Source organism: Astatotilapia calliptera, chromosome 6 (assembly GCF_900246225.1).
Source record: "Astatotilapia calliptera chromosome 6, fAstCal1.2, whole genome shotgun sequence".
Lineage (NCBI taxonomy): Eukaryota > Metazoa > Chordata > Actinopteri > Cichliformes > Cichlidae > Astatotilapia > Astatotilapia calliptera.
Genome location: NC_039307.1, coordinates 34748898 through 34893076, shown reverse-complemented (window position 1 = coordinate 34893076; position 144179 = coordinate 34748898). Strand labels below are relative to the sequence as shown.

The 144179-nt window shown below is 41.6% G+C and overlaps 6 protein-coding genes across 11 annotated transcripts; 2 read left to right on the top strand and 4 right to left on the bottom strand.

Moving 5' to 3' along the window:
* Positions 1 to 7708: 7708 nt before the first annotated feature.
* On the bottom strand, positions 7709 to 9260 carry ier2b (immediate early response 2b). The gene has a single exon (XM_026169372.1). It carries the CDS (start codon positions 9099 to 9101, stop codon positions 8550 to 8552), a length of 552 nt encoding a protein of 183 aa, XP_026025157.1. The 5' UTR covers positions 9102 to 9260; the 3' UTR covers positions 7709 to 8549.
* Positions 9261 to 17161: 7901 nt separating this feature from the next.
* stx10 (syntaxin 10) lies at positions 17162 to 30613 on the top strand. The gene is made up of 9 exons (XM_026171883.1): positions 17162 to 17283; positions 17791 to 17866; positions 18732 to 18825; positions 19454 to 19548; positions 21870 to 21932; positions 24933 to 25034; positions 26406 to 26512; positions 27217 to 27311; positions 27917 to 30613. The coding sequence occupies exons 1-9, from the start codon at positions 17249 to 17251 to the stop codon at positions 27991 to 27993; spliced, it is 744 nt and encodes a 247-aa protein (XP_026027668.1). The 5' UTR covers positions 17162 to 17248; the 3' UTR covers positions 27994 to 30613.
* A 14130-nt stretch (positions 30614 to 44743) lies between these two features.
* Positions 44744 to 70145, bottom strand: nacc1b (nucleus accumbens associated 1, BEN and BTB (POZ) domain containing b). Its single transcript, XM_026171882.1, has 9 exons — positions 68825 to 70145; positions 66603 to 66795; positions 57777 to 57927; positions 55508 to 55750; positions 53551 to 53772; positions 49908 to 50367; positions 47510 to 47807; positions 47251 to 47348; positions 44744 to 45977 (listed from the first exon to the last, which is right to left on the bottom strand). The coding sequence occupies exons 2-9, from the start codon at positions 66623 to 66625 to the stop codon at positions 45649 to 45651; spliced, it is 1824 nt and encodes a 607-aa protein (XP_026027667.1). The 5' UTR covers positions 66626 to 66795; positions 68825 to 70145; the 3' UTR covers positions 44744 to 45648.
* Positions 70146 to 74390: 4245 nt separating this feature from the next.
* On the top strand, positions 74391 to 93252 carry trmt1 (tRNA methyltransferase 1). Of its 2 annotated transcripts, none has more exons than XM_026171880.1 (16): positions 74391 to 74591; positions 75470 to 75835; positions 79290 to 79479; positions 81736 to 81923; positions 82149 to 82264; positions 82985 to 83097; positions 85121 to 85269; positions 85539 to 85622; positions 85935 to 86004; positions 88981 to 89115; positions 89303 to 89388; positions 90479 to 90587; positions 90773 to 90849; positions 90960 to 91079; positions 92143 to 92257; positions 92981 to 93252. In XM_026171880.1, the coding sequence occupies exons 2-16, from the start codon at positions 75483 to 75485 to the stop codon at positions 93053 to 93055; spliced, it is 1980 nt and encodes a 659-aa protein (XP_026027665.1). In that variant the 5' UTR covers positions 74391 to 74591; positions 75470 to 75482; the 3' UTR covers positions 93056 to 93252. The 2 variants fall into 2 exon arrangements, with proteins under 2 accessions (XP_026027665.1, XP_026027666.1); XM_026171881.1 differs by lacking the exon at positions 74391 to 74591 and adding an exon at positions 74672 to 74774.
* A 389-nt stretch (positions 93253 to 93641) lies between these two features.
* On the bottom strand, positions 93642 to 107285 carry man2b1 (mannosidase, alpha, class 2B, member 1). The gene is given in 24 exon segments (XM_026171879.1): positions 93642 to 94176; positions 95285 to 95387; positions 95529 to 95678; positions 96302 to 96526; positions 96632 to 96712; positions 97136 to 97223; positions 97419 to 97520; positions 97990 to 98108; positions 98313 to 98433; positions 98518 to 98615; positions 98708 to 98890; positions 99083 to 99199; positions 100950 to 101057; positions 101223 to 101332; positions 101662 to 101698; positions 101700 to 101741; positions 102261 to 102381; positions 102512 to 102711; positions 103249 to 103394; positions 103501 to 103633; positions 104070 to 104263; positions 104348 to 104521; positions 106271 to 106373; positions 107136 to 107285. Coding segments are annotated over 24 exon segments (2994 nt in total). The 5' UTR covers positions 107271 to 107285; the 3' UTR covers positions 93642 to 94072.
* Positions 107286 to 119037: 11752 nt separating this feature from the next.
* On the bottom strand, positions 119038 to 142758 carry LOC113024653 (E3 ubiquitin/ISG15 ligase TRIM25-like). Of its 5 annotated transcripts, XR_003272696.1 has the most exons (10): positions 142009 to 142758; positions 140712 to 140807; positions 133433 to 133513; positions 133150 to 133302; positions 131005 to 131164; positions 129906 to 129944; positions 126118 to 126192; positions 124053 to 124130; positions 122295 to 122910; positions 119038 to 120292 (listed from the first exon to the last, which is right to left on the bottom strand). XR_003272696.1 is itself a non-coding variant. In XM_026171874.1 (9 exons), exons 1-9 carry the CDS (start codon positions 142753 to 142755, stop codon positions 122372 to 122374), a joined length of 1968 nt encoding a protein of 655 aa, XP_026027659.1. In that variant the 5' UTR covers positions 142756 to 142758; the 3' UTR covers positions 120533 to 122371. The 5 variants fall into 5 exon arrangements, 4 of the variants coding, with proteins under 4 accessions (XP_026027659.1, XP_026027660.1, XP_026027661.1 ...); XM_026171874.1 differs by lacking the exon at positions 119038 to 120292 and having other exon boundaries at positions 120533 to 122910; XM_026171875.1 differs by lacking the exon at positions 119038 to 120292 and having other exon boundaries at positions 120533 to 122910; positions 124053 to 124127.
* Positions 142759 to 144179: the final 1421 nt, after the last annotated feature.

Sequence of the window (144179 nt, the reverse complement as noted above, 5' to 3'; positions counted from 1 at the left end):
GATCCGGCATCAAGCTGGCACTTCTGACTGACTGGTGTCATGGCAGGGTGTATGTCAACCAGATGTGGGCCAGGTCTGGCAATGATGGCACTATCTATGTTCCTATTTTCCTATTTTAGTTTGAAGACCCAAATTCCATGTTGCAATCAATGTTCCCTCTGCGCAATTGCGCACTGCTGGCACGGTCTCTGCGCACAGAAAATCTGCGTTGCACACACAAAAAAAAAATCTAACCTGAATTGAAATTAAAATTAATACTTTAAGAATTCTGTTTTGCAGTGTTAGTCAGTAAGTGACTGGCTGCTCCCGTATGGGATTAGAACGACGCCACTTTATCCTATAGTCCAGCCAATGATGCGATTCACACTCATATATACGCAGCTAATCAACGTCGTTGACAGGCTATGACAGCTTCCTTATGTGCTGACACTGGTGTTTTAGCTAGCAAAGCGGCGTGGCTGATGTGGAGTGAAGCCACGTTAATGACAACGTGTACAACCATTGGAGATGTGAGCAGAACAATTGACGGGAAAAGTGTGGACTTTATACCAGGCCAAGTAAAACCAGAGTTATGATAAAAAATATATGCAATGTTTGGTTTTCTTCCTGAATACTATCATTCTTTATATTTACTGCAGGAAGAAACGGTAAAAACGGTGTTTTATAAGGAAAACCTCAAAAGCACTCTCCCCTGTGAGCAAAAACAGCCCTCCCAACTCCCCCAGCCTTTCCTATTGGTCGAAAAATGTACCATGTCGACCAATCACAAAAATGATATGGCAGTACGGCATTTAGTTGTTTATGCAGGGGGGAAGTTTTAGGAGTGACGGCGGTGTTTGAGATGTGAGAGATTTTCGATGTTTAGTGCAAATCTTGTGTAGTTAGTGTGTAGTGTAGTCAATAGTTTTGTTGTGTGTGTCAGGACAATGAGGCGACTGCTGAATGTTACAGGAGTGATACATCTCCTGTTGCCAGGCCTGCAGGTATCAGGCTGTTGTTCTCCTTTATCTCATAGTGGACAGAAATTATTTTTTGGAGTGACACAAATGATTTGTGTGGCATCAAATTTGATGCAGAACAGCTGATTGTTCTGTAAATATTTTGAAATGTTTATTTAAAAAAACGCCTTGGCTGCATTTTTAGGTAAACAGCTGCAAAAAACTTTGTTGTTTGCATAACTCAGTTACTTTATTGAAGAAGTAACTATATAATTAATTGCCCAGCATTGGTCATCATGTAGTGTATTTTGCAGACAGAGAGTTACAGGACCTTCTCCCTGACCACAGACTCATACTCATAATACAAGTCAGAGCTATATATATATATATATATATATATATATATATATATATAATATATATTATATATATATATATATATAATATATATATAAAACACCCAGCACGCCCCTGCGGGCGGTTTATCCTTCAAGCTCGGGTCCTCTACCAGAGGCCTGGGAGCTTGAGGGTCCTGCGCAGTATCTTAGCTGTTCCCAGGACTGCGCTCTTCTGGACAGAGATCTCCGATGTTATTCCCCGGGATCTGCTGGAGCCACTCGCCTAGCTTGGGAGTCACCGCACCTAGTGCTCCGATTACCACGGGGACCACCGTTACCTTCACCCTCCACATCCTCTCGAGCTCTTCTCTGAGCCCTTGGTATTTCTCCAGCTTCTCGTGTCCTTCTTATATTGCTGTCATTCGACGCTACATCGATCACTACGCGTTTTTCTGTGTACATATGTCGGTTGTTAGCCACCACCATTGCCGCGTATCTGAGCCCACAGGATCTAGTGGTCATTCTCACACCTTGGGGCATCTCCATTTTCCTCGGATTCTTATCCGCAAAATTCGCCTAGCCGGCACTTGTTATGCTCCATAGCCTGCTGCAGCATCTTGCACCCTGTGTTATGTGCTGATATTTATATATTTATATTTATAATATATATATATATATATATATATATATATATATATAAGCTCAGGTCCTCTACCAGCCTGGGAGCTTGAGGGTCCTGCGCAGTATCTTAGCTGTTCCCAGGACTGCGCTCTTCTGGACAGACTAGACCTTTATGACTAGAGAGAAGATTTTCTGGATAAACTAGACTTACCTAAGCAGACAGCTAATGCTAATCATTGGCTAACTCACCCTGATCAATCACCTCCATGTTTGACAGTTAGTTTAATCTTCCGACCAGGCTCTGCATCAGTTTCCTAACTCAAAGTTGAGAAAGCGTTTTAGAGTCATTTTATATAATCAAAGAACTCAATTGTTTTGTATCTCTATGTATCCCTCATGTTGGATAATTCATCTCTAACAGACAAACCTTTTAAAAGCCTAACTGGTAAAGTGAACTTTCACTCATTGGACAGTTCATTAGTTACACCCAGCTTGTACCAGGTTGGAACCTGCTTTGCTTTAGTTCATGGATTCAACAAGAAGCCAGTGTTGAGCCTGTATGAACTGCAGCTTCAGTGTCCTTACAGGAGTGCCATCGGGTGTCTTCTGCAGCTGTAGCCCAGCCACTTCAAGGTTTGATGTGTTGTCCATTCAGAGATGCTCTTCCGTATATCTTGGTCATAACAAGTGATTATTTGAGTTATTTTTGGTGTCCTATCAGCTCGAAGCAGTCAGGCAATTCTCCTCTGACGTCTGACATGAACAAGGCATTTTTGCCCAGAGAAACCAAAACCGTGCTACCTTCAAAGTCACTTAATTCATCAGAGTACAAATACACTAGCTTTAAAAACTAAAGGTTTAAACTGAATCTCTCTCAATATCAGGTTTTGATTTTATATGTTAAACCGTGATTTAACTGTGCTTGATTCTTTTCGCTATAGGTTAGAAGACTTCCTCTATTACTGTTAAGTGTATCAACATAATACAGTAATTCATTGAATTCAATTCAAGCTAAAACCTCTAAACATCCTGACTTAGGTCTTGAACACTAATAGGATTATAAAGCATTATCAGCTGTAATCCAGGACTTCCACTCACGGTCAAGTCAGACACTAAGAAACGAGCAGGACGTAATTACAAGGAACAGAAAATTGATGTTGATGGTCCTTAGATTGAGCCCAGTTTATTACCTTTTGAAGTGCTGGGTTTTTTAGAAACAAGCGGTACATTTGTGTACCAGCTTTTCTTGCAGAGGCACACTGAAAGGAAAGAGACAAAGAACTAAAAACGTGCAGGTTCACTTAAAAGGAAGATTTGCACCTCTGACTCCATTAAGGCACCTCTCAGAACAGCGTGAACACACAAGCCTGCAAATTTATAAGATAAACAGCGTGTGAGGTGAAAATTCGATTTAGTTTGATGGAAGTACTTATTTCAGGCTTCTATTTTTTTGTTGTTGTTATTAAATGTGTGTAATGCTGTTTGATTGGAGCACACGAACTGTCCAAGGACATGTTATATTCTTCTTTAAGTGGCTAAAGTAGAACACTGTGTACCACAGCTGTTGTACGCAGCTGTGGAAAACGTGGTGTGTTCAGGTACGCATCCTCTGAGTAGAAGGTTTTTCTCTTGTCTAAAAAGTGAAGTTGCAGGTATTAAAGGACCAATCTGGACTGTGGTGGTGGCAGGGTGGTGTGTGAAGAGTTAATATGAGCCTCCATCAAAACTAAAGTGTGGGCAAGCTTTTTCCTGCCTCATACGGTATGATGAAACTATGACAAGGATTGAGAAATATGATGACTGATCAGTGCCTCGGTTAGTCAGCAGTGAAAAATGTGGCTGACTGGCATGACATGTAAAATTTTGGCGGGTATTTATGACAGTCAGAGAGCTAAGACCACACCTCTGTGGGGGGGTTTCATTCTCATGGAACTTCACTTACCCAATAAGTGGCATTGTTTTAGCCCATGTTTTAAATTACACAGAGCGAGTTAAGTCGTTGTTTCACATGGCGATAAACACACACACTGGAATTCACTCTGGCAGCATAATTATTGCAGCTTAAAGACGGATTTATACATGAAAGCGCAGAAAGCGTACACATGTAGGGTTTACTACGTATGGTTTGACCCAGATGTGGAAGCTGTTGTTGGCAGATCAGGGTCACTGTGATAAAACCCTTATCCGAGAGCTTATACAAGCATGCATATCTGGTGGCAAAAACACTTATAGTGTGATACTGAAGCTGCTGAGCCCTTTTGAAGGAAAACAACTGTGATAGCTGTAAATATGAATTATTAGAAACCAGAGGGTCTGAAACTGAAGGTCCAAATTCTACCACAGAGGAGTGGTCACCACTTAATTAAGGACGAACACAGTTTTTTATATATTTTAAAGACTTTTCTTATTTTGTCCTTTTGTTTCGTGAAATCTTTTCAGCTATTAAAAAACAAACACCTTCAAATCACTCTGGATGATCTCAAGACATCAATCACAAATAGACGCTCCTTCTTTTTAGGGGTGGAAGATAAAAGAGATAAAAATGATCCCTCCATGTTTTTGATTTTGGATCTACTTGTGCTGAGCAGTTTAATGTAATTCACAGTTTGCAATATTAGATGTGTTTTTTACTGCACTCTTTCAGTTCATCCTCTGATTGAAACAAGCCATTTCAGCTCCATTACCCTTGCCTTTGTGCTAACTCTTTCTTCAGATTGGATGGACTATGCAAACAACAGGCCAGAGATGTGTGCTCGGGTGGCCAAATGAAGGATACTGCCTCTCTTTAACATCATAAGCGTAAACTCTTGGCTCACTTTTATATATGCTCAGAAAAATGATTTGAAACTATACCCATGTTTAATATGAGCACACACCATTATAGCACTATATTTATTGCAGAAAAATAAGAACAGTTCCTGTTAGTCCAAATCCGCTCACAAGAAAATAGCTGAAAGCAAATCGATCATTTCATTCATTTTTGAGGTGAAATGGTCCTTTCTGTTTAGACTAATTCATAACCGGGACGGCTGAAAGTAGCATGCTGCAGTCCTAAAATAATAACGATAATAAGAGCACTGAAATTATAAGTATACATTATAACACCCTTACATTAATAACAGTATTTTCTATATATTGATTTAATTTTCTTTGTTCTTTTTACACATTCTTTAAGAGGTTTGTAGTACAAAAATTGCATATCATTTGAGGAACATAGCCAGAATCAGACAAGTTTTGTCAAGCAACACTGCAGAGGTTCTTGTCCATGCATTTGTGTCTCAGGCCCTCGCTCTCCCGGGAAGAGTGATAGATGTCCCGGGCAGACCTCATGACCAGGGAGAGTAGGAGGCGCCGGTGAAGTGTCAGTCCTCCTCTCTGGGTCCTGGAGGCGTACAGCTCTTCTTTCTGGGTTACCAAAGAAACGTTTTAGAGGTCTACAGATGGTGCAAAATGCAGCTGCTCGCATTTTAACAAGAACTGGGAAATTTGAGCACATTACCCCTGTACTGAGATGTCTTCATTGGATACCTTGTCAGGTTCGAGCAGATTTTAAGGTACCTTCATACCTCCCCGACCTTTTACACCTTTATGTTCCATCTTGTGCTCTACAGTCTCAGGACTCTGGCCTTCTGAAGGTTCCTGGAGCCAGAAAAAAGACAACTGGAGAGCGTGCTTTTTTCTTTTCGTGCCCCGTTTCTGTGGAACAACCTCCCTCAAGATATTAGGCAGGCATGCTCTGTGGAGGTTTTTAAAACTAAGTTGAAGATGCATTTGTTCACCCTATCTTACATGTCTTAATTCTATGGCTTTTAGTTTTTACATTTTTACTGTTTTTAACTTGTATTGTGTTTTTTACTTGTATTGCTATGTGTCGCTTTTATTTTATTTATCTCTTTAGTTTCAAATAGTTGTACAGCACTTTGTTTGAAAGCGCTTTATAAATAAAGTTATTATGATTATTATTATTATTATTATTAAAAAACACATTTTGGGGTCAACTTGAAAGAGAAGTAGATGTGAAATGCAAAAGTGAGTGAAAAGTGGTGATATGTAGAACCCCCTTATATCATTCCCTATATGTTGTCAGTACAAACAATGGCATTATGAAACATAGCATTATTATCACTTTGACCTTGAGACCAAACTATTGATCTTGGAGGAGAGGTCAGAGGTCAAATGTGGCATGATATTGTAAACCTTCATGTGGTACTTTGAATATCTTGATAAAACACGCCACACTTCATACACCACACACGAATCATAGTTTCTAAGTGATAAGGTTATAAAGGTTTTTGTCAGTTTACAACCAATAAATCATAGAGTTTACCTTCAACACCTCGGTGGATGTAAGGTAAACTTACTCAAAAACTTTTGAGTAATTGTGTTTACAGACAAAAAGAATGACACACGGGTCTAATGTTTTAAGCTTAAGGTGTTCACAAACCTCATGTGGCTCCAGACTTAGCGGCTCTCTGGAACGTTGACAGCAGTGGAAAACGTTAGACAACTCTACCTTCGAATTACTTTCGTTTTTTCCAACGAATGAACTCTTCACACTTCAGGATGACATCAGACTGAAGGTCAAAATCTCTTTCTACTTCACCTTTTCCTCAACACCTTATAACAAATGTTCACAGTCATGTTAGTGCTCTCCATTGTTCTGCACTGTAGCTCATGTGTAATAAAGGAATGCCATGATCAGACTTCCAGGAACCTTGTTTTTCTTCACTGCTGACTTCACTGTGTACTAAATGTGGCTGCAACTATAATCAAACCCATGAACTCATCGCAATTGGTTTTTCAGCAAACATTCCACATACTGTGTCCGAGTCTTGTCAACAGGATATTTGTCACACTGAAGAATTACTCCAGTCTTTTACAAACAGCCTGGCTTATTTATAGCTCTGCCTCTCACACTTTGTTGCAGCAGTGTTGCCATCCTCTCCTACATTAGAACAGCATGTGACCCATAAGTGGCAAAAATAATGGTAATGATTTGCCAGAACTACTAAATAACAGCTAAGCTGAGGAGTAAAAATTATAATTTTTCAGTATTTGGGGTCAGGGGGAGTTGTAATTGTGTGAGCTGTGTAAGTTCTTCTTTCATTTTTAATTCCTCTTCACCTCAGGTTCTGCTTCAATATGCGGTAAATGAGGAGGAAGTAGACGTGGGTGAAGGGTAATGTTAAAGGTGACAGGGATCTTACATGATAATGAGGATGATGACTGCACAACCGGAACAACCTGATCAGAGTCGCCTCCGTCGTTGAGTTTCGGGGTGTAGTTACACTCGAGGCAGCTGGCAGGAAGTTAATGATGAAGAAACCCTCAGGTTCTAAACACCACCTGCTGCTGTGTGCATTATTCAGCAGCGGCGTTTGGCCCCAGCTGCGGTGTTGCGTAACTCTTCTAATACCCCCTCACCGAATCGGTGTCAGGTCATGTTGGTAGGATGTGATTCAGAATTCTGTCATAATCCACAGGAAGTGGTACAACCAGCGAAGCTGTTCATTTGTGTGTGCGTGTGTTTGTATGTGTCTTAGTGTAAGCACAAGATTAGTGACAGCAAGCCAGACTGGCGCTGGGCTGTACCATCCTCCTCCTGTTTTAAAGGATTGACCCTCTAAACTGTGGCCTAATGTTGACTAGCAGACCTTTTGATCTGAAAAGGAGGTGTGTGTGTGTGTGTGTGTGTGTGTGTGTGTGTGTGTGTGTGTGTGTGTGTGTGTGTGTGTGTGTGTGTGTGTGTGTGTGTGTGTGTTTGAAACTTTAAACGTCAGTCTATTAGAACAAAGATTTCAGGACAACTCATTAACCTTTCTACATGTTTATTAGAAACATTTACAACATTAATTCAGTCACATGAATTAAAGAGCAGCTTTGAATGTGAGGTAACATCATTTCACAGACGAGACATGAACAAGGTGGTTTCAATGACATTAAAACACACACAGTTTAAATTAATGGGCTTCCAACCCCACGTGGACAGCCATGTGAACACAGTATGTAGGACAGTCCCCCAAGCAGTAGTATCGATTTATCAAAGTCCACAGCAGCAGCAGCTGAACGTGCATGTAAATGTATGCGCAGCAGTGTGTCTGCCTCAACTGTCCTTCCTTTTAACAGTGTTTCAGTGTGATATCCGGGTGTAAAGGCCGGGAAATCCCTGAATGCCCGGTTTTGTGTGTATGTGTGTGTGTACTGGTTTATGGTCAACTGTTAACCACTTCACTTCTTCTCTGTCTGACTCAAGTCTCTTTCTGCTGATTCACACATACACACACTTTGAGTCAGCGGCAGTCACTTGTTTGGACTCATTAAACTGAAGGTGAATCACCAGGAAACAAAAAGCAACACAACCAGTTCCCCTTCGGGTTCTTCCTCAAACTTTCCGCCGTCTCTCTTGCCGGCCCGCTTCTTCTCCTTGTGTGCTTTGTTGTTATCTGTGGGGGCTTTACAAGCCCGGCAGGCACACTGTGATTGACCGGAGAGCTCGGACCAGTGCCCCGGTAATCCCACTGTCCCGGGACTGCTGATGTAGGTCAGCTCCGCGGTGCGCAAAGGGATCACAGCGCCCTTATAGGTTAACGAGGAGTAGAGAATCACTCCGCTCTAAAGTCCCCATAGGAGGCTAATTTCTCCCTCCATCTGTTCAGAAGGCAGGTATAACCCGATTTAGAGACAAAGTGGTCAGGGACTCCCCGGCGCGACAGCTGCCGAGTGGGACCTCATACCTCTCTTCCCCGGGCTCCAGCCTCGCCCTCTTACTCGGGAGGAAGTCAGGCGCCGCCGACGCCTTCCCTCGGCGTTTCCTGGACTGCTTGGCAGGGCTTAAGTTCTCTTTGTCCTCTATGATTTCGCTATCACACCCGTCCTCCGTGTTGTCCGGCTCCCCTGGAGCCGTTTCGGTTGAGTTAAGTACCGGCTGGGGTTCTGGCTGAGGCTCTGGTAGCCGGGTTTGTTCCCCTGGGCTGGAGCTGGTGTCCATCGGCTCCTCCGGAGCTGACTGCGCCCCGCTCAGGACCTCGCTCTCCCGGGAAGAGTGATAGATGTCCCGGGCAGACCTCATGACCAGGGAGAGTAGGAGGCTCCGGTGAAGTCTCAGTCCTCCTCTCTGGGTCCTGGAGGCGTACAGCTTGCTTATAGACACGGCCAGGATCCGCCTGGCTTCGATGTTCACTTCCATTGCTGTTGTGGCACTCATTGTTTTTCTGTGCGTAATTGCGCACCGTTGTTTTGGCACTTTAACCAAAGGCGAAAGGCTGAGTTTAACTTTAGTTTCTAGCTTGTATTCTATCTTAGCTCAGACTCCGGCTCTTCTCCGTTTGTTGTCATCTGAGAAATGAGAGAGTGTGAGTAGCAGGGTGGTGTTTTATTTCCTCTCTGACGTAATGTGGACTTCATTCCTCTGTAAGTGACAAACAGGCGCCGCCCACACCTGATGTAGCTGTAGCAGCAGCACACACACACACACACACACACACACACACACACACACACACACACACACACACACACACCATCTGTTCTGTCTAGCATTCCTTCCTCACAGTTTTGTCTTGTATTACTTGGATATCTTTCCCTTAGCTGTAATCAACTTGAATGGTGCTTTGGTTTCTAGTAACATATTTTCTTTTTATCATTTTCAAACTTTTCCATAAAACATTTTAAATATGTCAAACATGGTCTCAATGTTTGATGCATATTTTATTCAAAAATATTTTTATTTTATTTTATTATCATTGTAGGCTTAAATCGCCCTTTACTATCTATCTATCTATCTATCTATCTATCTATCTATCTATCTATCTATCTATCTATCTATCTATCTATCTATCTATCTATCTAAAAAACTTGCTCGTGGCAACTTTACGAGCAGAGGTTTGAAACATGAGAGGCTATTGAGCACATCAGATGTCAGATGTGCTGCCTGGTGTTTAAGGATGTTTTTGAATGTAAAGTACCTTTAAAAAGCAATAAATGAAGAATGGTAATTGAGCAGCGTGAGATTAACCGCTGTTTACATTCGGGTAAAAACCCAGGCAGCAATTCGAAGAACTGACGTGGGAAAAGGAAGTGTGTTCAGTTTCTCGTGAGTTTTGGCTCCTCCTCTATATCACACAAGCACACAGAGCAGCATACTCGTGACTTCAGAGGACATTCCGTTGACTTACATGACTAGCTGTACTGTAACCATAACTAGCCCAGAGTGCTTGTTGTCTAAACTTAGCCCCAGTCCCAAACTTAAACCTTCAGATCTGACCAACTTGTTGTGTGTTTGTCACTTTAGCATGAAGACGCTCTATAACTAGCTTTAGGTCCCCACAACAGGAGTAACGCCTGGACCACACACTCATGCGCTCGCCGCGTCATTCACTCACACGTTCTGCCTCCATATATGGCTCATCCGGTAGCCTGGGAACGCGCACAGTGGAAAAGCCGTGACGCGAACGCGCAACCGCAGCCCTTCCTCCCCACGGTCCCCTCTGTCTCTGTGTGCCCGGTGGCGGTGGTGGCGTCATCTGTACTCCATATATGGAGTTATCACCGGTGTAAATAAGGTTACTTAGCAGCTGTACGACCGAAGTCAAACGGCAGGAGCCTTTCTGTCCGTGCTGCTTTCAAGTCCCATTGGAAATATGTTATCTTAGCCTAACAGCGCAGAAAAGCCTCAGATTCTGCAGGGAGAAATGCGTAATAGAAGTCTTTCCAGAGAGCAAACGGATGTGCACGCACTTTTATCAATCATTTTGTTATTTATCTCTCCCTTTATTTGGTAGGGACAATGAAATATGACAATAGGTGAAGGAAAAAGGCATAAAAGCTACAACGAGCTATTTCTTCCATTCAGATTGCAGCATCAGAGAAGTCAGCATGACAAAAGTAAATATTTTCACTTAGCCTACTTGTGTCATAAACCTGTCTGAGTTTGCTTTGTTTTTTTTTTCTACAAAAACGCTTAAATGCAAATTCTGGGTATTTAGTAAAGGTCAGTTTAAGGTTAATACGTGGGGATGATGGACTGTATATAAAAGATGGACACAGCTTTGTGACATTATCAATATATTTGTAAATTTGTGTTTTAAACTAAACTTGAACTAAAAAGCAGAAAAATGAATTTCTTATACTTTGAAGCATCTCACTGTGTGTGTGTGTGTGTGTGTGTGTGTGTGTGTGTGTGTGTGTGTGTGTGGAGGGGTGTGTGGGGGAGGACAGAAATAGTAAAGCAATCAAACAAAATGAACTCATACACCTGAAATCAGGCAAATTCCATAACTTAGTACAACTACAGTTATGCCCTCTCGTCAGGCACTCATTTTCATTTTTTTTTACGCCCACACGTAACTCTGCCTGTCACACAACTGCAAGTCAGTGCAGTATAATCATTGGCGCGGCATCCCAATTACACTCGTTATCACTAACACTGGTAATCATCGCCCTCAAGTGCTGTAAAACATGCAAGCGGTAACCATGGAAACGTTTCCCATCACTGCTTTTCCTTCCCTGATGACGTGGACATGGCACCAGAAACACAAACAATATATTGGATACAGCTTGCACTGCATGCACTGTCTTCTTTGTTATTCCAACTATACAATTTACTGGACGTGTAAAAGAATAGGGGCAATAAAGTGGGCTGCAATAGCTGCAATATATTTTTATGACTTTGCCAACAAAACATTGTCGTTTTAGCTGGTTGCTTTACATTTGATAGATTTTACTTTACACTTGGGTAAAAGAATAGAATTAGAAGATCACAAAGATGTTATCAGAGATCGCTTTAAATGTTCAGAAAAGCAAATGATCAAAGTTTATTGCTACTTGCAAGAATGCAAGTAGCAATAAACTACTTGCATTCTTTCTTTCAACAATCACGTAAGTTTTTGGTCTGAATCAGTAAAAATTGTAAAAAAATAAACTGATTTGTTGTTAGCAGTTTGTTTTTGTTTTTTTTATAATCACATTTTACTCCTAGTATGCACGTTTAATGAGCTATATAAGCTGAGCAGATCTTAAGCAAAGAAAACAACTAAACATGACTTCACTTGAGGTCTGTGGATCCGTCGCTATGGTGACAATGTTATGTGAGATTATACTTACACTGCCTCTGCCTAAGGCCAAATGTGAAGCGGGGAGTGTGAGTTGGTGTGTGTGTGTGTGTGCGCAGCAGACTAGAGGGCAGGGCCTGCTTTTTCACTGCGCAGTAATTCTTTGTATAGGATACAGTAAACAGTGGTTGGTAGTGCTGGGAGATGACCTAGTTGGCAAAGCAGACTACAGGTGGAAAGCATAGAAACAGTTGCTACAATGAACATTATATAATGGCTGAGATTTTATTAACATATGCCTACATTTTAAAGCGCCATAGCTGCTATCGTCTATTTTTTAAGGACGGTTGTTAATGCTCTTCAGTAGGATATCCACAGTCAAGGGAAAGAGAAAGTACACCCTATTTTAATCCCAAAGTTTTACCTATCAGGACAATAAAAAATAATTTAGTCCTTCCCAAATTAAAAAAATATATATATAGATAAATACAACCTTAGATAAACAACAGTGCATGACACATATTACACCACGTCGTCATCTGACAAAAGCTGAACCAAAATGTGGAAGCAGTGTGTGAAAATCTAAGAAAAATACAAGTACACCCCATGACTCAATAACTGTTAGAAGCATTTTTAGCAGCAATAATTTGAAGCATTTGTTTTCTGCACGACTTCATCACACTCACACATTGTTGTGGAGGGCTTTTGGCCCGCTCTTCTTGACAGTGTAGCTTCAGTTCATTGACAGTTGCAGGCATTCATATTTACACAACTCTTTTAAGGTCCCACCGTAGCATTTCAGTCAGGCTGTTTCCTGTTGTAGATTTGCTGGTGTTCTCGAGATCATTGCCATGTTATATGACCCAGTTTTTTCCAACGTTTGCTGTCAGACAGATGTGACACTGCAATACTTTGGTAAACAGAGGAGTTCGCCGTTGACTCAGTGACTGCAAGGCGTCCAAGTCCTGTGGTTGCAGAATAGGTCTAAATCACCCCTCCTCCACTTTGCTTGACAGTGGAGGTGTTTATACTGATCTGCTGTGTTTAGTTTCCAGCAAACATTGCCCTGTGTATTATGGCTAAACATCTCCACTTTGGTCTTGTCTGTCCACAGGACATTGATCCAGAAGTCTTGTGATTTGTTCAGCTTTGCAAACCAAGCTGCCGTGGGGGGTTTTTTTGGGGTTTTTTTAGATAGAAGAGTCTTTCTCCTGGCAACCCTTCCAAACAAGCCATACTGGTTCAGTCTTTGTCTAAATGTGCTGTCGTGAACTTCAATGTTTCGCATACCGGCTGAGGCCGGTCTGAGAGTCTGAGATGTAGCTCTTGGGACTTTTGCAGTTTCTCTTAGCATTGCTTGGTCGGACTTTGGAGTATATTTGCTTAGACCACCACTCCTGCGGAGATTGACAACTGTCTTCAATCTTTGAATAATCTTTCTCATTGTAGAATGACAGACTTCATTTTGTCTGAAAATGCCCCATAACCCATCCCAAGCTGATGGGCAGCAACTTCTTCTTTAATTCCATTGTAGAGGTTTTTCCTCCTCACCGTTGTGTTATCACACACCCAAATGCTCCAGATCAGCGAACTTTCAAAACCTCTGCTTTTTCTTAGTTGCTCACTCTTGCTGATGATCAGTTTGTCTTTACCTGGTTTTAAGACCTGCTGAGAAACCTGCTGTAAATCCAAAAGCACACACACACTCTCTACTTATTAGGTTGCAGCTTTACAAACTCTATTTTTATTTGAGTGCAACTTTGATTGAACATTTCCTCCGGGTAAACAAAGTAATTACTTTAGGAAAAGATATAAATAAATCTTATAAAGTTTGTATCTGTCTTGTGTGAAACTTGTATGAAAAGCATACAAGAGTGAAAACAGATATAAGATCCCTTGAAAAATTATATAAATGAAACTTGTATGTTTTGGATACTTACTAAAACAATATATGAAAGTAATGAGAAAGTGGCCACTTTCATGAGTAAACCATATAAGCCTTATATGATTCAGTATAGGCCACATCTTATGCAAGTCTTTTATAAATTTTTACTATTTCTTTTCCATATGGGAAGCGGAAAATAAATCTGAATTGATTCTTATATGCAACAGTCGCACACTCAGGTGTTTCCTTTTTCCAGTCCCAGCATCTCTGTTGTGAACTGCTTTTGTCTGTTTCATAGGAAAGCTTCTATAGATTAGCACATCTCCTTCTGAGCTACACATTTCTTGTGAGGCCCACATGTACTGTCACTTCCCATCATGCGCTTCCCATGAGACACTGAAAACAACACACACAAAATAAAAAAATAAAGCAAAACACACAGTTATAAGTACTCTTGCAGTCTTCTGTGTAACTGCACTTCCTTTTCTTTGTGCTAGTGTTCGTAACAATGCAACAAAATCTGCAATAATACCTGCTTTCTCACGAGCCAGTGGATAAATGGCAGATGTTTAGACAGCTTTGAAAAGCAGATGCAGTTTCTCAATAGAGCTGATTTACACTTGGCTCTGATTCTTGACAAAGGATTAACTGTGTGATAACCAAGAAATCATTTTTTACTTTTTATTTTTGTTAATTTTGTAACCAAAAGCTGCAAACACCCTGTGGTTCCAGCATCCTTGACTTTAAATCAGTGCCTCGACAAAAACAAGTGGTTTAAATAAATCACCTCGGTCTGCGAGGAAGTGCGAACGCACTTAGCAGCAGCAAGTTGCATTAGGTCATTCTTACTGGGAGCACTTAAAGGCACCACAAAGGAATGGGTCAGACTTCTATATTTAGACTCGCTTCTCTGACTGTTTTTTCCTGCTTGTTGACTCTGAGCCAGTTTCCCTTTTTATACCGGCATGATTTGGTTGAGTTCAGATCTTGTTTTGTTCCGCTAAAGAAGATTTTCCTGCTACATCACGGTGTTAGGGTAAAAATGAGTCAAGGTTTCCATCAAAGGCAGATCTGCCTTCAGCTGAGCTGGACAGTACTGAAGCAACGGCGACAGATCGAGTGACAGAACGAATGGAATTTGTAAGAATCAGAAACGTGTCCTCGTATCAGTTTTTTATCAAAGGGGTTTTTGAAGGTATTTTCCTCTTATTCAAACAGAACGTCGAAGGATGGTGGACATGAAACTGTACAGACTACAACTAGTTTTAAAGCATATTTGTGAAAAGTTTGTGACTGTGTTGTGCTGTATAATCACTAACTGTGTGGCAGGGGCTCAAACATTTGTCTGCCTAATGATGGTCCAGAAATGTGTTTACATATGACGCACACATAAACAAAGAGCAGGGCTTCTAAATGCAACAGAGGGAGACAGTTTTCCAAACGACGAAAATGAAAGCTTTTTGGATAATAAAGGCATTCAAACTTTGATTCTTCTTTCTTGTGTGCGTGTGTTTACATGTGCAATGGTTACCTCTCTATTTGTTTGTGGAATTTGTAAATCTAGATAAGCTTTTATGACATCACATTTATGACACGCTAACTGAAAGCCTGGGATAGTACCGGCTATGCGAACACAACAGCACTTTAAATCAACTTGTGACTTGTGTGTAAATGTTGACTTGGTGCTATTACCCCTCAAAAACTTGGGGTCACTTACAAAAAACCCTGGTTTTAAAAGAGAAGATCTTTACCTAATATGATGTGAAACTGGTCAGAAATATTGTAGATGATGAGTAGTTATTACTGGAATCAGAATCAGTGATCGTATTCCATTGAAATTCTGTTTCAATGTGTTTATGATCCTCGGTGGAATATCTATGTGTACATAGGCCCGCTGTCTACAACCACTCCTGTGTTCCAGTGACACATAGCTAATGACCTCCCACAGCTAGTGGGAGGTCATCAAGTTAAAAGGCATACTGATAATCAGAAAACCCCCTTTTCCAACTATGTAAGCATGACTAAAACATGTTGTGATTAAAGATACAATTACTTGTATCTTTAAGCTTCGACGTTTGTGCAATTGATTGCAGTCGGAAAATGGACGATAAGAAGAGACTATTTTCTGACCTTTCACAATCAAATCAAATCTTCAAAACAAAGAAATGAAGTCTATTCCACAAGGGGGGAAAATACGATTTCATACTACAGTTTCATCTAGACGAGAACAGGATGCCTCACTGGTCCTTATTAAATGACACCTAGAAGAGCCAGATTTCAGTGTTTTTTAAAAAGGAGTAGTACACCATGTTTCCCAAACACAGGGGGGGAAAAACACACTTTTTTATTTTAAAAAATCTGGTGAGTTTTGAAAGCTCCTCACACCCTCCACTGATGATGCTTCAGATGCTTGACTGGGCAAATTTACTCCTCGTTTGATCAGCTTGGTAGTTTTCAGCTGTACTAAAATAAGAGTTTAGTCTTTTAAATAAGAACAGTCACCACGAGTTCAACAAAGTGTTGCAAACATTCCTCACAGATTTTGTTGCGTATCAACACGATAGCATCACACAGTTTGTCAGATTTGCAGATTTGTCATTGGCAAGCCGACAATGATGAGAATCAGCCGTGCCGCCACATTCCAAACGTGCTCCATTGGACTGAGAGAACCTGGAACAGAAGACGGGACATTTATAGCTATAGCTGTGAATTTTCTCAGGACAGGATGGGAGGAATTGGGGGAGTGCAGGATGACGACAGGAAGGAAGGAAGGAGCTGGGCAGGACAGGGTGGGCTTGAGAAAAGCCCACAGAAATAGAGACAAATGGGTGGGACAGGACGGAGGCATGCAAACACGGCTGTGGAGGATTTGCCGAGCATGCTTTTTTTCTCTCCCCTAGCAACACCCTGCTATTATCCCTTTTTTTTCTTTCACCATTTTCATGGATTGTCTCAAATTAATTTCTAATAGGACCTCCATAGTGTCCAATGACACATCAGCCTAGGTCAGATTTCCACACTGAGGTTGGCGAAAGCACTTTCCATGAAACTGTTGTCATCATCAGATGGACTTTGCCCCTCTTGCTCACAGAATTTTCCATTACCTTTTCCAAATCTGCAGTACATGGTCTGCACTTTGTACTTGAATCAATCAAATAATATATACTATGTCCAGCTCCCATACCTGTTTTATCTACCTGTTTGTTTATAACAGTTTTATTCTTGTCCTTTGTGTTTATGCTTGTGACGAAGTCCCAGCAAATAGAGGCTCGGACAGCGCCTGCATAGCTGTTACTGAGCTGAGTTATATAACTACCATACCACCCCCAACTCTCCACCTCCCCTCCCCGTCTTTTTTACGTCTGTGCGCTACCAGTGACGTGCGCATGCGCTAGGTGTGAAGAGGAAGGAAACAACATGTCGATAGAAGACCCATTTTTCGTTGTGAAGGGGTGAGAAATGAAAACTAAATGAGACGTGAAAGCTCGCGTTGTTATAAACTAACTACAGCTTTTAGCGTGTTGAGTGTTAGTTACGCGGGGTTGTTGCTATTTTTCCCCTCAAAGCAAAGTTATATCAGAGAAGTTAGCCCAGCGGCTAGCTCTAGCTAGTTAGCATTAGTGCTACTGTAGCAGCTGCGCAGAGGGGCGCAGTGAGTTTGGTTTTTTTTTTTATATAAGAGCGATGAACTCAGCACTCACTGAAATCCGTTTCTACCCACACCCCACTTGGCTGTCAGTGAAAACACGGGCCAGCTGTGGGACTGGCTGTGGTCAGGCACTTTAAAGTCGTTGCGAAGTTAGGAAGCATGGGAACTGGAGTTTGTTTTGGTTAACCGAGGGGCGTAGCTGCAGTGCTCAGTTCGGAAAACACCCCTGTACTTTAAATGATTAAAGGGCGAAGTCAACTGGCTATGATTTTCCGCGCTGATAATGTTCCTGTTGTGTGTTTTTGTTCAGGGAGGTGCAGAAGGCCCTGTCTCGAGCTCGGGGCCTGTTTGATAGATGGGAGGAGCTGTTGCAGGAGGGGACACAGGTGAGCCTCATGGGCTGACTCACGTGGTACAAACATGCTGCCAGGATGGCACACAACTTTTCAGGGTCATCAGGTGTTCATTATAGTTTTAAATATTGTAACTGGAAATAATCCCGCGTTTATCGAGCTATCATGGCATCTAATTCACTGCTGTTTGTGTGAGGTTTATTTTCTCGTGTTTTTAATAGGATGTGTATACTGCCCAAAGTTTTGCAGGGCCTTAAGGTATCTTGGACACTTAAATATTTCATAGGAATTAAGGGGAACTGGTATGCACATGTCCAATTTTTTTTTTCCATAAATGTTTGGACAAGTATTGCATTAAAATAACCTTTAAACCCCTGCCCCCCCCCCCACTTTATTTCTGCGGAATAAAATTATTACTCATTCTTATTGATTCGACTATGAAAATGTTTTCTCTGTTTTTGTTTTTTAAAGTTTTTTCGAAGTATTAGTTTTATTTGTTTGTTTTTTAGCATTTTAACCCCCCTGTTATGTTGTGGATCAGATTGACCCAGAACAGAAGAGATGTCACATGTCATCTGAATCACTTCAGAAAACAAAAAAAAATCAAAATTATAAAAGAATAATAATAATGGATTGCATTTATATAGCACTTTTCGGGGCGTCAAAGTGCTTTACAATTCCACTATTCATTCACTCTCACATTCACACACTGGTGGAGGCAGCTACAGTTGTAGCCACAGCTGCCCTGGAGCAGACTGACAGAAGCGAGGCTGCCATATCGCGCCATCGGCCCCTCTGGCCAAAAAGAAAATTGTAAAAAGAAAATTGTAAAATAATCAATGCCAGTGTTTCTGACACCTTTGGATGAGTAAATTTGCCCCGGGTCTGTTTGTTTCAGGTGAGTCGAGATGAACTAGACTGGAGCGCCAACGAACTGAGAAACTGTCTGAGGGCCATAGACTGGGACCTAGAGGACCTCAGTGAAACCATCAGTATCCTTGAAGCATGAACAAATGGCTTCCTAATGCCCCACAATGGCACTGTCATCATATGATGAGCAGTATTTTTAAAACAAACAGGTTCTTTGTGCACACTGTCTTCCTGTTTTCGTCCTGTTTAATCAGATTGGTCTCCTAAACTGGAACTATTTTAGTTACATAATAATTTACCATAGAAGTATTTGAAAAGTCGCTGTCAGCACTCAGGAACATATCAGGAAACACTGCTGATGGAAAAGAAGAGAAGGCAAGCTTTTATTAAATGCCTGAACTTCTTGTGGGGTTTTTGTCATCACTGATGGAGACGGATTAATAAGTGTGAAATGAATCCAGGGAGTCAAGAGGTTGTCAGAATACCTGAAATTTAATGCAATACCTGGTCAGCACCATAACACAAGTCCTTCTAGAAGCAGGTGTAATTGCACAGCAGTCATACCAAAACTGTCTCTAGACAGTGGTCACCTGAACATTCATGTATGAATCAGCCGCCACATCTGATTTTGGTGCTATCTTTGCATTTGTGAAATTCTCCACAAGGTTTGCGTTAAGTACCATGTATCACTCTTGTAAGAGATGTAGCACTGATTGAGCCGTTTTGTTGGTGGGTCCTTGACTGGTTCAGGCATCGTGGAGTCAAATCCAGGGAAGTTCAGACTGGGTGATAATGAACTTCAGGAGAGGAAAGATTTTGTGGAGCGAACCAGGAAGTCTGTCCAGGTAACTTCAACCTGAATTCATTTTTTTTCCTGTTTCCACACTCTTGTATATTCAGACATCAAGTCCTGTGGTCTTTTTTTTGTTGTTGTGTGCTCAATAAACATTTGTGAATGACATGAATAAAACATTGCAGATGACAAATTGTAGATGAAACAACATAGTTGTCCTCTTCTTAATTTATAGCAGAGCTATTTGATACGGTTGCTTTAAGTCTCAAAGGTGTACCTGATAAAGTGATATCTGCTTAAACATGATGATCTGGAGTTTTGTCAAAAGTCTCTCTGTATTTACCCTTGAATACAAAACATTTATTATCCAGCATGTTACACTGCTCACAAAAATGAAAGGAACACTTTAATCAGAGCACAGCATCAAGTCATTTAAACTTGTGGGATATTGATCTGGTCAGTTAAGTAGCAGCGGGGTTGTTAATCAGTTTCAGCTGCTTTGATGTTCATGAAGTTAACAACAGCTGCACTAGAGGGGCAACAATGAGACAACCCCCAAAACAGGACTGGAGGTGGAGGACGCTGAGATTTTTTAACGGTCAGTGTCATTACTGGAAGTATGAGGTGAGCCTGGACACTGCAGAGGTTGCACAGATAGTCCAGCTCCTCCAGGGTGGTACATTAATATGAGCCATTGCCAGATGTTCTGCTGTCTCCCAGCACAGTTTGACGAACATGGTGGAGACGTGGTGTCCAGGAAACAGGCAGTTACTCTAGGAGAGTTGGACAGGAATGTAGAAGGTCCGTAACACATTAGCAGAACCAATATCTGCTCCTTTGTGAAAGGGGGGACAGGACTATCACTGCCAGAGCTTCCAATGACCTCCAACAGGCTACTGGTGTGAATATCTCTGACCAAACAATCATGAGGGTGGCCTGGTGCAGGATGTGGTCTAGTGGGTCCTGTGCTCTCTGCCCAGCACTGTGGAGCCTGATTGGCATTTGCCTTAAAAGACCAGAACTGGCAACTCCACCACTGGCACCCTGTGCGTTTCACCCTGAGTACACGTGACAGACGTGAAAGAGTCTGGAGAAGCCAAGGAGAACATTACGCTGCCTGTAACGTCGTTCCGCATGATCTGTTTGCTGGTGGGTTAGTGATGGTTTGTCAGAACGTCTTTGAATTCAGCCCTTTGAAGGTTGATAATTTTTATTTCCATCAAACGATGGGGCGTCCTTTCATTCCTAACATGATACCCAGTATCAGTATAAACCCACATCCAGCAAGTTTTTTCTTGTTGAGATCTGATGTGTTTTAAATGTTCCTTTAATTTTTTTGAGCAATGTACTTCACTGTCCAAATTTTTGTAATTTCAGAGTTATTGTTCACTCTTGCCTAAACATAAAGCCCTTATCTAAATGAAAATGAGAAACTAGATTTACCAGTATTTTCTTTGCTTTGATGACTCATAAGTTGTGCTCTAATCTTCTGCAACATATTTACACACAAACACAGTATGACTAACAAACACTTATTATTTTGAACACACTGAGTAATCATTCAGTGGGGTTTTCCAAAAACTCCTTGGCGTCAGGTGATCTAGGCCTTATCTCATAAATGGTTCAGAAGTCGTAGTACTCCCAGATCCATCAGAAGCCTTTTTCAAAAGAATATTTTTCATCTAGTATTATAATAATAATTAAAAACAAGCTATTCTTATTTGATTTTAATTAACAAGCTTTAGCTTATACCTACGCTGAGGGTATAATGTTTTATTTTGAAATCGGTTTCCAGTAGCTACAAGTGTTCTTGATGGAGCGCAGACAGCTGCTTCCCTGGAAGGCCTCCGCTGTGTCTTTGCAGCTCCAGTGTTACCAATAAAGTAGAGGCAAAGTCAAACATTAGTCAAAGCAGCAGCTCCCAAAGCCGAGCAACACTTATTTATTCATTTTCCCTGTTTCTATTGTAACCACATACACAGTTTATTTCTACCTGTCGACATATTTAACCGCGCTGCAGCTGTTGAGCTCCTGACTTTTAATGAATTTAAATCAGTGTCCAAGCTGTAGGCACAATGGAAAACATGAGTCAGTTTTTATTACGACTTAACGGCAAAGGTGGCATTCTTAAAATAGGCCTGGAGAACTGAGTCACCGGAGCCAAACAGAAGAGCTCCGCTGTGAAGGAACAAAAGACTTTCTGACATTTTGATTTGCCTGACAGCGATTCTGGAGCAGCACAGAAAATCTCATTAATGAACATGTCTGCACTGAGGCAGCTTTTAAAAGGATTTTTCTGCTGCTATTGGGACAAATTGTGAAATGAGAGGTGTAATTATTTGTGTTTTGCTTTTTGTGTGTGTGTCTGTATAGGACATGAAGGATCAGTTGTCCAGCCCTTCTGCTGTGGCTCAGGCAGAGAAGAAGAACAGACAGGTTGGTGAAGATGTAAACATAAAACAAAACACACACACTGTGTACACATAACATATATATATTAGGGGTGCAACGATACACAAAATTCACAGTTCGGTTCGGTTCGATACTTTGGTGTCACGGTTCGATATTTTTTCGATACAAAAAAAATGTTCATGCCTTTTTAATTTGTCATTTATTAAAATTATAAATATATATTTTAACTCAAAAGTACAGTTTTTAAATTTAACCCTAACCCTTGTGCGTGTTTTTTATTTTGACAGCGAATTCGCACCTGCGGACCACTTATGTGCAGCCCTGGTTAATTAGCTCGTCATATTGCAGCCACAGAAATTCTTTTGTCCATGAAACCATAAAGCTGTACTTTCTTTTTGCCTTATAGTCTGATTTGTCATAACTTCTCCGTTTTGTGGTAAGCTTTTCTTTGGCTGTCACTTCTTCACCCTGACCTGTCTTATTTGGCTCAGCAGAACTAAAATATATATCCTGCTGCTTTTACACACGCACTCACATAAGCTCAGCGATTCTCTGCTAAGCTAACGATTAATAAGACGATGTCAGAGGAATTGGTGCACAAATTATCATCACTCACCAATCAGTGCTGTCGCTCTCTATACACAGTTCGCGCGATTGCAAAGTGAAAGCAAAAAACAAGCGCAAATTCAAACGCGATTTCAATATGTCACATATTGACAGTGGCTCACCGATGCCAATGACATAATTACCCAGCTACATTTCTGAAAGAATGCAAAAGCATTGACATATATTTTTCCTCCCTACAATAGCCCGACGGGCAGGGCAGAGATAGATTTTGGTAGCCCGACTGAAAAAATCGCTAGCTCCGGGACGTCGGGCTAGCGATATTGCGAGCCCTGTATCTGATTGAGGAATGACTCATCTTTGGAAAAGAGAGTTTATTACAGAGAAATGTCTCTTTCCAAAATAAAAGCTATACTATCCGCTTCTTCTGGGCTATATTCTCAGCAGCATAAGGAGACTCGTGTGCTAACAGCTGTCTAAATGACTCGGCTAAAGTTAGTAGCATGCTTGTTGTTTTTGTCTTTGCACTAGGATGATGTCTGCGTAAATGTGCAGTCATATTCGTTGTGTTCCCACTAGTGCTTTCAGGTTAATCTCGTTGAAATGACCTTAACGCCACAACACGGCAAATCTCCGTTAACGAGCTACCGCCGATCGCCCCGTGCGTGGGGCTAGACGGCCAACACGTTAACGAGCTAACTGCGCTAACACACTAGTTCCCACCCATGTAATTGAGCATTGCATGGCACATCCAACATACTGTTTTACTTTAGTCCATGACTCGCTTACCTTCAGGGTCATACATCACATGAAAACCAAAATAATTCCAAACGCCAGATCTGAATGAGGGTGGGGGAGGTCCATGTTGCAAGGGGAGCTTAACTTCTGTCTCGCTAGCTTGCCCTGCGCTCTTCCTTCTGACTATGCTTTCTGTGTTGAGCGCTCAGTGGATCTGCGCTCAACAGTGCAGCCTAGGCGGAGTAGTCGAACGCAGATTCACTGAGCGCTCAACACAGACAGCATCGTCAGAAGGAAAGTTGATAAAATAAATTACAAATGTTGTATTGTTCGATACATATGCGTACCGAACCGAAAGCACTGTATCGAACGGTTCAATATCGATACGAATATCGTTGCACCCCTAATATATATATATCCACACTACTGGGTAAAATGCAATTTGAGGTACAGGGTCTGAATTGTGGAACTCCAAATTAGCGTACTTCTACATCTACACCATCTGTTTTCACCTGTCGTGCACAGGACCAGGTAAAAATCTGCTCCTGTAATCTGAGCTACACTTCCCTAGAAATATGACTAAGCTATTGTGATTGTCTGAATCCTACATTGCATTTCCGTTTACTTTCTCACCTCAGTTTTTACCCCTCAGCCGTAAAAGGCTGATGGGGTATTGTCACCCGCTGGGTGAGCAGGTGCTTGGCCCGAACTCCCAGGTTTGAGAATACAATAACTCGAGAATGAGGTGATGTAGGATTTTGAACTTCATGTCATAGGTGCAGCTACTAAAGATCTCAGATGAGTTTAAATCTCAGTGACCTGGACCTCAAGGTCTAAGATCAACTTCTCCAAAAAATCTTTTGAACACACAAAATAAATTGTGAAAAATCTCACCTAGGATTTTTAAATTGATTTCATAGCTGTATTTACTAAAAGTTTGCACAATTTGTCTTTTTGGTAACATAAGACTGAAGTTTGTTACACTGATGTAAGGCGTCTGCTCTCTCAGTGTGTAAAAATGTTTTTTTCATTTTTCTGCTTCCTTCTTCTGGTCCTGCTGTTTTTTTTCTTACTGTTTTTCTTTCTACTCTATTAGTTTCTTAAACTTTGAAAACAGGATGAACAGGCACACACAGGAAACAAAATTTGCCAGTGTCCAAATATCACAAATGTGCTGGTTTTACATGTGTGCTAATTCTTTGAAGAAAGTAAGAAGGTTTCTATGAACCTGGTAGTAAATGAAGTCCACTGCTAACTTTGGCTGCTGGAGCTTCATATTTACTTTCAATAACCTTGTTTTATGAGAGAGAGGACCTGACCCTTCACTTCAGTTTATTATGTTCTTAATGCCCATTCATTCATCACGAGCCGCACCTTACATAACTCACAAATGAGCCTCGCTGTAGTTCACGTGGACACCGTTATCATGGAGGATTTCTTGTTTTTGTTCTATTGATGATAAGGCACGAGCTATATTAATGGAGCACAATGCTACTGCAAAAGTTGCTCTACATTAGCTGAGAAATCCTGACAGACAGATCAGTTTCCATCTGCCACAGAAAATGAATAACTGCACCATCTTGTGTTTTGAAAAGCTGTCAAACTCCTATTATTCCAACAATAATTCTCCTCTGGAAACTCCTACAGCACACAGACACACAAACATACACGTACACTCCCAATTTTCTGCAAAGGCTGAGTCTCGTGTCTGTGTTTGTCCAGGCTCTGCTGACTTCATCGGGCCAGGACAGGTCAACAGGATTGGAGGCTCATCTGGTGTCTGCAAACTCCAGATACATCCAGGAGCAGCAGGAGCAACAGCAGGTAAGAGACCAGCTGAAACTGAACAGATGTAGAGCCAAAAAAGAGGAAAGCAAAAGCCTCAGATGGGGGAAGCATGAGAAGAAATGAGAAGAAAAAAGGGAAGGGACTAAAGGAGATATTGTTGTGTGACAAATGATTACATGTAAAACGAGGATTCATGAAAAGTCCCATCGGAATATTTTGTTTGTTTGTCATGTGATAGATGACAGGAAAGCTTTAATCAAAGGCTCACACAGAAGGAGTGAAAGATAAGCTCGTCAGTGAAGGATTGCTGCTGCAGCGTAGCAGTGAGGTGAAGGAGACGTGCTGCAAAGTATCACACTGTGAGTGAAGTGAAAGACAGTATGAGCTGTGGGTTTCTACTTCCTGCGGTGTGCGCTGATATTGGTGATGAAAGTGTGTGATCACACATCCTGTGTCAAGTTGTGGTATTTAGTAAGAAATAGTGTTTCTTCATGTCTTTTTTTTTTAATGAAAGAAAAGTTTGACCTTTTGTTTCATTACCTCAGCAAGGATGTGGTCTCCTCTGCGTTGACATCACTGCGGGGGGTTTGTAGCAGTGTATGATTTGATTCAATGAAATGATTTAGTGGAACTTTTTTTTTCTTTAAACGGTTAGTGTAGAGATTCTGAAAAGAAGCACCCTCGATACAAACTGTTCACTGAGACACAAAAAACATATTTGTTTTTTAAAGGTTCAGATTTACCAAGCAGGGAAATAGAATTTCAATAATTCCCAATACTGTAATTCTGTACCAAGAGTGGGTCAGAAGCAGTGAGTGACTGAGGCTGAACCAGTGTGTGTGTGTTGGTTTTAAACTGGTATTTCTGTATGGAAACAGCAATGACATCCAGACCAAAGAGAGGCAGCGGAAAAGAATCAGTCAGTTCTGACACAAGAGTGAATCTTTGGGGGGGGGGGGGGGGGGCTGCATCTTGGAGGTTGGGGCAGTTGTTCTCTCAATGAGAGCTCATATGTCCAAAGACATTCATTTAAATGTGGTATAGAACGGAAAATACAATACACGAAAGAAAAAAATAGTAATGATTTGTGATGTTTCAGAGCTCTGTGTTCTCGCTGCGGGTAGAAAACGTGCAAATGGAGGTTCTTCTTTCTCTCTGCAATTTTCATTCCTCAGAAATGTGATTTAAAAGAGAGCAAACTATAAAAAGTAACTAAACTTTACCGGGAACACATTCACGGCCTGTATGTCTTTCTTGTGTCCCCACAAGTGTTGGCGTCTACATCTAAGGGTGAAGATCTTTAGGCTAGGATTAGGTTCAGGTTAGTTGAAGGATTATGGAAAACCTTCAGTAAAGAGATGTAAGTCTGTCCTTTGAAGTGATGGGTGCGTGTATGTGTGTGTGTAGTTGATCATGCAGGAGCAGGATGAGCAGCTGGAGTTGGTGTCGGGCAGTATCAGAGTCCTCAAAGACATGTCTGGACGGATCGGAGACGAGCTCGATGAGCAGGCCGTGTGAGTACACATGCACACCTTTGAGAGCTTTTCCTCAGTTGGCTGAGAAAACACAATAACACATAAAGGTGTGTCCCAGTCATCATATGCTCTTTTTTTTAGATGCCTATAAAAAATGTCACATGTGTGACCGCTGAGTTAGGACTGAATACTGAATGCATTCGTAGCCCCACAGTGTTTACATCCATGTTAAGCAGCACTTCAGGATTGTGGGTTTTGAACACACACACACAAACACCTGACAGTCTAAACCAGGTTCAGGTTTTTGTTTGATGTACTTGATCTAAATCCTGACTGGATTACAGGCTCGGGTGTGTCCAACATCACCGAAAAGCACCTCTTCCACTAAACTTTTTACAGCTTTGTCCATTTATATAATAATGTCCTATCAAAAGCCTGCTGTAACTCGCTGTAATGAATCCAAATGTTTAAAACAAATCGCCAAAATTTGTTGAAACTACAAATGTCTTGAGCCGCAGTCCAGTTTGATCAAGACCAAGGTCAAATCTTTTGGTCTTGATCTTTCTCAAAAGCCTGTCGTTTTGCCTCAAATTAAGATGATATGCCTTTTAATCGCAAAGGCAACTTTTCATTGATCCTCTTATAATCTCGTCCACATCCCTGCAACAGCCAGGCCTTTGTGAGGTCACAATGTGCAGATGCTGATGTTAAAGTTCTCGCGGTATCGCTCGTTTTGTTTTTAGGATGTTGGGGGATTTTGGAGATGAGATGGACCAGACATCGTCCCGCATGGACTCTGTGCTGAAGAAGCTGGAGAAAGTGTCTCACATGACCAGCAGTGAGTTTACACACAAGCAGTTATATTTTCTACATTCACAGAAAATTTACCTTCAATTAATTTAGTTAAAGTGACACTGCCTGATTTATGAATTAAATCAGTCAGTGCGGGCTGTGAGAAGTGCATTTTAACTGTGACTCTGTAGACCCTGAAACATTGCTCTCAAAGTTTAGCCTATCTGCTAGTTCCAGTTTCTGCAATGCTGTTTAGCGTTGAGTGTTTCTCATTCATTTCATCTCCCCTGTTCTGTCTGTTATAGCAGACAAAACTGTGAGGAACACAGCTTGTGTCAAAAAGAGTGACAGCAACCACAGCAGTGTGTAAAAACAGAAATGAAATGAAGAAACAGGAAAGGGAAGCGCTAAAAGGCCAAAACATTTCCTGTGTGACCCTCAGTATTATGCTGGGTACTTGAATCAGCTCTCAATCATCAGTCGTAGCCCAATCAGACACAAAGCTAGTTGGAAAAAGAAAATAAGCTTGACAAAAACTAGAGTTCCTTCCAAAAAAGAGCGGTGTGTTTACTGTAATATTTTATGCTGCCTAAGGTCGTTTTAAGCTCTGTGACACTGTAGCGCAATGATGTCCTGTGCTGTGTCCATCAGGTCGGAGACAGTGGTGTGCCATCGGTGTCCTGGTCGCCATCCTAATCGTGGTCCTCATCCTCTTCTTTGCACTCTGACATAAGCAGTCTATGACCTCTCGACCCCGTTCACAGACTCCTCCCTGTCTGGATGGCTGGACGGTTACAGAGCCCCTCCCATCACTCCCTTTCTTTGTGCTGAGGGGAAGCTGGTGATCTGCAGGCTATAGTGAGGATGGATCCTCCACTCCACTTCAGCCATTCTAGTGGAGAGGGTGCTGCTGGTCTCTCAGCAGCACAGTTTAGCACGGGGAGGGGGGGGACCCTGGTGGTATTATGTCTTTTATTTTGATGCATTTTGGTTATCATTGGAGTTAGAGGGACTCGGGGAGGACCGCTCCTGTTGGGTTAAAATCACAAACCTGCTAAAGTTCGCTTCGTTTTAAGCCAACAGCAGTAGCATGGGGGAGGATTTTCAGTGTTGCCTTAAATCTATTTTTATACCATGTTGAAATGTGCAGTTTGTTTGTGTGCCTAGATGTAAATCATGCTGGGAGCTTACTCCTTGCTAGCAGTAATCAGCATCGGGCAGGTGTGCAGGTTTTCCCTCCACTGATGAAGAGTTTAGTAAAAAGTGCTGCTGAGCTGTGTGTGTGTGTGTGGGGGGGGGGGGATCTTATGGATCCTGGTTTTGCCTGTCAGATTCATTCCGAGTCTCTTTTATTCAGCAGACATAAATGATTCATTTCCTGCTCTGATAGTGATCTGCCACAGAGAGGCAAAGGCCACCTTCCTTCGCACCCCCGCAGACATTTGAGCACACGATTGGCTAAGGCTTTGTTACCCTCACTGGTTGAAGAGAGAAAACCTTGGCTTCAAGCGAATGGCTCTGCCTCTCTTTTTTTTATTGAAAAGCTTCAGCTAATGAGCAGAGGAATAGTTGCTGGGCAGGATGTCCCCACACAGCCTAGATTTAGGCTTAGAGCTCCCTCTGCTGGAGCCTGAGGCTCATTTCTATTCTTTTGTGTCACGTCAGGCAGTACTACCCACACTGAGGTGTGTTGCAGCACTGTGTAAATGCTTTGACTTGCTTTTTGTGTGTAAATGGAAATTATTCTTGTACAAAGCATCTGATTTTTAATCCTGTGTGATCCAGATATCTTCACTCAAGCTTTAATCACCCAGTTAGAGAAAATGAACTCTTTGTTTTGTAGGTCAGAGGTCAGGTGCCTTTGCCTGTTGCAGGAGTGGGTAAGGCTGAAAGCACCTTTACTGCCAGAGCTTTGTGTAAGTTAATGTGAGCTCTTGTCCCAGCTTCAGAAGGGCAAGTAGCTCAAAAACCGGGAAACGTGTCAGTCTGAAACAACACGGAGGCGCATGAATGTAAAGGCACATGAAGGGTTTTGAACAGAGAGCTTCCTTTTACTGTTTCACTTAAACCTGGGAATTGTTTTTACATGATTATAATGTAACGGCACATCAGACAGGTGCTTGACAGGTTTCATGTAGTGATGGTGCTGAATTGATTGCAAAGCTGATTGTGCAATTACAGCACTGGTCATTGTTAACTAATCTGATCTGTGCAAATTGAAGTATTAGATGATCACTCCCACCGATCCTGGTTTTTAAAGCTGGGTTAGATGATATGGTTTTGGTTCATTACTCCAAAATAACTGTACAGCGTATTATAACTTGCAGGTAGTCAGAGAAGAGACTGGACCCGTGCACGTCCTATAGTTGTGTTTTGTGCCATCAGGACACACGGGGGTAAGGAAGTGGGGAAAGGGACAGGAGGAATGAAATCTGTGTGGAAGTGGAATGTGGTGGACTTCTGTGAGATTACTGGATTTAAGCAGGGGACTTGGAAGAAAAGGGTGTGAGTCCTGTGGGAAGCCTCAACTCAATGTTGTCTTGTTTTTAACCCAAATGAAGCGCACACACCCGTGTGCCTCTCGTGGGAGGGGCTTTTGCCCAATGCAGCTTTAATGGTACTAGCAGTAGATTATTTCAGATTATAATAACTGCAGTTAACATCAGTGCTGAACTCCATCTAGCACACATTTACACTAATCAGCCACAATATGAGGACCCCCTCCCTAATATCACGTAGACCCCCTTGTGCTGTCAAATCAGCTCTGATTCATCGTGGCATGGACAACGGGAGTCTGGGGGATTAGGATCTGGGGAGATTGAGCTTTTTGTTGCCCTCTCAGAGTATCAAAAGGTGGATGGCACGAGTTAAAATATCAGCCACACGAGCAGCATGGCTAAAGGTTTAAACACGATTACGTCAGTGGTTTTTACTAACCTTTGGTTCAAAACTGCTAATGAAAGTAAATATTCAAAGTGCCAAAGGTCACATTTGTATTTATTCTGTGTGAATGACCAGCTATTACAACGAGTATGTTTTGGATTTTTGGATGTAAATGTGTAAAATACAGTACTGGTAGCCATCGTGTCCTCTTTTTCACACATGATGTTTGAGTATGTCATTGTGTTTTTACTGCCTCTGCTAAAAAGAAAAAAAGGGCAACATTGGTGACAAAGTGTAAACTTTTCCTGTCATATACACTATATACCGTATGAAGAACAAGTGAAGGGAAAAAGCAAACTGCATAAAGTGAATCACACAATTGTTCTGTTACTGGCATCCAGAGATTTTTTTTAAAATTGCTGATTGTGGTTATAAGTTTCATTAAACTTGAAATGACCGAATAACGTCCTGAGTGTTTATCTTCTTTGAGGTGCTCGCTCGGCGTCTCGGCTGTGTGTTTCGAGGATGGCAGTTTGGCTTCCCTCTTGTGATTTGTTCCTCTGATAAAAGCTTTCACTGGATTGCAGATGTTTGAGTTTTAATTGAGAAGCACTTTGCAAAATGGAAACATCCCTGCGTGTTATTCTGAGAGCCACACGGCAATCATTATGTAAAATTACATTTACTTTAACTGCGAGGAGCGCGCTGCTACTCCCCGGAGGCTCTGTGAACTGCACACATCTCTTAAAATAACCAGACGGCAGTCGGGAGACCGACACGTTCGTGCGTGTTTCAGACATCCTGTGAAACTGGGAGAGGAGCTGATGGGTTTTATTAGTCAAGCCGAAGCTGCTCAAACTGAGCACATTTTTCTGTGACAAATGCTAAGCCACCTTTCAAGATGGTGTTATTTATCAATTGGGAGAACTTACATTTAAAAAAAAAAACACACACAGGAAATGGGACACTTCAATGTTAGGGAGAAAAATATTGTGCCTGTTCTTTCCACTGTAAGAAGTGCATGTCCATCTCATGTGTATAAGTGCAGCTCCAGATGCTTTTCCACCAGCCTGCAATATTAAACATACAATAGCACTTGCTATTTATCATTGCATTTCCATGACAACGAGTAATAAAAAGCATTGCCCCTCATGTTTGTGTATTTCGGGGGGTGCAGCTGCTTACCTGTGCACACAAAGGCCTCCTCCCACTTCAGATGCATCCTGGGGCAGTTGCTGCTCAGATTGTTTATTTGAATTCATGTTTATTTTCAAAAGGCTGCCTAAACTTGGCTAAGAAATAAGGAGGAAAAGCCCTATGTTCATAAAATGTGTGCAAACAACTGAATTTTGTTGGAGAATAAGGTGTGGAGCATTTCTGTGGCGTAATGAGTTTAGTTTAGGGTTTATTTAAGACGTGTGGTAATAAAGTTGACCCCTTGGACTGCGTTCAAACCTCCACCCCGCAACTTGAATTTCATTTTCAGACGAGTACAGCGAAGGCCAGAAAACTTATGTCTGTCCAGTGTGCTCCATGCCTGCTCAACTAAATGCAGCTAAAGCGAATTGCATCGACTCTTCCCCTTCAGAGGCCTCACAGTGTTACACAACACCTCTGTGACAGTTTTAATTTAGCCACTGGACAAGTGTGTGGATCTGCTGAGGGATAGAACAGCTGTGAAGGCTGTGTTCTCTGAAGAAAGAAGTGGTTTGCACATCTGTGGGCACACATCACACATCAAAGAGTGCAGATAAACTCAGTTATTTTTCCTCCTCCCTCAGTTGACCACAGGGGGGCGCCATAGGCAGTCACATGATTGTGTGTTTTATTTGCCCGCTGCTTAAAAGTTCAGTGTAAAACTGACTTCATTAGCAGCTTTGGGAAAATAAATTATTGAATGTTTCACTACCCAATGGCAGCACATCTTCTGCTGTGTCTGGGAAACTATTTATTCATTTCAGTTTCATTTAAAGACCACACTAAGAAGTAAAACACAGCAGAAAAACTGTAAATAATCATGGATGTTGACCTCTGGTAGAGCAAGTTGTGATGTCATAAACTGTAGGTTTTACATCTGCATCTTGTTACTGTCGCTGTTACCATGCCCAGACTAGCATTTAGTTCAAAACGACCACTTTTACAGATGCACTCTCTCACATTATCTAGCACAATTGTTTGCTGAGTCTCTCACAAAACCCAGTACTCACATCATATTACTAATAAGTATTTACTTGATGGAGCATATTTCTGTTAGTTCACTACCTAAGACTCCAAGCTTCTGCTTTTATTTCTTATTTCTAGCCAAATGTAACCTCTTGAGCTGAGTGCAGATTTCTGTCTGCAGTTCCTCTCATGACCACTTGAGGCTCCCCAGTGACACCCATTATTAACTTAAAGTTTACATCCTGGTACAAAAAAAAAGGTTTTAGTCTGTAAAGCTAATTTCAAATCTCATTTTATGAGTAAAAGATGAGGTTTTTATTTGTATGATGTGAATATGATAAACATGGGACCTGGATATACAGTAGTGGTCACACTGAATGAGGTCACATGTTTTTAAAGTAACCACCTTTTCAGATGGTGATGCATTTTGGACAAAAGTAAATCGCAGCAAATAAAGACACAACGCCGCTGTAAGGTCAGTCCTGTTTGTTACAAACCTTTTATTAAGATATTCAGATTTCTTCCTCATTTTTAATCAGTCTGGTTTCTTTTTCTCTTTACAGTAGTTAATGTGCAATTATCTTTATTACTGGGTCACAGTTAGGAATTCACAAAGTTATTGGCACTTGGAACACATGAGGGAAACACTGGCATGTACAAGGAGAGCAGGGTGGGGGGTGGGGGCTGATTCGAGGGAGCATCTGGGCAATCATCTGTATGGAGTTCAGGGGGAAGAGGGGGCAGGGCTTGGGTAAAGGTCTGTGGGGAGAGGTGTGTGTGTGGTGGGGTGAGGTTGGGTATTTTTCTTTGACATCAGTAGATGCTACTGCATTGTTTTTGTTATTTTTATATATTTATATATATTTTTTAAACTTCCAAAAGCTGTCATTTCACTTTTCCTTTTTTTTCTGGGCTATGAAGAATAATAAAGAATAATACCTCATGCTGCGAGTGCACATCTAACAATCAAACTTTGATAGTGCTTCTATGTCATAATGTACAGTTTATATATTTATATATTTATAGTGGAAGAAAAAAAAGGAGAAAAGAAAGATCTGCAGACTGTTTTCACCCAACAACACCAGAGACAAGAAATAAAACTTAAAAACAAAAAAAAGTCATTCACGGTTGCTATGATCATATGTAAGCCCCGCCCCCGTTTCTGAAGCATGATTCTGAGGTAAGACTGTGTTGACATGGACTCCCAGCTTGTGTCCCGTTTCTGTAAAAACCCTGCACTGTATGCATTCAAATGGCCCGAGAGCGCTCTGCTGAGGCTCCTGGGTTTGTTCCTGAAAAACAAAAAAAGTATGTACCTGCTTTGTAACGGCAGCCACAGCAGTTCAGAAGCTGCTCGCAGCACTGAGATATCTGTGGGGATTAAGGTCTGCTATGGCTGAGAGCTCCCGAGGTAAACTGGTACTTTTTCTTTTTTTTTCTTTTTTTTTTGAAAAACTGCATCAGCGACACGAAGACGCACACACGCACACGTGTCCTGCAGCACCTCCAGAGAGTGTGCGGGTGCGAGCTTCGGCATCTCAGAGGTTTGCCTGTTTTGTATTCATGTATACATATACAGTATATATATAGATATTTATGCATCTGTGAGCATGTGTGTTGTCTCTGGTGTGTGGGGATTTGGGGAAAGAGAAGAGTAAATGTTTCTGATAGACGACTACAGACCAGCAGACAGCAGGAAAAAGACTCGCGCAGCTCAAGGACCGTATCGGAGGTCGGGAGAAGGGGTGAGAGAGGTCAGGTCCGCTACGCCGAGGAAGAAGTGGAGGAAAGCTGGCTGAGCAGAGGGATGGAAGGCGAGACACAAACCAAGAGGCTTCACTTCAGGATTACAATCTTGTATAGTCTTGCGTCCACTTCCTGTTCACTATTCTCAAGTTTAGCCCGTTTTTAACCACACAACAAAAGTGTCGACAGTCTCAGCAGGGCCCCTACACAGGAAAAATCCACCCTCGATTTCTACAACTTCGACTTGTCAAGTGTTCAGACATCCTCTGTCTTTTGGGGGTGTTTTGGCCTTTTGTCCATCAGTTTTTGTTTTCCTTTCTGGAATATGTTATGGCTTTGTACTTTGGTTTTGTGAGTCTATAATCCATACAGTTTAAAAAGAAAACTTTGCTCTTCAGCATTAAACCTGCACTAGTGCAAATTTGTTCAAATAGTGACAAACCATCAGAGAATTATCTCCCTGCTGGGAAGTAACTTATTTAATACTCTACTTTTAAACTATTTAGCTTCTATTTTGTATTCTTGCACCACAAAACACTTCTTCACATTTACACTAACAGGTGCACTCAAAACTGAAAATGAGTAGAGACACCAAACATTTGGTAGCCAAGCGGAGGATATGTTGTTAGCACAGATAATGATGCTACGGCTAGCTAGCTAGCTAGCTTTTTCCCCATGAGCATTAACATTTAACGTTAACATCGCATGTGCAATGTTAATGCCCTGTTTGGTATTTATGTGTTAAATAGTCCTGACTGTAAAAGAATTTGGTTGTTAGCATCATTAGTGCAGATACTGACAATTGTGCTAGCTAGCTAAACAGTACTTTTTTTACTTTAATGCATTAATGACTGTTAAATTGTTACAGTGACTGTAAAATAATATCATTTTTCAGCATTTCAACTATTTTTAAATAACTTTTTAAAAATATTCGACATATCATGGCAGGTGCAGTGAAACACTGGAATCATCATTTTTGCTCACAGCCCAGACACAGGCTTCGTTTAGCAGTTATAAAGCCAAAATTTTCAAACAGTAGACCAAAACCAAAGCTAAGAAAGTTGGCACAAGGGAGGATTTTTCCTTTCGTATTTTGACCGCACATTAAAAATTTGTTGAACAAAAAGTGAATACAAGTGTCAAAAAGATAATACAGTGTCCATGCATCAGATAAACTGGATGGAATTTTTAGCCCAAAAAGACACTCGAGTACATCTGAAAAAAATCACTTTCTTAAAAAGTTCTTAATAATTTGAATACATATAATTGGTTTTACTTTCAAGCTCAAAACTCTCGATTGACCCTGAACCAGTAAACCATCAAATTCTTATTGTACGATCGTTCCTCTATTGGTGATTTCTTTTGTTCCTTTCCACTTCCATATACGTGTAGGAACCCTGTTTGAATCAGCAAGACCAGACTTCACCCTTTGTTGGTAACCCTCACCCAACTCCCACCCACCCACCTACCTACCCGCCTGCGTTCAATTGCAATCCATTCCCACATGGGTGAAGGATGATCATCATTTTTACACTTTACAAGAGAAAATAAACATACAAAATAAAAAGGGAAGTACAAAAATGTAAAAACAATTCAAATAAGCCCCCCCAACCCACCCCAAAAAACAAAAAACAAAACAAAACTCACATTACATCTACAATTGTCAACCTTACATCAACAAACGTCCCTCTTCTGATGCCGACATCCAAACCACAGACAGGAAGTGACACGGTGAGTGTGCTCGGAAAGGTGCAGAGGGCTTTGGCTCTACTTAACAATTGAGCTCTTGCCCAAAGGTGCTTTTCTTTTCTATTTTTAAGGGGAAAAAAGATGACTCCACTTTCTCCATGTCACTTTTGTTCCTCGCTGTGGATCGGACGCCGAGACAGAGATCAGGAATGAAAAACATGTGGAGTGACTCGTGGATGGAGGATGGAAGCAGGAAAACGGCTGCAGTGCTCTTTTCTTTTGGAAGTCATGTCGGCAACATTTCAATCTGCTGACAGCTTTTATTTGGCATCGCAGACATTTTGGCAGGTTTGAATTGGATTTGTAAAATGAGCAGCAGTAGCCTCCAGCAGGCCTGCTGTTAAGGTGCTCGGATAAAAACAGTGATCGAGACTCTTTGATTACAATCATAGCTTTTGTGGGATCACTGTTTCTTGGGATCCTGCCACCTGGTGGTTTTGGCACTTACTGCAGCTTCTGAGCCCCCCCCTCACCAATTCTCTGAAGCTGCAGTAGCTGTAATTAGCCCCCAGGTGACGTTTTAAAGAGGAAAAAAAAACATTCAAGCAACAATAGCTTATTCTTTGTGGAAAAGCTGGTCAAGTAAACTTACTTTGGGTCGATTTGTGGTGTAAGTTTATGCAGGCTTGGCAAAGACTCTGATCTGAATTATGCAAAGACAACAGCGAATAAGCTTTCATCCATGAAAGGACAGTTTTTTTAAACAGACATTCAGACGCATTGCCTTAAAATGATGTGAGCCCGCCACAGTTTTGTTTGCCTCAGCTCTCCATCCATTTTTCAGTCCGTCCTGATCATGTCCCGACAACGGCTGCAGTACAGTAAAAAACAAACATCTGGTCCAGCATTACACCGCCTCTCCAACCCTCCCCGCCCACAGCACCTCAATCATACAACAATCGCAATGCAAAAATATGTGGTTCTCTTTCTCTATTTTACAGCTAACCAGCTTTGACTCTTTTTTAACACAACTTGGCAACTCTACATACAGGTGTTAATGTCTTATTAGTAGCATCTCCTTTAAAAATAACTTTCAAAAACTACAGTACGCTTGCTCGAATGTAAAAAACAACAACAACAAAAAAACAAACAAACACGATGAAAAAAAAACCTGTAAAACTCAAACAACCAAGCTTTTAGCACTTTGCTCTGGCCCCGCTCAACCTCGAGTTAGAAAACTGTGCTCAGGCATAGCTGCCCTACAAAGGGGCAAAAACTACAACCGACTTTAAAAGGTCAAAGGTGACAGATGATCTTTAAATCTTATATGCTAAAGAAAAACGACAATAATAAAAAAAAAGATATTCTGTGATATACAGCCTATCATACTAGGACGTCCGAGGCTTACTGTTCAGGTTCATACAGTTTTTTTCTCTTTGCACGTCTAAGAGTGTTTAAAACTTCTGTCTCGTCTCTCCGTAGCACTCGGCTACTTGGTTGTAACATTCCCTCCAAAACGAAGAGTAAATAAAACAGATATGAATAAAAATATCCCTTAGCTCTGCTCGCTGGAAGTACGCCAACTTTACAGGAACTGTGAAGTTCTGGACCGATACCCAATAACCCATTCAGATATTTTTTTTCCAACTGTTAATGTTTTTTTTTTTATTATTTCAATCTTTGTGCCAAAAATCATTATAAAACATAACTGCCCTCTTTTAGAGCCTTTCAGCTCTTCAGTGTCTTTTTGAACATCTTATCAATGGAAATTAATCGGACAACAAATAAACATTGATCACTGATATCTGCACCTGCTGTTACCAGTCAACAGGGTTGATATCAACCATTATTTGTATATTTTAGAGCATCCATATGAATCTATCTTGAGAATCCTGGTTCTGAAAGCCAACTCGAGCCTCTGTGCACCCAGCTGACTTCCCAAACCTCCAGATGACCAGGTCAAGCACCATCAGACAGCAGAAACTCCATCAAAAAGCTTCCCTCTAATCACGACTCCTGCACTTTGTTCTCCTGCCTGCCTCTGTGGAAAATTTAAGACATGCAGACTGTTGTGTTAAAACAACGCTGTAGGCTAACGGCTGCCTCAGTAGCTGCTTTTGGACCAAACCAGACCTACCAGTCTTTGATCTGGTTGCATTTGCACCAGTAATACAAACTCTGAAGTGATGTATTTCCCAGGCCAGTGCTTGGTAATTTCCAATCACCTCCTGTTGTGGTCTTTTCATTTCCTGTAATCCCACTCTATCTAGTTTATCACTAGGCAGCAAGTTGAAGGGAAATGCTAGCAGGGACTATGTATTCACATCATGTTCTTTGTTTCAGAGAGGTTCGAGACAGCCTGGACTTCACTGTCAGTTCACTTCTCTGCGTTTTGGTCCATTTTTAAGGCTAATATAAGGAGCTGTTCTTTACATGCCTAACCTTTTACCACCATTTACTTTTGCTGGCCCTGCATTTGCATGTTCAGCTGCTCAAAATACACTTACATCCTGACTAATCACATTACATTTCCCTCACTGAAAGTTCCTCGAATGTTGCGGAAGAACTTAATTCCCAGGAGGACATAAAGAAAAAAGACCTTAAAAATGGAGCTCTATGAGCGACGAAGGACCCGCAATTTGTGTAAAAAGTGGGGTACATCATCCGTTGTTCCCAAAACTAAGGTACAAAAGCAACTAGTATCTCCCAACCTATGACCCTGTGTAGGATGTTCTTATATGAAAAGGATACAAAACCTCTCTCTGCTACATAATTACACATATTATTGCTTTTTTTCCAAATTCTGAATAATTCAAGGACTACGTCTAGAGTTCTCCTTTTTGATGCCACTTCTGGGACAGTCTTGATGTTTCTACAAACAATTTGGAATATATATATATTTTTTTATCCAATTTGTGTCAGGAAAACAAAGAACTCTTCATTACAAGCTTTCAGCTTGCTATCTCATCTTTTAACATTTAGCCAGTGCAAGATTGATGGAACGACAGATAAAGATTGGCCGGTGCCATCGGGAAATGTCATCTTATTTGTGGATGGGCCAATGGCGGTCAGCAAGGCAAATATTGATACAGTGGTGCATCCAGAGCCCTTTAAACTGTCTTGTTCAAACAGTCCAAATATCCAATGATATTCAATTGAGCATCACCGAGGAAAGGACGAAAACAAGCAAATATTTACATTTGGAAGCAGAACAGAAGTGGGAACCAGTGATTCTGATGATTCAGCTGATAAACTAATTCATGCTATGGTGATCGATTGATCATGTCAGCTCTGGTTCTTGCACACAGTTTGCCATATAATGAAGATGGAGGTGATATTTTGCTTAAAGAGGTCACATGTAGAAAATAAAGTTGTGTTTCAGTGTACTGTGAAACACTGTAAACTCACACTGCCCCTTATTACGAAGCTCAAATGGTCTCACACTGTCACACCATCACACTGCAGTGCTTTAAAAGAATTCAGCCAAATCCGTTTCTGGACATTAAAGGTATTACTTAAATATTTAAAAAATTAGTGCAATTTTAACTTTGTGGGGTTAAAAAAAAAGGCGCTGAAAGGTCACGTCTTTATCTGGATCCCAGTCGGCGTCCACTAACTGGGTGCTCTTCTTATCAAGCCTTTTTAAGAGATTTAAGCAAATCTACCGTTTATTCATTCAAGCCCCAACCCCACCCTTCTGCAAAATGTCACGCTACATAAACAAACAAGCACCTAAGTATTTATCGTGGTGGCACAGGGCCACGGAGAGACAATCACCACATCCTCCTCTCGGTCATTAGTCTCCTCTCTCTTCCTCTCTCCTCTCACTCCTGTGTCTTTGTCTGGATTGAGGCTTTGCTCGTGTGACGGCAGAATGCCGCAATGCCTCGTCTGTCCTGGGAGATTCTTAACAAACATCTCCTCCTCAAGAAGAACAGCAGCACCGCCGCCGCCTCCCCCTCCTCCTCTTCCCCTTACTGCTCAAGTCTTAGATAATTATAATTATTTCTCACTTGGTCACTTGGTTCAACAGTCTGGTTGATATTCACCTCATGATTGGCTGCGTCTCTCATGTGGACACTCTGATTGGCTGGCCACAGCAGCCAAGGGAATATGGGGACAGATAGACCTTCCTCATCAATAGTGTGATTATTAAAAGGTGCGGTTAAAACAAAAGAAGACAGTCGGACCACGGCGTCCACGCGCGCACACATACACACACACACACAGCACTGACGTGCTCGGTCAAATGTACCTACGCCCAATTAGTTTCAGATTTGCATTCGAATAGCTCATATGTATGCACACACGCACGCATGCAGCAACATATTTGGCAGCCTGTTCTCTTGTTGTTATAGACAGCTCACCCACACACACACACACACAAACACAGATTTACACACACAGACCCACACACAGAAGTGGATACAGATATACAGGAGGGGAGAGTTTGGCAGGGATTTGCATTCTGTGAAGAAAATGGAGTCGAGACAGAAATGAAGCAGTGGTCGATGGAAAATGATGGTTCACGTAATGAAGCAACAAGGGACCCACACTATTTAGCTGCTTCCTTTGTGTGTGTATGTGTGAGAGCGACCTAGGGCGGCAGCAAAGAAGAGAGAGAGAGAAATGTATACATAAAGAGGCGGCGAGACAGAAAGATGTAAACAAAGAGAATGGAAAACAGAGAGACAGGCGAGGACACGGAGAAAAGAGGGAGGGAAGAAGACGAGAGAAAAAACAATTGGGGAGATGAAGAGAGGGGTGGGGAGAGGAAGAGAGGGGGGTGGGAAGTGTCAGAGTCCTGGCTGCAGTTTTGCTGCTGTCCCATGCAGGAGTACAGGATGTTTAAAAGGCAGCAGCAACTGGACATCTGGGAGGAAATTTGTAGATTAAAAATCCCCTACTGCAAAAAAATCTGAGTGTTGGAGATTTGCGTTACTTATAAGGGATTTTTATGTTTTTAAAAAAATATCCAGGAAGAGTCGAGCTGTAGTCATGACATGCAGCGTGCCCGCAACACATCTGCACGTTTGATATCATACACATATACAGACTCTGTGCTGTGTATATGTCACTCTGCAGGTGTGTGTGTGTGTGTGTGTGTGTGTGTGTGTGAGAGACAGGGGGAAAAAGAAAGGTATGCCGCTCTCGGAGGCAGACAAAAACAAACAGCCACTCATCTCAACCTCTGTGCACATACCACCCACACACCCACACACACACACACACACACACACACACACACACACACACACACACACACACATACAGACCTTGCAGAGCTGAGCACCCAAACCACCCACACACAGTGACAGACATGCGCAGTCGCCCCATGAAGCCAGACACACACGTATGCAGCACATAGATCGAGACGCAGACCCAGCCTGGCATAGGCATGCGCATTACACACACACACACACACACACACACACACACACACACACACACACACACACAGTACCACTGTCAAAAGCTCTTTCTAGTGAGGAGGCAGACATTAACATGCCATAAATGGAGATAGAGGGAAGCGAGAGGAGAGGAAAAAAACTGCATACATACATTAATATGCGCACACACACACACATTAAAAGCACACCCACACATTCTGTTCGCCCACAGATACACACACACACACACGCACACACAAAGCCTTTACAAACAGCTCCCCAACCCACCCTGCAAGAAACCACACACACACACACACGTACATACACAGCCGTATGCATGCATGCATTCACACCAAATCATCCGAGCGTCCCAGCCACCACCCTCCCCCCCTCTTCATCCGTCCCTCTTCTCTATGGAGGCTTACACTGTCCTCTCCTTCCCTCTCCATCTCTCCCAGATTCTTTTTGATTCCCTCATTTAAGACAGTGCTCTTACACAAAACACTGCGAATGAGCCAACGCACAGAAAAAGAAAGCAAAACAAAAATAGTGCAAACTGTCCATCCCCCCCCCTCCCTCTCCATCCTATATCTTTCTCTTTTTCTTTCCTTGTTCATGTCTCACACTTGTTCTGTCCCCAGGTATCGAACTTGGTAGAGTCTCTGTGGATCGTACCATGTGGTCCATCACAGAGGGTGGGGCAAGGCGCCTCCCCACTTCCTCCTCTTGGCCTTTAGGTGCTTGTCTCAAGACTAAGGGTTCTTTGACTAATAGCATTTGATTTACATCTAAATATGTATATTAAAAAAAACAAACAAACACATAAACATCTTTCCTCATAAAACAGGTTTTAAAAAGCAGACAATTTTTTTTCATAACACTGATCTATAAAAACTGGTTTCGTTCAACGCGCCCCAGAGGTTGCTTTTTTTGGTTCCACACTAAGATCTTGTACAGGGTTGTTTCTGCGTTTCGCTTAAGAGACAGTCTGACTACAGACTCTTTGCTTTGCGTGTGCGAGCGTGTGTCTGTATGTGTGTGGGCGGTGGGTAGAGTCACAACAGCAATATGAAACTGTGACAATGATATTAAACAGTTCAAATAGCTCCACTTGCCCACTTCACTAGCATTAAGGTGCTTCCGGTTTCTTCTATCGCAAAAACACGGGCCACGTATGATTAGGAAAAAGAAATAAAACCTGTGTCCCGTTTGGGTTTTGCCGTGCTCAAAAAACAAAAAATCCACATTTTTGATGTGTTTGTCACAGTGGAAAATTGAAAGTAACGAACGCAGGAAGACAGGAATTAAGAAAGGGGGAATATTTAAAGTGACAAAAGATTTTAGCAAAGCCTGACTGACACTGGGATTTAGAGGAACAATGAAAACTGAGATCAAAGATGCATTAATCTGCTATTTAGGTTTGATTGTGGGCTGATCCATTTGGTTCCATTCTTAATTGCTCTGTGTGGAGGCATTTCGAGCCTGCTACTCTTAACTTTGACTAAATCTAATAAAAAGTTCTTCCGTCACTCTCATTAGGTTTGCTTTAACAATTCTTAGAAAGCTTTTATTAAACTTGGAGTAATGTAACAGGGTTATCTCCATTAACTCCATTAATATTATTTGACCTCACCTGTCTCTTGTCAGCACCAGTCGCAGCACTATTTCAGTCTTGATTCAGTCTCAAGACTGAAAGAGTAGCATCAGTGCACACCTGTGCTGTCTATTCAATTACAAGTTATAGCAGGATAAAGATTTTCACATATTTTTCTGGATGTGCAGGTATATACAGTCTCAGTCCTCTCCATTGCAGCACCAACTGTCATACTGCAGTTCACCTCACTGCCAACTTAGTGACTTTGCTGGAACATTTAGCGCCATTTACTGACCTTTTCCTCAAAAAAAAAAAAAAAAAAAAAAAAAAAAAAAAAAAAACTCCTAGCAAAAAGCGCTACTTCACAGATCTTCACCACCTACAAGAACTCCCCTCAGAGTCAGATGCATCTCTCTCCTCCTGCTGCTTAGCGAAGCACCAACCAAAATCTGAGCTCTGCGTGATACAACAATGCATTTCACAAACTAGCACTGCGCTCTGAGACCGCTAAGAATATTGTAAACAATAAAGTGGAAGTCGCTCTTTCCATTTCTACATCGCTTCAAGGATGATTTTCTTTTTCAATAAAGAATAACATATATGGAAATACAGATTCATCTGTGATGCCAATATTGCCCAATCAATATGTATCAGTCAGGCTCTAGTTATTAGTTCATTGTTATTGATTGCCACTGCTTTGATTTGAACAGGCAAGATTAAAGGACTGAAATTAAAAGCTGGTTATAAAACACACTGAACATCCATTTCAGGCAGCACAGTGGCATTGATGATCAGAGTACCAGTGGGACTAAATCAAACGTTCCTCTGGACCTGCATTCAACTTCAAACTGAACAAGAGCAGAAAGCCCTTTCCAGGGTTTTCTTGATGACTGTATTCAGCTGCGTTGCCAAAGCTGAAGGCCAGTTTTTTTTAAAAGAAAAGATCTACTTCTGCACTCTTGTTCTTTTTTTTCTTGAAAGCTACCACTCACACACGCAAGTACCAAAAGCAACCATGACTGCAACGACTTTCAGGGTTGTTTCTATGCCAACATTTCTCTGACTTCTATCATTTAGCAGCTTTCCTTTTTTTGTCATTATAAGCACTTATAAAGCCAGGAATTTCACTTTCAAACAGACGCGCACAACTTTGAGCCACTTTTCTATCTGCTGCATTCTCCTCAAACACAAAATGTATCTGAAACGTATCGCTTCGATGCGATTCCCCTTTAATTCCCACGTCGCTCTGGTGTACTGTAGCCGATGCAGCTGACAGCCCCCAAATGCGTATTAGCGCATGTATGTGTGCTCACTGCAGTGATGGGTGAATGAATCGCCCAAGCGTGTGTGAAACGCTCTGTCTGGCCTCCCTCTCTCTCTCACACTCTCTGCGGCAGCACAAACTGTGCGGCCATTCAGACGCACACCTACATGCGCGCACGGAGCCGTGCTGCTCGCCATGTACCGCCGTCTGAATTAGCACCTTTGTCCGTGCCAGGCGAGCACATATCCAGGCGGGCAGAGCCTGAGGAAGCCCGTTCCGTTAATATTCTCGGAGAAATCAATTTAAACATGAGCTGACATGAAAAGAGCACCGCCGCTGTATCCTCTCACACACACACACACACACACACACACACACACACACACACACACACACACACACACACTCAATTTGTCACTAAGCTCACAGGCAGAAACTCGCTTTAAGACAATTCTCGACTTTCGTTCAGATTTTTTTTTAAAAAGGGGAGAGGGGGAGTTAAACAAACTTAGAGATTGGATTCTAGCTTTTTCTTATTTTTCTCTTTTTTGCCTTTTTTAAAATAAAGCCACACCGTTTTCTCAGTCCGATACATACAAAAACTTAGTTCGATTGTACTCATACCGCAGGAAATAACACAGTGCATTTATCACACGCAAACTCTTTTACAATCATCGGTAACAAATTTCCTCTCCTTCAGGAGTCTCGGCAAACATCACACACAAAGGTGACAAAAAAAACAGAAAAAGTAAACAAACTGATATTTTATTTTTTGTTTTTTTAGAGTTTAACGGCCAAAATGTGGGGAAGGTTTGGGAGGGGGGAAGGTTATTGATTAGGCTTTAAACTCGCTAACAAATCTGAACATATCACCAGCCAATCGAAAAGCTGCTGTCCAAGTCAGAGCATTTCTCTGAAGACCAGTAGGTCAGCTTCCCGGCATGGCCAGCTGGGGTTAAAGAGCAGGCTGAGGTCGAGGAGATCATAAACCATGCCAATATACATATTAATATTCATTTCAACCCCTGACCTCACCGAGCCCAAACACTCAGAGAAGCTTTCATCTGGCAGATGAAACAAAGCAAACCAAAACAACAAAACAAAAAGGGCTCGGCGCAACCTCACTCAGCTGCATCTCGAATGCTTCGCCACGCATACATTCAATATCAAAAACAACAGTGTTACCGAAGTTTGGAGAAGGAGCCTTCTCCAAACTGGATTACCCCTCCCCGCCCCCCTTCCCCTAGGGAATGTCTGTGATTATGGTAAGAAAAGGTTTTTAGTGACAGTACACACTCTTAAAAACATAAAAAAATAAAGGCTGAAATCAGGTTTCTAAAGGTTGCAGAAGGATGAGGAACTGGGGGGGAGCGAACCTCCTTCTGCTACCTTTCACAATCTCTCTCCACAAGAGCATTCAAGAACAAACTGCAGAGATTCATTCTGAGCTGTGGAGACAGACAGAAACGTGGACAAACAAAGGAAGGCAAGCAGAACAAACTGAAGAAACATATCCCCAAACATAAAGCGGGCTAGGGGAGGAGTGATTACTGTCAAGACCAGAGTGGCCATCGTTCTGTTCTCATCACCCCAGAGATATTCCACCCCTCCTTCCATCAATCTGTCCATTCTATCTATCTGTCCGTTCACTCACTCAAAACAAAGTGCTGCTATCTCCCCCCGCCCCCTGCAGGCCGTCTGCCGGCGTGGCTCCGCTTCCCGCTTCGCTGTTGTTGGCTGCTGCCGCTGCAGCCACGGCTTCCAGTGAGGCGGGGTCAAAGCCTTGCTCCGTCCCCAACGCGTCGGCCTCCATCTTCACGCTGTCGGCCAGGAACGCGGAGTAGGCGTCGCTGTCGGCCATCAGCAGTTTCAGTTTGGGGATCCAGCTCTTGCGGACGACGCGGCGGGCGTTGGTGCACATGTCGGCAGCGATGGCGTTCATTTCGCTCTCCTTGAAGCTCGGTGCGAAATTCTGGCAGTAGACTGGAGCGAGGCAAAGAGTATGTAAAGGGACAATAAGAGGAAATGATGGGAGAGAAAAACATATGGCAGAGAAACGCAGAAACGCATTAGAGCCTAAATTCTAAAGCTGCAGCTTTGCATACTGACATGCAATCACAGACTGTATATAAACATAGGCCAGTGTGATGTCATTGATTTGTAGACTTTAATTTTGAACAAAGGGGAACCTTTGGGTACATCATACTATTTATTCATCTCTGGCTCTCTTCCACAGCATGTTTTTTGTTCTCTCTTCCTTCTCTCACCCAAACTGGTCCCTGAGCCTGGTCCTGCTGGAGGTTTCTTTCTGTTAAAAGGGAGTTTTTCCTTCCCACTTTCACCAAAGTGCTTGTTCATAGGGGGTCATATGATTGTTGGGTTTTTCTCTGTATGTATTATTGTAGAGTCTACCTTACAATATAAAGCACCTTGAGGCGATTGTTGTTGTGATTTGGCGCTGCATAAATAAAATTGAATTGAATTGAACTGAACTTGAGGCTGGCTCCAAAAGCAAGTATCATAGACTCCCAAGCCCAATTTGTCTTCTGTAGCTAATGTACATTTTCATAACAACTGTTATAGTTTGCCCTCATATTTATTAGCGTTTAAAACTCTGGGTGTGCTTGCTTTATGTGACTAGTTGATGCTGGTAAAGGCGACTGTAGCTTCCAGCTCTCTGCTCGGCCTCAGAGCCACTAATTTGAGTCACTTAACTGGATGTCTAGACATGGAGTTTTGGTGTTGGTGTACTGTGAGGAAATTCTACTATAAATATCTGACAAGTCTCCTTGCTTTCTGTGCAGTCAATTCAGTGAATTGAGTGAAATTTTAGTGCGTTATTTGTAGGCTATTTAGCATTAATTAGCAGGTATCTGTACCTGGGCCATGTCAATGACAATCCTTTGTGCTAGCGTTAGCGTTTAACTGAGCACATTACCCTCTTCTTTAAATGTGGTCACTTCTTGCTTCAAACTGAAACAGACAGCGGTGACCAAAAAAGCTAACATACCATTTCAAAATGGCACTTCACAGCACAAAAGGTTACAATGGGTTGTGTACATCTTTTATATACAGTCTATGATGCAGAAGCCTGAACTTTGACATTTTAGTCACCAGAAAGCAACATGGTCTGAGGTTTAAGGCAATTTCATTTTGGCTTCACTTTTCCAACCCGACGGGTACGTCCATCTTCCTTATACAGTCTATGCATGTAACTCTCAGTATACATACACTGTACGTCTTCTGTATGACTCACATTTGACAGCGTGCAGCACTCTGTTGTCCAGAGGTTTACGACTGGGATCATTGGTTGAGGAGCGGATGCCGGTTCCACAGCTGTTAGCCAGAGTGCTCCTGAGCAAGTTAAAACAAAACAAAAATACACATCAACACATAAAATACTTGAATGGACAATGCACATCTTTGTCTGCTGTCAACAAGCGCAAAAATGATCAACCATAAAATCTTTATTATATCAGTCTTACAAAAATAACCCCCCAAAATCAGACACTGACCTGTCGAAGAACGCCGCCAGAAGGCGTCTGAGCAGCACTTTGTGGCGGGTGCCGGCGCTGACGTGGCAGTTCATGAGCTGGGCGCGGGAGATGAACACAGAGGTGCCGCTCACCAGTTCCAGCTTCTCAGCCGGGTCTCCTTCCTCATACAGCTTTGGGTGGCAGCGGTTTCCGATCTGGCTGATGAGCTCGGCGGGCAGCGATGCTAGTTCCTGCCGGGACCGCCCCCCTCTGCCCCCCCGCCCGCCCCCTGAGTCTGGGGCTAAGTCTGGCAGAGCCTCCACCCGCTCCCCGACAACTGAGGAAGGGAAAGATCGAGTGTTACCTTTCTTTTTTTTTTGCAATGAGGGTTAGGGATCATTTAAAAATTTTATATAGTAGCAACAGCTTTTCAGCAGTGATACAAAACTTCTAAAGGGAATTACAAAGGGGGCCAGCTCTCAGATGTTAAAAAAACTGGATGCAGGCCGTTCAATCATACACGTTAGCCATAAACTTTTAACATCCAGTTCTAAATGTACTTCTGTTAATGGTCCTTCTTGTTTGAAACCACTGCATATTTACTGTAAGCTAGAGCTGGGCGATAGAACGATAACGATATGTATCGCGATATAACTTTTACTCGATAGAGAAATTAAGCTATCGCGATAGACCTCGCCGCTCTTGTCCTCTTAAAAAAAAAAAAAAAAAAAAAAAAAAAAAGGTCAGCCAATCCAAATAAAGTAGCGCAGAGCCGAACCAATCACAGCCGCAGTGTCACGTCGCGTCACTTGTTACTTACAGCACAAGTGCCAAGCCGCACGTGTGTTTGTTTGGGAAGCAGCCAGCGGGTAATGGAGCCAGCGCATAATGGAGGAAATGAGTGTGCCGATTAGAAAAATCAACCGAGCGTGACCGAAGAGAAAACAGATGATGGTTCCAATGCCGGAGAGATTGTCGAACGGAAGAGCCATAGAAGTTCCGTAGTTTGAAGGTATTTCGGCTATTTCAAGTCTGACAAAAAACAGAGTAGCGTGCACTGTAAATTGTGCCGAAAGCAAGTCTGGAAATACAATAAACTGGTGCATGCGTCACACTGCGCCACGTTATTGTTTCGGTGAAATGAATTTCTACAATACTGTTACTGTTAATTCTACTCTCTGCTTACACATACACACAGTTACTGTCTGTCCACACATACGACTCGGTTCTGCTTCTATGCCGCAGCTTTGTTTACTTTTTCCCACCGAGGCTTCTAGACTTCTGATTGGCCAACATTTCTGCACGGTTAGGAATCTAGCGCCACCTGCTGCTTTGGCATGTTCATAGCAGCGTTTTCCTTCATTTCTCCCTTTATGTGCGGACAGGATTATTTTTTAAAACGAAAACGGAAAATCTCCGTTTTCAAAAATACCCGTGTACGTGTGGACGTAGCCTCAGTCTCTGACTGGAAGCGCTAATTCGTCATTCGGCTTTTGTCAGACTAAAGTAACTGTTAAAACTGTTTGAAAAGCTAAGCTATACAACAAGGAGAGATTGAGAATTTCCTTTTAGTTCTCAGTTTATTTGATATTGACAAAAGTTAGTCAGTTTTGTCTGTTCTTCTGTAAAACAAACTAAGATTTATTTTTAGAATTAATACTTTGTTTCTAAGTGGAATTGACAATTTAGTCTGTTTCATTTGTTCTATTTTGAAACTTAAACGCTTTAGCGGCTGCCTTTTGTGTAGTTTGCAATATTTGCCTTTATTTATCTGAAAAAGTCTCATGTTCCTTAAGTACATCTACCCTGTTGAACTTATTATGGGAAATAAATATTTAAAAACAAGCTGCTGATTATTTCACATTTTACTTGTGAGCAACGGCACATTTAAATCTTACAAATATAGTTATTTGGCTTATATCGTGATAGATATCGTTATCGCCTGAAATGAAAAAAACATATCGTGATATGAAAAAATCTCATATCGCCCAGCTCTACTGTAAGCACATGATGCTGCTCCTTCGAACTTTTCAGTCTCAAGTCTGATCCTAAAACATTCAATAAACAACAAACCTCGCTGTGCCCCAGTTTCCAATTCCTGCATGTAACAAAATACCGTTCGACCAACTTTATTCACCATCGTTCCATTCAAACCTCCATGTGATTGTCCTCAAACTAGTGATCAAGCAGACCATAAACAGCTCACAAACTTAAAGCAGGACCACAGCTTTCAGCGGTTTCAGTGTTTTGAACATTTCGCTCTCGCTAACATCCTCCACTATTGAGAAAGTTGGATAAACAAACTTTCCACCATTCGTACTCGTAAACACACTACAAGCACTGCAGAGATCAGAGGAGGAAACTTTTAGACGGAGCTGCACAGTAACCCTGGAATGAACTCACCCGCTGATGCATTTATCCTGCTGTCAGCGCTTACCTGCTGCTCCGGCGTTCAGCATGCTGTACATGGTGTACATGTTGCAGATCTGTCTGTACTGCTCTTCAGTCTCATCTGCTATATCATCCTCCTCCTCATCGTCGTGGTAACTGATGGGCGAGTCGCTGGTGTACATGCTCAGGGTGCCCGGGCTCGTACCCTCTGGGGTCCCGCCGTTGTTGTTGTTATTGTTGTGGTTACTGTTGAGCACAGCTCCTCCCACTAAAGCGCTGCCTCCGCTGCCCACCAGAGAGGCGTTAGCGGCAGGTCCGCGGCCAGAAGCGTCCTGGGTTATTGTATTGGAAGAGGACGAGGAAGAGGAGGAGGAAGAATAGCGTGCGGCCTTCCTCAACCCGCCGCCCCCCCCCCCTCCTGACCCCCCTCCCCCATCACGGTTACCCCCCTCCCATAGCCGCTTGGCCACAGGGGTGCAGACCACAGAGTAGGGAGAGCCCTCCGGCTGAGGAAGAGAGAGAGGGAGAGAAACATGCTGGTTATAAACCAGCGCCTGACTGGAACACTCAATAAAACACAGTAATAAACAAATGTCATTTCATGGTTTCGTGGCTTAGAGTACAAATGGTACGTTTCCCATCTCAAGCAGCATCAAACAAATATCACTGGAGGTTCTGGCAGCACGTTTTTAATGCACATATATTGAACAGAGGTGCCGGCCTCAGCTGAAACAGAGCACACATGCTCGTTATTAGAAATGATTTGACTGTAATGAAGCGAGATGGGTTTGAGATAAAACATTCATTCAGCCACTCATTGTCAGTTCGTCAAATGCCTCCCACTGACCATCTCAGACAGGGGAAGATGTACTTCTTACAAGTACAAAATTCCAGGTCGCTATGGTCATAAGTTTATCAAAAAAGGATTTCAATAGATGATGGTGGGTTTTCTTTTTAGTACAATAGAATTCAGCTATGTAGAAATGATCTTCGGCGTCAAACTCAGGACCTTCTTTCTGTGAGGCAACATTGCTAACCACTGCGCCACCATGCTACCCTGCATCCCCGTTTGTAATTCAAAAAATCACACTGAGAAAATGACAATAAACACAAATCACAAATTCTGCATATATTATGAACTGAGTTGTTCTGGTACATGGTGTCATACCTGGGCAATGTCACACTGATGGTGGATGCTTTTTTCTCTATTCTAGCTTTAACATCTCAAGCCTTTATCAGTTTTCAAGAATATTATATGTCTCGTGTGTGAGAAACTGTGAATTCAATATCAGTCATCTAAAGGCCCCCAGATCTGCTGATAATGATTGGACATCCTAATATTTTAGGGATTCTCCATACTCATGAAGACATAATACCAGCACCGCACCCATCTCTTAAAGTATTTTTTAATGACAGCATAGATCAGAAATTTTGCATAAGAAGAAGAATCTTTTCCCAAGAATTTTTCAGGTCAAGTTAAGATTTTTTTGTTTTGTTTGTTGCTTTTTTAATTGAGATGAATTGAGATGGAAGGGCAAAAAGGCACAATTTCACACAGCCAATAATATGTAACTGAGCTATCGGGAGTATCAAATATATGACCCAAAGGCCAGAATCAGCCTTCCAGAGAATGAGAGCATGAAAATGAAAGATGCGGTTACATTTTCTGCGTGTAGTTTTGGCAGCAGAATGACAAAATGCAAATCTCAGGATGTTCATTTGCTTTATATAAAGTTTATTATTTAAAATTCCATCCATCCATCCATCTTCATCCGCTTTATCCGAGGCCGGGTCGCGGGGGCAGCAGCCTAAGCAGAGAAGCCCAGACCTCCCTCTCCCTAGCCACCTCATCCAGCTTATCCGGGGGAATACCAAGGAGTTCCCAGGCCAGACGAGAGATATAATCTCTCCAGCGTGTCCTGGGTCTGCCCCGGGGCCTCCTCCCAGTGGGACATGCCCGGAACACCTCACCCAGGAGGCGCCCAGGGGGCATCCTTGTCAGATGCCCGAACCACCTCAACTGGCTCCTTTCGATGTGGAGCAGCAGCAGCTCTACTCTGAGCCCCTCCTGGATGGTTGAATTTCTCACCCTATCTCTAAGGAAGAGGCCAGCCACCCTTCGGAGGAAGCTCATTTCTGCCGCTTGTATCCGCGATCTCGTTCTTTCGGTCACTACACACAGCTCGTGGCCATAGGTGAGGGTAAGGGCGTAGATCGACCGGTAAATTGAGAGCTTCGCTTTTACACTCAGCTCTCTCTTCACCACGACATACCGGTGCAGCGTCCGCAGCACCAATCCGTCTTTCGATCTCCGGCTCCCTTCTCGCGAACAAGACCCCGAGATACTTGAACTCCTCCACTTGGGGCAGGAACTCATCCCCAACCCGGAGTGGGCACTCCACCCTTTTCCGGCTGAGAACCATGGCCTCAGATTTGGAGGTGCTGATCCTAATTCCTGCTGCTTCACACTCGGCTGTGAACCGTTCCAGTGCGAGCTGGAGGCCATCATCCGATGAAGCCAACAGAACCACATCATCCGCAGATGATGTGGTTCTGACGAGTTTCTGAGGCCACCGAAGTGAAAGCCCTCCACCACTTGGCTGCGCCTAGAAATCCTGTCCATAAAAATTATGAACAGAAATGGTGGCGGAGCCCATCATCCACCGGTAACGAATCCGACTTATTGCCGGCAATGCAAACCAAGCTCTTGCAAAGGTTGTATAGGGATCGAATGGCCCGTAGCAATGGGCCAGACACCCCATACTCCTGCAGCACCTCGCACAGGACACCCCGAGGGACACTTATTATTTAAAATTAAAATTAATTACATTAAATGTGTCAATAAATAATCAAAATGTACTTCTTTACACTAAAAGAAAAATAGGAATATTTGTCTCAAATATGAACTCCAATGATGTTAACACTCCTGATTTAACAATCACATAAATAAATCATAACACAAGCTGTAACAGAAACTGATTAATTGGGCCCAACTTTTATTAAAATAATTATATTTAATAACCAGCCCTCTTGCTATTTTTCTAAATCGTCTGAAAATATCTGATGATCTGTTTTCTTGGCACTATTTCAATATTCAATATTTCAGTCTCTGTTTGTTTGTTTTTTGTTGTCTTTTTAACTGTGAAAACAAATCAGTGGTGGAAAAAGTCTGACGTCTACAGGTTAACATTTCACTTACAGAAATGTTAAGTGAAAATAAGAAGTAACATGCAATATATCAGCTTTAACAAGATCGCACGTCTCACACACAACTAACGTTAAATCTGCCACTGATGGGGAAACACTACACCTGACAAATATGATGATGTTTGCTTATCTATACCAAAAGTATGTGATGATGATCACACTGCCCCTAAAGAGATTATGCAGATTAGCAGCACTTGACATCACATGAAAACTATTTTTGGAACTCACAACAGATGCTTTCCTCCATTTTCAATGAAAAGAAATGAACATATCCAGTATATATACTTCGTTATTAGGGTAATCTGACTCTACCTGAAGCTGAAGTAACCGAATAAGGAGTCTGACCTTTAAAAAAATTCATGTTCCTTCCTCGGAAAGTTTTTGGACTCTTACTTCATTTCAAGATTATGATTCATCCGCCAAAAAAGAAAGAAAAGACAAAAGCATGTGGGGTTGTGTAGCAAGGCCCAGACCAAACCTACCTGCTGTGGCTGTGGAGCTGGCTGAGGTGTTGTGGCTGTATGTTCAGTCTTCACCTTGGACACGAGGGGAAGGGGTGTCAGGCAGGAGGCAGGCCTCCCTACAGTGGCAGCACCGATGCCAACTCCGCCCACTCCCACTGTTTGAGTGACGGGGCTCTGAGGCTCAGAGGATGGGGTCTCCTCGGTGTGGAGACCCTGGGAGTCACAGCTTGGAGAGGAGACCTGGTGTGGGGAAAGTTTCATGAATATGATCAAAACATATTATGCCATTAGAAGGGTAAATCTACTGTAAACATACTGTATGTCTGATATCTACTCAAATCTGACGGTAGCACTGAAGACAGGTAAAAAGAGACAGCACTATTAAATATATACATATATTAAATATTTACTGAGGGAAACTTGGTTGTTTGATGGAGCTGGGCTTAACATTTCTCAAATAAGGTATCAAAAATGTGTCCAGCACTCTGTTTTAAATCTCAGGCAACACATGGCAGCAGTGGTGTAATAATTTAGTAATAAAGAACGTAAATGATGACATTAGGAAGCATCCTGAGCTTGAACAAATGAAGCCAACACTTGTATTACAAAACCTGCAGTTCCTCTAGTGGACAACAGAGGCTCACTCCAAAATTGAGTTGATCCTCTGTCCGAACATACCCAAATATTAAATTTCCGAAAACAATCCTTAAAAGGGTGATTCAACAAACAGAGCTGGAGTCTTTGCATCATTGTTTTTATGAGGCGGGGGGGGGGGATCACTGATCTATTCTTTTTCTTTAAGGCTTAAAATTAGGGGTGTAGCTTATGTTATCAGAATATTTTGTCATTTTATTAGAAGTAACTAATAAAAAGTCTGTCCAAGAAGTTTGCACTTGGCCTCAGTTAAGAAGAAACTTCTGTTTTATTTGTATGTTACTTAGCACTAGCTAGCTAATCTTCTATACACAATCTATGGAAATGACCAAAGTAATTCACACCTGAAGTTCATGTATAATGGTACAAAGAAGCCAGAAACAAATGACCATACAAGCCATCAATGAGCCAGTGGAATGCTCCAGTAGTACTTTAACAATAAAATAGTAATATCTGAAAAATATGTGCTGATTAAAAGGTTAATATGTTCATGTTATTGTGGTTACAATCTAAAGCAGTATAATCAAATTAAGCGAAAAGTCCTGGAGTTCAAAATTGACAGTCTCCATATTATAATGCTGAAAAGAATTCTCCTTAATGAAACATTCACACACACAAAACATATAAGGCAACTTTAAATCTAGTAATCATGAATCAAACATGGACATCCTGGCTATTTAACATCACAACACTACTGGGAACTAAAAGATCGTTCATTTTTAGCACTATTTGGTCATTGTATTAACAATTCTATCAAAAATTTCTGCCAAAATAGCTGATGGAGTAAGAAAACTACAAATAATGAACATTTTAGGAACAGTAAACTGTGATTGCACGATATGACTTTTCTAGTATCAAATCTTGTTGTATTGATCGTTTTTCTACTGGTCTACTAGCACATAGCTGGCATTTTATCAACCCTGTGTCTAGAGGTGTTAAGTGGAACTTTCAAGGAAATCAGTCCCCCTCATTAATATGCTAATTTATGCAGCCAGGCACTCCAGATCTAATCAGATCATCTGCTACTATAGAGGGAACCTGTAGTGTCAGTACGACGTTTCAATTATTCTCGATTCACGAGAATGTGTCTACAAACAGAGACGCCCCCATCACAACATAATGCCACGCATAATGTCACGCACAACAGGTAACACGGCGGCAGCACGCAGAAACGGCTATTTTTACATCTGCTTCATTTTGATTACATTTAAATAATCCTCATATTCACAGAAGTGTTCCTATGGATGCTCTTCTACATTTGCATTCAACTTTAACAGACGTTTAAATGACTCGATTTGTGATTGCTTCATTATCAGCTTACCTTAAGGAAAAACTCGGTGCCTTTCTCCATGATCTGTTGGATCTGGAGGAAGCCGGCGGTGTACATGAGCAGAAACTGGTCTCCCACATTCATGCTGAGGCGCCCCGTGTAGCAGAAGGCCAGGATCTGCTGGAAGCTCTGCGGCTGCACGGCCGGGGGTAGCTCCACCACCGAGCTCTTCCCCCCAGCATTGAACAGGTCCCGGAAGTAGGAGCTGCTGGCTGCCAGCACTGCACGGTGGGCCTGAGGGGTAAACAGCAGGGGTAGTGAAGTCGTAAGGGTTTAAAAATACATAGACTCCGATGCAGTAAACAGTATATATCAACATCCATATCCGGAGATTTGCACTTGCTCATGTTTGTTGTCAGTAAGGCAGAAGACATAAACAAACAGGAAAGCAGTAACAGAAGAAGACTAATACATTTTTATTGTTAATCTCTGGTTGAATTTATTTTAATGCAAAGCATGAAAATTGCATCCTGTTGTAAAGGAAACTTCACGTATTGCTCAACAGTAACTTTTGAAGCACTGCCAAAATTAGTGTCTTCAGGTTACGATGTCAAATTGCACTAAACAGTCCAAAACTAAGTTTATTGACTGATCAGGAGAGGCAGACAAAGGAAGCTCAAAAAATGTTGAGACTATTAGTTTTTGACCCGAGGCATCGTTTTTTTATCCTACCAAGAGATTCTCACCAAAATCCTGACACTACATGCACAAACAGTACTCCAGGCAATTCATCTGCACATTCTGGCAACAAGGAAACACGAGGACCTAGAATTACCAGCTTGTCACTGTGTCTCTCAGTGAACTGAGTCAAGCTGCATTTTACATCCGTGCTTGTCTAGACTCATACGTAGAAGACTAAGGTTGCAGTGGCTGAGATTTTTCCAGTTCAAATACGACACCTTGGCTTGGGTTATCTTCCATTTAGTGAGTAGCTGTCAGACACCAATGTCAAAATAATAAGCTGTATTCACTCTGAGGAAGAGACTGGGAGTCAGTCTTTATGTGTAAGCCAACATGAGGCTCTACTTAAACACTAACTTTGTAAAACAAACTGTGGCAAATAAATACACCCAAGAATAGAAATGTATTGAATTGGTATGTCATAGTAATTATTAGCATGTGGAGTGGAACTGACAAGAGACAGATAATGTGAAAATATATTCATGGAGTGCAAAAAAAGCTCCCCAACAAGTGTTACACTGAACATAGTGAGAGAGAAGGGACGGCAACAGCAATGTCGCTGTCAAAGCTTCTCAGTCCCGTCAAGTTATATGTCCATGCTGTGCAGTTTGCATTAAGTCAAAAGTTACTGCAAACTTAAAAGAACACTTACTGGTGAAACGTGTGAAATACCTCCAAACATACTGCCAAAAGTATTCGCTCATCTGCCTTCACGTGCATATAAAAAAGAGTTCTTAATCCATAGGGTTTGATATGATATCAGCTTCAATTTATCTGGGAGGGCTTTCCACAATATTTAGGAGTGTTAATGGGAATTTTTGACCATTCTTCCAGAAGTGCATTTGTGTGTTCAGACACAGATTTTTGGATAATAAGGCTCACAGTCTCTGCTCTAACTAATTCTAAAGGTGTATGAGGCTGAGGTCAGGACTCTGTGCAGGCCAGTCGAGTTCTTCCACACCAACAGGAGCAAACAGAACAACACAGAATTGACTGCAAAGAATAGATGACTCCCACAGATCAGTTCGCTCACCTTGATAACAACTCACTAACAACTACATCCCTAAAAACAACTATAAAGGAATTTGATAGGCTGACACCAAAGATCAGTGTCACCAGGTCATTATCTGTCCACTGATGAAATATGGCCACAATCTCTTCTTCTCTTTTTCACTTATGACGTTGAAAAATTAATAACACTAGTGCTTTTGCATTTGGGTCATCCGACATAAATGTTGTCATAATCAGTAAAAGTTTTCTTGAGTTACAAGCAAAAACATCTTTTGAAATGTCACAGTGACATTGAGATCCTTTCATACTTTAGTGAGAGTGCACATTTCTGCCAAATTTGGAGAAATTCAAAGTAAATAGATTACAGTAAAGAGTTGTATTCAGCATGGATGGGTGCACAGACAACAAGAATGTGTTTGGCAATGAGAGTAAGCTATGTGGAGACATAAAAAGATAAATTACTTTTAACTTTAAATATGCGCTTTTGATTCTGCCTGTATTCAGGTCAAACAAAAACGGCGTTAGCTATATTAGTTTGAATGAAGTCGTCAAAAAACTTAATTCTGACCTTGAAGGCATGTCCCTTGACGACCACGGAGACGTCACAGTAGAGGCCCTGCAGCCGCTGCTCGTTCAGACACTCCAGGACATTGTTGCCAAAGTTAGGGATCGCCATCTGCAGCGTCTGAGCCATAACGCTCTGCCCAGCACCACAGGGTCTGCAGGAAGTAGAAACAAGTTAGTGTGTGGATAACAGGAGCACTGGAAGGTTAAAAAGGAAGGAGTGGGTGATGGAGGAAAGGAATTATCTGGAAGGACGGTAGATGACGGGATGATGGGGACATACAGGTAATTGGCAGGAAGGTCAGGAGAGTTGGGAATTGGTACAGGAAAAAAATGAGAGACGTGATGGAAAGGAGACGATAAAATGAGGCAGCGTGACAGGGGCTAAGGAAACCAAATAAATGAGTTATGAGATAAGAGCGCAAAGAAGAACTGGAAAATATGCAAAAAACACAAGCAAGGCAGAGTTAAGGAGGGACGAAAGAGACTTAAAATAAAGAAATGGGGTAAGTAAAGTGTGTGATGATTAATGAATTAAGTATCTGGTAAACAACTTTAATTCAAAACTCTATCTTTCAAATGAAACAGAATTTGGGGCCACCAGCCACAGTTACATAAGCCTTTATCTTTTTTCTTTAAAAAAAAAAACCCCTTGTTTCATGACATCTAATTCTCAGTTAATAAACTGTTTTGGTGGTTTTTGGCCTACTTTGTTATTTTCTTGTCGTTGCTTCCCAGTCAAAACACAGCCTCTTACATAACTCATCTATTTCACTCGTCTTCGTCACCATCCAACAAAGAAGCTTGTGATCAAAAGTGGAAGAACTGTCAAAGTACAGAAAAGGAATAAAATAAAGCAGGACTTTATCTCTAAAATCGGTGTTTCTCATGACTGAAGTCATCACTTTTTTGGTTTTGTTTAAAAATGCACAATACAAACACAGAACGACTCGAACGCCAAGTATGACAAAGCAGAAGTAAACAGACGAGAGCACAAAGGTGAGTCACGACTCCACTGAACAAATACGTTATATAGAGGATCGTGGCCTCCGAGTGATGGATGGTGGCCGAGCTTAGCTGACACCGACAAGTATTTGGAGCGCAGCTTGTGGTGAGGAGCTGATGATGATGAGCTCCTACCCTGGCTACAAACCCAAACAAACCACTAATAGGAAACTGATTAGCCTCGTTCCTCCACTAGGAACGAGGCTCACAGACCAAGCCTAGAACCTACACACCAGCTTTCTAACTCCGGTTCTCCTCATACATTTGCGGGAGTGTGTACAGTGATGCAGCAGCAGACACTTAAAGGTTAAAAATATCATATATACAGCTTTTCTTGAGGTTGCTCCCTTCTGGGGCTGCGCCAGCAGATGATCTGCTTCCCTCTCACCCTATTCCTAAAATCTAATTCTGTCACACAAATACACAAACTTCATGTCCTCTTTCACTACATCCATGAACCTCCTTTGTGGGATTCCTCTTTTCCCCCTGCCAGGCACCTCTATATTCAACATCCGTTGTCCAGTAGATCCACTGTAGGTGTTTTTCGAACAAAGACTTTTTGGGATTCCCAAAGGGTAACTACTTGGGGTCCACCGATTTTTCGGCGGGCTGATATTGTCGGTCAATATTAGCCATTTGGTCATCTATTGGCAGACAAAGGAAAATACACAAAAACTAACTGATCTGCGAAGCATGGGACAGAGCATTATAGAATAAATAAATTTAACAGGTTTTGTTAAGATGTGTCTGAAATAATAAAAAACATACTTGCAGATACATCAGATTTTTAAATCACCAAATCCATATCAGTCTTAAAAATCCTTTATTGGTGAGGATCTAGGAGCTGTTCCAAGACCTACTTACCTCGGACAGCGTTTTTTCTGTTTTCATTTTAACCACTAATAAAAATGCGAACATGACAAAATGGCATTTGACACTGCAGCAGCAACAACAACTGCAAGGAGATAAAGCGTGAAACACCCAGTATAACGTCATTACGCTACATGTGGCGTGGACAGAATAGTGTAGCATGAAATGCAAGCTAAATCTTTAGTCAGTGTTGTGTGGTTTGTTTTTTTTACTTTGGTCAGCTACATGATGATTCGCTGGTATTACACAGCTAAACTTTACATGGATTATTTTTGTCAGTCATCAGCAGTGTTGGTCAAGTTACTTGAAAAAAGTAATCAGTAACTAATTACTGATTACTTCCCCAAAAAGTAATCCCGTTACTTTACTGATTACTTATTTTCAAAAGTAATTAATTACTTAGTTACTTTTTAAAAGCACGATTTGCAACATGAATAGGTAATAAAGCGATAGATCTTTCAGCCCAATTCTACTTTTTCTACATAATCCATCATACAAAATGTAATCAAATGGAAAAGTCTCTTTTTTTAACTTGTTTTATCAGTTTTAATCTTTTAACTTTATGCATCAAGAAAAAATTTAATTATATGCAACATTCTCTGACTTGAATAAATTAGTTTAACATTTAAACCTATTTTCTACACATTCCAGCACATAAGGAACAACTTGTGTTTCTAAGGCGAATATTTTTTTTCATAGATTGTCTCCTGCTTTGTGAGTAGCTTGAGTAGCAAGTCAACATCTTCCACACAAACTATTGCCAACTGCAACAACCTGCTAGCAACCAAAACAACAGCACCAAGTGCCTCTTTGAAGCAAGGTTCCCATTAACAACTGCGAGAAAAACCTCCCCAGCTTGTCATAGAATACACATTTTTTCCTTGCGAGTAGAAGTTACCAGATGGTTGCCTAGTTGGTCTCTAGGCCTGTATGACTGAGGCCTTACTCAAAGGTCTCGCTTGTGATGTAAAATACTTTCCCTAAAGTTGAAACTAAAAAAGAAAATGCAAGAGGTTCTCAAGGGAACTAAGAACCAGTGCCACTTGAGAAATAGCTTCAAATGTTTTAAAGTATCAGATTTCTATGCCTCTGAGCTTATCAATTCCTTTATCAATGCCTGCAGGTGCTGGCAGTGTGCACTTTGATTGCAAAACAACCTCATACACATGTCTAGTGCTACCACATAAAGGAGTTATGGCAGAGAGGAAGAAGAGGCTCAGAGCATGACTTGATTTCACTAAGAAAGAAGAGAACAGTTGTGTTTACAAAGTCACAAAGTGATTATTTCAGGTAGGGATGGAAACACCAGCAACATGCTGAAACATCTTACACACAACGTGAGCTTCACTTCCATGTATGTGACGCTCTAAATACATGCAGAACAAGTGCTGTTGCTACTGTCGCCCAACAGTGCTGCTCAGTGGTAACTGGCACTAAATAAGCTGAAATATAATAACATTAGCACCATGCTTAAAGCTTAAATTGAGGGTTGGGAAGAGGGTTCAGAGGGTTGGGAAGCTCATCTGTAACCGGAAGGTTGCCGGTTCGATCCCCCTGCTCTCTCTCTCTTGAGCAAGACCGCCTGCTGGTGTTGGCCAGAGGGGCCGATGTTGCGATATGGCAGCCTCACTTCTGTCAGCCTGCCCCAGGGCAACTGTGGCTACAACTGTGGTTTACCTGCGCCAGTGAGTGAATGAATAGTAGAATTGTAAAGTGCTTTGGATGCCCAGAAAAGCGCTATATAAATGCAATCCATTATTATAAATTAAAACAAATGCCACACAAACATGCTCTCATTTCCTCCACCTCAGATGCCAGCTAGCATTAAGCAGTACTCTGTTTGGGACTTTAGATAATGAAGCTGTTCTGACAAAAAAACCTCGCTGTACTCATTTTCTCACATAATTGAGCCAAGAATTGATAAAGAACCAGATCAATAAGCACATCACATTAAAGAAATCTACAAAATCTTATCAATTCCCATCTCTAGCCTTGACACAAAAAACTACCTGCCATTCAGAATGGGAAAAGCGTGACTGATCCATGTTGCTTATTTGAACTGTCACAGGAATGTTAATGGAAACCTGGATGTAATAGCATAAATCATCAAAGTGCGCCGATGCAAAGAGCTTCTAGGGTAGGTACTTCAATTTCTGGTAAAAGTTTTCAATATCTGGATTCAGATTTTTTCATAACAACTTACTGCCAAACACGCCTGTCCCTAGCATGTTTCAAAGCCTTTCAGTGACCTTTTTAAAAAGTCAAAATCATTGACTCTGGGACAATGAATCATGTACTATTCTAGTCTTCTTAACTCTGATCTAATATTCATCACACATCTGACAGAACTGCTGGATCACTTCATCAGCTGGAATCAATAGAAAAAACATCTTGATAATAAGAAATTGCTCACCTGACGTATATTGTAATCTTGAAAAGGTCTAGAACTCTGTAGGTCATTACTTCTTAAAGTCTGATTAACCTCCCTCACTTGAGGTCATAAACAGATTGAGTACAGTTTTATTATGTAGACACATCATCAAATCACAAAGAGCTCATGTTATAGAAGAATATTTATTCATCTCTGGTTTACAATAAAAGAAGACAATTTGACTGTCATTAGCTACTTTATAATACAGGTTCCTTCACCCCCACGCCACATGACCTGCTAATTGTGGCTTTCTTTATTAATTTACATCACCTGACTTACTGTTTACTTTACCGAGGAATGGCAGAACTGGCTTCATGCCTGAGTACACACCGTACTCAGGTCTTAGGTAAATGTTAAAGGATTCAAAATGCCACCATCACACAATACAAAAATGATTATTTGGAACGTAGGGTATTTTGCCTTAATAACCAAGAACAAACTTCTGGCAGACTAAATTAAGTTTACCTTTTATATGACAAAATTGATCACATGTGAAATGTTAAAACTGCAATCCAATTGTTAAGTGATGACGTGACGAATCCTACTTCCGGGTCTAAAGTAGTCTGCGTTTAATATGGCTTTTGTGTTGTTAACATGTTTAATGTTATGTATTTTCTTCTATTTAATCTCAAAAAGCTCCTAAAACAGTCAGTGATCACTGTTGACCTCCCTCGGCTTTTATTACCGCTAATCATTTATTTAAGCTCAGTTTTTAAAACCTTAGGATGTAACTACAGCCCAGCCCATGCAGCAGTATATGAATGACTAACCTCGTATTGTGGATGGATTATCTCAGTTGTTCTCCTGGCTGAAGTTTGGTCCTTTTACAGCATCCTGCCATGCGATTACATTTGTTCCTGACCACCAACAACACTCACGTTAACTTTTATCCAGTGGGAAAAAAGTTAGCTTGTTTATATTATGCTAACATAGCTGTGTAGCTAGTGGTCACGTAGCACATCATTATATACCAGCTAGCCCAACTTCAGTAACCCTACAAACGTCACTGCTGTTTAGTTTCCTGTCTTGATTTATGCTGGAAGTGATAGCAGAGCTGTACGTTTTAATTTGTTTCCAAAACCCCGCAGTCAGGACATGCTATATTGTATTTAGATAGAAGCTAGCGAGCTAACTCCCTGCTAACTTCTAACTCCATTAAATGTCATAAATTCCGTTTTCATGGATGCCTGGATGTTAAACTCAATTGTTACACCTGGTAGAGCAGAACGCTGATCATTTTATTAAAGATGAAAGACTTTAGACAGTTTTCCAACTCTCAGTAATGCCATAGTGATCGTTTGATATATGGACCTGCAGCGGAGTTTAGGTCCAGACACGGCTAGTGACGTCAGACTGAACAACCGGATAAGTAGAAATCAAAAACAGGCAACCCCCCCCCACATGAGAAAAAACAATAAGAAAGACAACAAACATAAGAACCACAGCTTTTCTTCACCTTTGTCTAGTAAAAAGCCATGGTTATGCACATGCTCTTATGCCATGTCATTTGCCTTCGAACAGTCGAACAGGACTCAAAGCCATTCTGCATTAAGTGAATTTAAAAATGTCTTTGCACAGTGGATTTTATTAAAATTCAATTATAATTTTCTAGTTAATGTGAAATATTCTACAGCCTGGCCAGAAGTGAATGTGGGCTTTTAGGAAGTGAAAAAAAGCAATGGACAAGGGGTGCACTGGATTATCATACTGTTTTCATAATTGATGAAGGCCAAAGTAAAGTTTGATTGATTCCCCGGCCTTACTTTTTGCTATTTACTCTCAATCTGGGTTTGGCCAAAGTATTCCATCTAGATTTTCTAAAGCCAGAGGCCAGGCTTAAAACAGTAAGTCAAACTCCAAGTATCTCCAGTGATTACAGTCATGATCTGATTTAACAAGTGATTTGTTGTGCAGCTGTAATGAACAATATTAAGTCAGCAAAGACAAATGCCGAATAAGAAATGCTGATGCATAACTTCCCCAGCACTACACTTTGGTAGTTATCCATTCAGTCACGAGTGAACAAAGAAGGGCAGAGGGCTTATAGCCTTATAGTACAGTTTTTTTATTTCATATTTCTGTATAGTTTTTTTATTTCATATTCTGTATAGTTTTTCATATTTATATCCTGTTCATATCCTGTACATAGCTTGTACTCACTACAGCCTGTACATACATATAGTTATAGCATATTCATAACATACTTCATACCATGTACATTATAACATACCATAATAGATCCATTTCTGTAATATACTCACATATCTATATTATTGCTAATATATATTTGTAATATATCTATATCATGGCTAAAGCACTTCTGGATGGATGCAAACTGCATTTTGTTGCCTTGTACCTGTGACATGTGCAATGCCAATAAAGTTGAATTCTATTCTATACTATCATAAACAAAATGTATCCCCTTACAGGAAATTCCATCGCCACTTAACTCAAGCACAATAGCCCTTTTTAATGCTCATAAATGGCAAATACATGTTTAGTGGGTGGAGCTCAGTTGGTGACAGAAAGTGAATGTTTTCCAGTTTCATATCTTGTGGGAAAACCCAGCAAATGTACTGAAGACAATTCACTGACGTACCAAATACAGCAGGAGGCAAGGCCATAGCATGTAACTGTAAAAGACGTAGGCTATGGACTTTCCACACACTACCTCTGTTCTGAAGAAGTAACAGTGAGGGAACAAATTGTGGACTTTTAGATCCCCTGAGAGAAATCCTCTATAACCACATAGTCACATATCACATTGTTCAGTCTACTGAAAGTGGCAGCTTTGCAGTTGCTTTACTAACTACATCTCTAACTGTTCCTTTATGTGTGTTTAAGATCTTCTATCTTAAAAATGCACTCAAATTCTGAATGGTTTTGTTCACTTTAATCTGCTTATTTAAGCGTTGGAACTAACATTATTCCTCATCGCTAACATTAAGATATCACAATGCTCTTTGTCTAAAAAGTGTTACCTTTCTCATGAAGTCCCAGACTGAGGCTGAGAAAAGGCAACAATGGCTTACACTCCAAATTGGTCTACAAACACAGATGGAAATCTTACAAGCAAGCACGACATGGTCCCAAGTCTGTAACTGACAGACTGTTGTGACTATGCTGGACAGCTTTTTCCTTTGGGTCATGCTGCTAAAGCAAGCCACCATCAGTTCGTTCTTTCTACAGGAAACCAACAACCAACTTGATTTGGTTCAAATGCAGTGATCCGAGTGTAAAACAGAATCTGCCTACTTCACAATGCACTTTATTCCTGAAAAAAAACTATCATGCAACAAATAAACCTACAAAGGGATTGGAAGCACCACTTTGCAAGGAAACTGGACATAAACTGATGATAAATGGGCAGAAAACCCCCCAAATACTCATACAATACTGATACCATATGTATGTCCATGTTTTTCTCTTGTAGATAAAAAAAGCTGACCAACTGTCAAAGTGACAACAACAAAGTTTACATAAATTGAAAGTGAGTGTGTAAAAATTTGTCTTACACCTCCCAATTCAACTCCATGATTCAAGCTGCTGTAGGACAAACATGTTTTAATCAGCCAACATATCAAGAACATTAAATTTAGACTGCACCCCATGAATGCTGCGGCCAGCTGGCATGTTTCTGTAACAGTTTGGACCGGCTCTGCCCCGCAGTTTCTCCCTATCTATGGAAATCTATCAATCCATTGTTTACCTCAGCTGTCAATGCTGGTTGAAAAGCATCTACCCTTATTTAATCTAAACGAGGCTGTAAAACTTTGTGAAAAAATAAGGATACAGGTCAGTGTTTCAAAGAAGCTCACTTCTATCTGATGACAGCCATACCGCCGTATTGTGGTTTTTGCCACAATAGCCGCTGGTAGTCAAACTATCCCTGAAGTAACTTTGTTGGAGTCTCTGGAGAGAATAAACTTCCATGAGATAGGAAAGTGTGATTTTTAGGGTATCGTGAGGGAACATGGTGACTTCCACAAACCACAAACCTACTCCTGTGTATTTTAAATTTATATTAATGATTTTTTTAATTGACTGATGTAAGTTTTTAAGTTTAGGAGAACGCATCAATTAGTTGGAAGACATAATTGTTCACTAAAGTATGTATATTGATGAGTACAATTTTTTTTTCTATTAAATAACCTCAAAAAATGACTAACTCCACTGTTAAGAGGTGGGTTGTTTTTTGTTGACTTGCTCTCTCACAATAACACAAAGTGGGTAAAAGGCAGACATACAGATTTCTATGCAACCAGATTCAGCCCAAAAATCGGATCTGCAGCAATACCTCTAACTTTGCTGAAGTGGTGACAACAGCTATAACTTTGTCATAAGAACAAGCCAAGACACATGACAATGCCTCTAGTTCCAAACCCACTTAATAACTGCACATTCAGCATACAGCCCAAAAGTGACCAACGCTTTAATCACCGGGAGTCCTTCTGGGAAACGTTGACAAAGAAGGTTTTGCAAAGGTTAACAAAACAAGAAAATTACAACTTTTCGCAAACTAACCTCACTCCTGGAATGGCTTCCATCGAAATTACAAAACAAATGTCTGGAGGTGGATTTTTCCCTCTAAACCATAACTCCTTCAGTTGAGCTTCTCCTTGGCCGGTAATAAAAGGCAGTGGCTGTATGGTGTGAAGCTTCCAGGTGTGAATGGTGGGTGCTGCTCTGGCATGCACGCTCAGCAAACCTTCACTGGCTGAAAAATAAAGGGTGAACAAATTGGACTAAAGCAGTCCTGAGCTCCTGCCTTACGCCTACATAAGGGCAGCGCTGAGAATAGGGGGCCATCATAATTAATTATGTTTATAGTGACTAATTAAATCTGATTGATGCAGGCATGAAAACTATGACAGTGGACTGAAAGGGAAGAGTAAAATGTGATTACTTACAACTCCACTGCCACACATTACATCAAAAGCATTTAAATTTTTGTTTTAATGAGGCTTGATCTAACCTGCACAGATCAGCCTTGGCTATCAGCATTTTTATATACAGATAGACAGAGAGATAGATTTCAACACTAGCCACCACATAAAGTGGAATATAATGCCTTAAAATTGCAAAATATTACTATGTTTATTAATTGTGTAAACTGCTCGACAATATAATTACACTTAATTAATTGTGCAGTCCTGTTCTGTACGAGGACAATTATGATCACAAACGGATTATTGGATTGGGAGCACTCTGTACAATTTGTTCTGTAAAAAACAGTCTCATTATATCGGGTCTCTGTTACCGAGTGCATTGTATATAGGTTAGTTTTCTCCTACCTTTTCTTTTTTAATCGATAAAGCTTTGGCAATAAGAAAGTTCGTTTGTGCCTTGCTATTGTACCTGGATACGTTATTGTGGCTTGACAGCTTGTGTCGATGTAAAGAAATCAATATGCATTGAATAAGTGCAATTAAAATTCAACTGTAGAGGCTCCGAGTGATATTTACTCAGCGCAGTTTGGGTCCTATACAGGATTTGTTTACACGCATTACTTCTACTTTAATCAGAACACAACGATCTTACTGGGAAATGTGGGTCGTTGTCTTTACAAAACAGTGTTTTGATAGCGAAGAAAGTCTAAAAATGACTGTTTCTGATTCTATGGCACTAAAAATGCACGATCTGCTCCGCTAACATCTGCACTTCCCATGGCCTTGAGCAAGCAATTGAACTGACAAATGTCCCAGTGGAGCATCTCAGCGACCAATGGTGAGATGTCTGTGGCTGTTTCCAGGTGTAAATATGTGCAGTCGTATGAATAATAAGCAGCTGCCAAGACAAAGCATGTCTGCTGAAAAAATAAATAAATAAAATCTCCCCACAGTATTCGAAGACAAAAAGAATAAAAATAAAGCAGCGAACGCATCGAGTGACAGTGTGCACAGTTGCTGATAATGACAATAATATGCTGGCGATGCTGATAAAAGTTTCAACATTTTAAAAGCAGAACATTTTTTTTCATGCAAGCTGGTTTCCATTCACACTGCTTCATTGACATGTCATGTCACACAGGGATATGGTACCAGGCACCTTTTGCTCCTCACAGGTCAGAGGTCACAATAACTTCCAAGAAACAGAAAAGGAGAGTTAACTCACACTACTTGACCCTTGCCCTGTATTCCCCATGTGCCCCACTATGTGCTTTGACTCCACAAGAAAAAAAAGAGTGTGTGACTGCGTGTGTGTTTCAATCATCTGCAACTTTGAAAATTGTTTTCCAGCACCAAAAATAAAGCAAAAATATATATATATACTCAGGTTTATGCAAACTAACCACATGCTGCTGCTAATACCAAAACACCAACATCAGATTACCGCAGTCATTTTGCTGCCAGATAATAAACCCGAGCAACCACGTGAACACGGGCTTTTGATATCAATATCAATCACTGCCTAATCATATTCAGTTTCCTGGTTTGGGGAGGTTAAAGGTGGCCTGTTAGCAAGTAGCAGGCTAAAGCTAAGGCTAACACTGGCAGAAGTAAAAACAGTTCACACATGCACACAACTCACAAACAAGGCTCCAAATCACGTGTAATAAACGCCAGCCTTGGGTGGCCTTTAGTTTGCAGCCGTTTGGGCTAGAAATCCTGTATTTACCGAAACTCGTGAGCAGACAGGCATCACAATGTGGCTATAGTCGTAGCCTCCCTTGAGCACGACTAGAGCAGAAACTTCAAAACCGAGATATCATTTATACACATTAATTATACATCAATTAATCTCACATGAAAGTCTCGCAGAGTCTCGCTGGCGGACGCCTCGGAGAGAAACAGCCCGCCGCCACCAGCGGTGCAGCAGGGCAGTCAGAGCGGGCAGAGAGCTCTCGGTGCCCCGCCGTGTGCCAGCCTCGATGCCCGGTAGAATTTGGGAGTCCTCAACTGGCCCGGGCCGGTGTGTGCGTGCATTCAGCGGAGGGAGGGGGCGAGGGAGGGGGCGGCAGCGGAAAATGGACAAAAAAAGGAGAATGAGAGAGCTCCTCTTTTTTATTTTTGAATGTCAATGATGGTTTTTAACTGCCCTCAACACACACGTTTATCGTCTGGGGGACCAGGGGTACGAAATATGGCACAAAAATAGTCGGGGGCGGGGGGTAAAATATTCAGCAGTTCCCGTCTCCCCTCCACTCCGTGCCAGCGCGGTGTGATGTCCGTTAAGACCGAGTTCCCTCCTCCTCCTCCTCCTCCGGCCGAATGGCAGCTACCAACATGGGACAGACACGCGTTGTTCCCCCTCCAAAATGTCGCTTATACTATATCACAGCGAATAAATGCTTTATTGCATCTCCACCAAAAAGCGGACTCGGGAACCACGCGGGGCTATCTTCACTCTGAGGAACTAAGATTCTTAAGGTATTTTTCTAAAGGAGAAGCGGGGGGTCTACAGCGGAGGGCGATCCTGGCACTCCATCTTTAGCCGACATCAACAGGTCATCCCGGGACACAAATGCGCTGCAACTGTGGGCGAGACAGACGGATGGATCCGGCATGGCGAGAGAGGAGAGGAGAGGAGGGGAAAGGAAAGTAGGGGGCTGGCTGTAAAATCTTAACCCATTTACCGACAGCAGCCTATGCCATGAGATTACACAAATAAGCAACTACCAGCGTCGTTCAAATGCAGCAATGTCTAAAAGGAAGAGGGGAATAAATGCACCCCTCGCTCAAACCTCAGGTAGTTTCTGAGAAAGTTCAGGAATGCTAGAGAAAGAGGAGCATAGGTCTCACGAGAAGACAGTCGCCCAGGGGTAGCCCGAGGCGACGAGTGAGTGGTGCCGGTGTGAAGTGGTTAAAGTTTTGGTCTGTCCCCAAGCACCCATCCCCCATAGGAGCCAGCACAACTTTACCACCCCACTCCCCTAAAAAACAATAGCCTAACCTCCACTTCAACAAAACGCCGAAGTCCCATACACCACCCCTCCATCTAAATTCACCCACAGAAATGTAAGCATATACAAACACGCAGTGGTGGGCACGGGCAACTAGCAAACCCGGTCCCCCAACCACCCTCCCCAACGGGCCGAGTCCGAACCGTTACACACGGTGACCCGCCGAGCTTCCACTCACCCCTCGGCTGTGTTCGCTGGAAAGTGTTTCAATGGAGGAGCAAAGCAGAAGTGGTCTAGTGTCTCCCTCCGCCTCACTACAGACACTCATTCACTGTGACTGTACGCCGTGAACCAGCAGCGGAGTACGCATACACATACATTACTTTGCGAGCGCGCAGGATGTCGGGCGTGCACGCACGCACACACACGTGCCAGCGAGAAGAGCGCGGAGCTATCGAGGAGGACGCAGAGGAGCAGAGCGGGGATTTTTTTTGAAACTCTCCCAGGGGTTGCAGACAGATCGCAGAGCTACCGATGGACAGACAGACACACACACAGAGGCTGTATGCACTATTTTATTGGGCACTTTGTTTACTATGTGCTATATTGTCAGCAGGTCACAGGTGCGTAATCTAAAATGACTAGCCCACCTATTGATGTATTATTAGTGTCTTTACATCAAAAAAAGTCAGAGTTGCATGATGTCATAACTTCAAACCAAAGTAAAATAAAAAAGTTTACCTCAGTGGTAATCAAAATAAACCTCACCAAATCTTTAATTTGTCTCCAAAGCCTTTAAAAACAAGTTAAGGGGTAAATTATAGGCTCGCCCACACACTCACTCTGTTTTCATTCAGTGCAGACAATGCGGAGCAAAGTTTACATTTTTCTGCATTTAAAGATATAGCGATTTTTTTTTCATGTCAAAATGCATAGATGTTTTTTCATCGCTTTTATTCGTTTTATACGAGGCTAAACTGTTTTGTTTTTTCGTTTTGAAAGATGGTTAAATAAGACAGAAATAATTTAGAAAGCCGGTAGAAATGCATAGAAATACAGAAATAGTCACACGGGTAATGTAAATACAGATGTAGCCCAACAGCAATAAAACTGGCGGTAATCAGATTACATCCGAAGGAATAACGGATCACGGGTTCGAGCCCACGCGCCGCTGCGGGCAGGTAGACTGCCAGCGTCCCCAGCCGACCCGACCGTCTGAGCCCCACCCACCAGTCCACCCACTCAACCCCACTCACTCACCGGCGTGTCTTTGGTGCTGGAACCAATTCCCCTCCGATGCCCGACACCGCACGGACGTGAAGCCTACCGGGCCGGCGGTTCGATCCCCGCTGTCTGATCTGTACTGAGAGTGCGTCTAGACTCCGGGCAGGTGAGCCCTCCGGGGCCTCCAGGCGCTGCGCACAGTGAATACTAAACAGGATGAGACTGCATTCAGGCACGGCACTGCGCTCCCCGCTCTCTCTCCCTGTCATGCCAAATACTATTAACTCTATAATTCTCCTGTGTCAGATGTATAGCGCCACGCTCTCTGGGCATTCATTGTCACAGCGCCCCCATCCAGATGTTCAGGCTCGTGTGCGTACAGTAGAAGCAGAACCCTCTATTTTTTATTTTTCCTCTCATTTACAGTCAACCATGTCCCATTTTGTGGAAGCTGGCTGCAAACCGCTCAATAAGCAGATGGTAGATATTTGATAGTGAATACGAGAAAGCCTGCTGTATATGCAATATATTGCTTTTCAGTGTAACTCATTCGCTCTACTGTTCAAGTTGTAACCTATAAAATATTTGTAGCCAGGTGAAATTCCAAACAGCACAGAAAACAAAAACCATCTTTAGGTAATCAGGTATAACTTACACTTCACCAGGAGAGCTGGAGCTCTGTTTCAGGAATAAAATGGTAACCATTGCTGTACTTATTTTATTTTAATTTCAGGTTGTTGGGTCCCCCGCCCCCCCAAATTGCTTACATTAAAACACAGCGTGAGATCTGTGCCAAAAGCGCACATGCCCTCTCTGCATGTCAGCTAAAGGACAATCTCAGGATTGAGTTTGACAGTGTGTTCATTTAGACTGATGTAACAGGGAAATAAAGGAAATGTTCTTCTACCACACAATATTAAAATAATACAGGTTAACCCAAAATACAAGCTGAATCTAATCTGAGAAACAAGAACCAATTTTACTGTATATAAATAAATAAGATTGTGGGAATTGTATCAGATATTTATATATGGCATAGATGTTGCCCGAGGCAGTGTTTATGCAAAGTTTCATCAAGATTGGGCACTTGTCTAGGATGCAATAGTGAACACACAAACATACATATACTACAATCATCATTATCATAATTATTTATATTATTTATATTATCTTCATTATCATCATTATTAGTAGTAGTATTAGTAGGATTGTTGTACAATGTATTACAATGCAAAATGTGCAATACTGTAATAATTCAGTTCAGCTATTTTATTGTTAGCACACGCAGAAGACTTGTTAATGTAAAAAAAAATATAGTGAGAGAAACTGTACTTAAACCAGTAATGGCTTTAGCAGTTGTTACAGTACTCATATAGCTACAAGCTACAACTGTGGTTTCCCTTCACCAGTGTATGAATGTGAGAGTGAATGAATAGTGGTATTGTAAAGCACTTCGAGGGGTCCCGAAAAGCGCTATATAAATGCAATCCATTATTATTATTATTATCATATAGAATGCTGTAGTGTACATTTCCATACATCTTATGCTTCAGTAGAGCTGTAGGTGTAGCAGAGCACCTTGTTGAAACCTGAAAAAAACATGCAAGTATTTTATCAAAATAATCTTGGCCTCAATGCAGGCTCGTAGTAAGACTCATAAAAGTTGCAATCAGCTGATTTTGAAGGCATTTTCTGTGGCACACATTCAACAACGTGTGGAAGCATTCCTCTGAGATTTTGGTCCATATTTGACATGACAGCATCACACAGTTGCTGCAGATTTGATAGCTGCACATTCATCATGTCAGCCTCCCATTCCACCAATCCTGAAAGTTGTCTACTGGATTGGGATCTGGTGACTGTGGACACTACTTGAGTACAGTGACGGATCTGAAGGATGGATCCATGCAAAGATGCCTCACACCAGACAGCATTTTTCCAATCTTCGCTTATCTCATTTTTTTTGAGCCCCTGTCAACTGTAACCTCAGTTTCCTGTTCTTAGCTGACAGCAGTACAGTCTGCTGCTGCTGTAGTGCACCTTCTTCAAGGTTTGACATGTTGTGCATTCAGAGATGCTCTTCTGCATACCTTGGTTTTAACAAGTGGTTATTTCATTGCTGTTGCCTTCAGCTTGAAGCAGTCTGGCAATTCTCCTTTGACCTCTGACATCAACAAGGCATTTTCACCCAGAGAACTGGGGCTCACTAGATATTTTGGACATCAAACGTGAGCAGGCTATCTTGACCATATCTACCGGTGTGAATGCACTGAGCTGATGTCATGGGATTGACTGATTCAAAAACTGAATTTACAAGTAGATGAAGAGGTGTAGCTGATAAAGTGTCCAGTGAGTTTATGAATCACAATGTTTTCAGCATGTTTTATGCTTTTAAATAATGAGTACAAAGTGATAGGATTTCAGCAGTGGCAATAAAAGATAATCGAATAAAGGACAAGCATCTGAAATAGGACATAACTGTCTAGGAAGTCGGGCTTATTGTAGGGGAGATCATGCTTGCTAGGAACTGCTGGGTTCTAATGTTCGCCACATTATCTGAATAAAAATGTCGTTTTTATCTACTGGGATATTAACAGACCCGCGTTTGCTGTGTGGTAATTAGATTGCCACAGAAGGACAAAACAGAGACAGTGACACAGTGACCCTCTTCTGGACTGCACTGCTGATATTGTGCAAAAAGCCCTTGTAGTTGGTGCGGCTACAGCTTTCCAGCATTGTTCTCTACAATAAAAATAAGACAGGAAATACATACTCACAGTACCCTGGGTGTGACAGCATTGTCATCTGCAAGAAAATGGCAAGAGCAGCACAAATGCAAGCTTTTAATTGTCTCATCATTGTCACGCAATAACGACCTACATTTCATTAACCGCTCCTGTACAACGCGTACAGCCGCACGGCACTGACCCGAGCTGACCTTATTCTCTCTAAGGCAGTTTTTATCTCCTCACATCATAGGTCTGAGTTAATCCATAGGCTATGTTTAGCCTTTTCATCAGAATGCATCACTAACTTCGGGCACGGTGAGATTAAATTAGATTATTCATGATGTGTTTTCCAGTTTCCTCGCATGTTCACTGCGGGGGAAAGTAGGCCAGTTTGCGCAGCGGCAGAGCGATAGACCCTCTCTCTCATGTGTCCTCACGTTACACAGTTTCCCTTACATTACATGGCTGTAGGCGGAGGTTAGGGGAGGGGGCGGGGAGCAAGCCTTTTTAGCGCTCTATTTTCTGCCCGCGCGGGCCTCCGTAGAGTCGCTCGCTTCAAACATGGCAGCTTCCATGTGTTAATGTGAGAGCGAACCGCAAGCGGTGTGTAACAGAGAGTAAACAGCTAGCACAGGGGTGCCCGTTGCTTTGGAAACAAAATAATAAAACTTCTGAGAAAACAGGAGAGCCAGTGTCCACGCAGAGGAGGTGACACGGGTAAAAGCACTTAACCTTTGCTTATTTAGCCTAGCTAGTCAACATGCTAATTAGTTTGCGGCGATAATGTATGTTGTATGCAGAAACGTTACCGTAGTAACATCCGTTTCTGCTCCGTTTCAACAGAGCAGAGATTTACTCACTGTTATTTTATTGAACGACTGAACTGTAGAAGCTACAAAGGTGAGTTAAAAGTACATTTTAGAGGATATTCCATCAGTGACTGGGCGAACCTGTACTCTGCAGCAGCTGTGTAAGCCATTTAAAAAGTTAAAACTTCTTTGGGGACTCAAAGGATACCATTAACGTTTTGATGAGCACGATAAACTAGTGTGCTAAAATGCATATGAATGTGTTCATTCACACTCCAGTGAAAGGAAAGGCTCGGGTATGTGGCTTTTTGTCACATCACAAATGAAATATGAGTTTCCAAGTTCGGTCAGAAAACCTATTTACCGTTTAAAGCTTTTCTAAGAACACTAAGAAAATTGCACCTCTCACTTTCATTTATTTTTATTAATCAAAAAAGTGATTAACAGCTGCTTAGCTGCTCATTCAAAGAAATCAGCTAGAGATCATCTGGTTAATGGTTAATGGCAGAACACCCATTGATTCTTCAAAAGCATGAACTCCAGACGAGTCAAGCTCTACTGATGTGGTATTGTCATGGTTGTAGTGTGTGCTGTCTCACACAAAATAACCCATATTTTTTGAGATCTGATGACTGCCAAGGCTGTAGTGTACCATTAAGAATTGCATGTAACGGCTCTTTATTGAAGGTGTGCGTGATTCAAGTCTGTGTTGAGGAAACTGTGAGGTTGTTCTTTTTTTAAGCCAACATATTACTTAAGACATTTTAAATGTGTGTTTCCTTGCAGCCATTGTGGCATTATGCTGGTGCGGACAGCCCGGCTGTTCCCCTTCATCATCTCCCATCACCTGCATCCCTCTCGCACACATTCAGCCGGACAGGGATTTCGGTGGAGTGCAGCTGCTGCTAGCAGGGGAGTGAGAGTCATGGAAACTGAAGTTCCTACCTCTAACCCTCCAGCTGCATCTGCTGAATCTTCAGCAGATGGCACGGGCCAGTCCGCCACTATCTCTACAGGTGACCAGGAGAAGATGCCTTCTGTGGGACTGTTACCAGGAGAGACAGTGGTTAAAGAGGGAAAGGCAGCCATCTTGTTCCCCAGTGCCAATGAGGTGTTTTATAACCCAGTGCAGGAGTTCAACAGAGATTTAACGTGAGTATGAACTTCGCCTTTATTGCCACTTGCAAAGTATCCACAACTGTCTCCATGTTAAAAGAAAAACTGATGGAACAGTAACAGTCAAAGTGTGATTTAGATAAAATAAGGTGTCTAAATCCAGGTTTTTCCAGGCTCATTGAGATGTGATATAAGCATGTTTTGACTATGTCATTGACACTTTATGAAACATATTAAAGAGAGACAAGGCCCTACTTGTTGGGTCTATATGTCAGAGAGTTGGACAAGCTAAACTCTGTAGGTATGTAATTAAGACTGATTTTTGTAGCTCTGATTAAATCTAATAATAATAATAATAATTGATTGGATTTATATAGAGCTTTTCAAGGCACCCAAAGCGCTTTACAATGCCACTATTCATTCACTCTCGCATTCACACACTGGTGGAAGCAAGCTACAGTTGTAGTCACAGCTGCCCTGGGGCAGCCTGACAGAAGGGAGCCTGCCATATCGCGCCATCGGCCCCTCTCACCAACACCAGTAGGCGGTAGGGTAAAGTGTCTTGACACAACGACCAGGACACAGAGCCCGGGGATCAAACCGGCAACCTTCTGGTTACAGATGCGCTTCCCAACCCCCTGAGCTGCGGTCGCCCCTAGAATACAGCTCTGTACCCACTCCTGTAACCTGTGCGGTAGCCTTAAGTATACCCTCCTAATAGAGCTGGGCGATATATCGAGTTTTTAAAAAATATCGATATATTTTTATACGAGATATAAGATCTGACAATATCCTTTATATCGATATAGTCTATGTTACGTTATAATTATACTTGTGGAGCCGCAAGTTTGCCTCTCTTTCGTCCACTTCCGTCTCTACGCAACGTTACTCGGCCTCGCCTCTCTTTCACTGAACACAACTCCCCCTCCTCCCCCATCGCTTCACCTGCAGGAAGCGACAAGATGGACACGGCAAATCTCCGTTAACGAGTTACTGCGCATCGCCCCGTGCGTGGGGCTGGACGGCGTCAATGTGTTAGCTAGCTAACCACGCTAACGAGCTAACCACGCTAACGCCATGCAGCCCAGAGGTGCTGCACGGACTAAAATCCTTTCATTTTCTCAAAAGTTGACAGCGCGCCTTATGTATGAATTCTGGTTGTGCTTGATGGCCGCGAACCGATTTTATGTGGAACACGGCGCTCAGCAATCTGTCAAAAAATGTTTTAGTACGACTTTGATAAGCTACGGAGCTGCACCGCTTGATGGATTGTCGGAGCATTACGGCTGAGCCTCGCGGAGTGATACGTACTGTGCTTCAACGTAATATTACCCTACTGTGTATAAGGACCATAAATGGCACCTGTTAAGAGACGTGGTTGCGAAGCGGATTTCAAACTCCAGGCTGTCAGTCACGCAGTACAAGTAGGGAACAGAGCAGCTGTGAAATCTGTCTTTGTTACTATGCTCAGCGTCTTTTAGTTTACATTTTGACTGCACAATTGTGAGCTTTTTGTTATGCACAAAAACAACATTGTTTTCTTTTATTTATGGAGCATTATTATTTAATAAATGCTCATAATTTATTTTTGAGTAAATTTTATGTACATCTGCTCTATGTTAATAAAAGTGCCTGTGTGACATCTGGGACACAGCTTTGACTAAGAACTCTCTTCTTGTTCTTACTTTATGGCTTTAAAAAAATATATCGAGATATATCTTATATCGCCATCCAGCTAAAAAATATCGAGATATGAATTTTGGGTCATATCGCCCAGCCCTACCTCCTAACATTAACACTAAAGTGACTCAGTGAACTGTGACATGTGCGTTTAGTAGGAATATGTGGTGTAAATAGAGCGTTTTGCTTAGCACAAGGATATTACTTCTGTAAAACAAATTACAGCAGGTGGTAATTGTGTCTAGCATGCCCATTATACTAATAAAATAGTATGTATTCCCCAAACATATGCACTGTGAACATATGCAGTTTCTTTATTTTCATGGCTCAGATGATCCATGCATTGACTCTGTCCTGAAGTCTCACTTCTTCCTGTGTTTCTGTTATAGTAACTCGTGTTTAATTAATTATCCAGAGCAACACAAACACAAACCAGTATGCAATCTCAAGTGCAAAAAGTTGGGACCCTGTGTAAAATGTAAATAAAAACACATTGTAGTGCATAAACTGAGACATTTTATTAAATTATTTGCTCATTTTGAATTTAATGGCAATTGCACGTCTTAAATGTTGGGCTGTGGGGAATAAAAGGCTGAAAAAGTAAGTGATACTATAAAGGGTCACTGGGACAAACATTTTTCAACTAATTAGGTTATTTGGCAACAGGTCAGTAACATGAAGGAGAATCAAAAAAGTATCTTAGAGAGACAGTTTGTCAGAAATAAAGTTGGCCACATGTTCACCAATCTGAGAAAAATCAAAATCCAAAAAATCTGTAAAATTACAGAAATCTCTGTGCGGACTGGACAAGGCCATAAATCATTACTGGATGCCCTCAGGCAGCACTGCATTAGAAACAGGCATGTTTTGTTTTAGGGGCAAAAGCCCATTTAAAATGGGCTGAGCCAAAGTGGAAAACTGTTCATAATATGCAATTCTGTTTGGGAAAACGTGAACACTGACTGCATCATTTAACATGGTAGTAGAAGAGTCCCGGTGCTGAAGTGGCCTGCCTCGGGGCAGGATTTCACTTTCATCAGACGGTGACGTCCCTGTGGCTTCATCCATCCTTTATGTACAGTAATAATCTGCTTTTCCTGTCATTTCATTAACAAAAGTGTGTTAATTAATAGAAAAAAGTCACAAAAACCCCTGAAATGCTGGTGACTTTCCCTGGTCAGGGAGAAGATTGTTAAAAATTGCTTCTACAGTGGCCTCAAAAGTATTTGCATTGTTAAACAATCAACAAACTTCCTGAGCTTTGTTGACCTTTCTTTTTTACAGGATGAATTTTTAAGAACTTGCCATTAAAACAAAAAACAAAACAAAAAAACGTACCATAACGTATATTTTTTACTACTGGCCACAAAGTGGCACAATCGAGACCTGCTCTTTGTTCTCAAGAAACCATCTAGATTCATTAAATTTGTCTTTTTGCAAGGTAGTTTTGAGAGACGAACACTTCAGAGCAACACTCAAGACCGAAAACCTAAAACCTTCAGCAGGACATGGCTGCTCTCTTTACATAGAAAACTCATCACTCAGTTGCTGTTTGACAACCTTGTTTGAGCATCTTTGGAAAGATCGAGCCACAACTACAAGAAACTACAGAGCAGGATTTGTGATTTTTTTTTTTTCTCTCTCTAATTTTCTTATTGGTCTTTCATCTGTGTGGACACATCTCCCGTGTCACAGGAGATGTGTCTGAAGGAGAGAGAAAGTCCTGAGAGTTACTGCTCTGCCTGGACACCGTTCTCATTTTTCTCTCACGTGTGCGTTTATAAGTAAACATTCCCTTTCTTCTTTCCAGATGTGCTGTGATCACAGAGTTTGCGAGAGAGCTGCTGGCTCAGCGAGGGGTGAAGGTGGTGTTGCCAAGCGAACAGGAGAGGGTGGTGGTCTCTCTGTCAGAGGAGACAAACGAGGCCGAGGCACAGACGGAGGAGAAAAACGGATCAGAGGAGCCAGCTGTAACGGCAGCTGCGGGGGAGAGATGTGAGGTATGTATGAGTGATTTATTTATGTATTTTTTAGTGCAGTGGCACACCAACAGGCTTTTATTGCTATGTATGAATACAAATGCAGGATTTTAATGGTACATGTATCCAGCTTCTAGTTTAGAAGGTTTTGTTCATGCGTACGATCCAGAGCCTGATTTATTCACGTGTGGAAGTTAAATTAAATACCATCTGAAGACTTTAGGATGATAATGAACATGAACAAGGCAGAACAAGTGGTGTACTTGTATTTCTATGTGAATGGTTCTGTATCTAAAAGCCAGGTATTATTACTGCCCAGAGGGAGCTCCCATGCTAAAATCATATGCACTGGTTCCAGTGGAAAATCCTTCGATAGAGGCCAATTTCACACTTTGGGGGCCACAAGTAGTCGAGAGGCAATTGGATCATTTTCAAGAAACTTCAAAACATGTCATGAAGTTGATATAATCTCATTAGTGTCATTAGACTGAAGGTTTTTGTCTTTGTTTTGTTAATTAGAACAGTTGCTGGTGATCCCAGCTTTCCCTGAATACAGCTCTCACATTTTTTTAATTAGTTTCAGTTTCACTTTGAGTTGATTAATTCTCAATAAGGAAGGAAAAACATGAGAGCAGCGACCAGCTTCAAAATGAAAATGTTGTTTTGGCTACGTTCACACTGCAGGCGAAAGCGCATCAAATCCGATTTTTTTTTTGACCCTATGCGACCCATATCCGATCATGGTATGACAGTGTGAACGGCACAAATCCGATATTTTCAAATCCGATCTGGGTCACTTTCGTATGTGGTACTGAATCCGATACATATCCGATGTTTTAGAAAGCGACTGCTGTTTGAACGGTCAGGTCGCATTAAATCCGTCTTTTACGTCACTGACACAAGACAGACGCCAATTATCAGCGCCAGAGAAGCGCCAGAGAAGACATCGCGAACGCTTCTCTGGCCATCCAGTGTAGATGTCAGTGAAACTGTTGGGAAGACGATGTTGGAGAAACGTGAACATTTTATTTGTACTGTATAATCTGCAGATTCTGACAGAAATCTGCAACTATCCTTTGAAGCACCGCTCCTCTCTAAAACAGCAATAAGGATCATTATTAGGTTATTTACATTATTATGTAAATAACAAAATAACTTAAAGCAAAAATTGGGAAATGTAAAGTCCGAACTCTTTATATTAAGGGCCATCAGTCAAACAATACTGTTTGCTCTGGGTCTAAACAGAGCACGTTGTGTGTGAAGTCTTCTTTTGCGCATGCGGGCCGCTTTGAGCGTTCACACTAGAGCGCGTTTGCTGTCGCATTTTATTTGTAGTGTGAACACGCAGACAAAAAAATCGGATTTGATCAAAAAATCGGAATTGAGCATTAAGACCTGCAGTGTGAACGTAGCCTTTGAGGGAATATGTACACAGAGGGAGCAACGTTTTCACATTTTCTGTTCCAGCAGTTGTGAATTGACCTGAGAAAAATAAAGAGTTGTTCCACACAAGTAAACATAAAATTCTCCTCAGCACTGTTTCTGTGTCTTCCAGTCAGTCTTTGCATTCTTTTGCAGAGTCGATGATCAATCATGAGCTCAGTGAAGAATGTTGTTGTTAAAGAGTTGGATTCTTTTTTTTATTGTTATTATCGAGTTATTGGAGACCAAAATGAAGCGAAATGAGAGTAAATGTAGTTGTAACTGTAAACTTGCTCTCTTGTGGGAAAATCTTACTCAAGGTTTAGGAGTGTTTATGGGAATTTTTGAGCATTCTTGTAGAAGTGTATTGTGAGGTGAGACACAGATATTGGATGAGAAGCCCTGGCTAACAGTCTCCACTCTAATTCATCCCGAAGGTGTTCTGTCGAGTTGAGGTCAGGGTTCTGTGAAAGCCAGTCAAGTTATTCCAAACCAAACTCGCTCATCCGTGTCTTTATGGACTTTGCTTTGTGCACTGATGTGCAGTCATGCTGGAACAGGAAGGGGCCATCCCCAAACTGTTCCCACAAATTTGCTTGTTTTTATACACCTGTGGCCATGGAAGTGATAGGAACACCTGAATTATATCAGAGACTACTACACCATATATCTGGAAGATGTGGTGTATATTCAAAAACGTAAAGCAACTCTTTGATTAAAGAGCTCGTAATTTTTGGCCAGCAATGTGTAATTTTCGTTTTCAGGGCTTGTTTCTGTTGCTGCCAAGAGGCCAAAGAGTGCATGTGTGTGTCTTTGTGGAACGTTAAGTGTGTTTCCCCAAACCTTTTGTGTCAGCGTGGTCTGCGTGTCCTGGAGGGCCTAGCAGCATCTGGTTTGCGCTCGGTGCGTTTTGCTCTGGAGGTCCCAGGCCTGCAGAGCGTCACTGCCAACGACTTCTCTGCTAAGGCGGCGGCTCTGATCGCCAGGAATGCCCAGTACAACGGAGTGAGCCACCTGCTCCATGCCAGCTGCAGAGATGCCAGGTATGACTAGTCAGCATGTTCTGCTGCTTTACTTCCCACTTTTATCAGCTCCACTGTTCAGTACCATCTTCTTTCCCCCCCATTACTTCTTGTTTCATTGTTCTTCACTTTTGACCTTTGACCTCCTGTTCACATTTCTCATGAGCATCTTTTTTTGTTGCTTTTATCCAAATTTACCATTTAAGATAAATAAATAAAAATTTCTCTCTCGGGTTTTAAACACAGCATGCTGATGTATGACATGCGAGCGAAGAAGGATCGCTATGACGTCATTGATCTGGATCCCTACGGTAGCCCGGCCTCTTTCCTGGATGCTGCCGTTCAGTCTGTCAGTGAAGGAGGTGGGTAGTTCACCGTAGCAGCTCCTCTAGGTTTCATCACTTTCAGGGATGTGGAAAGTTTCAGATCACTGTTGTAACTGCAAATATTCAACTAGTGCAGAGGCTGCTGACACATGCATGTATGCAGTCTTTTAAAAAGCCAACAGCATGGTGCATGTGTGTGATAGACTAAATGTTAACTGGCTGAAAGTTTCAATTAAATGTGATTTTTATAGCAACAAATCACAACAACAGCCACCTCTAGGTGCTTCATATTCTAAAGTAAAGATCGTACACTAAGGAGCTCGGTAAAGTGCTCCTTGCCAGCTTAATGGCCTGTTGTATGTAGCCCAATAATGGAGGTAGAAGCTGACACCACACGGAGCTGTTTTCAACACTGCGTTGCATCTGAAGTGAATTCAGATTACTTTTCAAAATTCACCATAAAATCAGTTTGGCAGTGGGCGAGAGATTGTTAGTGAAATAATTCTTGTTTGGTTTGATCCACTTTAAGTGTCAAAATCACTTTGTTTGTCACAAAGCAGAGAATAGTGTGTGTGTGTGTGTGTGTGTGTGTGTGTGTGTGTGTGTGTGTGTGTGTGTGTGTGTGTGTGTGTGTGTGTGTGTGTGTGTGTCTTTTTGTGTATATGTATGATGTCTAATCTACACAGTTAAGCTGCCACTGCAGGTTTATAAATTTCAGTCTTTTAGATTTCTCGTCTTCTCTCCCCCCCCTCTCAGGTCTTTTATGTATAACCTGTACAGACATGGCGGTGATGGCAGGAAACAGTGGAGAGACTTGCTACAGCAAATACGGTTCAGTCTCCATCAAAGCCAAATATTGTCATGAAATGGTGAGGGCACAGAGTATACACACAAACAAACACTCTCCACACTCTGGCTCACTCTCAGAAATGTGAAAATGACACATTGCAGTACATGCACAGTCATGTTTGCATTAGTGTGTAAGCATGCAGAATGTATCTGAGTGAGACGGTGACGCTGTAAGTAATCGTACGTTCAATTTAGCCAAGTGAGTTTTCGTGACGTCAAAAACAAATGATATTTTATTCTTGTTGCGATTGTCTGAGGTTATAATCCTTCAGTGTGCACACTTTGGGAAAAGAAATAGCAGAGCAATGATTGGCTACCTCTCCAGAAGTTCCTCTTCTTGTGGATCATCTCCAGCTCCTCCATTTTGGACCGCAGATGGTGACTCTACTTTCTGTTCAACCTGAAGGCATCAAGCCTGCACTTGCTTCAGGTACAGTGTAAGTTGGACCTCCGGCTAGTAACGGATCACCGGGACAGCCGTCACCAGCTGCAGTCCAAGATGTTGGAGTCAGTTTCGGGATGAGAGACTCAGAATTGACTGTTTTATTACATGTAATTAGAAAACTCCCTGAAAAGCCTTCAGTTGATCCAAAATGATGCAGCGAGAGTACTGACAGGGACTAGAAAGGAAGAACATATTTCTCCTGTTTTGGCTTCTCTTCACTGGCTCCCTGTTAAATCCAGGACATAAAAGATCTTTAATAATCATCCCCCATCTTATCTTAAAAACCTCAGAGTACTGTATCACCCCAGTAGATAACTTCACTCTCAGACTGCAGGCTTACTTGTGGCTCCCTTTCCTGTTAAGATTTGGGAGACAAACACTCTCTACCTTTAAGATTAGGCTTAAAACTTTCCTTTTTGATAAGGGATAAAGTTAGGGTTGGATCAGGTGACCCCGAATCCTCCCTTATATATGCAGCAATAGGCCTTGGCTGCTCGGTGCTTCCCCTGATCCACTGGGTGTTTCTTCTAAACTCATTATGTGTTTAATTATTAGTAATTGATTAATCTTTGGATCACGTTCACAGTATGCCTTTGTCTCGTCTCCCTCCCCTCATCCCAACGGGTCACAGCAGATGGCCCCGCCCCTCCCTGAGCCTGGTTCTGCTGGAGGTTTCTTCCTGTTAAAAGGGAGTTTTTCTTTCCCACCATCACTAAGTGCTTTCTCATGTTTTGTCAGATTTGTGAGTTTTCTCTGTATTATTGCAGGGTCTTTACCTTTATAATATAAGGAGACTGTTGTTGTGATTTGGCACTATATAAATAAAAATGAATTGGATTGAAATGAAATATTAGTAAAATAACAAAATATATGCAAAAAATACAGAAAAAAGTAAAAGACATAAAATATATACCACACAATTCTACATGTTTGAAAAGCAGAAGGATAAATTTTACACTTATTTGATGAGTGAAAGTCACGACTGTTACCTGCCTGTAGGGAAACATGAGACAGGAAGACTGTAGGTGGCTTTTTAAAATAAGGGTGAAGGGCTTATCGAGTCATCTAAGTCAAACATGCAGCTGTCTCAGTGGGATCCAGATGGATAACAATAAATTACACAGTATGCTTGGGCAACCATCCAAAGAGTCATCGTGTAGACAACGCCGTTCTCGTTGAATATTTTCTTTGGCAGAAATACAAGAAAAGAGCAACTGGTGAATGTGTTTGCACCACAGCCAGAACATGTGTGGTGTTCTCATAAAGGTCTTTTCTTCTTTTTCCCACCTTCTCATGTGCTATCATGATCTGATTTCATGCTGCATATAGCACAAGTAGTTTTCCACACAGTAGTGGAATTCACACAATCTCTAGCTGTGAGTGGCAGTAATGGAACATAAATGCAAGGATCATTAAAAAAACCTCATAAATTCTATTTGATTTGATGAAAAAGAAACCCCTCTGCAGCTGAATAAAACTTCTTATCCAACATAATTTCCTCACATCCCTGTAAACAGATCCGAGATGTTTTCCAGATTTTCACAGCAAGAGAAAAAAAAAGTGCTGAATACGTGCCTCTCTCCATCTTTGAACTCCAGGCTCTGCGTATCATCCTGCACAGTTTGGACCAGAGGGCAGGAGTGTACCAGCGATACATCCAGCCCCTGCTGTCCGTCAGCGTCGACTTTTACATTCGAGTCTTCGTCCGCGTCTTCACAGGACAGGCTACAGTCAAAAACTCAGCCAGGTGCTCGCTCACACACACGCACACACTGTCTGCTAACAAAGGCTGATCTATCCTGTGTGATGAAAGATGAATGATCCTGAAACTGGGTCACTGCAGGAACAAATGCACAAAGTAACAGCAGCAGGGGGATTTGTGAGGGTAAAAGTAAAGTGCTAATAGAATAATAGAAATCTGGGTACGTGACACTAAAAGATGATATTATGACTGATGTGCTCAGTATTGAAACACAATATGACACTGCAGTTGAGTCCCGTCTCTCTTTGTTGCAGTAAGCAGGCGCTGGTGTACAACTGTGTCGGCTGCGGGGCTTTCCACTTGCAGAGAATGGGCAGGAGAACAAGCAACGGAAAACAGTGAGACACTAAACACTCTGCTGCTTCTTCTAATGAGGTTCTGTGTGTGATGGTTCAGTCGAGGTGTGCTCATCAGCGAACTGGCGGCTTGAAATAAAGTCCTCAGTTTATGGTGTTTCTGTAAAATAACATTCTTTTTGGATGTAAAAATCTTAGGTTGAACTCAATCAAAAGGTTGAGTTCAAGGAGCCATGGATGGATACGTTAGGCTAAATGCTTTACTATTAAATGTGAGGTTTGCTGTTCAGAGAACCCCTCTGTGTTACTTGATGATCACTGCGTGCGGTAAAGTCGATGTCTGTTTGATTTCAGCATGAAGTATTCTGCTGCCACCGGGCCACCGGTTGGACCAGAATGTGAGCACTGCGGACAGAGACATCAGGTGATGCACAAACACGTCACGTCAGTGTGCTAGCATTCGCTCTGGGTTACAGTTTTTGTTTTGGTGGTTATGGCAGAAATGTCCCACTTCTCAAGCATATGATCACTGATACATTCACAGTACTTGGCTGGGCCTCCTCCTTACCACATATTACTGTATGGAGGCGATCAGCTTTTGGCCCTGCTGAGGTGTTACTGAAGCCCAGGTTGCTTTGACAGCTGCCTTCAGCTTGTCGGGTGGATCTTCCTCTTGAAAATACTTCACAGATTCTGTGTGGGGTTTACGCTAATCGAGCACAGTAATAACATGGTTGGCAAACCATTTGGTACTAGTTTTGGCACTGTGGGGAGGTGCTAAGTGCTGCTGGGAAGTGAAATTAGCATTTCTATAAAATGTCTTAGCAGATGGAATAATGAAGTACTCTAAAATCGCCTTCATTGACTTTGCAGCACAAGTTATCAGACTGTGGAAACTGTGGATTCAATTGAAAAACATCAGAATGTCGAGTGTAGTGCTGGTTCATGCAGGACTAACACCAATCACATCAGCTGATCTTATGTTTGTAATACAGAGCACAGTTTTGAAGCTGTTTTGTCCTACCTAGAGTTTGTGGGCATCTGTAGGTTGCCTAGCAACCCAACTCCACCTGTTGTGCTGTGTCCAGTCAAATCAGTGTGGTTGTGTTGTCATTTACAGGGAGTGCAGAATTATTAGGCAAGTTGTATTTTTGAGGAATAATTTTATTATTGAACAACAACCATGTTCTCAATGAACCCAAAAAACTCATTAATATCAAAGCTGAATGTTTTTGGAAGTAGTTTTTAGTTTTAGCTATTTTAGGGGGATATCTGTGTGTGCAGGTGACTATTGCTGTGCATAATTATTAGGCAACTTAACAAAAAACAAATATATACCCATTTCAATTATTTATTTTTACCAGTGAAACCAATATAACATCTCCACATTCACAAATATACATTTCTGACATTCAAAAACAAAACAAAAACAAATCAGCGACCAATATAGCCACCTTTCTTTGCAAGGACACTCAAAAGCCTGCCATCCATGGATTCTGTCAGTGTTTTGATCTGTTCACCATCAACATTGCGTGCAGCAGCAACCACAGCCTCCCAGACACTGTTCAGAGAGGTGCACTGTTTTCCCTCCTTGTAAATCTCACATTTGATGATGGACCACAGGTTCTCAATGGGGTTCAGATCAGGCGAACAAGGTGGCCATGTCATTAGTTTTTCTTCTTTTATACCCTTTCTTGCCAGCCACGCTGTGGAGTACTTGGACGCGTGTGATGGAGCATTGTCCTGCATGAAAATCATGTTTTTCTTGAAGGATGCAGACTTCTTCCTGTACCACTGCTTGAAGAAGGTGTCTTCCAGAAACTGGCAGTAGGACTGGGAGTTGAGCTTGACTCCATCCTCAACCCGAAAAGGCCCCACAAGCTCATCTTTGATGATACCAGCCCAAACCAGTACTCCACCTCCACCTTGCTGGCGTCTGAGTCGGACTGGAGCTCTCTGCCCTTTACCAATCCAGCCACGGGCCCATCCATCTGGCCCATCAAGACTCACTCTCATTTCATCAGTCCATAAAACCTTAGAAAAACCAGTCTTGAGATATTTCTTGGCCCAGTCTTGACGTTTCAGCTTGTGTGTCTTGTTCAGTGGTGGTCATCTTTCAGCCTTTCTTACCTTGGCCATATCTCTGAGTATTGCACACCTTGTGCTTTTGGGCACTCCAGTGATGTTGCAGCTCTGAAATATGGCCAAACTGGTGGCAAGTGGCATCTTGGCAGCTGCACGCTTGACTTTTCTCAGTTCATGAGCAGTTATTTTGTGCCTTGGTTTTTCCACACCCTTCTTGCGACCCTGTTGACTATTTTGAATGAAACGCTTGATTGTTCGATGATCACGCTTCAGAAGCTTTGCAATTTTCAGACTGCTGCATCCCTCTGCAAGATATCTCACTATTTTTGACTTTTCTGAGCCTGTCAAGTCCTTCTTTTGACCCATTTTGCCAAAGGAAAGGACGTTGCCTAATAATTATGCACACCTGATATAGGGTGTTGATGTCATTAGACCACACCCCTTCTCATTACAGAGATGCACATCACCTAATATGCTTAATTGGTAGTAGGCTTTCGAGCCTATACAGCTTGGAGTAAGACAACATGCATGAAGAGGATGATGTGGACAAAATACTCATTTGCCTAATAATTCTCTACTCCCTGTATGGCTGCTCTGTTCTCTCACCTGGCTTTCCATATGACCGGTCCCAGAGCAGCGCCAAGTGGCCACATAAATGACTGCTGATGGAACAAAACAGTCTGACTGTAGAGGTTCTGACTGAAATGTGATTCTATTGTATTTGGGAACAAATGTAAAGGTAGCTGACTTTTTTTTTCTCCATTAAAGTTTTTTTAAAATGACTTTAAAGTCAAGGGTGCAGTGGCCCACTTAAAACCAGAAAAATCCCACAGGGACCTCCCAAAGTTTTCACTCTAATCAAAATACAAGAGAGAAAGATGGATTCATTGAAATTTTCATTCAAGAAACATAAACGACTCTGGCTGTTGGCTATTAATTGCTAATGCTACCCAGTCACATGCACCGTGTTAAAGCAACACACCTGCCAAACAGGGCATCAACTTCAATATAATAGCAGTGAATTTAGGTTGGAGTAATGAGTAATATCACAAACTAACCACCTGCTATTACCAGCTTTAATTCACTTTTTTATTGAAATAAATAAATTTATATAAATGTATTACTGTACATAGATGTAAGTTCAAGCTGACTGCCTGCATTACCCTTGCAACTCACCAGGGGTCCCCAGCACATACTTTGGGAATCACTGACTTAAATGGTTTATATGTCCATAAACTGGCCTGCTTGTTTCTGGTTGTTACTGTGTGGGCATGCATAAAACTCCATTTGAAGCCTCTACCTCTCCTCTTTGCAGCTGGGCGGTCCGATCTGGGCAGAGTCCATCCACGACCTGGAGTTCGTCCAGAAGGTTTTGTCTGCCGTGTTGGGGAACCCTTGCAGGTTTGGGACATCTAAACGCATTGAGGGCGTGCTGAGCATGGTGACTGAGGTACTCATTCCCTTTCTTATATATGCTCTCACTGCTGGAACAGGTGCTATTTAATGGGATTGTCCTGTGGGTGTGGTTGGTGGCGTTAGCCGGCTTTTTGTTGTGTGAGATAGACTGTGATCACGTTTCAGTCGTAGTTTCCTGTCAGACTGAAGCTTCATTGCCTGTGACGTGCTCTGTGTTTCAGGAGTTGGAGGATGTGCCGCTTTATTACACCGTGGACAATCTGAGCAGCACGATGCACTGCAATACTCCATCCCTGCTCCAGTTTAGGTACACACACACACACACACACACACACACACACACACACACAGTTTGCATCAACTGATGGTCTGTATGCATTTCTTAAAGACTTACAACTCATGCTTTCTTAAATTTAGTTGTAGGTCGTAAGCTGCGACCGCACAGGAAGTGATTCACTCGATGCATGTCACTTTGAAGCAGTTGGCAGCGGTTATTTCACCCGCAGTCATTTTTGATCGTGGAGTGTTGTTCACGCGCTCTCTGATTGCCACTTCGCTTCGCTGGTTGATACAGCTTTACTGTGAAAGAACTCTTTGCAAATGTGTAATTGTGTAACTACACACAGACACTGTTAGACACTACTGTCTTTAAAAAAAAGTTTTTATTTGATTAGAGAATTGTCAGTGACAGCAAAATGTATTCTTTAGAAAGGTGTCACACACCCAGAAAGGTTACAAAGCACTGTGTAACACACACACACACACACACACACACACACACACACACACACACACACACACACTTTGCTGATAGAAGGAAGTCAGCAGTAACTTGAAAGAGCATCTCTTTCCACACGACATGTCAAACCTTGATATTGAAATCTGACACACGGCTTTGACTGAGGCATACCACCTGTTGTTGCAATCTTTTGTTTGCAAGGGTCAGCCAATCAGAAGAAACAATCCTGAAAGGGGAGAGGGGAAGGCAAGGGAGCTGAAATGGCTTCTTTCAGACAGACGATGAACTCGGCTGCTGCACCAAAGCCCTGGATCAAATTAATAAGAATATTTTGATTATTTTAAACTGTCAAGTATACAAAGCTCCAGTATAATCCTTAAATAAAAAATATGGAGTTGGAAATGAGCATAGCTGCCCCCGCTTTAAAGCTCTCATCCATTTATATCTAACACGGAGTCTGTGGCATCTTCTACCTTGTTGTTTAGGTTATTCTCCTGCTGTGCATGTGTGAATGTCCACATTTGTTTGTTTTCAGTGATTCCAGGAGGAAAAAAATATCTTACCCGTGGCTTTCCGTTTGTCTGTTTGTAGGGAAAACCTTCCTCCTCTCACATTTCTCACAAACTGAATCATCCTTCCTCTATCTCACTCTTTTCAGGTCTGCTCTCCTCCATGCTGGCCACAGGGTCTCCCTCTCTCACGCCTGTAAAAACGCCATCAAAACAGACGCCCCTCCTGCAGCCATCTGGGACATCATGCGATGCTGGGTAAACTTTACAGGAGAAAAAGAAAAGCTATTTTTTGTAATCCTGAACACAGCCACACGCTGTTGTTGCTTAAACATTTCCATGTCCTGCTGGAAATGTCGACACTAAATAAAAAGTGAACATGCTTATTCAGAATCGTGTAACACATTTAAAGTCACACATGCATGTTTGATGATCTGCTGCAGGAGAAAATCAACCCTGTAAAGAGGGAGAAATTATCTCCGACCAGCCCCGCATTCAAGATCCTCTCCACTGAGCCCAGGTGAGCCACTTTGAGCCATCAGGAGCACATTTACCGCTTTAAAAGATTCCACTGTCTCTGAAAAATGCACAGCCCTAACCTGCAGATCTGTAATGTTTGTGTGTATGTAGCTTTGAGGCCTGTTTCACTGTAAGGGAGGACGCCAACCCTCAGTCCCGTAAGCGCCACCTGACCCGGTTCCAGGAGAATCCTCAGGCCTTCTGGGGACCCAAAGCTCGCGCCAAAGCTGGGTAACCATAACAACAAGTTTGTTCGTTTTTTTAATAGTCCAGAGGTCACAAGTGTCACATGCTGATGTTTCCAAAGCAGCTAAAATGTGTGTCAGTTGAATCAAGAAGTACGGTGGCCTTGAATGGTCAAACACACTGCAACTTCAGAAAAAACTGCAAAGACGCACAAAACACAACAGAAATACGAGGGCAAACCCAGAACTAAGGTCTCCAAAGCAGTGGTGACGTAGAGAAACTGTTCATACGGCTGTTTGCCACACTGTTGTGATCGGTGCTTCCTCCACTCCCGAACAAGCATGCGCAGCTTCGCTGGGACGCTCCATCTTGGCTTGGCAGCCCTATGAAAATGGAGCTCTCGCTGAACGCTACCGCCAAGTGCGTGCAGGGGGTATTGTTGGTTGACTTTCTGCCACAATAAATGCTGACAGGTACTGTGAAACACTGAAAAAAAACTCAGAAGGGCAATTCAGAACCAGAGAAGAGGAATGCTGAGCAAGGGCGTAAGCATTCTCCACGACAACGCGCGACCGCACATCGCTCGTCAAATTGTCACTCTCCTGCAAAACTTTGGTTGGAACTTCATCACCCACCCATCCTACAATCCGGACTAGGCACCCAGTGACTCCCACCTGTTCCTAAAGTTGAAAGAATATTTGTCCAGAAGGTGATTGTGTGGCGCCAGCAAGCGGGTATGACATGGGCATTGTAAAACTGCCACAGCATCTGCAAAAATGCAGCGAGTGAAATGGTGATTATGTAGAAAAATAAATAATTCTTCAACCTTTAAAATGATGTAAATATTTCTAAAACGATAGGTGACCTTACTTTTGAGATTGCCCTCGTAGGAAAAAACCCCAAACCTTAAATACCCTGAATTAGTTTAGTTACTTAAAGTAGTCCTGAGTTTTTCTTTGGAGAGAAAAAAAAGCTGTGTCCATGTACTTCCAGTGTTCTTTGTTTCTTGCACATGTTGCTCCTTCTATCATCTCCACTTATTTTTTTTTTTTATTCTCTTTTCTCTGGTTTCCTGTTAATCTTTCTCCTCATTTGTTCTCTCCTTCAGTGGTGGAATCTCTGCTGACCTGCAAGACAAGAGGAAAAAGTTCCAGAACAAGAGAAAGAACCAGATCACAGACTCTTCTCAGCTCAAGACCTTCCCCTGCAAGAAGTTCAAACAGGTCAGATTTACTAAACACAACCTAAATACACTTTTTTTTTTTTTTTACATTAAAAACTCTTAAATAGTGCTTTTACCTGCATCCCACTCAACTGAAGGTGAAAATGGTGACTAGCTGGTGAACATAGCATAACATTTTGGTAATGACTTGGTGGAGACCAAAATGATGCTGTTCTTGTGGCTGCTGGGCATTTAAAGCTAAGAGGCCATCTGTGCAAAAGGCTGCCCACCCCAGGCATGGTTCTGCTCAGAGGGGTTTTCTCACAAACTAGGAGTACGTGAAAAGGGTTTCTGCCTGCTTAACATTTAGAACTATGTTTGTGCACAGCACAGTAAAGTGAGAGGAAGAGCAGAAAGCATCGTTACTGTTGCAGCAGCTGACGGAGTTGCTGCAGGTGAGGATCGCTTCAGCACGTCGGGTTCTTTATCATACTGTTGGCACACACAAGTCCCTCTGAATTAAAGGCAGGCAATTACCTAAATACTAATTAGTCCCGTAAAGTCTCGATGTCCTGGGCGGAAAATGAAACGGCAGACTCGTGCTGACGAATTAGTCTTCTCCATAGGTTGCTTTGGCAGGTCGCCACACACTGCTGGTTTCCTGCCAGAGAGAAGCTGAGCGCTGCCTCGGCAGCCACAGCCAAAACATACTGCTGGCTGTTCAGACGTTACTACATCAGAATCAAACAGCTTTCATGAGTATTTCTTTATTTTTGTCTTTCAGGGAACATGTACCCACGGAGACGAGTGCTGCTACTTCCATGACTCGGAGCAGACAAATGAACAGAAAACAGAGTGATGACTCTATATTTTTCCTTTATTTTAAAATAATCTTATTTCTGGAATTTGAATGGATGTTTGAATGTTGCGCAGCAGACTGTTTTGGCTTTTAAAAGTTACTGTACATAACATTTCCATGATTTAGTTCTATACCAGAGGGTTTTTTCTTTTTGACTGTCAGCCTGTGTTCACACCAATAAAGTCATTGCTGTGAGACTGTTTTTGATATTCATAAATAACATCAGGTGGACGATTATAATCTGACACACCTTTGTCACTCAAAAGGTCAAATCGTTATGAAAAGCACCTCTTTGTATAGTTTTCTTTACGTTTCCACTATAAAAACAGTTGCTTGTATAGCACCTCAGCAGCCATTTAGCTTCTCACACTAAAAAAACACCAAAAAACCGTTTTTGATCATCCGAGGCTTCACATCGCTGCGTGGTTGAAGACACGCTGGAGACAGCAGGCACAGATAACTGTCACTGGAAAAGGTCTGCAGCAGCAACAGCACAACATCTGTTCTAATGTCAGATTATCAGAAGTTAAATGCTGCTTCACTGATTATACACAAGATTTGTGGCACAAACACGAGGGCAGGACAGTAAGGAGGATTGATTTTTATTATTAGCTGCTTCTTGGTAAGTAGAAAAATCTAAGTATACACAACATGGCAGAAATGCAAAGATTATACTTTATTGCACATATCACTTTGTGGGAGACGATATTCTGTTACTGCAACAGCACAAAAAAACCCCACAAATATAAATGTTCTCAAAAATGTTAAAGGCAGCTTTAACAAATTCAATCTTATTCAGACATTCTGTATCAAAGACTGAAGGCATCCTGAAATGACTTTTGCCCAGGTCAGTCCGGGCTACAGCTGTGATCCGATTTTAAGTCGTAGGCAGCGTGAATACAACTTCTCATTCATCTTTCCCCTAAAAATCCACACTTTATTAAACCAGCAACGTAAACAAGCCACAGGAATGTCAATATACGATAATTCATCCTATAAAATCTCATGTGTGATTGGCTATCTAAGGTTGACTTTGAGAAGGAACGTTCGGATCTCCATTGGCCTTAAGGTCACCTCCCACGTGGACGGGTCTTGAAATGTCTTCAGCAGCGGCTTTTCTCCTGGAAAACAGACACATTATGTGAGCACAACCACAAACGACGCAAAGTGTTTTTGGTTGGTTAATCTTTAAACACACCAGCAGTGTGAATGTGTGTGTGAATGGGTGGATGACTGGATATGTAAAGCGCTTTGGGGTCCTTAGGGACTAGTAAAGCGCTATATAAATACAGGCCATTTACCAGTGACACGGGTCAGTGATCAGCAACCAAGTCTCCTCACAAGGAACAAAATAACATGTTGAGCTCCAGAAACACCTTGTAGTATACATTACATTATGAAGCATATCAATCTGTTTATGATGCTTTATGGCTCCCTGCTGGCTTAATTAGCACCTGCAGGGAAACTGTTAAGTCGATGACTACAATCAGAGATTTCTATCAGCCCAGCGCTCCTTCAGTGCATGGTCACCTGCCAGATGTTGAAAAATCCAGATGTTGCCAGTCTTTATATTACTATATAAAATATTATAAATAATGTAATGAAATTGTGACAACAGTAAACAAAGGCCAAAATCTGCAAATATCAGGGAATCCTCACTATGGAAGTGTGATTGAAAAGCAGTGTACTACAAAGCCAGAATAACGGATTACTGAATTATGTTAAGTGCAGTATATGTTTGCAAATAAGTTTCGTATTGAAGCCATACATTAAAAAAAAAACACTGACTGAAGCGCAGACTGTGCACTTCATTGTCACTGGATTATAAATGTATTCAGTTGGTGATGCAGAAAATGTGTAAATGTTTATATACTTTATTTTGCTGCTGCTACATTTCTTTCACACAGCTGGAACTGCAGCTACGAGCGCACAGAACATGCATCATTTAATCTATTAAATTATTTTCACTTTGATCTGACAACGAACCAAAGCGATTTCCACAGAAGTTCATACCTGGTCTCTGAGATTTTACCACCGACCTCCAAAATGCACAAAGCTCAAAGCAGCTGAGTTGGAATCCATATTAAAATAAGCCCGAGGAGACGACATTCATTGAAATTTAGCCAAGTTTAAATCGAGTCAGACTGGAGAACACATCCAGCTTTGAATCTAGGGTGACGTTCAAAACTGCAGTGGTGAACTAACTGACACAACACTGGTGTCCTGTACCTTTCTCAGGAGTCCAGTCAAAACGTTTCATTTCATCTTTCCACTGATTGGCCGACAGGTTCAACTCAGCCACACCCAGAACCTCCAGAGTTGAAAACAGCTTCTGCACAGACAGGAAAGACGATGGGATTAGTTACAGCAAAACGACATTCCACTGCATTGCAAACGAGAAACGACTGAATGACAGATGACCGTACGGTCGCTTTGAGTGTAACAAGGTTTAAATTGTTTCTGAATGTCTGACCTGCAGGTTGACTGTGACTGCCTGAGAGCTCACTTTGCTCTCTGAGCTCTGGTACTGATGCTCCAGTCTCAGCAGCACTGAGTCTTCATCCCACTGACTGAGTGTCAGCAGGTGGACAGCAGGGGGCAGTGCAGCCAGGAGCCCTGAGAACTAAAAGACAAAGACCCCTCACTCACAGAAACCATGCCTTTAAAAAAAAAAAAAAAAATTATTTAATGTATTCCAACCACATTTTCTATAAAATTACTACATAAAGTTGATATGAATTTCGACCAATTACTGGCTCTGAAAACATGTCAGCAGCAGTTGCCACTAAAGGCAACACAGCTTAGCTCAGTTCCCCTGAGAGCGAGTGAAACCATGTCTAAAAAATGCAAATATGTACACAGCAGGACAGAAATGGGTTATAACCAGCAGCATAGACAGTTGGAGACAATGACTCAAAACAAGCAGCAGACTCTCACAGGAACAGCCTGCAGTTTGTACAGTGCAGGTCACAGCACTGTACAAAGCTTTTCTTAAGCTTACATACAGGAGTTTAAGGTGTTTGAACAGGAACCTGCAAGATGGAGGCCAGCTGGTTCTTGCACTGCTAATATTTCAAACACAGATCACATCACCGTGACTTCTGAAACCCGATTAGTGAAGTGTGTTAATAACATGTCTTTAAAATACATGCAGTATTTGTACAAGTACTGTACGAATGTGCATGTGATTGGGTGAATGAGTAGAAAGGCACTATACAAGTACCAGTCCGTTTATCATTTACATACCTCCAGCTGAGTGTTTGGCTTCAGATCTCCAGCAGTAAACGTAAGCAGCGGCTGCAACACCATCCCCTCTGCGAGGGGGCGGTGCATGTCGGCAGCAGTCGGCAGGGGATCGAGGGTGAGCAGGAGGCGGCCGCGGACCACCAGCCCGTCTGGGAAGATGCCAGAGATCTCGTTGAGAGGTTCACCAACACCACGGAAATCATAGTGGAGCAGCCGGTGGTGGAGCTGAGGGTGAGGAGGTTGGATAGAGAGACTTTAATAAGAACTCCTTGTGTGCGCTTAGATGGGGTCAACATGCTAATGGTGATGAGCTACGACTTTTTGCCTCACCATGATCTCCAGTGAACCATTCTGGATGCTGCCTCCACCCTGAGAGCGATCCGTTACCACAGTGAGTTGGTCCACATCATCCTGAAGACACACAAGTGAAAGGAAAACATCACTTGTGATAATTCATAATAATGGATTGGATTTATATAGCGCTTTTCAAGTCACCCAAAGCGCTTTACAATGCCACTATTCATCCACTCTCACACACTGGTGGAGGCAAGCTACGGTTGTAGCCACAGCTGCCCTGGGGCAGAGTGACAGAGGCGAGGCTGCCATATCGCGCCATCGGCCCCTCTGGCCAACACCAGTAGGCGGTAGGATAAAGTGTCTTGCCCAAGGACACAAAGACCAGGACAGAGAGCCCGGGGATCGAACCGGCGACCTTCCGGTTACAGATACGCTTCCCAATCCCCTGAGCCACGATCGCCCCGTACTGTCATAGAACTGACAGTCAATGCTTTTTGTTGCCTGTCTCTCCAAATGGAAGCTAACAAACACACAAACCTTGATATAAGCGCGAGAGTTAATTGGGTAGTAGTTTCCAGCAATGGGCTCTGACTGTTTCAGGTTCCAGGTGGGCCAGAAGTCTTTCCTGTTTGGGGGGGACGGGACACACACACACTAAGTGTACAGAATTGGATTCTTTTAATGTAAAACTATCACATAACTGTACAGCTGTCTTACTTTGTATATAATCTGTAAAATATCAAAATCCAAAACAACTGCAACAACTTTAAAAGGTTAAAGTGCATTTTCCATCATCAAAAAACAAAAAGCAAACTCTTACTTCCTCTGCAGAACTTCTCTGCCGTTGGAATCAGTGTAGAAATATTCAGAGGTTTTGATGCTGGTGTCCAGACGAGTGATCACCTCCTTCCCCAGGCTGTCACTGAAAGGTCAAGACAGCAAGTGTGACGTGGGTTAAAGGTGGGTGGTGTGGGGAGCATTTTGGCAAAGATTCCTCACTTTTCCTTGAATTTATTTCTCTCGCTCACAAATTAAAAAAAAAAAAAAAAAAATGGCTAAAATAGACCTGAAATTATGAGCTAAATCTATTCCCCAGTGGGTGTGCATGGAATCTTATGGTCTAAAATTCCCTCTTTCCATGAATTTATAATCTGACATGGGGAAAAAGATAACGGCGATCTAAGCCAATCACTTGCTATGATATGAGGAAATATTTAGAAGGGCAAAGCTCTGCTACAATATTGCCCCATATGAGGTTTTTCTCCCCTGAAAGATCAGTTGACATTAAGGCACTGAGCTTTTAGAAAGGTTGAAGAGAACAGAAATTTCAACAACCACTTATCTCTAAAAACATCTCCATTACATATGTAGTGTGCACGTGTTAAACTCACTCTATCGGCACAGGTCCCACAGTCCACTCGAGCTCCAGAGCTCTGCTGTCAGCATAGAGACGAACCACCTGAGACACCCAGGGAGCAAACCACTGCCTCACCTCCTGCACCACTGACGTCTGAGGATGAGAGCATTGCAGTACAAAATTAGACGCTGCATATTAGCCTCTAAACAGGGAGGTAAAACATGTTGGCACGTTCATTCTGACACCCACACATATAAAATGACAGCAGCCTATAATTTAGAAGTAAACTGAATAACAGTGTAAAAACAAAGCTTTGATACTAGGAATCTACGTCTGGATATGAGCAAACATCTCTACCTTAATGATCTCCGTCTTGGCCGTCCGGCTGATGATGAAAGGTGTGGAAGAGTTGGGTCTGAAGATGTAGGCTCCAGAAGGCTGCCTGCTCTCTACGTTGTTACCGGCACTGGCGTTGTACCTGGGACGTTTTAACAACACATCATTTGGAAGCTCAACTTAAAAAAAAAAGCGTGTTCATTTTGTTATTTTTAGAAACACTAACCAGTAGAAATTCTGTGTCAGTTTGATGATCTGTTTGGTCTCCTGATTGTTGAGGCTGCTTATCAGGCCTGTCTCAGGGTCAAAGGTCACTTGTAGGAACTAGAGTGCACGAAAACAAACAAAAACAGTTCCTTTTTCAGAAGATTTTGTTTATTTATTTGAATATTTTGGACTTTCTTCTGTGTTCTGACCTTATTCTGGATCACTGGGGGTGCGCGCTGCTGTGCAGGTGCAGGTGGAGGTCCGTCCTGGATCAGGGCCACCGTGTACGTGGTGTAGCCCAGAGGAGGTGCCTGAACCTGGAACACCAGCTCATTGACTGCAAAGCCTCGTTGTCTTCTAACTTCGTGAGTGGCCTGTGACACGTGAACCACCTTCAACGCAAACACATTATCGAGTGTTATCTTTGTTTATATTGAACATGTTGAGTGATACAAAAAAACCAGTGCTGTGAAAAAGTATCGCAGACTTCATTCTCTGAGATGAGATCCATCTATATCTTGTGTCTGACAACTGCACAGCTTGTTTTGGATCATCTCATACTTGCTGCTGGCACACATACTGACCTGGCAGTCCACCGCTTTGCCACTAGCATCTGACACGCTGTACGCTGTTCCATTGACCGGCAGCCTGACGGGCCAAGTGACGGGCCGAGCGAGAGGGTTGTACACATTGACTGAGAACTGAATGACAGACAAAAAGACAAGCGAGAGAAAGGCAGCGTGAGCATTCAGTCTTATCTGTAATTACACAGAATGTATTTACAATAACTGTAGCCCAGGTTTTTTAGGCTGTACACCTTGAATACACTGTTTGTTCCGAGGATAAATCTCAGAGGGTCAGAGTGTTCAGAATTACATTTAAGATGACATATTGTGGGGTTTTTTTATTATGTTACCGGTGGATGGTTGTTAAACATGGTTTAAATGACAGGATCAGTACATGTACAAGTAAGACTTATGAGCCAAACCTTCAGATTTTAAATGCTCACTTTCAGACAGGATAGTGACTCGGGCACGCAGCTGTGACTCTACCCACTTGCTGTTCAAATGTCTTGATGTATCGTCAGTCATCCAGGTAAGGAACTTTTAAAAATTAATTCTGTTCATCTGGACGTAGAGTTTTCAGTGGGAGAAACATTTCGTCACTCATCCAAGTGACTTCTTCCGTTTCAGCTGACCGCAGGTTTCACTGATCACATTAACTGGGTGGACCATCACATTAGGTTCACCTGGGAGGTTATGGCAGGTTAGCCTTCTTAGACTGTGAGATTTACACCAGTAAAGGGGGACATTTAAAGTTGATGTGTACTGTAAACAAATGCTCACGGGTGAGTATTTAAGGTTTGACTCTCATCATCCACTGGAGCACAAACTGAGTGTCATCAGGACGCTACAACAGACACAGCGGCCAGGGAAGTAGAAGAACATCACATCATGAAGGCCCTGAGTAAATATGGTTATCCCAGCTGGACTCTTGTCAAAGCTTGGAGGCGCCAATCAATTCAGGAGAGAAGCAAAACTGCTGCCTAAGCGAAAACCCTAAGCGATCCCGTATGTGTCAGGAGAAGCAGAACATTTGAGATACATTTTTTTCTAAACACCGGGTCTCTGAGGCTTTTAAACCCCAAAACACACAATGCAAAAATTGATCCACCCCAAGGATCGGGTCCCCCGACACAAACAGAGTAACATAGTGTACGCTGTTAAGTGCCAGGAGGATTGCCAGGATTTATACATCGGGGAAACCAAACAACCTCTGGCGAAGCAGATGGCTCAACACAGAAGAGCCACCTTGTCAGGCCAGGACTCCGCAGTCTATTTACACCTACAGGCCAGTGGACACTCTTTCAATGATGTACACATCCTGGACAGGGAGGAACGCTGGTTTGAGCAAGCAGGCCAGGAGGGGGCCTAAGGGTACATCTTTCACCATCTTACAATGCTGTGACTGCAGCCATTCCCCAACTTTCAGTGAATGGTACTCATGGTCGTTGATCAGTGATTGTTGATCAATGGTCATGACAATTTGCATATTAATGATCAAGAAACTGACCTCACAGCAGATTGCACAATGACTGAAACCAGCCCACTGAAGGAACAAATGTACTGTTTATAAGGTTGGGGAAACCTGCGTCAGCTGAGTCTGAAGAATTCACTTGGATGAGTGACGAAACGTTTCTCCCACTGAAAACGTCACGTTCAGATGAACAGAATCAACCTTTTTGGGATTGCTGTTCAAACCTTTTACCAGTGGGTGGTAATCAGACAGATGACTTAAATAGGACTCTAAATTGGGCTGCACCAGTGCAAAGATTACTAAGGATTTCACTCTAAATCATGTAAATCTACTTTATTCAATTCCAAAAAATAAAGATGAGTTGGAAATGAGTAAAGCGGGTCCCCTTCAAAGTCTATTTTCTGTGTTTTTTACCTTCTTGCTGGATTCAGTGAGAGGACACACGCTGACGTTGAGGTTTTCACAGTAGATTCGCTCAGCAGACAAGCCGCTGAGAGCAGCCAGACTGTTACTGACTAAAACCTGAAAGAGAGACAACAGTTAGACAAGAAACCTGTGCAAGAAAGTTTGGACTGAAGAACACTTTCTGCTAAAGACATGATAATATATTTTCCTGTACAGAAAATGACAAATTTAGCACAAGTAACTTCTGTTGGGTAAGACAATGTACTGTGAAGCCTGGAGTACCCGACAGTGTTGCCAGCCGTTAGCAAGCTTCCTGGCGTAGTCATTTGCTACGTGTTGCTTTTCTGTGCCCGACACAGCGTCATGGTGCTGAGCCACAGCCATGGCTTTCTCTACCAACGAAAGCAGCCGTCACTCAATCTCTTGTCTGACATCCAATTGGTCTTAGTAACACAAATACAACTTTTAAAAAGTGTCCATATTCTCTACCGGTTCACCAATTCACTGTTGTGGGGAGGCTGGAGCCCATCCCAGCTCTCCTACATCCTGGACAGGTGCATCACAGGAGTAGCACATGAAGACAGTCAACCATTTATGGTCATGCTATTACATGTTAACCTAATACGTAAATCTTTAGACTGTGGCAGGAAGCCAGAGTACCTACAGTATGCCTATGCAGAACCCACTAAGGAGACACAAAAAAGATTAAATCAAATCTTACTCATGGTCTGGCTTTCACCTTCCCCAAAGGGTCCTTTTCCTGGAAGCTGGACCACCAAATACCTCCAGCTGGTTACAAGTCTATTAAGAGGGAAAAAAATGAACACAATTTAAACATATTAAAATAAACACAATTTAAAAAGTCACACAGGTATAAATTTTCCACCATTAAACCTATATTTCCACATCTTAAGGTAGTTCTATAGACGCAGGATACCAGTGATAGCTTTATTAAGTGCCAGCTAACAGTGTGCTTCATGCTATATATTAGCATTTATTTGCTTACAGTTCATGTTAAGAGTTAGATAAACTTTGTTTTCACAGAACAAAATTTAAAGCTTGTTAGTGTAATGTGACAATGTTATACTTATCTAGCATATGTCATGCTAACATTCTTAAAGTTTGAATGTTAGCATGCTAACTACCATCTACACTAAAACAATTAAATTTTTCTGAAAGCTCTAAAGTAGTGGGACAGGACTTACAGTTACAGAGGTAATTCTAGAAAAGCAGAAGTTTGAATGTTGTGATGTCGTCGACACAAAGTGTAATGCCGAGCACACTGTAAAATCGCCCCGCACAAAGTAAATCTCAGAGTACCTGCAGGTTGCTGTTGCTGATCCTCTCATATCGCTTCAGCGCTGGTCTGCTTGTAAAGTAGCCAGTCCAGAAATCATGAGCGTCGTCTGCATAGGGGAAGAAATCATCTGTCTTCAATGGCCTGGATAGAAAACCAATGGATTTAGCTGACATTAAAATGCACAAGACGACACTTTTTACAATAGAGTTTAACACCAACAGTGCTGCTAGAACAAGAAAACATTATCCTGCCCCTTTAAAGTTCACAGTACCAGGTGAGGTTTGCTCGGTGCAGCTCCTGCAGGTAACAGGACGGTGTAGAGTAGAGCACGTTGACTTTGTTGCCATTTGCCTGCCGGGCATTTACATAGTGGATCAGCTTGTCCAGGTTCTTGTACCACAGGTTGGCATTCTCATATTGAAAGTCTGAGCCCATGGTCATGATGATGTGGTTGGTCTTATAGACCGTAGACTAAAAAAGGAAGAGGAAATAATGCTTAACAGATTAAACTAAACAAAAAGGAAGAAAAGGGAAGAGTGAAATTAAACAATTCACACATCTCTTCAATCACACACACCTCACACTATTCAAAGCACATTTATATGATGGCTAAAGTGGTGAATGTGGATTATTAAAGGAGGACATTGCATTACACTATCTGTAGATGTCTTTATTATTATGATCATGACAGGTTCATAAAATAAAACCAGACAGGTTGAGAAAAGATTTATGGGGACCTGCATGAAGATATGCTGACATTACTTGAAACAAGAGGTTCCTACTGAAATTTTACATGTCATGTTAGCTAGTCACAGCTGTATATGGGCTGGGATAAAAAGCACAGCATCCCTTCTGCTTCCTCTTTTTCTAAATCAGAAAGCGTTGTTTGATGTCTTTTGATTTAACATGAGCATTTTTTTCATAGTGTTAGTTAAACATGCGGTGTTAAGAACACCACGTGACTGATAAATCAGTGTCTCTGTGCGCCAGTGTGGAGTTGTGTCCAACCTGACTGTTGGCGATGACGAGGAAGCATCCCACCACATCATCAACATTATAGTCTTCAAGATCAGGATCGTCTCTGATAGGCGGGTCACTGCAGAGCTGGTCCCAACAGAAGCCCTCAGGAGGGTTGTAGCCATTAGGAAGGATCCCTGTTGGTTAACGGGGGCAAACGGTTAAAAAAATAATGTGACACCGTCCTGTTGCTGAGTCCAGAAGTCATTAACATAAAGGGATGAAGAAAGAAACTTTGCATACCAGTAAAGAGGTCAGCCATTGGAGGAGTGAGGCTGTCGGAGGCTCTCCATAGAAGCTCCTGCTCCTTATTCCTCATCCTGCGAGCCCGGTCTTGATAGTCTAGACGACCAAAGAAGAAGCCATCGAATCCCATCTGCAGCAAAAGACAGAAAGTTAATGGTTAAAGGAAATTCAAATGGAAAGCCAGTGAACTAAATTGTGCCTTCATGTAATAATGCAGCATTCTGGAAATAAGCCCATTTGATTCATTGCAGAGCAGCAAATCTGATAATGACGATACAGCCAAAAATTTGTAATGAGAAAACGGAGAGTCTTTCTCGACGTGAGTGCAACCTTCTAACTCTAATTAGCCTCAACTCTCTTCTTTAACTGATAAATTCTCCCATTTTAAGTCTCACTAGAAATCAGGCCTTCCTTAAGGTGACCAATTATGCTCATCCTTCTATTCTGCCCTATACTGCTGATATTAAACATGGCCAACGTTTGAAAGTGTGACAGTGAATGAGCTGAGCAATTCTGAAGTGTGACTCGTGCAAAACTCGAAGAATAAACATAAAGAGCTATGCTACCTGTGCAAACATGGAGGCGTGTTCCCGGGCGTGGCCAAAGGGGTCGATGTGCCAGGTGACGCGGGGACGGCCAAAGGCTCCAAAAGTCTCATTAAGGAACCTCAGACCAATGGTCATCTGGTCAATGACGGCGCTGTAGTGTGTGGCAGCCTCGTCGCTCATACACCAACCACCATTCACAAATTCCAGACGGCCTGCGGGAGGAGCAGCTTTTGGTAAGGATGCACTGAAACACTTAACGCAGCTGTATAGTACTGAAGTACTGAATGGGTATTTACCTTCATTAACCAGCTGTTTGACTGTCTGCTGCACGCTGGAGCTCTGACTCTTCCACCAGCGGTAGAAAAAGGCCATCTCCACATAGATGAACCTCCTGTCTTGATTCTTCAACAACTGATCCACAACTGAGTCCAGGATGTACTGAACACCAGCGTGCTGGATGTCATTACGATCTACGCACACAAATGTGCACAGATTTAGGACAAAAGAGACGTTATTTTGTAACACAGAAGTCAATGCTTCAAGAAGTGGTCAGAATTTAGTTGCTGTGTGTCACAGTTTGAAAAATATTTATTTGCACTAACGTATCTTAACAGCAAGAAAGTATATGTGCTCATCTGCATTCATGCATATGCCCAAACAAACCACCCTCAGTGCAGATGAGTTCTGCTTACATATTAACCCAGACTGGAAATCAATATCAGATGATGGTCACCTGCACAACACCTGGCCTTACAACTTACTATAAACAACATGTGACATTAAAATAAGCAAGCTCGACAATCAATTGCACTAAAAGCATAAAACTCTAAAGCAATGAAGAAGTAAACTGTTGCAGTAAACAGTACATTATGAGGCAGCGTGAAATACACGACAGAGTATAAAATGAAACAAAGGTGTTTTAATATCGTCTTCTGATACATTTCAACAGTAGCTCGGGCCACTTCGGGGGTGGGGTGCCCTCGGCCTCTCGGCCTGGGGCTCGGTCACTCTGGCGCAGCTGGCTGCCGGCGGAGCTCCCGGGCGCGTCACTGCAACTCCCCCTGGCTTCTGCTCCACAGCTGCTGAGTGACCCCTCATCTGGGGCTCTCCTCAGCTCTTTCTGGGACAGTGGCACAGCTGCCCCTCCGTTGGTCTTCCTTGGTCTCTTGTGCTCTGAGGGCCTCTGAATGTCTGGAGTCTTGATCTCCTCCATACCTGCTTCATGCCCTGGAGGACGGGGCTGTGGCCCCCCACACCCTCTAGCAGATCATTACATGAAGGAACCTTTTAAAAACAAGCGCGTCCATGCTCACAGGTGTACACACGGGTGCTCACACACACAAACTACACCCTTTTTGGCTCCTACCTTAAAGCACACTGTGCGCTGTCGATCTTACGTGCTGCACAGTAATGTTTAACATTTAGTATTTACTGTTATATTCCCATAGATCATCGTGATGTTGTTTATTCTATTGCTCTAGTCTTCTTCTGCTTCTTTTCTTTTTTCTTTCTCAACAGGTGATCCAGGAAAAGAAAAAGAGAAAAAAAAAGGTGATGAAGCAGATTTTCATTGTCTTTTCTCTCTATCTCTTTTCTCCTTTTTCTTTCCCTCTCCTTCTGTTAACTTTCTTCTGAACTTTTCTTTTTGTTTTTCTTTCCCGTCCCCGAGTCCAGTCTGGCCTGATTACAATATCTTAGAATAAAAATAACTAATAAAGATCAAATAAACTATGACAATCAAGTGGGCCAGTATAGCAAAAGGCCCACTTGGGAAAGTAAATCTGTTGGGCATTTTTCTTGGCCTTCAGACAATAATTCTGATTGCTACAGTGCCAGACAGGACACAAAAAAAAGAAAAAAAAAAAAGATACATTTCCACATTTCGCACAGCCCCAACAACAGAGAGTAGTTCGAACATGAGTGATGGCTGTCACTCCAGTTCACATTCAAATCAAATCCAGAGATCATGTCCATGAACCACCATTAAAACACATCATAGGGCTTTAAAGCAGGAGGATAACGCTGCTGGTCACAAGACCCACAATCACTTGTAGCAGCAATCAGGAAGATATTTAGTACCAGTCAATAGAGCAGATTTACTTGCATCAGCAGAACTACTAGAGTAAATAGAAACATATGCAAACATTTGACAGAGTAAACACAGAGCAGGAGGTTGGCTAATAGCTTCACAGTGTTTTTTCTGTATGTGTCACACTGACCTCCATAGTAGTACTGGTCCACAGTCTTGAGCCAGCCAACGTCATCATGTGTGTGCGGGACCAGGTGGACATTCAACATGCCCGGCTTGGTGGCATGACATGACTGCACACAGACACACACTCTATGAATACAGCTGTACTGCTCTGTCGGAAGAGTCATAATGTCGACAAATATTCACTCCAAAAAGTGATCGTCTGCCAAAAACTGATTTCTGGTATTTACCAAAAAAAGGATTGCTCGCATTTAAACTGCTATACATAACTTGTTAGTCTATAATATGTGAAACCTATATTAAATGTATCCCTCATGAATGATACAAGTCATCTTGAGCCACAAACAACATTCCTGTAACAAAGTAGAAGCTGCAATCAGTTTTTGGCAGTGACTTTTATATATCCTTTATTTATGCAGTTAAAAGAAGCTTGTTGACATTAAAAACGTGTTTTAAAGAAGAATCTGGCCAAGAGGACAGCAGATATTGAAAGACATCTAACAATAGTTCTGTAAACATATTTTAAGTGGAAAAAAATGATGGAATTGGTTGTAATGTAAGTGCAATAAGACAGAGTTGAAAAAGATGTAACTTTAAAATGTTATATCTAGCCCCTTTGTAAAGCCTGTTGACCGAAGTCTATTTGCCAACATAGGTAAAGATATTACACATAAAAACACAGGTAGACATTGGAAATCAGTTTTTGGCAGGCGGGCACTTTTTTGGCACAACACCAGCACTTCAATGTATGTGAGCACAGTCATGTGAGTGAAACAGAAAGTAGCGCTAACAGCTCCACTGAGCTTTTTGACATGTACCTTAACCCTAACACATGTAAATAAAATACAAAAGCGCGACATAAAGTAGCTAACCTCGTATCCGCAGGTTGGAACGTCTGTTTTCTTCTCGCCGAGAGGAAAACTTAAAACCACGCTGAGGATAAACAGGAGAGCTGTAGCAAGCTGCTGCGACCTGCCCGCCATGTTGGAAAACAACCCGAAAATCATGTGACATCTGTTTATGTTGAGGTGGGTCACGTGACCGTCACCCTGTCTACCGCATGGCTGTGGAAGCTGGAGAGCACTGAATTGTTTTCCCTCCAATCTGACTTGAAGGCACTGGGGAAAAGTAAGCGACAAACCGCGGAATGAGAGGACTCAGCGAAAATAAACATAAGTTAACATGACAAAGACTGACATTACATTACAGTGATATATATATATATATATATATATATATATATATATATATATATATATATATATATATATATATATATATATATATATAGATATATATAAGGCTAATTAGCGCGGCTAGCATTTTAATATCTGTTAAATGGTGTCATTGCTAACATATACCTGTTTTACAGCATGGTGAGTAGCGAGAACGCTAAGTTATTGTTAGCTTCGATAAGAAAAATGTGAAGATGTAATATTACCATGAGCTATATGCTAATGTTATTCACTCAAGCAAACATCTCAGTTACTGATTTGCTGCTTTCTAATATCTATGTTTATCTCTGGATATACCTATACCTACGTGCTTATATTACATCCCATATAAAGGGTGACAACGGCAGTAACTATAAATGACCATAAATTAACTGTAAATTACATTGCAGTGAGCTCCATTCTTATAGTTTTATTACGTGCACACGCAGTTGGCAACCGTAACCAAGGCGAGTGTTTAAATGCACTTCCACAACGTTCCATTCGTTCTTTTGTGCTCGCTCGTGAACTTGTCTTGACCTGCTCCAAACTCAGCTTGTGGAAAGATAACTTTTGGAGAATATTTCTACAGAAAGCGGAATTTACTAGAAAGCGACAGTACAAACGACTCGAAGAAGTCGTTTGTACTGTCGCTTTATGACGTGTTTCGTCATAACAGCAAAGCTGGCTCGCTCGTCGTGGATCCGGACTCATTGAAAGTCACCTGGCTGGTACGTTTCAAAGATTCTTCAATTATTTTAAGAGTCACTAGACAACTATAATAATTTAACAAGTTCCAGTGTGAATATCAAATTTTAATGTGATCAAAATATGTGTATTCCAAGATTTTTCCCGGTAAATTGCTTGTATGCTTTAAATTTTGCGGGACAGCTGTAGAATTTATTAACGAGTGGCGTATGAATGTGAAAAAAGATGTTACTTTGATTGAAGGCTTCAAATTTGACACTGCCCCCCAATAAAATGGTTAAACTAGCTTAACGGACAAAGATTAGTAAAATACTCCCCAAAAAAAGAATAAAAATAAAATCAGTTTCTATGGTAACAGCATTTCGTCACAATGATAGAACATAAAGGTGAACACACCAGATCCCCTGTAGCTCCTACCATCATTTTCTTCTCTGGATCAAAAGCTTCATTAGGTAAACTATAACGTTTTTTCCCAGCTACATAACGCAGTGATAAAAAAAAAAATCAAAATAAAATAATATAAAAATAATATTGAAAACATTAAGCATAGTCAAAATAATCATGAAATCAAACCTTTATGTGTGTGTTTTATTTTGTGTTTTATTTTAAAAATATGTGCTTGGAGTTCCACTGCCTTTGTTTGTATTGGGAACATTTAGGACATGAAATTGGTACATTAAACCTCTGATGCTGTTTCAAAATGTGTTACATTGTTAATGAAAGAATTGTAATAAATAAATAAGAGAATGAGCTGCCTAGTTAGTTATACATTTCCTGTAGTATATTTATGTAACAAGCTATTTATGTCCAGTTATTTAAAAATGAGTACCTATTATCCATTACCTACTCCAACGTAGTGTTTGCATAAAGGTTTAAAAGGGACAAATAAAACAAAATGAATGTATATAAAATAAAATAGTGTTACCATAAAAGTGTAGTGTGCACAGAGTGAGCTGCCTTGGTGGAGGTTTGGTGCTCTTCTATTAAAAATGGATGCTTCACTTAATGATGTGAACTTAGTTGACATCTTTTGATCTCACATGAAAAAGTCGAAGTGTCACTCAGTCTGACATAAATGTAGCCAAAAATGCTCTTCTGTCATCATCTGCTCAAACTAACAGATGTAGGTCTGTTGCTTTAGCACTGGCTGTTTATTACATTCCTAATGTTATTTTAAACTTGTTTCCTTACAGACTGTCTTGACTATGTGGTTGAGCGTCCTGCAGAAGAAGGCCTTCCTCAAGTCATCAGGATCCTGGATGATAGTCTCCTGAACGCCATCTCTTCTGATGAAGCACAGGACACTGATGCCCAGCGTGTCGGTGACGGTGAGTATATCCCTCCCTCAGTCTTCCCCTTTTCTCATAAAGAACTGGATGCTGATGCGTGTCAGCGAAGTGCAAGATGAAAAAACCCTCCCTGAAAATGAGGAATCAATGCTGGAAAGTCATTTTATTACACTGAGGTCTGTTTGTTGCAAATATCTTTCACTTGTCTTTATGTCTTGTAATATTTAAGTGTGTATTTATGTCTTGTATTGCTGGTAAGTAACTTTCTTGCACTGAGGTCTGTTTGTTGCAAATATCTTTGATCTGTTTTTTTGTCTTATAATGTTTATGTGTGTATTTATGTCTTGTAATGTTTATGTGTGTATTTATGTCTTATAATGTTTATGTGTGTATTTATGTCTTGTAATGTTTATGTGTTTAATTATGTCTTGTATTGCTGGTGAGTAACTTCCTTACACTGAGGTCTGGTTTATTGCAAATATCTTTGACTTGTTTTTATGTCTTATAATGTTTATGTGTGTATGTATGTCTTGTAATGTTTATGTGTGTATTTATGTCTTGTATTGCTGGTAAGTAACTTTCTTGCACTGAGGTCTGATTATTGCAAATATCTTTGACTTGTTTTTATGTCTTATAATGTTTATGTGTGTATTTATGTCTTGTATTGCTGGTAAGTAACTTTCTTGCACCGAGGTCTGTTTGTTGCAAATATCTTTGATCTGCTTTTTTTTGTCTTATAATGTTTATGTGTGTATTTATGTCTTGTAATGTTTATGTGTGTATTTATGTCTTGTATTGCTGTTAAATGTGTAATTATGTCTTGTATTGCTGGTAAGTAACTTTCTTGCACTGAGGTCTGTTTATTGCAAATATCTTTGACCTGTTTTTTTGTCTTATAATGTTTATGTGTGTATGTATGTCTTGTAATGTTTATGTGTGTATTTATGTCTTGTATTGCTGGTAAGTAACTTTCTTGCACTGAGGTCTGGTTATTGCAAATATCTTTGACTTGTTTTTATGTCTTATAATGTTTATGTGTGTATTTATGTCTTGTATTGCTGGTAAGTAACTTTCTTGCACTGAGGTCTGTTTATTGCAAATATCTTTGACTTGTTTTTATGTCTTATAATGTTTATGTGTGTATTTATGTCTTGTATTGCTGGTAAGTAACTTTCTTGCACTGAGGTCTGTTTATTGCAAATATCTTTGACTTGTTTTTATGTCTTATAATGTTTATGTGTGTATTTATGTCTTATAATGTTTATGTGTGTATTTATGTCTTATAATGTTTATGTGTGTATTTATGTCTTGTATTGCTGGTAAGTAACTTTCTTGCACTGAGGTCTGTTTATTGCAAATATCTTTGACTTGTTTTTATGTCTTATAATGTTTATATGTGTATTTATGTCTTATATTGCTGGTAAGTAACTTTCTTGCACTGAGGTCTGTTCATTGCAAATATCTTTGACCTGTTTTTATGTCTTATAATGTTTATATGTGTATTTATGTCTTATATTGCTGGTAAGTAACTTTCTTGCACTGAGGTCTGTTTATTGCAAATATCTTTGACTTGTTTTTATGTCTTATAATGTTTATGTGTGTATTTATGTCTTGTATTGCTGGTAAGTAACTTTCTTGCACTGAGGTCTGATTATTGCAAATATCTTTGACTTGTTTTTATGTCTTATAATGTTTATGTGTGTATTTATGTCTTGTATTGCTGGTAAGTAACTTTCTTGCACTGAGGTCTGATTATTGCAAATATCTTTGACTTGTTTTTATGTCTTATAATGTTTATGTGTGTATTTATGTCTTGTATTGCTGGTAAGTAACTTTCTTACACTGAGGTCTGTTTATTGCAAATATCTTTGATCTGTTTTTTTGTCTTGTAATGTTTATGTGTGTATTTATGTCTTGTATTGCTGGTAAGTAACTTTCTTGCACTGAGGTCTGTTTATTGCAAATATCTTTGACTTGTTTTTATGTCTTATAATGTTTATGTGTGTATGTATGTCTTATAATGTTTATGTGTGTATTTATGTCTTGTATTGCTGGTAAGTAACTTTCTTGCACTGAGGTCTGATTATTGCAAATATCTTTGACTTGTTTTTATGTCTTATAATGTTTATGTGTGTATTTATGTCTTGTATTGCTGGTAAGTAACTTTCTTGCACTGAGGTCTGTTTATTGCAAATATCTTTGACCTGTTTTTATGTCTTATAATGTTTATGTGTGTATTTATGTCTTGTATTGCTGGTAAGTAACTTTCTTGCACTGAGGTCTGATTATTGCAAATATCTTTGACTTGTTTTTATGTCTTATAATGTTTATGTGTGTATTTATGTCTTGTATTTCTGGTAAGTAACTTTCTTGCACTGAGGTCTGATTATTGCAAATATCTTTGACTTGTTTTTATGTCTTATAATGTTTATGTGTGTATTTATGTCTTATATTGCTGTTAAATGTGTATTTATGTCTTGTATTGCTGGTAAGTAACTTTCTTGCACTGAGGTCTGTTTGTTGCAAATATCTTTGACTTGTTTTTATGTCTTATAATGTTTATGTGTGTATTTATGTCTTATATTGCTGTTAAATGTGTAATTATGTCTTGTGTTGCTGGTAAGTAACTTTCTTGCACTGAGGTCTGTTTGTTGCAAATATCTTTGATCTGTTTTTTTTTCTTATAATGTTTATATTTGTATTTATGTCTTATAATGTTTATGTGTGTATTTATGTCTTATAATGTTTATGTGTGTATTTATGTCTTATAATGTTTATGTGTGTATTTATGTCTTATAATGTTTATGTGTGTATTTATGTCTTGTATTGCTGGTAAGTAACTTTCTTGCACTGAGGTCTGTTTATTGCAAATATCTTTGATCTGGTTTTTAATTTCTTATAATGTTTATGTGTGTATGTATGTCTTATAATGTTTATGTGTGTATTTATGTCTTGTATTGCTGGTAAGTAACTTTCTTGCACTGAGGTCTGTTTATTGCAAATATCTTTGACCTGTTTTTTTGTCTTATAATGTTTATGTGTGTATTTATGTCTTGTATTGCTGGTAAGTAACTTTCTTGCACTGAGGTCTGTTTATTGCAAATATCTTTGATCTGTTTTTTTGTCTTATAATGTTTATGTGTGTATGTATGTCTTATAATGTTTATGTGTGTATTTATGTCTTGTATTGCTGGTAAGTAACTTTCTTGCACTGAGGTCTGTTTGTTGCAAATATCTTTGATCTGCTTTTTTTTGTCTTATAATGTTTATGTGTGTATTTATGTCTTATAATGTTTATGTGTTTATTTATGTCTTGTATTGCTGGTAAGTAACTTTCTTACACTGAGGTCTGTTTATTGCAAATATCTTTGACTTGTTTTTTTGTCTTATAATGTTTATGTGTGTATTTATGTCTTATAATGTTTATGTGTGTATTTATGTCTTGTAATGTTTATGTGTGTATTTATGTCTTGTATTGCTGGTAAGTAACTTTCTTGCACTGAGGTCTGTTTATTGCAAATATCTTTGACTTGTTTTTATGTCTTTTAATGTTTATTTGTGCAATTATGTCTTGTATTGCTGGTAAGTAACTTTCTTGCACTTTATTTTGCTGTGGAAAATTTAACAATAACCTGCAACACAACCAGTGAGCTTGATTTGAATTGAGTTTAATAAACACATTCCAATGTGGAGAGAGCATCCCCGTGAAACACTAGGACCTTCTCTGCATTGTGTCCACCGCCCTTACATCTTATATACAGACACACAGACAAAGAACATTCCACAAACTCACATGTTGGCCCCTCTCACAGGGGGGCTATACTTTGTCCCTCACAGAGAGAATTATGATCTTGTTTTCTGCTTGGCCATTATGTAAGGATTTACATCCCTGATAAGCAGATGGAGTCCCACTATCTGTTTAACATTTCCCATTACATTGGCCTCACTGTGTTAACATTCCACATGCATGTAAACTAGTGACAGGAGTGAGATAGTGATATTACTATAACTAATGTGATATGATTCAATATGTGATTAATACATGAGAAAAGAAATCTGCCACCACAATTTCAAATATTTGTTCAATCTGTAAAGGTGGTCTCTTGTTTTTACATAAGGTATAGCCTGTGGCTAAGGGATCAGAGGTAAGGTAAAAACACATAACAGATGAAAAGTAAATTGAACAACTCTGTGATCTGTGAATTCATGCTTTTCTCTTTGTCTTTTTGTCTTCGGGTGCTTTACACTTGTCCTCTCCCAGCATTCAGCACTTCAGACACTCAACGTCCAAGACTGAGCTAACACAGAGAGATACTCCACCCAGAAGACAGCCTTACCCCAACCCGATGAGAAGGATGGATGACCAAATGACAAACTGGAGAGTGGTGCTGTGTTCCAGCTATGTAAGTTATCCCCTCACATTGGCTACAAACTGTCTTGAAGACTAAATCCTTCCAATAGCTGGTGTAAATCATCGTCCTACAGTACTGTAAGTTTAAGTTTATTTATAGTTATTGTGTGTATATGTTGGGTTTAAAATTGCATTTTAACAACATGCTGCAGCTGCCAACAATGAAAATGCTGTATTGTGTTAAAATGACGTCTTTCTCGTGTTATTGCTTTGCAGAGCAGCTGAGAGTGGACAGAGCTGCACAGAGGACCAAAGATCCACTCTCAGCACTTCATACCTGACTGGCCACAGCACCACCCCTCCTCACCCAGGGTGCTGACCCTGTCTGCACAGAGGGAGTTGTGAACATGCACTTCTGTGTCGGTTGGTTTAGGATCCTCCTCACACTCACACTGATGAAGACTGTCACTGGAAGATGTCTCCATTGCATCAGCAGGAAGCATTTGTATTAGAGATGGACCGATCCGATATTACGTATCGGTATCGGTCCGATACTGACCTAAATTACTGGATCGGATATCGGAGAAAAATAAAAAATGTAATCCGACCCATTAAATATCACAAAAGCACCTCACAAAACTTGCAACACGCCGTAACTCACCTCAGAACGTTAGCACGTCGTAGCAGTATGCATCACGTGATAGAGCAGTTGTGGCATGCGGGACCTGTTGGTGGTCTGGATAGCATTTGGAGCTTCGCTAGCAACCTGGCATTTCATCTCTGACAAAGTTATCCCGAGAGAAGTAAAGCAAGTGTGTAAGTCCATCTCTGAATGTTTGTAAAGCATTCCTGCGTTAAGCTTAACAAGCGACTGCCTCTTCTTGCTGCTATTTCAATCATGAAACTGCTTAATGATCAGCTGATCGGCTTTTCTGTCGCGAGTCCGTCTCTCTTGTTTGTTTTTGGCCCAGTTTGCACCAGAAAGAGGAAACCAGCGGCTGAAGAACAGCAGCACGTTTAAGCTTGATAAGCTGTTGTTAGAATTTATTTATTATTACTTTCTACACCAGGATCTTTTTCTACGTAGCTGACGCTGGTAACTGTGCAGGGGCGGATCTAGCAAAGTTTAGCCAGGGGGGCCGATAGGGCATGAACAGGGAAAAGGGGGCACAAAGACATACTTTTCTTTCTTATTCTCATTTAAAATGTCTAGGTTTTTATAAATAATTATCTGAATCTTACACCCAAAGTTTTAATTTGATGTAAAAGGAATAGAAGTCAATTACTGTACATAGTGACTATTAAGTCTAATATATATACCCTAGTAAGCTATAGTACTTTTTACTTTGGGAAGGTACCATCTGTGCAGTCTGCAATTTTGTTGAAGAAAGATGTTGAATCTATTTAATATTTCTTGAAAAATAATTTCACACTGCATCAACTTAAGGTTGATTACGTCGATTAAGCATCATAAGGTGGAGCGTGAGGGGTGGTTCCCTATTTTTTATTCATTTATTTTTGTTGTTGCTGGGAGTTGGAACCCTATTAGTTAGGTTGCTTAATATTTACGCTAAGTACTCTTTAAAATACCAGAATAGGGAGGATGGTGTAGGTTTAAGTTGATTAGATTGATCAGTATTGCTCAACTATGAAATATTTTTTTTGCATACAGGTATAACAGAATAGCTTTAGTGTAGTTGTTGTTTTAAACTTGAGTATGAACTTATACAAAATGCAGCAAGATATTTAAAAAAAACAGTTTTGTTGATTAAAAAACACTATATCGGATTCATATCGGTATCGGCAGATATCCAAATTTATGATATCGGTATCGGTATCGGACATAAAAAAGTGGTATCGTGCCATCTCTAATTTGTATAATATTACAGTTTGTGATGTTTTATACATGTTTTTTATTGCTTCACTTCAAAGTAGGAGATATAAAATAAACCAGTTTTCATAATATTTTCTGTGTATTTAGTTGTTTTCTTAATAAGTTATTTAATGGGACATTTTTAGCTAATAACCAGACCTTCTGATACGGATGATATGCGAGTGCTGAAATCTGATAGTGTTTGTAATGTTCCTTTGTTCTCAGGAACGTGGCTTGGGTGGACTTGCATACACACTGAAAATGGTTTCAAGTTTTATTGTCATGTACAGATAAACAGTGTAGCCACATTTACCCATAATGAAATTCTTTGGCTTGTGCTCCTCTGCTTTACATGAGCATATAGAAAGTGTTAAATTAAGAAGAAATTAACAGGAAATATCATTAATAATAATGATAAAGAGAAAAAAGAGAGAAAAATAGTATAAAATATTTAGAGTATTTCAGACAAGTTGGTATTTACAGTTTGTGCAGATCTTGTGCAACGAGCATTTTAGTGGCATTAGTTGAAGTGACAGTGTGTAGAGTCCTGTAATTGTAGTGAGTGTGTAATGGTGTGTATAGAATGTCAGCAGTTCAAAAGCCTGATGGCTTGTGGGTAAAAGCTGTCTCTATGTCTGGTAGTGCGGGTCTGAATGCTCCTGAACTTCCTGCCAGACAGCAGGAATGTGAAAAGTCTGTGGCTGGGGTGGCTAGGATCAGAGAGGATCCGCTGTGTCTTCTTCATGCAGCGCAGTCTGTAGAGATCCTGCATGGCTGGCAGTTCAGTCCTGGTGATGCGCTGTGCTGATCTCACCACCCTCTGCAGAGCTTTGCGGTCCAGAGCATTACAGCTGCCGTACCAGGTGGTGATGCAGCCAGTCAGAATACTCTAAGGTGCTATTGAAGGTGAAGGTGGTATTGTACAGAGAGAACAAAGAGCTCACCTGAAAGTGCACAGATTATTGGCAGTAAGAAGGAGTAACTATAAATTACCATAAATTAACTTTGCACTTCACTCGTACAGTTCTATCACATGCACTTAACCAAGGAGCAACCGAGAGTATATAAAGGCTGCAGAATGTTCCATTTGTCTCTTTATACTTGACCTGTTTCTTCTCACTGACTATGAACTTTCTTGAAGATCAAATCCATCCGTTGGTATGAATCATCATCCTGTGCCAGCAGCACTGTAGATTTAAGTTTATTTGTAGTTATGTGAATGTAAATATGTTGGGTTTAAAAGGGCATTTTAACAACATACTACAGCTACCAACAATGGAAATGCTGTTTTTGTATTAAAATGGCGACTTTCTTGTGTTATTGCTTTGCAGGGCAGTGTCTTTAGCAATCCTGGAACAGCTGAGAGTGGACAGAGCTGCACAGAGGACCAAAGATCCACTCTCAGCACTTGATATCTGACCAGCCCCTGCACCACCCTGCTTCAGCTAACTTCTCATCTTTTTAAGATTAGGCTTAAAACTTTCCTTTTTGCTAAAGCATATAGTTAGGGCTTGTTACGGTCGCTGACCTCTAGTGGCTCTCCCTCTGTGGAAGAGTTTTTTTTCTCCTTTTTCTTGTGTTGCAGGTCTGCCTCATGAGCCACAGCTGAGGTGTGTTCCAGCTCGTCAGCCACGGCATATAGTCTGCCATCCTAAACTGCCACACCGCTGCCACTTCCCCCATTTTTGCCAGAGCTGTGAGCTATAGTGTTTTGGGCAGCAGGCCTGAGTGAGTGAGTGAGTGAGTGAGTGAGTGAGTGAGTGAGAGCAAGAGAGAGAGAGAGACACCTTAAACTCCGTGAAACTTTGGTTTTCTTTCTTTTATTGTAAGCAAAGGTGTGCCCTTACTGTGTTAATTAGTTCATCGTTGTGGAAGCAGGTAGGGGTTCTCTGCCATTTTTGTTTCAACTGTTTTCTCCTGTTTTGGTTAGACAGGGAGCTCAGCCATTGTATTTTGTTTTGGTTAGAGAGTACTTGGTTTGATTTTTAGCTAAAGGGGGTGTTTTGTTTGTTGTTTTGGCCTTGGAGACCCTGAAGAAGAGAGCTTCCCTGTGTTTATTTTTACTGTAGTAGTTTCGGGCAATAAATCATGTTTAATGACATCTATTCTCCAGTAGTTCATGTTTTCTCTTTCACTTTGTGTTACCCCTCACTCCAGTCAACACTTCGTTTTTAAGTGGGGCGTAACAGGGCTGGACCAGGTGATGCTGAAGCCACCCTTAGTTATGCTGCAATAGACGTAGGCTGCCGGGGATTCCCATGATGCATTGAGTTTTTCCTTTCCAGTCACCAGTTTCTCACTCACTATGTGTTAATAAACCTCTCTGCATTGAATCATATCTGTTATTAATCTCTGTCTCTCTTCCACAGCATGTCTTTATCCTGTCTTCCTTCTCTCACCCCAACCGGTCGCAGCAGATGGCCCCGCCCCTCCCTGAGCCTGGTTCTGCTGGAGTTTTCTTCTTGTTCAAAGGGAGTTTTTCCTTCCCACTGTCGCCAAAGTGCTTGCTCATAGGGGGTCATATGATTGTTGAGTCTTTCTCGGTATCTATTATTGTATGATCTACTGTACAATACAAAGCGCCTTGAGGTGACTGCTGTTGTGATTTGGAGCTATATAAATAAAATTGAATTGAATTCTCAATATGTGAAAATTTGGTTTCAAGTAAAGGTCAATCCATTTTATTAGGGAAGAAAATCATAAAATATAGAGTTTATTGCACATCAACAAGGGAAAAAAATACAAGAAACATCTGAAATAAATCATTTTAACAAGTACTATCAATCCTTTCACTATTAAGAAAAACTCACTGCATGTTTAGACCCTGATCGATCAGTTTTTTTGTGAGCTGAGTGAAAGGAATAAACTCATTTGGTAAGACAACATATATAATATAAGTAACATAAACAATAACAGTAACAGAAGCACAGCGGGTAGACAAACATACATAAGGATGCTCATTTTACAGACTTCATGATACAGGCCTACAGCTTGTGGAATAGTGCACTCCATGTTAAAAAAAATGTAAATATTTTCTAATAGCTCTGTGAATGATATATATACACATTTATTTATCTGTACATGTGAGGTTGTGTTGCATTCTGAGGTTCTTCCATAGTTTGGTTTGAAGGCCCTACACAGTGTCTGGTCAGGTGATCATAATCCTCTGCAAAAGTGCCTTTTAAAAAGAAAACAACCCTCTAAGTCAGGGGTGGGGAACTCCAGGCCTCAAGGGCCAGTGTCCTGTAGGTTTTAGATCTCACCCTGGGTCCACAAACCTGAATCAAATGATTATCATTAACAGGCCTCTGGAGAACTTCAAGACATGTTGAGGACATAATTTAGCCATTTAAATCAGCTGTTGGATCAAGAACACATCTAAAACCTACAGGACACCACCCATTGAAGCCTGGAGTTCCCCCACCCCTGCCAAGTCAAGAAAGGCAGTGGCTATAGTATGGTGTCCATTCAGATGGAAGACATGATCTTCTTTATGTCACCCCACAGTTTTAAAATCACAAAGTATTTTTTTTCACGGAATGGCTCTCTTCCACAGTTTTTTCTTTTTGTTCCGTCATCCTCCCCTCACCCCGAACCAACTCAAGGGTTTGCATGATGGATATTTCTTCCTGTTAAAAGGGAGTTTTTCCTTCTCACTGTCACCATTTGATTGTTGGGTTTTCTCTGTATTAACGTGGGGTGTTAACTTACAGTACAAAGTACCTTGAGCCGAATGTTGTTGTGATTTGGCGCTACATCAATAAAAATGAATGAGATCGGCATGTATGTGATTTGATAGAATCTGAGTTGCTTAGATAAAAGTTATAATCATAGACTTAGAAGCAATCAAAGTGCTGCAATGATAGCAAGTGTTGTTCTGTGCAAATGTTTGAGGCACTTGGATCTTTTGATTGTTTTCCATCGCACTGTACCACAAGGAAAGGCTCATGATTAGTCCCAGTTTTCCTCTGGAGCACATCACTGACCCTAAATATTTGACAAAAGTCATAAAGAGCTGTCTCCAGCAGCAAGATAAACAGCCAGTATGGTTTCCACAGAGTCTTAATGTCAACATAACAGAATCATTCAAGGATGATAAGACAGAACTCAGGCTAAACAAACAAGAAGTGGGACAACCTGCCCGTTGAGTACCTTAAGAAATTGTACGTCCATATTTATTGTGCTACAACTTTTCCCAACAGAATTCTGTAAGCATTTTTTTAACATATTAAACTATTCCTTCATTTAATTTAAGATTAATGCAAAACAATGTTTAATTTATCTGAAGCTGAGGTCACTTCTGCAGGTTTAAATGAAAAAATGCCCAGAGGTTTCCCATGTCACATTAGTATAACTGATAATGGAAAAAAATAACCTTTGACTCCTATAAATGTACAACCCTATGAAAATAACATCAAACACAAAGGGAGGAGAAACCAATGAATATTTCTCTGTTGCTGATTTAGAATCTGTGGGAAACACTGTCGCACATGTTTCCAGTCAAATGATTTCTACAAACACGCTGAAGTGTATGGTTCTTCTTTTTATACTCCATTGCTCAGTAAATCTGTGAATATGGCTTTTTCCCAGTAAACATCTGTCACAGAGGCAAAAACACAAAAAATGTTCAAAAAGATTACAAAATATGAGCATATTTATAATTGTATGTTAACTCATAGTAACTCATCCATGTCTTACTGGAACACAAATACCACCTGATATTACAACAAGGTCAGCACACTGTAAAAGTTATTTTAACCCCATATTTAAATTAAATTTTAAAAAAGTAAACATTCCTGTTAAAACTAATAAATTTTTGTAATTAAAAGTAAAAAGAAAATGTAAAAAAAAAATAGTCCTTTTAAATTTGATGCCAGCAACACAAAGTCAAGACTGAGGAATATTTATCACGGTTTTCCAGACCTGTTGCTCTATAATCAAATATTCTCTCATGTTCAACAGTGCTCATGTGGTCTGGCAGTGTCTTATTTAAAGGTAGAGTGTGTAAAATCTCACCACCAGATGTCAGTAAATTGCAGTCAACTGAGCTCTGATTACTTATCATCTCAATTCTAGTGTAATAATTCCAGCTACGGTGCCTGCTGGTGGACAAACACTTTTCACTTAGCAATAAATCGGGAATTAAACAATGAATATGTGTTTTGCAGTTTTGCAGTACTTTTTTTGACACACGAATCACCTCTGACCACAGCCGTTCGACATTTAGCTATCAATATGCTGTTTGCTCTGGTAGATGCTGTAAAATTTAGTGAAAGGACTACGATTCGAGCCGATAAGTCAGTGAAGCGAACCTCAGTGAGCTGCTGATAAGCACCGCTGTTTTTACCGTTGTTAGCTGCTGTTAGCTGGCATTATGTTGGACTTTGACACCTAGCAAGTAAACTCTGATACAATGGGATACTCTGAAACAAAGTGTTTATCACAGGGAAAGTGACAAACACTTTCCTAACATTAGCTGGCCTAATGTTAACTTGTAAATGGCAGTTGTTGTTTAGCTGGCTTGTTGGTAACAATAAGTAATTGTGACAATATCGTAAATTAGCATGATTATGCACATTAGAAGTTCTAATTTAGAACCCTAACTTCAGTTCAGGAGATGAGGTTAAGGTAAGAAGGAACAGGATAAGCTAGAAATGAGTGAGGAGAGGTAAAGAAAAAGACAAAATGATAAAAATGTACATGTTCAAATGTTAAATAGTCAGATATAGTTTGAAGGAACTGTAAAATACAAAGTTGTAAGGTGTATTATGTATTTGGCCGGTCTATAGTCATGTACATGAAACACAATTAGGTGGAACGGTGATGTCCAACTCAGCTACTGTACTGTAGATGGTGGGCAACATGGTGCCTTCCACAAACCCACGCATCCTCCTATGTATTTTTAATGGATTCATTTAAAGTTTATAAGAATGCATCAATTTGTTGGGTGGCATAATTACTGACTGATCTATGTATATTTTTGAGTACACTATTTTTCTAATAAATAACATTAAAAACCCACTTACTGTACCTTTAAATAAGCACAGACCTCCCTGAAAATACTGGCTTTGAAAGCATGTGTTGCCCCCAAACTTGCATGTATCAGCCAACAATAATGGTGCTTTCACAGATGTGGAAATCACCCATGATAATGGCTTATTATGGACCAGAAATTCTTTCCCATTTCTGAGAAACTGTTTTCTTGTTTAAATATTTGCTCAAACAGTCTTTCACAATGTGATGAACCCCTGGTCTATGGCCTGTTACCAGTTAGTTAATTAGCTGTGGGAACCAAGTGATTTTCAGCACTACACAACTTTTGCAGTCTTTTAAAGCTAGCATAAAATCCAACTTGAGGGTATATTTTCAATTTGCTGAAAGCATCAGTTTATATATATGTATATGTGTATATTTATTAACCTGTGTGTCTCTGGTTTAAATGATGACACATGGGCTTTTATGTAATAAAGTACACTGTAAAAAACATGCATGCTGTTAAAAAAAATTATGCAATTCTGCCACTCAACCCGGCAGTTATCAAAGAGAATATTACAGTCAAAGAGAATTACACAGAAAAGTGCCATTTCCTCACCACTCACTCATATTGATTGGCAGAGCGAACAGCCCTTTCCTCCAGAAGATAAATGAGACGTCCTGGAAAAACATGGGGGCATAGTTAGCTTCCCTCATGAGGGCAGATGACAAGAGTTGAGTCCAGATCCAAACGGAAGGCGGGGTATAGCGGCTGAGAGAAGGAATAATGGAAAGTGTGCAGGAGCACCATGGAGTCCGAGATGCTGTAAAAGGACAAAGCTCCTTTCTGGCGCTCCAGAAACACGCCGATCCTGGGGGAGGGCGGTGCAGCGACCGTGGTCTTGCGGTTATCGTGCCATGCAGCATATCCAGCATGACTACACCTCAGCCGCCAAGAGTGCTCGTTGCGCCCAAGCAGGCAGGGCTTCCCGCCACCTTTGCGCCCGATCCCACGGTAGGTGACGCCTATGTCAATCCACCCACCTCCTCTCCACTCAACCTCCCAGTAGCTGGCACCACCAAACTGGCCCTCCCTGCACAGGACTTGCGCCACTGAGTCAAAGCGCTGTGGATGAGGCTGGTAGGGCTGTGGCTCCTCGCCACAATGAGCACCCTGGGGCCCCTCCAGGAGAACCAAGGTAGGATGAGCTGTCTCGGGGTCAAAGGTCAGATGGCACGAAACTAGAGCAAGGAAACAGAAAGAAAAAAAAACTAACAGTTAAACACCAAAAAGGCTCTGAATGAAACAGTTGGATTGCAAATGACATTTAGCAATGTCATTTGCAATCCAGGATTTATGACTAAATCCTTAGTCATAAATCACTAAGGATTTATGACTGAAATGTTACAACTCGTCAGGTGGCCATAACACTACAGAACACTTTTCTGTTAAGCAGAGGAGTGGGTGTTTGAGGGTAACTGATGCATAAAACTTTAAATTCTGAAACGTGAAGACAATTTAAACGTTCTATAGAAGTCTGGAAGTAAAGGTGTCTCAGGTCTGACCTTTGTAAACAACTTCCTGATGAGCAATTCATTTCAGTTTCATCTTAAAAATTTTGGGCATTCTGTTTATTAGAAAGGGAGATATTTTCATTAGCTAACAACCTGTGATTGACAAGTCCCTAGCCAATGAGAACAGTTTCACTGTAAGATCCATTGCTTGCTGATCAAATGTGTTTTCAAAACTCCAAGATGGTCATGATGCCATACCAACCAGCTGCATTCTAATTCTCCCCACTCTCCATTTGATTTTCCTCCTCTTATAAAGTCAGAATAAAGTTGGCATCAGGAGAAAACTTGCTATTATCCTCCTAATTTAGCAGAGAACTGAACCAGCTGTTGTCTACTCTGTCAGGTTGTAGAGGTTTTCCCACTGACGTTTAAGCCTTGCAGTATTTCAGTTGACTTTTTGGCACAGTGGACACAAACGACACACAGACACTGACCAAATGAATTATTAAACCCTGACAAGGTGCTGGTAATGCTGTCATTGTGTCAGCAGGCTCAGTCGTGTTGGAACATGGTGCTGATCTTAATGATAGACCAGGAAGTCATAAATACAGTATGATGTCCATCCATCATTAATGAGCATCTAGACTGAGGTTTCAGATTTCCCAGCAGGATTCTTATTATCTGGTCAAGTAGGAGGACGCAGAACAAGCAAAGACTGAGGGAAAAGAGGTGACAAAGCAGAGAAAGATGGGTAATGACAATTAGGGTGCTTGCTCTCAATGGTTGTACCAGGGACTAAAAAAGGCACTAAAAAAGGAAAAAAGCATGCTTCTGAGTCACACTTAAGGGAAAAAAGATGATATACTTACACCTGAGGAAAGCTGCCCTCATCCTCTGATCAGGCGCCTGCAGAGACAGAGACGACAGCGGGAACGACACTGGTGCTGCTTGAACGAGACAAAAAAACAGAAAAGTGCCTGCTGAACAAAACTGTATCAATAAAACATTTTTTATCTTCTTTTGCTTAAGCTGTAGAGGGATGATGAGCAAAATGTTGAATGAATTTTGAATAGCACGTTGGGAACACCACAAAAGTTTTCAAGTTAACAAATGGAAACATTTCTTTGTATTTTAAACCAGCTTAAACAGAAATAGGAAACATGTTTACATGCAGTTTAGTAACTTAGAGGCAGCGTTTTCATGCTGTTGGCCCTTTATCATGATGGCTGACCGTCGCTGTCCAAGGTTCAGCAGTACCAAGAGTGGGTGGCTTGGTTGGAAGGTAGTTATTGAACACATAACTTAACCTTTACTGGCATTTATTAAATTTGTAACGTGTTAATAATGAACACACCATGATTAGGTTGACTCTGGGACTCGCATTTTTGATTTCTGAACAAACAGAATCAGACTGTAACCATGTTAGAGGTTCTGTAAGGCGGTACAATCTAAGAATTTAATGAAAATCGAATTAAGCGTTGCAGGACGGTCTGCACTGCTAAACACTACCTTGTACTTATTTAAACTTATGTAATGTTGTGCACTTTAAAAGCCCCTTTAAAAGTACCTTTCTAGTTTTATTGATTCCAAAAGCACAACACATTCACACAGCACTTATTGTACCCTTCAAGCAGGGTTCAAACAGCGCAATCCAACCTATCACCATGCCACCTCGTAGCATGGTGGTGGAATGGTAAGTCATTAAAATCCCCACTGTGATACATTTTCTTTTGTTATGAATCTCATGCAGACCTTCTCTGTAATGCAGTGACACTGGAGATAAGACTTGTAATGTCGCTTTTCTTGAATCATGATCTGGTTACTTGTCGGTAACTTACTGTTGTTGTCATGAGAGTAAGCCTCTTATCACACGTCAGTTCACAGGTACCTGGGCTATAATTGTATTTCTCTGATGCACTGAGTAAAACAAGTCCCTTGATATTCAAGAGGAGGCAACAGAAATCTCCCAAACTGGGGAGCGCACACCAAAGCAGTGAATTTCAGTTCAGTATTATTCATATAGCACCAATTCACAGCAACAGTCTCCTCCCCACAGTATTACAGAGAGAACCCCCCAATTAAGGCGATCCCCTATGAGGAAACGCTTGGCAACAATGGGAAAGAAAAACTCACTTTTAACAGAAAGAGACGTCCAACAGAACCAGGATCCGGGAGAGGCAGGATCTCATGTCATTTGGATATATCATATTTATTATATTAAATTATAGTCATGTGAAAAGAAACATTTCATATGACACTATGCAGCCTGGTGAAAAACTAAGTGCATGCTTATTGTTTCTATAGGGATGGTGAGTAGCAGCCAGGCGCTGCTAATCAAATCACTTGATTTGCTGATCATCAGCAAATGTGAGCAGATTTTAAAGGCATAGTTAGCATGTTAAAAGTTTATGACAGCACAATTAGAAAAAGTACTGAACAAGACTTTTTATTTGAAAAGGTTTTTGAGAGAAAACCTCTTTTCTCTGAAAAACATGGCAGCACAGTAAAGCTGCATTTGAACAAACTACAAGACTTGTGGATAGATGAGACCACACAGTTTGGCCAAAATGCACAGCACCACATTTGGAGGAAAAAAGTCAGAGCATATGAGTACAAACACCCCACACTAACTGCCAGGCATGGGGGTGGAGGTGTGATGATTTGGGCTCATTTTGCAGCCACTGGACCCGAGCACCTCGCAGTCTCCACTTTATACCAAAGTAAACTGAAGTGATGTTCAGCAGCTTCAAAATAAAAGAATCAGGATGTTTTGGTGGCCAAGTCGACCTGACTGAAATGCTGTGTAATGAACTGAAGCAACATTGTAAAGAAGAGTGAGCCAAAATTCCTCCAGAAAAATGTGAGAGACTGTTTTTGTACACGAAGTAAGTATTACTACATTACATTATATTACATTATCTTTTTGCCACTTACCCCTGGTTGCATGTTGCCCTGTAGACAGTTGCACTTGCTGAGGTTTGGAGTTCACCGCACTGTGAATTCGACCACCTCCCCAATACAACAGATATGAATGGTATGAATGATATTTGGTTTGAAATAATGTCACAACAAACAACATGCCACTCAGTCAAATTCACAAATTTGGAGAGGTTCCATTAAAAGAAAGAAAGAAAGAAAGAAAGAAAGAAAGAAAGAAAGATCCCCTCTGAGCACATACAGGGAGTGCAGAATTATTAGGCAAGTTGTATTTTTGAGGAATAATTTTATTATTGAACAACAACCATGTTCTCAATGAACCCAAAAAATTCATTAATATCAAAGCTGAATGTTTTTGGAAGTAGTTTTTAGTTTTAGCTATTTTAGGGGGATATCTGTGTGTGCAGGTGACTATTACTGTGCATAATAATTAGGCAACTTAACAAAAAACAAATATATACCCATTTCAATTATTTATTTTTACCAGTGAAACCAATATAACATCTCCACATTCACAAATATACATTTCTGACATTCAAAAACAAAACAAAAACAAATCAGCGACCAATATAGCCACCTTTCTTTGCAAGGACACTCAAAAGCCTGCCATCCATGGATTCTGTCAGTGTTTTGATCTGTTCACCATCAACATTGCGTGCAGCAGCAACCACAGCCTCCCAGACACTGTTCAGAGAGGTGTACTGTTTTCCCTCCTTGTAAATCTCACATTTGATGATGGACCACAGGTTCTCAATGGGGTTCAGATCAGGTGAACAAGGTGGCCATGTCATTAGTTTTACTTCTTTTATACCCTTTCTTGCCAGCCACGCTGTGGAGTACTTGGACGCGTGTGATGGAGCATTGTCCTGCATGAAAATCATGTTTTTCTTGAAGGATGCAGACTTCTTCCTGCACCACTGCTTGAAGAAGGTGTCTTCCAGAAACTGGCAGTAGGACTGGGAGTTGAGCTTGACTCCATCCTCAACCCGAAAAGGCCCCACAAGCTCATCTTTGATGATACCAGCCCAAGCCAGTACTCCACCTCCACCTTGCTGGCATCTGAGTCGGACTGGAGCTCTCTGCCCTTTACCAATCCAGTCACGGGCCCATCCATCTGACCCATCAAGACTCACTCTCATTTCATCAGTCCATAAAACCTTAGAAAAACCAGTCTTGAGATATTTCTTGGCCCAGTCTTGACGTTTCAGCTTGTGTGTCTTGTTCAGTGGTGGTCGTCTTTCAGCCTTTCTTACCTTGGCCATGTCTCTGAGTATTGCACACCTTGTGCTTTTGGGCACTCCAGTGATGTTGCAGCTCTGAAATATGGCCAAACTGGTGGCAAGTGGCATCTTGGCAGCTGCACGCTTGACTTTTCTCAGTTCATGGGCAGTTATTTTGCGCCTTGGTTTTTCCACACGCTTCTTGCGACCCTGTTGACTATTTTGAATGAAACGCTTGATTGTTCGATGATCACGCTTCAGAAGCTTTGCAATTTTCAGACTGCTGCATCCCTCTGCAAGATATCTCACTATTTTTGACTTTTCTGAGCCTGTCAAGTCCTTCTTTTGACCCATTTTGCCAAAGGAAAGGACAAAGGAGCTTGGAAAGAAAAGCGTCTGGACTTCTTTAAGTTGCTTGAAGACGTTTCACCTCTCATCCGAGAAGCTTCTTCAGTTCTAAGGTCAAATGGTGGAGAGTCCCAGATATAAACCCAGTGGGAGTGACCCCCCACAGAGGGACAAAAGGACCCCCTGATGATCCTCTAATCGCCTGAGCCAAGGTGTGAAACTGGGCGTGGGTCCCAATCAGCCAGAGTTTCGGGTGTGTTCATTGTGAAACCTGGCCCCACCTTATCATGTGAATTCCTGAGGTCAGATGGCCCAGGATGTGAGTGGGCGTTAAGGCGTCTGGGAAGGGATCTCAAAACTGGATTATAGATGGCAGAGAGTTGGTGTCGTAAACCCCCGCCTCTGTTCAAAGATGGTCGCTCACAGTGGACATAGATGGCTTCTTTCACTCTTTCGAACCATCTGTCCTCTCTGTCCAAAATGTGAACATTGGCATCCTCGAAAGAGTGTCCTTTATCCTTAAGATGCAGATGGACTGCTGAGTCTTGTCCTGTGGAGGTGGCTCTTCTGTGTTGTGCCATGCGCTTGTGAAGTGGCTGTTTGGTCTCTCCAATGTAGAGGTCTGAGCATTCCTCGCTGCACTGTACAGCATACACCACATTGTTAAGTCTGTGTTTTGGCGTTTTGTCTTTCGGGTGAACCAGTTTCTGTCTGAGCGTGTTGCTGGGTCTGAAATACACTGGGATGTCATGCTTGGAGAAAACTCTCCTGAGTTTCTCTGATACACCGGCTACATAGGGGATGACAATGTTGTTGCATCTGTCCTTCTTATCCTCCCTCGCTGTCCTAAGAAGGACAGACGCAACAACATTGTCATCCCCATTGTCAAGCTCCTTTGACTACGATGACCTGGATGACTGAGAACCTTCACAGACAAAGGAAAGGACGTTGCCTAATAATTATGCACACCTGATATAGGGTGTTGATGTCATTAGACCACACCCCTTCTCATTACAGAGATGCACATCACCTAATATGCTTAATTGGTAGTAGGCTTTCGAGCCTATACAGCTTGGAGTAAGACAACATGCATGAAGAGGATGATTGTTTTTTTTGTACTTTTTATATTTTACATTTATATTTATTATTGAAACTTGCACCAAGGGAGTGGCACTCCAATTTCGTTGTACTCTGTACAATGACAATAAAGGCTATTCTATTCTATTCTATGTGGACAAAATACTCATTTGCCAAATTATTCTGCACTCCCTGTAAAACCCCCACAAAAAAACAATTTAACCTCCTAGGACCTGGCGTCCACATATGTTGACTACCCATTTTGGGTTGTCTAGACCAAAATACCAAATTTTGCTCCAGAAGGGCCTGATATCCACTGATAAGGACGTTACACTGCCACTGTTCTATCGAAATTTAATGTGAATGTCCTCATATGTGAATCTCATTTTTCTCAGAAACAAAAATAAGGTAAAAAAAAAAAAAAAAAAATCACGTAATTCTTTGTTTTTACATTCATCAGGTCCTAATCAGCCCAAATAGCAAAGAGAAATTAAAAATGCTGCCATGGAAGAGTTTGGGTCTTAGGAGGTTAAAAAAGCTCTTAGGAAAAAAATATAAAAAATGAATTAATAACAAATCTGCAGTTATGCCGGCAACTTTTTGAGGCTGCAGTTACAGCAGTGCTTTGAGAAAAATGCTATCAGCAACATGGTAACATGCAGTGTCCACTATCTCAGCGTGCTAACATGCTTATAAAAAAGTGAAAGGATGGGACGATAAAATGTCCGAAGTTTGTCCATAAACAGCTGCAACGTATTTAACACACTGAATTTTAATGTAATGGTTTTGCTGCAAGAAAACTGTTTCACACTTTTTACAGCAATGAAATATTTTCTATAATATGGAGACTACTGCAGAAAGTGCTCACACTGATGGATCCACACTACAATCCCTTAATCACATCATGTCTTAATTAGCTCCACTATCTTTGTGCTAACCCCCTAATATAATGTGGACGGTGCTGCTTCAAATGACACCAAAATGAACAGATTAGAATAGAGAGGAGCTCATCCTGGTCCTCTTCAGCATCAATGATTAACAATTCCACTCGGTGTTAAAGGTCATGGAAAACCTGGTAAAAACGGGTCACCCTGAGCTTTGACTGTGCATGTTTGTGTGTGTCGTGTTTGTTGTGCTTACTTTTTACATGCTCTCCACCAGATTTGTAGTTATCATTAAGTGGAAGAGAAATAATAACAAAAATAATAATAATAATACAGTGCACATACAGCTCATATATGTATATGAATCCATAAATGGACTTGTGATATGATCCGAATATAGACCATGGGAAGGGATGGGAATCGAGAACCGGTTCTCTACAAAAACCGGTTCCCAGTAGGCCAGTTCCTTGGAATCTTCCTGCCTATCGATTCCTCTTGCACTCTTGCTACGACCAGCTGATTTCAGTTCGTGTGTCTTTGGCGTGGATATGGACATTACATTACAACTTTGGCTCTTAGCAAGCGCCTGCAAAGACAGAATGCCAACGCTAAGCTAACCAAGAGCCCAGATTGACGTTAAAGCTGAGTAAATGCTGACCAAGTCCAGCACTGTGCTAAAATGAGCCATCATTTGCTGTGAAGTCAGCCGCTGGTGAACTTCAACAGGTAACAAACTGATGAGCAGTCAGGCTGCAGCCCCTGTTTCTACCTGTCCACATTTCTAAAGTAGAACTCCTGTGTCGACCGCTCTAAAGTCTCTTTGTGTTGGTTTTCATCTTTGATTTGTGCTGTCAGCTCTGTGTTGACACCAAAATACTAAGAGTCACGTGTGTGCTCATCAGGACAGGGATCTGTGTTGGTGTGTGGGGCTGTAGGTTTATATTGTTGACAGTGTTTCAGGTCATTTTACAAAGTAACATGAAAGGAACGTAATGAGTAGTATAACAAATGTCTTTCTCCTGGGTGTAATTAAGTAACGTGCGTTGTTACTTTTTAGAAAATTGCTCTGTGTAATATCTGCAATAACTTTTTTTATTTACTTTTTTGAGTAATGACGCCAACACTGATCACAACAAAGAGGAGAAATACCTCCAACATGCACAAACATTTGACCACTCGGCATGCTATTAATTCCCATGAATGTAATGGTAATGTGATATTCTCATTGAGAGCCATTGAGAATTGATAAGTCATATTGATAATGAATTGCTAAATTCTTATCAATTCCCATCCCTAACTGTGAGTCGGTGTTAGCATCTTTGAAGCTCATCCTGAGTCCAGGTGGTGCTACCTACCTGCGGGGGTGATCTTGTCGACCTCCTCCCTGCAGACCTCCTCTATGTGGCTACGGAGGTGGCCCAGTGCTCTCCTGGCACCACTGAAGGCCTCCGTGGGCAGGCTGAGGGTGCCGGAGTGCCGACCAGTGGCGAAAGGCATGCAGAGCAGCTGGGTGGCCTGAGCCAATGAGAAAAGAGTGGAAACTATACTCCAGGCGCTGCAGATTTGGCCCGCCTTCCCCCCCACCCTCCACCCTCAATTCCTCGTACAATTAAATTTGAAAATAACACTTAGGCAGTTGCCGTCTTTTTCCACTAGCCACTGCTGACTCATTCTCTCCTTTCATCCGTTCTTTCTGCTCATAACTCGTTCACACACTGACTGGATCTTTCTAAGTACCCACTCAGGTGAGTTCTTATGTCCTCCAGGATGCATTAACAGTAATGGGTGAGTATCCAATACAAGAGCTGCTAACGATTTGATTTTTCTGAGTGAGAACAATCGAGAGTAAAAGTGGGCGATGTGCAGGCGTCCTTTAAAGCACATCAGCAACCAATTCTGTTGTAATTGATGAGCCAATAACAGATAATCAATCAGCAGCCGTTTGGATAATTGATGATTTTCTGGAAACAATTGAGAACATCTGATAGCCCCAGTGTCTCAAATGTGAGAATGAAGTCTTTTCTTTCTTTTACTCTGAAGTTAGTTCAATATTTTATCAGTTTGTTCTCACCCGTCATGGAATTACAAAGTTCTACAACTTCACCAATAAACCGAACACTTGCACCTGCACGTTCATGATGCACATGGGATTGTGTCCAGTGACCTACAACGTCTGTTTCAGTTTGCTGTGAAGGACAGGTGATAAGCAAGGACTGTATTGGAGTTGCCAAAAACATGCATACAAGCATGTGAGGGCCTAACAAACTACTGAGTACTACTTTGAGTTGCTGCAATTAAATTTTATCAAAATGGACTAACCTACCTCATTATTTGTTCATTTTGATTTTTGATGTGTCTTTTCATTTCCTTTAAATGATGTGGCATCTTCTAATTCCTAACACATTATTGAATCCACATCAGTAAGAATATCCATCATGAGTTGCTTGCTTCACTGAAATCTGATTTTTTTTTTTTTTAATTTTGGGAGCAGTGTATGCATCTTCAGAATCAGAATCAGAATCAGAATACTTTATTGATCCCTGGGGGAAATTATTTTTTGTTACAGTGCTCCATTTTAGACCAACATTAAGACAAGACAGACAATATGCTAACTAAGAATAGTACAATATATACATATATATACATACATACATCTTATATTAGGCCTTGGTGCAGCTACCCAAATTCGTTTCTGTCTTGTCTGTTTAAGCTCCTTTCCCTGTGTGGCCACCTTCTTTTTAAGCTTTCTTCTTTTTGATTGGTTGAGACTCAGAAACAGAAGGTTTGGTAGGTAATGGGAGGGGCTTCTGTGCTCATAACCAGAGCTGTGTGCCTTAGATCAGCAGTCCCCAACCTTTTTTGCGCCACGGACCGGTTTATGCCCGACAATATTTTCACGGACCGGTCTTTAAGGTGTCGCGGATAAATACAACAAAATAAAACTAGTACCAGTACAGAAAAAAAGAAGATTTATTCATAACACACGTGAAAAGACCCAGGAAAACTGAGTTAATGAAAAAACGATAACAAAATAACGCTGAAAACCGATAAAAACCCTGAAAACCAGACATTTCACACCTGAGCCTCAACTCTCGCGGCCCGGTACCAAACGACTCACGGACCGGTACCGGTCCGAGGCCCGGGGATTGGGGACCGCTGCCTTAGATGACTATGTTTGATCTCAGTGACATCATAGAGGACCACAAGTAAAGGAAAATATTTCGGGAACTGAACGTTTAGAGCAGTCTGAAATCTTTTTGCCTCACAAAGATCACATGTATTTATGTGTCCCTCATGATTGTCAAGTTTAGCCATGTTTAATGTCAGCATATGGCAGAAAATAAGGAAACATATAACAGGTCTCCTTTAAGTAAGTATATAAGTAAGTGATATTAAAGAATGACTTTTAAGCCGACCTAGTGTCTTTCCATGAACAAACTTATATAATAATGTAACAAACTTCCTTCCCTTTGTAACCAGCAAACTGCATTCATCCTCACCTGTAAGAAATGAGCATTATCCTCAGACTGCAGCAGCTGGCTGATCTCCTCGTCTCGCCTCCTCAGCTCCTCCAGGTCCTTCTCCATCAGCTCTATGTCACTTTCAGCTCTCGCCACGATTGCGCGCTCTTTCGCTTCCAGCCTCGCTCGGGCCTACAGCACACAAGCAGAAGATTTAATTCCCTTACAAAACTGTGAACGTTTCACATTATTCTCCTCAGAGCTGCTACTGTTGCAAATACTGGCAATATTAGAACTTATGCTTCTAGCTCCTGCTACTCACCTCCGCCTTGGTTTTCTCCAGGCATAGTGCCATATCAGCAAACAGAGCCTCACCATCCTCCAGAACAGCAGACGCCGACACCTAAAAGACGCACATTAGAGTAGAACAGAGCATGTATTTAAAGATGGCATAAAGCAGAGAATGCAATCTTCTGGAAAACTCTTTGATGGCATCCTCAACAGCCTTATGATATATTAACAGACATATCTTCATGACATACTTCAAAAAGAAACCCATGTCATTTCGAATGGCCTCACTCTCTAGGTCAAGGTCAAGGTCAGATTTATTTATATAGCACATTTCCAACAGCCGATGCTGCACAAAGTGCTTAACAATAACAATTAGGAGTGAGAAAAATTCTTATTTCACAGTGTTTAAGACATGCTTATTGTAGTTTCATCCAGGCATACAAACTTTCTTACAATGAACACAATTATATGGGTAATTAACAAGCAGAAAACTTTGGTGACGAAAAATTACGCCAAAAAAACAAATGAGGCTTCGTCCAAGAGTGGATCCACTGAGACTCCCATGTTAAAATATCCACCTTTAGCAGTGACACTGACAGGTCTATGGCCTAGTGCAAACACTTTATTTAACATCTATATCAATTTCACCTTTACTATAACTGTATGGTAAGTGAATTTTTGTGTTACTCACTTGTTTGGAATTTTTTAGGGCGTACTAAGGCGAGGTAGCTTTGACTGATGGCACGCCCAGAAGAAGCTAGCAGCCATCAGTTAGGCGTCACCTTTGGTAATTTGAAAATAGACCTCGTCTATTTTAGTGTTGGTGTCTCCCTGAGTGCTTGGGCATGGTGAGTAAAATTAGTGTTTTATTAGTCTGTTATTTGGCATCAATTAGCATTTATTTGTGACTGTGCATGAAATATGCACGATTTACGGATGCAGTGTGCTAGCATTACTTAGTTCACCCATTATAGTAACTTTTATATCTAATGTTGAGGCTTCATAATGTGGAAATCACAAACCAACAGGTTTGTTATGGACATAAGGTTGCCATCATTGCCCAGCTGTGGTTAGGTCCATCTTTTATACACAGTCTGTAGTATGTAGCCACATATTACACTCGCAGAGCATTGTGGCACTGCACATCAACCCATAAACCACCAACAGTGAAGCCTGGTGGTAGGAACATCATGGTGCGGGGCTGTTTTTCAACATAAGACACTGGCAGACTTCATATAACTGAAGGAAGGATAAATGGAGCAATGTACAGAGACAAGAATCTGCTGCCATCAACCAGGATGCTGAAGATGAAATGATGGTGGACGTTTAAGATCAGAAGACAGCTTGTGTGGAAGAATGGACCAAAATCACATCGGAGCAGTGCAGTTTTTCTGTACCGGAGGTATCTTGAAGGTGTCATTAGCAACAAAGACTTTTTTAGCAAGTATAAAATACATTTCAGCTAGCATGTTCAATTCTTATTCCCTGTGTCATATCACTTTATTACACAGTACTCAATTTATGGACTCTTTTTTTCTTTATATATGGTGAAAATGTTATCCCAATATATTCACTGCAAAAAATGTTGACCAATTCAGCACTTTAAAGAGAATATTACACTTTATATTTGTTAAATTACAAAACTACATTGTGGATATGTGGGAAGTTCAGATTTCAACCTTTTGGGACAGAACGGAAAATTTTCCCATTTAGTTCTCTGTAGGTTTTATGAGTAAAAATACACTAAATATAAACATTTAACATCCTGCACGTTTAAGTAGATCCATTACCATTTAAATTATTATTTTTAAAAATTAAAATTAAAATTAAAAATATTTTTTAATTTGCTAATATAACAGGCAAACTAACCAGAATCACACGATTACAATTTCAACCTCCAGAGCAACAAGCCAAGATGGCAGGGTATCTGTCTGAGGTTACTGTGAGCGGATAGAGTGACTTCCCAAGAGTGGATGGAAGGAGACGATGCTCGGGGGAGGGAGGAGAAATAGCTTTCCTGGAAGTCTGAAAGGGTGTTAGAGAAACTAGAATACAAATTGGCACTGTACTTGGAACTAACACGATCCCCAGAGGGCAGGATGTTGGTGTGCAGGGGAAAAATTTGCGTGAGTCTTGCCTACATTGCATAATAACAATAACAACATGATGACCTGAGAGAAAATCAAAAACAATTACAAATAACATTTGACTAATTTAAAAGCGAGCGTATGCATGTATTTTTTTTTACAGCTGTAAATAACTTAACGTTAAAACAAAAGAGTTGGTCAGTCACAGTGAACTCAAAATATACAACTGAGATATATATATATATATATATATATATATATATAAAAAACACCCAGCACGCCCCTGCGGGCGGTTTATCCTTCAAGCTCGGGTCCTCTACCAGAGGCCTGGGAGCTTGAGGGTCCTGCGCAGTATCTTAGCTGTTCCCAGGACTGCGCTCTTCTGGACAGAGATCTCCGATGTTGTTCCCGGGATCTGCTGGAGCCACTCGCCTAGCTTGGGAGTCACCGCACCTAGTGCTCCGATTACCACGGGGACCACCGTTACCTTCACCCTCCACATCCTCTCGAGCTCTTCTCTGAGCCCTTGGTATTTCTCCAGCTTCTCGTGTTCCTTCTTCCTGATATTGCTGTCATTCGGAACCGCTACATCGATCACTACGGCCGTCTTCTTCTGTTTGTCTACCACCACTATGTCCGGTTGGTTAGCCACCACCATTTTGTCCGTCTGTATCTGGAAGTCCCACAGGATCTTAGCTCGGTCATTCTCCACCACCCTTGGGGGCATCTCCCATTTTGACCTCGGGACTTCCAGGTTATACTCGGCACAGATGTTCCTGTACACTATGCCGGCCACTTGGTTATGGCGTTCCATGTATGCCTTGCCTGCTAGCATCTTGCACCCTGCTGTTATGTGCTGGATTGTCTCTGGGGCATCTTTACACAGCCTGCACCTGGGGTCTTGCCTGGTGTGATAGACCCCAGCCTCTATGGATCTTGTGCTCAGAGCTTGTTCTTGTGCTGCCATGATTAGTGCTTCTGTGCTGTCTTTCAGTCCAGCTTTGTCCAGCCACTGGTAGGATTTCTGGATATCAGCCACCTCCTCTATCTGCCGGTGGTACATACCGTGCAGGGGCCTGTCCTTCCATGATGGTTCCTCGTCTCCCTCCTCTTTCTTGGGTTTCTGCTGCCTGAGGTATTCACTGAGCACTCGGTCAGTTGGGGCCATCTTCCCAATGTATTCTTGGATGTTCGTTGTCTCATCCTGGACTGTGGTGCTGACACTCACCAGTCCCCGGCCCCCTTCCTTCCGCTTAGCGTACAGCCTCAGGGTGCTGGATTTGGGGTGAAACCCTCCATGCATGGTAAGGAGCTTTCTTGTCTTTATGTCAGTGGCTTCTATCTCCTCCTTTGGCCAGCCTATTACCCCAGCAGGGTACCTGATCACGGGCAGGGCGTACGTGTTGATGGCCCGGATCTTGTTCTTACCATTCAGCTGACTCCTCAGGACTTGCCTGACCCTCTGCAGGTACTTGGTGGTTGCAGCTTTTCTAGCGGCCTCTTCATGGTTCCCATTCGCCTGTGGGATCCCCAAGTACTTGTAACTGTCCTCTATGTCTGCAATGTTGCCTTCTGGTAGTTCAATCCCCTCAGTTCTGACTACCTTCCCTCTCTTTGTTACCATCCGACTACACTTCTCCAGTCCGAACGACATTCCAATGTCATTGCTGTATAGCCTGGTAGTGTGGATCAGTGAATCGATGTCTCGTTCACTCTTGGCATACAGCTTGATGTCATCCATGTACAGGAGGTGGCTGACAACTGCTCCGTTCCGTAGTCGGTATCCGTAGCCAGTCTTGTTAATGATCTCACTGAGGGGGTTCAGGCCTATGCAGAACAGCAGTGGGGACAGAGCATCTCCTTGGTAGATCCCGCACTTGATGGTGACTTGTGCTATGGGCTTGGAGTTGGCCTCTAGTGTTGTACGCCACATCCCCATTGAGTTCCTGATGAAGGCTCTTAGGGTCCCATTGATCTTGTACAATTCTAGGCATTCCAGTATCCAGCTGTGGGGCATTGAGTCATAGGCCTTCTTGTAATCAATCCAGGCAGTGCACAGGTTGGTCAGTCTGGTCTTGCAGTCTCGGCTGATTGTTCTGTCTACCAGTAGCTGGTGTTTTGCGCCTCTGGTATTCTTGCCAATTCCTTTCTGTGTCCCGCTCATGTATTGACCCATGTGCCTGTTCATCTTAGCCGATATGATGCCTGACAGGAGCTTCCATGTAGTACTGAGGCAGGTTATTGGTCGGTAGTTGGAGGGGACCGGTCCCTTCTTGGGGTCCTTGGGGATCAGGACCGTCCGGCCTTCAGTTAGCCATTCCGGGTGTCTCTCGTTAACTAGCAGCTGGTTCATTTGTGCTGCCAGACGCTCGTGGAGTGCAATCAGCTTCTTCAGCCAGTAGGCGTGAACCATGTCGGGCCCTGGTGCTGTCCAACTCTTCATACTGGAGACCCTTTCTTGGATATCTGCCACTGTGATGGTTACTGGACCCTGTTCAGGGAGGTCGCTGTGGTCTGCCCTCAGATCCTCTAGCCACTGAGCATTGCCGTTATGGGTTGCATCCTTCTCCCATATGCTCTTCCAGTATTGCTCCGTCTCCAGCCTTGGTGGTGCTGTTCTCTTATTGTTCCCTTGCCACTGAGAGTACACCTTTGCTGGTTCTGTGGAGAACAGCTGGTTTATTCTCCTGCCTTCTATCTCTCTGGTGTACCTCCTCAAGCGGCTGGCCAAGGCTGTGAGTCTTTGCTTGGCAGTTTCCAAGGCCTCAGGTATGGACAGCTTGCTGTATTTCTTAGGCACCTTATTTGTCGCACCTTTCTGCAACTCCGTTAGTTGGCTAACCTCCCTCCGTGCTACTTTGATCTTGCCCTCTAGCCTCCTTCTCCATGGAGGGTACTGCCCCTTGTCGCTGTTCAACTTGTAGCCAAGCATCTCACTGATCACTGTTGCCGTATTGTAGATCAGCTTGTTAGTGTCGGTAATCGTGGTTGTAGGTATTGCCCGTAGTGCTGCATTAACATCATCTAGCAGACCTTCTGAGGGTACTTCACGTAATCTTGGTAACCGGCTACGGGGGATCCAGGTTTCAAGCTTGGCCATGATCCTATTTTTCAGGTCAGTTCCTCTCGCACTCAACGATCCTTCTCCTATCGCACTTGGGGCTATGTACCCAATCTCGGGTGATGATATCTCCCCCCTGACCTGGCGTCCTGACTACTCCTTGCCGTAGCATTTGTGTTGTACCTCGTCAATCTCTAGCTGTGAGAGCAGTCCCTTCTTTCGAATGTTGGAACACTGAGCTACTAGTTGTTTCGCCGTCATTGTGGATGTTGGGTATCGAAGAATCCATAGGTCCCTCATCCTATTCATGTAGCCCCTTCCGCCAGGGTTACTTGCGTAGTAGCATTCCAACAATGCCCTGTTTTCGTCTCTTGCCCACCGATGCCTTCTTGTTCCAGTAGCCCACTTTTCGTCAGGGTGCCCTGGTTCCTCAACACCTGACGCGGACCTTGTTGATCCGGGCGACGTCCGAGCCGGCATGCCTTCATATTTATCTGTCTCGCTCATGTCTGCGGTAGGCTTGCTTAGCATAGGGGGTCTAGCCTTAGGACCCTTACTGGATACAGACGCCCCAGGCAGGAATTGAACTTGCGATCCTCTGTTCCAAAGGCGTGTAGTCTAACCACTACGCTATCCAGCTGCTTTTATTTATATATATATATATATATATATATATATATATATATATATATATATATATATATATATATATATATATATATATATATATATATATATATATATATATATCCTGTTTTTAAAAAAACAGGATACATTAAAAATACTGAATGTCAAACAAGTAGCTGGAATTGAAAAAAAAAGACATTAAATTATTATTAGTAATTTCAAAACCCACATAATTCTCAGTTAAAGCAGACTCAGTGTCATTATAGAACATATGAATCATTAGTTTACAGGATTTTGTAAAAACAAACAAACAAAAATTGTGGATTTTTATACAAAAGTCTGAACAGAAAGAAGTAAAGGAGAGCACCAAGTTATTTCACAGTGTCTGTTTCAGCATCTTTCCAATGGTTTCCTGTCTCCCTTTGAATTGATTGACTCTTAATGGCTTTCCAACTTTCTCTCTCTACACTCATTTCAAGGTCAGTTTCATGAAATATTACAGTGTTAAAAACACAAAGAGGACTGAGCAGGTTTCCATCTCACACTACGCTCTGCAACACGGTGGTGTGAAAAAAATGAGTCGAGCCAATGAAAACTGTAGCATTTTTGGGATGATTCACATCATGGATGTGCAGCCAACAGAGCAGCAGCTTTTCAAAACTATGCCATGGAGAACTAGAGCAGTTCTGAAGGTAAAAGTGGGTCCAGCCTGTTACAGGCAAGGTGTCCTTAATAAAGTGTCCAGTGAGTGTAAGTTGCATAGATTTCAAACAGATGTCAGCATTAATTTTATATTCGACTGGTTGCTCCAGCAAATTCAGCCCAGGAGCTGATGTGCCAGTGGAAGTCACACTTGCTGTGAAGCATGGTGATGGAAATGTCATGCTTTGGAGTTCATTGCCATGTCAACGGATGGAGAGCTAGAAAACTATCGGCATCATATCAAACTGCTTGAAGAAAGCTTGAAGGCATGTCTGAAATTTGAAATTGAGACTATAGTGGAACTTTCAACAATGGTAATGGTCCTAGGCATGTTAGATCATCCAAAGGTGGGAACAGGAGAGCTGAAGCCCACTAAAATGAAGACATTTATCACAGAAGAGTGGTCAAAAGTTTCAGCAAGCCCGTGTTAGAGGCTGATGGATTAGTTTGTTTCTGTTAATTAGTGCGATACACCACAAGTACTGGACATCTATGGACATTAGGTTACATCTGGTCGGCCAGTCATTAACTTTAAAAAGACGTCCTGTTACAATTACATTTACTACTTGAAAAGTCATCTTTTAAGGATATTAATAGCCCAATTACCATGATACATACATTTACCTATACCCAATGAGCAGTTTTCTACTGATCTGTGACACAGGTGTGTCTATGAGTTTGTCCTTTCTGTAAGAGAAGCTGAGGTATTGGGTGACAACAGCTAACATTTTCCAGGTAAGTTCCTGGTGTACCAGTTAATTTCCCAGTACCAAGAACTACCCACAGGCCACAGAATCATCAGGACATACTGGGTGTGTTTGTGTTTTTGTCACCTTGAGAGACTCCAAGTTTTGTTGAAACTCCTGCAGCTCTCTCTCTCCGGTCCGTATCCTCCCCTGGACCATCCTCTGAGACTCCTGGAGCTGGAGCTGACAGACAAACAGAGAAACAGATGGAGGCGGACAGACAAACAATTAGAGAATAAGACATCCATTCAGATATTTGGCATGAGCATTTTTACTGCATTCGGGGAATTACTGTCCATGTGGTGAAAGCTCGTAAAATATCTCATATATAACACAGCTGTTATACAAGTGCCTTATCTTTTAAAAGACTGATAACTGTTCATAAGCAACATCATTAATAAGTGCTAAACTGAGAGGTAATTACTAACTAATTATTAGTTGGCTTGCAAACCACCATTGAAAATTATCTGGATGGTTACTGTAAATTGCAGCTTTGGAAATTGCTACTAAAATACTCCACAGTACACCCACAAACATCATATGGATGGCTATGATAAAGGTGAAACTGATATTAATAATGGTTGTTTTCAGTGCGGTTGGGTTGGGTTTGGGAACCAACAAACTATACTGTTAGGATTTTCCTAAACCTAACAAATCAAATTATTTGCAGACATAATGAAAGGACATGTATGCTCATTATGCTCAGGTTTAACTTTAAATTATGGATGCATTGATGCAGCTTATTTTAAAATGCAAAAAAAGAAGAAGAAGATTTTATTGTAGTTGCTATCCACAAAGTTGGAAAGCATTAAGAGAAGCTGTGAGCACCGTCTGCAAGCAAAGGTCTAACTTAATGATTAAATCTGAAGCCAGGACAAATAGTGCAGCTATTATTTCTGATGGTGTTTGGCACAGAACAGAGTGTGTTTTATCTTCTCTGTCCAGGTACTGAGACATAATTTTGCATGATTTAACTTCTGTGGCATCACCTCAGCCAACTGCTGCTGTAAGGCGTCCTTACAGTGCAATAGTTATAAATCTAAATCTATTTAGTTAATCGATTTCACTCTTGTTTGGACTCTTCCTACATACTAAAGTCGTACTTAGCAGCTTATTATCTGCAGTAAATTTTGTGGGGATTCTGTAAGTTCAGTTCAACACTACTAAGTTTATTTTTAAGAAAAGAGAAGAAGAAAGTATTTCCTGTTTGTTTGATGAACAATGTTTTTCTTTTTAGAAGTGAACAGAAATTTTATGTGGCTCTTTCCCACTGAGGGTCCCCCCCCCCCACACACACACACACTTTTCGGGGTATCCTGACTTAATGTGAGAGTCTTAACTCTGTGCTGTATTATACGATACTCAGAGTTTCTCTCAGCAGTACCTGTCTCCTAGCTCTCTGCGCTTCCACACTGGGCGCTTCCTCCTGGTCGGCCTGGCACAGCAGGCAGTACCCGCTCCACTCCACCGCAGCCCCTGCCTCGGAGCCGCTCCCCTCGGGCTCCAGCCCCAGGCGGTGCTGAGCGCACAGCTTCTCCGCCACACATTCTACCGCTGGCACCAACTTGTGGCGTCGCAAAGTACCGACCTCACGGTGCGGCAGGACGTGAAGCTTGCAGAAAGACGCCAGGCACACCAGGCACGACTTGTCCGCCCTCAGTTTACTCTCCGCCGTGCAGAAGTCGCAGGGAACTTCCCCGACTCCCCCCAGGTAGACCTCCGGCGCTGTGTCAATCTCATTCAGCTTGAGTTTGCCGAGAACCTCGGCGAGCACAGTGTTCCTCCGCAGCACCGGCCGAGGGCTGAACGTGTCCCGGCACTGAGGGCAGCTGAACTGACCCGAGTCCACCCGGTCCCAGTAGCTGTTGATGCATGCCATGCAGTAGGTGTGTCCACAGGGGATAGACACCGGGTCCTTCAAGATGTCCAGGCAGATGGGACACCTGAACTGGCTCTCCGTCACCGAGATATTCGCCTGAGCCATCTCAGCGGTCGGCTCCGTCCACTTCCCCGGATCGGCTCTGAGCTGCCCGATCACTCCGTTCCTGATATTAACACAAGCATTTCCTGACTTCCACGTTATTGTGAAGAGGCGTGGTAAGCAGACAGGAATAGCCTTCCGCAATGTCATACCTCCCATTAGTTTAAGCGCCACCCTCGTGCCCTGATTATTGTCTTACAGGCATGTATGCATTAAGGTGGACCGGAAACTCTACAGCTAACTTACACCAAGGAGCCCTACTCTAAAAAACTATCACAGATTTAACACCGTCTGTGAAGCTGTTTTAAGAAATAAGTGTGTTCAAAGTATATTTAGCACCATCTTGCTCCAGTACAGAACATGACTTCACTGTGCCGGTTGGTTGGTTTCTGCTGAAAGACTTAAATTGGTCTATGTTAACTCAGTGGAAAATACTCAGGATCTACTTTTACTGTTTGTTTCTTTAGCAGTAGGCCTATACTGGCTGCACTGAAATGGGAAAAATGCACCTGTTAGCCGTAATACTTCAGTTTGTCAACATTTTATAAATGAGGACAGTGTGGAGGAGAACCCGTTTGAGTCAGGGGAAGCTATGGTTCAAGAAAGTCCTCTACAAACCCTAACATTAGGGCTAACAGCTGGATTTTCCTATTACTGTGCAGCTATCCAGCTCTTAAAACAACAACAACATAAAACTAAAACAAAATGTACATGCTTAGACTTCCTTTTTGTTTTAGTTTCCTTCTTTTACACTGAGTTATCATTTGTTTCAGTAGTTTGCTAACATAAACTTATACAAGTCTATCAGCAGCAACCATGATGGTCTGTTCTGTGCTGGCACTGCTAACATGCTCTAAAAACCTTAAACACTTATTTTTGAAACCCAACTTCACAGTTAAATCTATGACAGTTTTTTGGAGTAGGGCTGTATGGTGTAAATTAGTATTAATACATGGAGTTTTTTATTGTCACTCAAAATCACACAGATGCAGAATAGCAAACTTTTACTGGGTAAAGTGCCATTTATCAAAGGATGCCAGAAACCTTTGAAATAAAATCAATGTCTTTACGTCACTTCCACAGTAGCAATAGACATTCGCTTTAAATATGGCCCCTATCAATACTGTTCTTGGGCTGTAATTAACCTAAACTGATGATTGTGATTCAGGATGACCTTCTTTTATGTTAAGGATCAGTTTGACCCATTCCAGTTTTTGTGTTGACCAAAGTACTGGTCATCCTTTCTTTTTCGTTTCTTGTTCTTTCAAATTGTACCAAGGTCGGCTTTTCCTGGAAGAACTGGGCAAAAGTCTTGTCACTTCCAAGATCCAGAGGCGAGTCAGACTAGCTCGATCCCCAGTAGCTGCAGCTGTCATTGAAAAAGTCAAGTCTGCACCCTCTAACCAATCTGCGATGGATCCTGTGTGGTGGTAAGACTACACACCTTTGCCGCTGGGTTCACAAGTTCGATTCCCACCCGGTCCTAGCTAGACCCCCATGCTTAATACCAACTCCTGGAATGGCGAGGCTATGTCTGCGGCTCGGACACAAGAGTTTTGCTACATGTTGTACTC

Coding starts and splice junctions, on each gene's coding strand:
- trmt1 (XM_026171880.1), top strand. CDS start 75,483: ATGCTGGTGCGGACAGCCCGGCTGTTCCCCTTCATCATCTCCCATCAC. Junction 85,623..85,934: donor AGAACAAGCAACGGAAAACA/GTGAGACACTAA, acceptor GTTTGATTTCAG/CATGAAGTATTCTGCTGCCA. Junction 90,850..90,959: donor ATCCTCTCCACTGAGCCCAG/GTGAGCCACTTT, acceptor GTGTGTATGTAG/CTTTGAGGCCTGTTTCACTG.
- stx10 (XM_026171883.1), top strand. CDS start 17,249: ATGTCGATAGAAGACCCATTTTTCGTTGTGAAGGG. Junction 17,867..18,731: donor TGTTGCAGGAGGGGACACAG/GTGAGCCTCATG, acceptor TGTTTGTTTCAG/GTGAGTCGAGATGAACTAGA. Junction 21,933..24,932: donor CAGAGAAGAAGAACAGACAG/GTTGGTGAAGAT, acceptor GTGTTTGTCCAG/GCTCTGCTGACTTCATCGGG.
- LOC113024653 (XM_026171874.1), bottom strand. CDS start 142,755: ATGACATTGCGGAAGGCTATTCCTGTCTGCTTACCACGCCTCTTCACA. Junction 124,131..126,117: donor AGGGCAACATGCAACCAGGG/GTAAGTGGCAAA, acceptor GTCTCGTTCAAG/CAGCACCAGTGTCGTTCCCG. Junction 122,911..124,052: donor GAGGGCAGCTTTCCTCAGGT/GTAAGTATATCA, acceptor TCCTTGCTCTAG/TTTCGTGCCATCTGACCTTT.
- ier2b (XM_026169372.1), bottom strand. CDS start 9,101: ATGAGTGCCACAACAGCAATGGAAGTGAACATCGAAGCCAGGCGGATC.
- nacc1b (XM_026171882.1), bottom strand. CDS start 66,625: ATGGAAGCCATTCCAGGAGTGAG. Junction 53,773..55,507: donor GCACCGAGTTTTTCCTTAAG/GTAAGCTGATAA, acceptor TCCCCACACCAG/GTCTCCTCTCCAAGCTGTGA. Junction 47,349..47,509: donor CTGGCGGCGTTCTTCGACAG/GTCAGTGTCTGA, acceptor TAACTTGCTCAG/GAGCACTCTGGCTAACAGCT.